The sequence below is a fragment of the Phyllobates terribilis genome, unplaced genomic scaffold, assembly GCF_046119375.1.
Source record: "Phyllobates terribilis strain yellow unplaced genomic scaffold, ASM4611937v1 Scaffold_2__4_contigs__length_985480577, whole genome shotgun sequence".
Lineage (NCBI taxonomy): Eukaryota > Metazoa > Chordata > Amphibia > Anura > Dendrobatidae > Phyllobates > Phyllobates terribilis.
Window position 1 is genome coordinate 686,677,441 of NW_027362762.1, and position 144,179 is coordinate 686,821,619.

A 144,179-nucleotide genomic window follows, 5' to 3' on the forward strand; every position below is an offset into this window, starting at 1 on the left:
CAGACTCACCAGGCGTTGAATGCTGATAAACACCAGAGACTAATAAAAAAGTTGGGTTTGATTGAATAAGTGTTAGAACTCTCCTGTTAGGTTTTTTCTAGTTTGCTGGTCACATGACCTTTTTTGCCTATTTAATCCTGCTCCGCCCTCCTGGCCTTGCTGGACTTCATTGTAATTTCTACTCTTGAGCTAGCTTGGTGCTCTGTTACTTTTCTCAGTCAGTTTTGCTAGGTCTTCGGACCTCTATGTTCTATGTTGTTTGTTTGTCTTATTTCTGCTACAATTTCTGCTAGGAGGTGTCCATCTTTCTCCCAGTCCCTAGTTCTAGTAGGGATCCCTTCCTCACATCTATAGGTCTTCGTTCAGACTAGCCGAGGACTTTTGCGGGTCTGATCGCAGGATCAGGTTCCCCGTTACATCGTAGGGATCCAGCTTAGTTCTATTGTAGGGACAGATCTCCTGGCTTTCCTTAGTGCTTGTAGCAGATCATAACAGTAAGTCCAGCCCAAAAATTTCTCTAAGGAAAGACCTCCAGTTACCATCATGGTCTCGGTTCAGGATTTGGCTCAACGCTTGCAGGGACTCTCTCTGGAGGTGGCCAAGCACCAACAACATGTGAGTAGCTATTCTCGAGCACATTTTGTGGAGCCAAAGGTACGTCTGCCTGATCTATTTTTTGGTGAACAACAAGATTTTTTTTCCTTTAAAAATGCTTGTTTATTGTATTTTCTGGTATATGGGTATAGGAGGCGCTGTGGGCTCGTCACTACTAGTGGCAGCAAATTAGTGGACAGGGAACCAGAGTTGTCCAAATGGGTTTTGATGTAGCTGAAAAGAAGTAAATTTGCGCTAGTGGTAGTGAACAGAAGGACAGCACGAGAGATATACAGTGCAAGAGATAATTTTATTTAATCGAACATAAGCTTAAATTAGCTTAGTTAAAATGATTCAGACTCAGTGGGGTCACTGGGTCGGATAGGAGAAGGTATTAAAAGTATTACGATTTTTTTTAAATCAATAAAAAGATTGGTGTCCACTGATATAAGATCAACATAGGCCTTTTTCCCGTAGTCTGTGGATGTTCGGTTGCAGTAGATGTATAAGGAGGCAAAGGCTTGTAGACCTGGTGGGATAGAATAAGAATGTATAAATATGGTATACTAATGAGCGATAGGTAACAGGTAGATATCTTTTTGTTGTGGTTACCTGATACTGGTGCCTCGTATGGGATACGAGGGTCACTGGTGGTACGTGTTGGTGCCTAGGAGGGAGGACGAAGGGTACCTAGAGTGGGGTACAAAAGATGTATGGATCAGCGGGGGTGGAACTCGATAGAGATGTCTCTGTTGGACTCTGAGTTGAGTCGTGAGTTACCTGTACTTGGTATGGTACTCAATCGGCTGTGGTAGTGGTTGGCTGTTTCTCCACAGTCGTTCTGCTACTGGTATGACAGTCAGCAGGCTGTGTGGATAATACGGAATTCACTGGAGGGGTACTAAAAGGGAGTGAGGGGAGACAAGTATTGAATAGGGTGCGAGGCTCAGGGGTAAAGGTACGAGGTTTGAAGAAGTCAGTTACCTTCTAGAAGGTGGCGGGGGGTGTCCTGAGTATTTTTTGATGACTAGGAGATGGCGGTCCTAGTCCTTTTGGGAAAGTGGTAGAGGATATGTCACACACGGCTGTGGGTGGATGATCTGAGTTAGATCTGTAAGGGGGAGGAATAAGGATAGATCATAAATTAACTAACTTGTGTAGCCGTGGTACAAGCCTTGGAGACAAGTTTCAAACCTACATCGGCATCAAAAAATTCATGCGCCAATTGGCTCTTAAAAAGTACTACACCAAAAAAGAAGATGGAATTGAAACAATAGACCCAGTAGAATCACCTAAATATACCCACACTGCCCTCAAAAACAAATCCACCTTTCATCCCCTCCAAGAGTACTCAGAAGCCCTTAACACTTTTGAAAAAAATGTAACAGACGACATCCGTAGACTCAACAACACAACATGCAAAAAATTCAGGAACAATCTTACAAAATCAGAAATGATCGCCATGAAACAATTACAAGCGAATAAAAACATAGTGATTAGGCCAGCCGATAAAGGGGGGGGGGCATAGTCATCCTAGATATGGAATATTATCACAAAGAATCACTAAGACTCTTAGGTGATCCTAGAACATACTTAATCATCCCCTCTGATCCAACAAACACCTACCAAGAAGAACTACGACTATTAACCAAGAAAGGACTCCAAGAGGGCTTCCTTAATAAAAACGAGTACGATTACGTGAACATTAAACACCCCAGGATAGCCGCCTTCTACCATTTGCCCAAAATACACAAGGACCAAGAAAATCTACCAGGGAGACCAATCGTCTCCGGCATACAATGCCTGACAGCCAATTTATCCAGATTAGTTGACCACCATCTGCAGGACCTAGTCCCTAACCTTCCCTCCCACCTAAAGGATAGCAAACATACCATCCAGATACTGAATAACACCCCATGGGAAAATCATTACATCATGGGAACCATGGATATCACATCCCTTTACACCAATATACAACACACTAAAGGCTGTGAAGCTGCCTCCCATTTTCTCAATCAAAAAATGCCCCCAGAACAAAGCCAATTTATCACAGACTGTATGCGATTCATATTAACCCATAACTATTTCATGTACGAGGGTGACTACTACTCCCAGCAATGGGGAACCGCCATGGGAACCAGGTTCGCACCCAGTTATGCAAATCTGTATGTAGGCCGCTGGGAAACATTAGCGATACACCCTGGAGGCCTCTTGCATAAGAACCTGGTCCTATGGTGAAGATTTATAGACGATATTCTATTCATCTGGTCAGGTGACCAATCCTCACTAAACTCATTTATGGAAGACCTAAATAAAAACGAATTCTTCTTAGAATTCTCATCAACTACCAGTACCACCACAGTCAACTTTTTAGACCTCAATATTTATATTGAGGATAACTGCATCCGTACACGTACATATTACAAACCTACCGATGCTAACGGCTATATCCCAATAGACAGTTGCCACCTCCCCACCTGGCTACTTAACGTCCCCCGGAGCCAATATCTACGACTGCATAGGAATTGCTCCAAATCACAGGATTTCAATATGGAAGCAGAACTCCTTACTAATAAATTCTTAGAGAAGGGATACAACGCCCAATTTCTCACCAACACCAAAGACAAAATAGCAACAATACCGCGCCACCACCTCCTAACTGAAACAAACATTATCAAACCAAAAAACGACTCCAGGCCCAATACTATTGTCCCTATTATCACACCTTACTCTGCCAATACTCACATCTTCAGGAAAATAGTAGAAAAACACTGGCACACACTTAAAGATGACAAAATAATCGGAGATATAATCCCAAACCGACCCAAATTCATCTTCAAAAAGGCACGTAATCTAGGATCCATTATAGCCCCCACAGTAAAGATACACACCAGTTCTCAAAAACCTCAAACTCCATTCCAGCAAAAACTAAAAGGTTTCTTCCCATGCAAAAAATGTAAGACATGCAAAACCCTCAACACACCAAAACAACACACCGTTAGCCTCCAAAAAGAAACATACCCCATCACAGATTTTATAACATGTAACACCACAGGGGTTATATACGGGCTAAATTGCCCATGTGGCAAATTATATATAGGCAGAACAAAAAGACCTATGAACGTCAGGATCAGCGAACATATAAGGAACATCAAAAATAAATATATGGGCCACCCCCTCTCAAAACACTTTACAAAAAAACACAATGGATCAATAAAAGGAATTAAAATAGTAGGTATACAAATCGTCCACAAAAACTGGAGACAAGGAGACTTTATTAAGAGCATGTCCAGGAAAGAAAGTGAGTGGATTTTCAAACTTAACACCCTAAGACCAAGAGGTCTGAACAGCGAAATAGAGCTCTTTGCCTTTAATGACTAACCAATCGACCTATGACGTCACCAGCCCTGCATATATAAATGACACCACTTGACTGGGTTAATCCATCCCTGAAGAAGACAGCCGCAGCTGTTGAAACGCGTCGGACTGACCTTTAACCCAGTGAAAGAGGCGCCCACAGGCCTCCGTACTTTGTGCACGCTGCACACTACGTGACTGCACGTCACGCTGCCCCCCTCTCGCACGCTTTCCTAGGAGACGCGCACTTTCGCACGCGCTCTCCACATACACTCCTTTTCCCTCTCCTACCCGGAAGCAGCGAGTACGCGGCAGTCACCGGCCGGGACTCCGCCCTCGCTCCGGACCTCGACCACCACCCCCAGACGGTGAAGCTCTCTACTGACCGTAAGTAACAACGAGCCTCTGCCCTACCAAGCCATACTGCACCCAGCTGACCCTCTAACGGATTTTCCCTGCTCCCTGCAGTACTTGCCATCAACCTCCCCAGTTGGGCCCTGCACCAGCAACCCTGCATATTGTCGCATCTGGCACCTGCACTCTCTACTCAGCCAGAGCTTCCTGGTGCACCCAACATAGGACAACAATAGCCTCATGCTGTATCCTCTCTCTGGCTACCTCTGATACCACTATAGCCTCCTACTACAGCACCCTGCTGTATCTACAATAAGGAGACCGGAACTAGCATCTACTATTTGACACCCTAATCCCTACGAAACAGGTAAACCACGATTTCTGGGTACATACTGGAGGCTACAACCACTACCCAGTGACACCCTAACAGATATACCCCCTCCCCCTTCCGTATAGATTTCTAATCAGCATACAGAGACACTATATGCTAATACCAGCCTCCTGCTGCATCCCACCTCTGACCTCCTCGTGCTACCTCCACTCTACAAGGGACCAGGATTACTACCTCCAGCTCATCTTAAGACGCCCCTGGAGGCCCCTTGTACCTATTTACAGGTAAACCAAAAAACCTTTTTGTCTCCAAGGCTTGTACCACGGCTACACAAGTTAGTTAATTTATGATCTATCCTTATTCCTCCCCCTTACAGATCTAACTCAGATCATCCACCCACAGCCGTGTGTGACATATCCTCTACCACTTTCCCAAAAGGACTAGGACCGCCATCTCCTAGTCATCAAAAAATACTCAGGACACCCCCCGCCACCTTCTAGAAGGTAACTGACTTCTTCAAACCTCGTACCTTTACCCCTGAGCCTCGCACCCTATTCAATACTTGTCTCCCCTCACTCCCTTTTAGTACCCCTCCAGTGAATTCCGTATTATCCACACAGCCTGCTGACTGTCATACCAGTAGCAGAACGACTGTGGAGAAACAGCCAACCACTACCACAGCCGATTGAGTACCATACCAAGTACAGGTAACTCACGACTCAACTCAGAGTCCAACAGAGACATCTCTATCGAGTTCCACCCCCGCTGATCCATACATCTTTTGTACCCCACTCTAGGTACCCTTCGTCCTCCCTCCTAGGCACCAACACGTACCACCAGTGACCCTCGTATCCCATACGAGGCACCAGTATCAGGTAACCACAACAAAAAGATATCTACCTGTTACCTATCGCTCATTAGTATACCATATTTATACATTCTTATTCTATCCCACCAGGTCTACAAGCCTTTGCCTCCTTATACATCTACTGCAACCGAACATCCACAGACTACGGGAAAAAGGCCTATGTTGATCTTATATCAGTGGACACCAATCTTTTTATTGATTTTAAAAAAATCTTAATACTTTTAATACCTTCTCCTATCCGACCCAGTGACCCCACTGAGTCTGAATCATTTTAACTAAGTTTATTGTATTTTCGTTTAAGACCCGGATCCTCTGGTGATGAATCACAGCGCATAGGGTTCATAATGTCACTTTTGCGCAAAGAACCTCAGTGATGGGCCTTTTCTCTCCAACCTAGTGATCCGTGCTTTAGATCAGTGGATAGTTTTTTTTCTGCTTTGGGGTTGTTGTATGATGATCCTGATCATGTCTCATCTGCTGAGTCTGAATTAAGACGTTTGAGGCAGGGATCAGGTAATGTGGAAAATTATTGTACTCGCTTCCGTCGGTGGTCTGCTCAGGTGGGGTGGAACGATTCAGCTTTGAAAAGTTTGTTTCTTGCGGGGCTAGGTGAAAGAGTTAAGGATCTGCTGATTGCTTATCCTTCACCTGGAAACTTGCAGGAGGCAATGCAATTAGCTATACGGGTAGACAGGAGACTGCGTGCAAGGGTTAATGAGAGTAAATCCTCTGCCATGTCAGCTCCGAGTCTTGAGAGGGCCTGTACTGACATTGGAGAGCCGATGGAGATTGGGGCGATGTCACCCCGCTCTCAGGAAAAAGACCGCAGATTTTCTGAAGGTTTGTGCTTTTATTGTGGTGGATCTGACCATTTAATTAAGAACTGTGTGCTTCATATGAACAAAGAAAAAAAAAAAGGTCAGTTATGCCCGTATAGCCTGTTTAAATACTAAGGGTGTACTTCTTTCTGCTACTACCACTGCTCAGGAAGAATTAATTGAATTTCGGGTATTTGTGGATTGTGGTTCTACTCTGAATGTGATTGATGGGGGATTCTTGGAAAAACTTAAATTAAAACCCAAACTTTTGTCATCCCCTATTGCCGTGGTTTCTGTCGATGGCTCTCCCTTAAAGAGTGTTACTCACAAGGTCTGTGAATTTCCCCTCACTATTAATGGTATTCACCAAGAGAATTTGGATTTGGTAGTATTAAATAATTTGCCTTCTCCAGTAGTGTTGGGGTTACCCTGGTTAAAATTGCACAATCCTGTACTGGATTGGTCTACCAATGAAATTAAGTCCTGGAGCCCTAAGTGTTATGACAAGTGTTGTAACGGACGTATTGCTGCGGTGGAAAAAGGGGAATTACCTGTACCTATTCAGGATTTTTGGAAAGTTTTTTCTGAGAAGGAATCGCAAATTTTGCCTCCCCATAGAGACTATGATTGTACCATTGAATTTGTCCCTGGAGCGACTCTTCCTAAAAGTCGTTTATTTAATCTTACTATTCCTGAGAGAAAGGCTTTGGAGGAATACATACAGACAAGCTGGGCCGCCGGTCACATTAGGCCTTCCAAGTCTCCTGTGGCTGTTGGATTTTTTTTTGTTAAAAAAAAGGACGGCGGTTTACGTCCTTGTCTGGACTTTCGTGAGATTAATAAAATTACTGTACGCAATCCTTACCCACTGCCATTGATTCCTGATTTGTTTAACCAGTTAGTTGGGGCCAAGTGGTTCTCTAAAATTGATCTCCGGGGGGCATACAATTTGTTGCGCATGAAGGAGGGTGATCAATGGAAGACTGCTTTTAACACTCCTGTGGGTCATTTTGAGAATCTGGTTATGCCTTTTGGTCTTACCAATGCTCCAGCATTTTTTCAGAATCTTATTAATGACATCCTTAGACCTTTGATCGGCAAAAATGTGGTTGTCTATTTGGATGACATTTTGATTTATTCGCCGGATCTGGAGTCTCATTGGCGGAGCGTACGTGAGGTATTACAGTTATTGATTGACAATTCGCTTTTTGCTAAGCTAGAGAAATGTGAGTTTGCTGTACAGAGGATTAGTTTTTTGGGCTACATTATCTCCAGTGAGGGTTTTGAGATGGACACTGTGAAGGTTCAGGCGGTTCAGGAATGGCCTAGGCCTATTGGTTTGAAATCGATACAGAGGTTTTTGGGTTTCGCCAATTATTACAGAAAATTCATAAAAAATGTTTCTATTATTGTCAAACCACTGACCGATCTCACCAGGAAAGGTTCTAATACGGTTCAGTGGACTTCTGAGGCCATTGAAGCTTTTGTGTTTCTAAAGGAGAGGTTCACCTCTGCTCCCATCCTTATGCAGCCTGATGTGACTAAGCCGTTTTTGGTTGAGGTTGATGCTTCTTCTATGGGGGTCGGTGCGGTGTTGTCTCAGGAAAACAAGGATGGAGTACATCCCTGTGCCTTTTTTTCAAAAAAATTTTCTGAGACTGAACTTAATTACGATATTGGTAATCGGGAATTGCTGGCTATTAAACTCGCATTTGAACACTGGCGTCATCTCTTGGAAGGTGCTGAATTTCCCATTCAGGTTTTCACTGATCATAAAAATCTGATCTATCTTGATGCTGCCAAGCGCTTGAATGCCCGTCAGGCTAGGTGGGCACTTTTTTTCTCGCGGTTTAATTTTTCCGTTACTTACATCCCGGGTACCAAGAATGTTAAAGCGGATGCTTTGTCTCGCAGCTTTTCTCCCATGGTCGGTGCTGAGGAGGAGGAGAGCATTTTACAAGAAGGTGTTGTGATTGCTGCTTTGGACTCCGTTTTGGAGGATGAGATTCTTAAAGCTCAGGAGAATGCCCCATCTAACACTCCCCATGGGAGGTTGTTTGTGCCTAGGACCTTTAGGAGAGATTTGTTTGAGTGTCATGAGTCTCGGTTGGCAGGTCATCCAGGAATTTCTGAGACCAAGAGACTTGTGGGTCGCAGTTTTTGGTGGCCTGGATGGCAGAAGGAAGTCATTAAGTGGGTGCGTCAATGCACTGTGTGTGCTAGATCTAAGTCTTCGCATGCTCCTGCTGCGGGGTTGCTTTGCCCTCTGGAGGTTCCTAGTGCACCTTGGACACATCTGGCTATGGACTTTATTACTGACCTTCCCCCCTCTGAGGGTTTCACGGTCATCTGGGTGGTCGTGGACCGTTTTAGCAAGATGTGTCACTTGGTTCCCTTCATCAAACTGCCCTGCGCTAAGACACTCGCTAAGGCCTTTGTCAAGGAAATTGTCAGACTACATGGCGTTCCTACTGACATTGTTTCGGATAGGGGACCTCAGTTCGTGGCTCGTTTTTGGCGTGCTTTTTGTGACAGGTTGGGAGTTCATTTGTCGTTTTCATCCGGATATCATCCTGAGTCTAATGACCAGACAGAAAGAAAGAACCAGGATGTTGAGCAGTTCTTGCGTTGTTTTGTGGTAGACAATCAAGAGGGGTGGTCTGAGTTTCTGACGCTTGCTGAATTTGCTCTTAACAACCATACATCCTCTTCTGCTGGGTGTTCGCCTTTTTTTTGTTGTTCTGGGAGACATCCGTCTTTTGGGTCATTCTCCAAATTGGTATCGGCTGTGCCTGAGGAGGAGAGTTTTTCCAGTGATTTGGAGAGAGTTTGGACGGATGTGCATGGTAATCCTCAGGAGGCTAACAAAAAATCTAAGAGGTACTTTGATAGGAAACGGCAAGAGGTTTTGTTTGCTATTGGTGACATGGTTTGGTTGTCCTCTAAGAATCTGCGATTGAGGATTCATTCTAAAAAATTGGGTCCCAAGTTTATAGGGCCCTTTAAGGTGCTTCAGATAGCTAACCAATCTGCTGTTAGGTTGGAGGTTCCTACCTCCTGGAAGATTAATCCGATGTTTCATGTTTCTCTGTTGAAAAGAGCTGATGTGTCGGATGGTGACGCCTCTGCCACCGTTCCTCCGGTGGTGGAGGACAGGAAATATGAAATTTCCCGCATCCTAAATTCTAGACGGTATAGAGGGAGTTTGCAGTATCTCGTCGCTTGGAAGGGTTTCGGACCCGAGGATGACTCATGGGTGAGGGCGGATGATGTTTCTGCTTCCAGACTTGTCAGAGCGTTTCACAGGAGGTTTCCTGATAAGCCCGGGCCTAGGGGATCCGGAGGATCCTCTTAGAAGAGGGGGTACTGTTAGAACTCTCCTGTTAGGTTTTTCTAGTTTGCTGGTCACATGACCTTTATTGCCTATTTAATCCTGCTCTGCCCTCCTGGCCTTGCTGGACTTCATTGTAATTTCTACTCTTGAGCTAGCTTGGTGCTCTGTTACCTTTCTCAGTCAGTTTTGCTAGGTCTTTGGACCTCTATGTTCTATGTTGTTTGTTTGTCTTATTTCTGCTACAATTTCTGCTAGGAGGTGTCCATCTTTCTCCCAGTCCCTAGTTCTAGTAGGGATCCCTTCCTCACATCTATAGGTCTTTGTTCAGACTAGCCGAGGACTTTTGCGGGTCTGATCGCAGGATCAGGTTCCCCGTTACATCGTAGGGATCCAGCTTAGTTCTATTGTAGGGACAGATCTCCTGTCTTTCCTTAGTGCTTGTAGCAGATCATAACATAAGTCCTTACTGTTGAGAAAGGGTGTTGGCATATGCAACAGATTAGGACTTATTATAAGTGAAAGGAGGACTTTATACTAACCAGACAGCAGATGGCGATAGTGTGTAAAGTTATATGCTTGCTGTTATGTGGGGAGGGAAGCTCTCAATTGTTGGTTGTTTTTACTTCCTGTGTTTGTTTGTTTTTTTCCTGTATGTGTTATGTCAGCAGCACACGGACTGTGTGACACTGAATTGTATCTCATATTTATCCAGTATGAAGTAAATACTGTTTACTCAAGATATCTTGGTGATTGAAGCTCTCGTAAGTACAGCGGTGACTGTAAGAAGATGCACTCTGCGACAAGTGCAACACGAAGGGATGAGGGGAAGGGAGCCTAGACACTAGGGAAATGGGGAGTGGAGACCTCCTAGGCTGATCTGATATCACCCTATCTCCCCTAACGTTCCTATATTGGTTTCTCACCAATCCCGATCAGGCACCTAAAACCCTGTATCTCCCTAGAGCTAGGCCCTCGCCAAGGAAGGGGGGATGAGCGCTAGTCAGTCCCCACTAACAACTAAAGACAGCAAAGGGAGACAGACACGGGGAAGTAACTTAGCTTGAGCCGACTTTAGAAAGATTACAAACATGGCCTCTTAGCACCAAAGAGGAAGTAAGCAGACTGCACCAGCTCCAAGCCTTCATAAGGGGTCATGTGAATATCACCGGCACCTTCCTGCTGCAAAGTGAAACTATTTAAACACCCAGGCCAGGGTGTCAATTAGCAGAAAGGAGGTAGCCGCTGGGCCATAGAGTGAAACAGCTAAGAAGGTGTCTGTAATGCCAAAGAGATCTTCTGCAACCAACTGCGAGGCAACTGTATGTCACATCTGACATACCCGTGACACTTAGGCCAGACGATGTCCACAGTGCCTCCATCTGCCTCATTATAGGGAATCTTCCACCGTGTGTTCCATCTGAATCACGTATTTCAGAGATTTACACTGAAACCCCGGTAAAAGCGCAGTATAAATGTGCGCCGAGCCTTACTGCGATCCTTGGGAGACAGAATGAACAAACCAACAGAAGGTGAAGAACTGGTTTTATTTATTTTTTTACGTTCCTCATGCGGTATAAGTGATTGGACGACTTTATTCTTTGGGTCAGTGCGATTACAGCGATACCAGATTTATATTGGGTTTTTATGATTGGCAGCTGTCACACACTAAAAGACACTTTTTATTGTAAAAACAAGTTTCTGCATCGCCATATTTTGATAGCTATAATTTTTCCATATTTTGGCCGATAGAGTCATGTAGGGGCTTGTTTTTTGAAGGATGAGTTGACGTTTTTATTGGTACCATTTCCGGGCAAATGACATCTTTTGATCGCTTTCTATTCTAGCGCTGCACGGTGTCAGAATGCTATTAATTTGCAGATTAACCCCATATCTGCAAGATAACAGCGTAATTTTACATGACAGGTTCCTTTTAAATTCATTTTTTACTTGCGTATTTTTTCCGTTTCTTTGAATGGGTGAAAAATGCTGCAAAAACTCTGAAGAATCAACATGCTGCCGATTTAAAAAAAAACACTGTGATGGTTTAAAAAAAAAAAAAAGAAAAAGAAAGGTAAAAATAAGCAGCATGTGCGATATTTCAGAAATCTCATTCACTTTGCTGGTACTGGTATATTTACATATAGTAATAACAGTGCATTTGAGTAAGTGCATGGAACGCGTGCTCAGGAAAGTGAGAGCAGTGATTATGTAACACTAATGCCAGCATCCCTGCATGTTCCCTCTCCCTTCTCCCGGCAGGGAAGCCAACACATGCACTGCCCCAGCTGCTCAGCGGCGTTCCCGTTCCCTGCACAGCTTCCTGGTTCCCTGAGCCTGCGCACGTCGCACAGGCCTCCCGGCGGCGCACCTAGTGCAAGCTCCCCGATTCTTAAAGCGGTAGCATGCGCACTTTGGAAATGCTCCTAGCCAATAGCAGGGAGGCATCTAGTATTTAAGGCAAGCTCCCTCGTAGGGAGGTGCCTGTACAACACCCTCCTTAGTGTTTTTAGTTTGAGTTTATCCCTGCTACGTAGTTGTCAGGACCCTGAACCTATTCCTAAACCGTCCCTTGAACCTATACTGTTAGTTCCTGAACCTGTTGTAAAACCCGTCTAGTCTAAACCTGTGCCTGTGACCCGTGTTGTCAAACCAGAACCTGTTCCCATTGCCTGTGTTACCTGAACTTGATGCCGCTCCAACGGTACCTGAACCTGAAACCTGTTTGGCGGTATGTGAGCCTGAAACCGATCTGGTGGTACGCGAGCCTGAAGCTGCTCCGGGGGTACCTGAACCAGAAACCGCTTCGGCAGTACGTGAGCCTACAGATGCTCCGGTGGAACCTCAACCTGCACCAGTGTTCGTCATGTCAAGTGTTCCAGGATTCGCACTGTCTGAACCTGCATCAGTATCCAGCCCTGCCTTAGACTCCGAGCCCTTGTCTGTGATCCTGACCCATGGGGTCAACTGCCGCAGTACTGGGGACTGCCCTTAGAGTGGCTCCTGACGGCCACTTACGGCTCAATCCTAACTCCACCATCAGGAGCTCTAGCGAAAACCAGGTGGCCGCTTAGCCACGCCCCTCCAAAGATTAGCCCGGACAGTGGTGCAGTGGGTCCATGATCCACGTGCATGACAGATTAGAACTGCACTTAGGAGCATTTCTCCTGGATCTGTAGATGCAGGAGGTTGGGGTGACAAGTGGTGGAGAGGGGGGTGGGACGATTGTGATTATGCATGACTGATCACACATCAGGAGCTGAGAGGAATTGAGAGGCAGAGGAGCAGATAACTGCTGTACAGAACTTACTGGTCTGGAAAAAGCTGAATGGGATCTTAGGAATTAATTCCTTAGCCTACTGTGCACAGTTAGGCCCTAGTGGTCAATCTACACTTAAACAAGCTGTACACTATGTAAGATAACAGCACTCACAGCAGTAATGACAGCAGATAGAAAAAGCAAGTTAATTGAAAACTTTAATATTTTCATGCAGTCTTACTAATTAAAGCAAGACCTGGGCAAAGTTACCATAAACCACGACCATTTGAGATTTGACTGCGCTATTGTGTCAGGCTCAAGAAGGTGGACAATGCTGCAACAGAGTCCAGACAGAGCACTAAATCACTCTGTCTGCCTCATTAAAGTCAATGGCTCAATGGCTTATTATTTTATCAGACAGCACTTGGACCCATAGAGTCTCATAGATCCATTCATACATCTGTGAAAATGACAGGTGTGAGAATGAGATGCGGTGAATCTGAGCATGTCCTATTGTGATCTGATGTTGAGGTTAGACTAGCACGTACTCAGTGGGTCTGTGTGCTGTCCAATAAAAAGAGGCATCACTCCGACTTTCACATGGATGTGTGATTGCACCATTAGCAGGGAAAATAAGCCCTTGTGGTTTTCTGCTTCTTTAGGATATGTGTACATGTTTTTTTAGGTGGGTGAACCAGCCCAGTTTTTCAATACGCTTCAGGAAAACGCTGCTTTTCTCATTTTTTTTCTTCCTGTAGGGCTTTTTTCAGTGTTTTTAGTTGTTCCCTGAGTGTTTTTGCGACATTTGTAATTGCTGGTGTTTTTTTCTCGCGTTCTCCCAGTGTGTTTATTGCGTTTTTTGTTATGCCATTTTTTTTTTAAACTGCATTCAACAATGAAGAAACTGATTGTGTTGTTTTAAAAGAAAAACACTGGTAAAACGCTCCAAAGGACGTCCGGGTGACTTCTGCGCTCTCCCACTGACTGGTATTGTAAACTGTGGAGCTTTTCGGAGAAGTTAACACCTGAGGATGCTCAGGTCACTTCTTGTAAGCGCCTGGTCGATTTGGAAACCTGAGGCGATTGGAAGCTGCTGTTCCGGACCCACGAGCAGCGAGCCGTTATTACATACAAATGAGGACGGCCATTCTTTTGAGGGATTTTCAGACTGGTTTTGGAGCGGACCTGCCTGAGAAAAAATGTAGGACATTTTTTTGCTTCTTGACAAATTTGGACATAATATAGCAGTTTTTTTGTCATTGATCTCAATTGGAGGCTCAGAGCAAGTGTTTTGGAGACGGATATTTGTGCGGAATCCAAGTTACTAAAAAAAAAGCTCAGTGTGAACATAGTCGTAGGTGTGAGCGCTGAGTGAAACAGCTGCATTCACACAAAGCCGGCTTGTATAAAGTTCCACAACGTCAAAACGCTTGATAAAATGGGGCGGAGCTCTTCACTCAACCCCGACACGCGTCTCCTCCGGTGAGCTCTCATTGGCTGGGGCTGTTGTCAATCTCACGACCTGGCGTGTCCACCCAGTCACCCCGGCTCTAGCCAATCCCCGCCGAGCATTACAGCCGATTCCTCAGCCTATTGGTAATGGCGGGAGCGCAGCCGTGACGTCACGGGGAAGTTAAAGTGCTGCTGATAAAGTGAAGTGTTGCAGTGCTGGAGCTGCGGATTGCGGGGAGGGAGGTGAGTGCTCCGTGCTAGTGCGAGCTGTGTATGGACGCTGGTTAGGGGCGGGCTGCCTCTCATCCTGTGTAGACGGCTGCTATCAGGTGAGTGGTCGTATCCAGCTCCCCGGTGCGGGGCCTCCCGCCGCCTTCCTGGGCTCTCTGCCCGGTAATGACCGGTGTTCTGGGAGGTGGCAATGTTATTACACGGGCGCATCCTGTGTGGGGAGCCTCTGCTGCCCGGAGCTCGGCGCAATGGGCACACACTGCACTGGCATCGCCACCTTCTCCTAAGTACTGCAGCACTGTCCTAGAGCCTGACACAGGGGAAGGTGCGGGACCGAGCCCCCAATCTTCAGGATGGAGGGGGCCGCATAATGGTATTGACCATATAGGAATAATGTCACCTTAATGTTATTGTCTAGGGAGATAAAGTTATTACAACTTACTAAAATACCTTTAAAGGGCTTGTCTGGTGCAAGCAATGACCGCTGGGACCCGCAGTGGTCCGCAGAGCGGGACATTTCTATCTCCATTACAGGATGGACCCGCAGGTCAGACACCCGACCTCTGTTACATCCAATCTATGGGGCCGCCGGAAAAAGAGCCCAGTGCTTGGCACAGGGAATGAGATGAGCTGTGGCCATAGGTGGCAACGCCTCTCCATTCTAATAGGGAGAAAAGTGCCCCCCACTGCTGATCTGTGGGTCTCAGTGGTTGGACCCCCCACTGATCATTCTGTGGATAGGTGATAACTTTTTTTTTTTTTTTAACCAAAAAAAAACCCCTTTTAATTATCAAATTGGCATTTACAGACTGATCTCTGACTGCCCCAACATGTGCTCCCAGCAGCTCCACTTGTGTGTTTAATCTGACACTGGGAGAAGCCTTCTTCGCGGTGTATCGGTGGTGTGATCAATGTCTGTTTCATTTAAAGATAGTCTGTCCGCAGGATTTAACAGCCTAAAGTAAGGGCATGGCCGTAATGGTGCTATCATACTGGTTAAACTGGTTCCAACAGTGAAGGGATCCGACCTCTGGTTCTTGCTAAATTGGCCTCTAAAGTTATCAGGTAGGGCCTCCTTCTCTGACCCCACCGCCTGCCTCCTGTTTCTATGACCGGTCACTGATTATCCAGTGATCTGCCTCCTATTTGAAAATGAAGACGTCAGTGAGCCGAGAACTCCATCTGCGCATGTGCCACCTCTGTCGCCATTTTATTGAAGAAAAGCCATGTATTCATACTGCGCACACCCCACCCCAATGGCGGTGGTGATGTGGAATTTCAAAAAGGAGGCAGGTAACTGAATAATAGGTGACCTGGCATAGGAACATAGAAAGCAGGCGGTGGGGCAGAAGTCCCTACCCAAGTCCTGCTCTGATGCACAGAGACTTCATTAGACAAAAACTTTAGAGGCTGATTAAACAAGAACCAGAAGTCTGATTCCTTCACCAAAGTCGTCAGTCTTATCAGTATAACAGTGCCATTATGGCCATGCCCTTACTTTGTATTGCTAAAATCTGCTGACTGGTTCTCTGTAAGCCAGGCCACTACTTTTTTCTTTTTCCTCAAGAGGAAAGACAAAGGGGGCTGGTTTAGTTTTTAAATGGAGCTAGACAGTCAGCCCCTTTTATCACATCACTGATGGAGAGGAGGGAGGAAGCTCTTTAACTGGAGTGAAAATGGAAGTGGCACTGCGGGAAGAGATGTGAAGCTGGGCCACTTGTGCCAATAAAGAGGCTCTGTCACTGGACTTCACTTTACAGGCTGCATATGTGATTAAATAGAACTTGGACCTGATGAGACTGGTGTGCTTACTTGAAAATCCATGTAAGTACTCCCAGATATAATATTAGTTGTGGTCACGGCTTGTATGGTAAAATCTGGTGACAGTTCCACTTTAAAATGTATTCTTTTTTTTTCTCCATCTTTTCCTCATCCGAGAGATCACAATTCCCATGGGGATAAACGTGCAGCACAAATTGTACTAACTTCAATGGCTTACCAGTGAAAAGATAACTGAAAGATTACTAGGAACAGGTCCCTGCATATGTCGTAAGTAGAAGGCCAATTTCATAATCTCCTGAAAAACTCATCAGCAAGCAGTGACAAAACAACCGTGATGTTATAATCTTCCACTGCTCCAATGGCCCCTGCTGATCCTGCAGCCATGGTGTCTGCACGGCACATTACAGTTGAGGCTAGTGATCAGGTGCATCTGGCACATGACTTGCACTGCGTGCAAACCGCGATGTTCTACATTACAAGCAAAGAGGATGGATTTCAAGAAATCCCATGCCCACTATGCGTCTCCGTGCACCTGCACATCACGCGCGGACATGCTTCGACTTTCCAGACCGCAGCATGTCCATTTCTCTTGTAGAGTCGCTAGTCTCCGCAAGAGAAATTAGATCCGTGCAATGTATAGGATTCAGTGAATCTGCATGGTTCAATGAACACATGTGGCTTCACCTGCGTGCAGCGCTTTGGACAGTTCAAAGCGCTGACAGTACTCTTCTACTCTAGTTATAGGGCTGAAACTATTCAGGGGAAAAAAGCACTCTGAAAGCACTTGTTGCGTATAATGGGAGAAAATTGATTCTTTTAAGTTCCCTAGTATTTAAAATGCCATAAAACCTGATTGTGTTAAGTTGCTCCATTGATGACTTTTGTCTTTGCTTCCTTAGCTTGAAGATGTCATGGAATAACTGAGATGACAGTTCTGGGAGACATCTGCATTCTTGTCCTTGACTAACCAGTTACCCATCCCTGCTCATCTAGAACGCACCCGTCTTTTTTTTTTTTTTTTTTTTTTTTTTTGCCTGGGGATCATGTTTGGGCAGTTAGTCTATATTTTTGTGCCTCACCTTATCTAAATGATTAATGGGGAGCGACAGTATCTCTTTAGCATTAAAGGCCATAGTGGGCAAAGACTGCTTTGGAGGGCTCTCCCCAAAGTGTGGGCAAGTGTCACCCTCAGCATATAAGTATTTTTTGGACTATATACATTCTTAGAGGTCATCACAATGCCACCCATTCCTGAACACCGAGATGATACTGCTTCCACTAACATTGTCCATCCTGCCATGGAAGACCACCAACATGTGGATCTAGATAACAATCCTCTCATGGTGAACTCAAGTTTTCTGGAGCAAGATGAAACCGAGGTGGTGGTGATAGGTTCCCGTGCAAATACCAAAGGGGTGCAAGAAGAAGATGCCTTACTAGAAAATGGTAGCCAGAGCACAGAGAGTGAAGATCCAAATATCGAGCCTTCTTGTGAGGCTGTGGTGCCGCTGAAGGAAACTTCTTTTACAATTGGGCTCCAAGTTCTGTTTCCTTTCTTATTGGCTGGATTTGGAACTGTGGCTGCAGGGATGGTTCTCGACATAGTGCAGGTAATTTTTTCATAGATGGCAGAACTTAACGCCAAGCTGACGAGCATTGTCATCTGTCACATTGTCCAGGGATATTGCTGTCTTTTCTTCAAGCTTCATTACGACTCTGTTCTGACTAAGTTTTTAGGTATGTGTGCTGGAACATTCGTACAGGTTTGTATGGTAACTGGAGAGGTTAAATGGTATTTGTTTGGCATATGTTCACCTTGTCCTAATCATAAATTGGTGTAAAGTTCTTCTGTTGTCTTCTCGTGTCAGGGTTATATGCAGTTATTTTGCGTATGTTCTAGCAGGCTACAGGTTCTTTATCTTAAAGTGAACATGTCACCAGCAAAGATGCTATTAACCTGCAGGATAATAGCGTTAATAACCTGCATGTAGCTGAACGCTGGGGCGGGGGGGTTGTCCACGACTAGGACAACCCCTTATTAATCTAAACCTTTGACCCTGATGAAGTGAAATAAATAATAAAACCTATACTTCCCTCCCGTGCTGGCTCAGTTCTGGCACTCACAGTCCTGATGCTATGATGCAGTGGAATGACACATGATGACTGGCGCCCAATCGGTACTGGTGTCACTGTCCCCACCTTCGGAGAAACTGAACATGAAGAGGACTTCCGGTCTGCAGCTGATCCCAGACTTCCTCTTCCTGTTCAGTTTGTCTGAAGGTGGGGACAGTGACACCAGTGCCGATTGGGCGCCAGTCATCATGTGTCATTCTACTGCATCATAGCATCAGGACAGTGAGTGCCAGAACTGAGCCAGCAGGGGAGGGAAGTATAGGTTTTATTATATCTTATCGGGGCCAAACAGTTAGTTTAAGAAGGGGTTGTCCTAGTTGTAGGCAACTTCTTTTACTTTATTAACCCCACAGTGTTCGGCTTCAGTCACGGGGGGTGCCGCCGGCACTGGTTCAGTCACCGCTCTGTGTATAGAGCGGTGACTGTAAATGTGCCCCTGGCCCTGACACTCTGCATTGGGGCCAGCCATCAGCCTTGGTCACCGCTCTGTGTATAGAGCAGTGACTAAACCAGCGCAGTCGCTGCCCCCGTGACTGAAACCGAATGCTGCAGGGGGTGGAATAAGGTTAATTTTGTCCCCCAGCGTTCGGCTACATGCAGGGGCCAGACAGGTTAGTAACTCTATTAACCCCATAAATGCAGGTTAATAGCGTTTTTTGTTCTGGTGACATGATCCATTTAATGTTGGGAGTGGAAGGCCTTCCTTGTATCAGTATTATGGCCCCTTTAAGACTGGCCAGGCCATTAAACAACCACCAATTCGCTGTATTTAAGCGGATCGGTGATCATTTACTGGCCTATTTAGATAAACTGATTAATATTCCATGCGCACAGAATGATCGCTTATAAGATTGTGTGTTCTTAGAAGATCACATTAACAGCTGCACATCTCCTATTCACACGGGCAATGTGCTACCAATCAGGGCTGTGGAGTTGGTATAAAATGGACTCCGACTCCTAAAATATATATAATTGGGTACAGTAGCTCAATGCAGTTTGTAGGGAATATTTTTTCGTAAGAACGTGGGAGAGCTATGAAATGTCCTATTCCTGATCTCTGGGTCTAGACTTTTAGCTGAGATGAATCTGTAGTACAGTAAATTTATCACTTAGATATGAGCCATGTATGAGGGAGTTGGTTGGTGTCATGGAAATTGAGGAGTCGGAGGTTTGGCTTACTGACTCCACAGCCCTGCTACTGATAACTGAGTCCTGCATAAGTCATCACATTGAACAAATGAGCATTTTGCTTGCTCTTCTGGGGATTGCCAGCCTATTTAGACAAGCTGATGGTTGGGAACAAGCATTCGGATGAACAAGCAAAACGCTCGTTCATTGATTGAAATGATCTTCTGTGCCGTAAAAGTTTCATTTTGGCCTTAATAGGTATAAGATACATTGCTAAACCTTTTTTCTTTTATAGCAGACTAATATGCCCAACATTTACTGCTATATAACTATAGCTTGTTAAACCCAACCTTCTTTGAAAGGAGCAAAATATGGGTGATTATTTTCTTGCCACCCACATTAGATTGAACACTTGGATCTCCCCACTTTACTAGAACTGAAGTTAAACCACTGGCAGCGTGAAGTGAAGCATTAGATTTGTCTTTTTGGGGAGCTTTTGGTCATTTGTGCGGTGACTTTGCAGCCAGGTGTTTTTTTTTTGTTTTTGTTTTTTATAAACTTTTGAGTTTCTTACAAGGAGAATCTGCCTAAAGAGGTGTGTGTGTGTTGCTTTCAAAACTGTTTAAGATTTGTTTGTTTTTTTCATACTTGCACTGCTCAAAAAAATAAAGGAAACACTTAAACAACTGAATATAACTCCCAAGTAAATCAAACTTCTGTGAAATCAAACTGTCCATTTAGGAAGCAACACTGATTGACAATCAATTTCACATGCTATTGTGCAAATGATATAGACAATAGATGGAAATTATTGGCAATTATCAAGACACCCTCAATAAAGGAGTGGTTCTGCAGGTGGGGACCACAGACCACATCTCAGTACCAATGCTTTCTGGCTGATGTTTTGGTCACTTTTGAATGTTGGTTGTGCTTTCACACTCGTGGTAGCATGAGACGGACTCTACAACCCACAGAAGTTGCTCAGGTAGTGCAGCTCATCCAGGATGGCACATCAACGCGAGCTGTGGCAAGAAGGTTTGCTGTGTCTGTCAGCGTAGTGTCCAGAAGCTGGAGGCGCGACCAGGAGACTGGGCAGTACACCAGGAGATGTGGAGGGCAACAACCCAGCAGCAGGACAGCTACCTCCACCTTTGTGCAAGTAGGAGCACTGCCAGAGCCCTGCAAAATGACCTCCAGCAGGCCACAAATGAGCATGTCTGCACAAACGTTTAGAAACCGACTTAATGAGGGTGGTATGAGGGCCCGACGTCCACAGCTGGGGGTTGTGCTCACAGCCCAACACCGTGCAGGACGCTTGGCATTTGCCACAGAACACCAGGATTGGCAAAGTCGCCACTGGCACCCTGTGCTCTTCACAGATGAAAGCAGGTTCACACTGAGCACATGTGACAGACGTGACAGAGTCTGGAGATACCATGGAGAGCGATCTGCTGCCTTCAACATCCTTCAGCATAACCGGTTTGGCAGAGGGTCAGTAATGGTGTGGGGTGGCATTTCTTTAGCGGGCCGCACAGCCCTCCATGTGCTCGCCAGAGGTAGCCCGACTGCCATTAGGTACCGAGATGAGATCCTCAGACCCCTTGTGAGACCATATGCTGGTGCGGTTGGCCCTGGGTTCCTCCTAATGCAGGACAATGCCAGACCTCATGTGGCTGGAGTGTGTCAGAAGTTCCTGCAAGATGAAGGCATTGAAGCTATGGACTGGCCCGCCCGTTCCCCAGACCTGAATCCGATTAAGCACATCTGGGACATCATGTCTTGCTCCATCCACCAACGTCACGCTGCACCACAGACTGTCCAAGAGTTGGCGGATGCTTTAGTCCAGGTCTGGGAGGAGATCCCACAGGAGACCATCCGCAACCTCATCACAAGCATGCCCAGGCGTTGTAGGGAGGTCATACAGGCACGTGGAGGCCACACACAATACTGAGCCTCATTTTGACTTCTTTTAAGGACATTACATCAAAGTTGGATCAGCCTGTAGTGTGTTTTTTCACTTTAATTTTGGGGGCGACTCCAAATCCAGACCTCCATTGGTTAATTGATTTCCATTGATTTTTGTGTGATTTGTCAGCACATTCGACTTTGCACAGAACAAAGTATTCAATGAGAATATTTAATTCATTCAGATCTAGGATGTGTTATTTGAGTGTTCCCTCTATTTTTTTTGAGCAGTGCATTTTGGTTCTATTAACCCCCAGACGTCCCATTGATTGTCAGAAATAGGGGCGCAAACAATTATACTATGCTCTTATTACCAGCCAAAATCTGTTAATTAAAATTTTAAAGTTGTGCCAGGTTAAAAAATTATAGATACTCAGGTTTGTTGTCACTAATTTAGAAGCTTAAAATTCCTGGCTCGTGCATAATCCTATTAAGAGGTGGAGCAGTTGTTTCCTGCTGGTCTCATTTAAATTTGCTTGAGAACCTAAGCAAAGACTTGACACTAATGAGAAATTCTTAGTTTTGCTTAACCATGATGACACATATAAATGCCTAGTTTAACCCCTTCACCCCCAGTCTGTTTTCACCTTCCTGACAAGGCCACATTTACACATCTATTTTATACCATTGGGCAGTGAATAAAAGAAAAGATTGCTGTATTTTTTGGATTATAAGACACACTTTTTTTTTTTTTTTTTTTTTCAATGTCTTCCCGGTAGCGGCGCATGCTCAGATTGAGATCTCGGAAATTTATCCACAGGTGTAGTGACTTGACTATTTGTCTCCATGTGTTTTCCAGAAACAAACAGTAGTGAAAATTGCAAGTGTACCACTGTAGTACCTTTACATTGTAGTGCCCACCTCATGCTTCTGGGGACAATAACCTTGTAAATTAGACAGTTATCTTTGCTGCAGAAATTCTAAATGTGGATTAGGCACATTGTGGGGGGGGGGGGGGATATTTTGATTTGAGAGCGCAGAATTCGTGGGATTTCTTTTGATGGCTTAGGAGCCATAGCGTTTATCCAGAGCCTTTGTGCACTAGTAATGTGGGAGCCCCCAATATTTCCGATAAAAGATCATGGACCTGAGTGAGGACTTACTTTTTTTTTGTGGATTGAGTTGAAGCTTCTGTCTGGAATATTTTGCATAGCATTTTGGATCATTATCTTGTGATCTACACTGAGCACATACATCAGGGTTTCCATCTAAATCTCTGAGTGACGTGATTCAGATGAAACCCCCTAGGGATCCTTTCTCTTCATTGGGGCAGCAGTTACTCTGGACTTAGTCTGGCCTCTGTTCAGCAGTGTCCTTTCAGAGGTTTGCAAAACTCTGGCCAACTGCGCTTTTATTCACTCCTAAAAGACGGACACCGCCACATCACAGGACATGTGGCATTCAGTGCCTCAATCTGCCTCATTATAGGGAATCTTCCACCTGGGGTTCTGTCTAAATCACGTATTTCAGAGATTTACATGGAAATCAGTGGTGATGCCAAATAGACGTAGACCTATGTTAAAAATGTTCATGTTTTTTTACTTAGTCCCTCCATGGGACTTTAACTTTGTTTTTTACTTTGATCGCTGGTATAATGCATTGCAATGCACCAGCACTGCATTTCATTATACCTGTCAAAGCTTCACTGACAGAAGCCTCTTAGACCATGCCATGGTCTAACAGGCTTGCAGTAGCTGGCTGACTCTGAGGTAATCATGACAACCTTGGGTTGCCATGGCAAAAAATCGGGGTGCCAATCTAAAGGGAAAGGGATACCCCTCCTTCTCTTAGCCTTCTAAATTCTGCAATCGATATTGATCGTAGCAGTTAGGGGGTTAAAATGCTCGGGGCACTCCTGGCTGTGACAGCCGGGTCTCTGTTTTGACTTAAGGCAAGCTCCCTGTGGCAATCACAGTGTCACGGCTCCTGTGCCCTGCATGGTGTACCCACACGTCAAAATTTGGTAACTCCTATCCGACCATAACGTATGGGTACGTCAAAGGTCATGAAGGGGTTTAAAGGAAAAAAAAATAATGCAATACAGAATCCATTCATTTTAATAACCTAAATTGTCTTGCATTTAACTGCAATCGTTTTTAAAAAAATTTTTTTTAGCTGGATTCATCAAAGATGTTTGTTTATTTTTACTAACAAAGTACATTTTAATCAATAGATCTAATAATTATAAATGTGCCCCTGCTGTGTACTGTGTAATGTCTGTGTCTAACCATGCAGGAACATGGTCTGATCATACCACATCTCCTGGGCAGGGGAGGAAGCAAAAGAGTATACAGACAGAACAGCAGGGGATCACAGCTGGTTCTTTTTATGAGGTAAAACATTTCTCTGCCTGTTTTAAAACTTGTTTGATCTCACAAAGAATCAGCTGCGATCCCATGCAGAAGAAGAATGGTAAAAAAATAAAGATTATACTTTCCTTCCGATGGCCCCCGGTCTCCTCAGCGATGCGTCCGGTCTGTTGTATGGGTCGTGATGGTGTGAAACGACCTGCCATGACGTCATTTAGTCATGTGTGACGTCAGCGGTCGCGTGACCCGTCACGATAGCGTGACCCGTCACATGACTAAATGACGTCATGGCAGGTCGTTTCACACCATCTCGACCCATACAACAGACCGGACGCATCGCTGAGGAGACCGGGGGCCATCGGAAGGTAAGTATAATCTTTTATCTTTTATTTTAAATTCTTTTTTTTTTTTTTTAACAGGTTCTATGGTACCCGGGTCTGGAGGAAAGTCTCATCTTCTCCAGACCTGGGTACCATCCGCACATTGAAACGTATGATATCCGCATGGGCACATGTGCTGACACGGATAATATGCAGTTCAATGGCGGCAATTACGCTGCGTGTCCGCAAAATTAATGGACATACTGTGTATTTTTCCGCAATGATAATCCGCAGCGGAAATTTCCGCAGCATGTGCACAGCACATGCGGATTATTATTGGGGACCATGGGGCACTTATTGCCAAGCGTTTTCGCTGCTGAAATTCCTCTGCAGAAACGCTTGAAAAACGCATAGTGGGCACGCAGCCTTTGTTCTGATGAAGCAATCCTACACTATCTCCTATATGATGTATGCTGCAGTCCCAGTGTCTCCTATGTGATGTAGATAACAAATCTCCCACTGCTTGAGTGCTATAAATGTTAATGTGAGCAGTGATGGATTTCCCACTGTGAAGAGCACTGCAGTGTAATATACATCTGTGTTCAGAACTTACTGCTGCGATCAGGTCATTGAAAAACTTATCGCAGAGAGTCGACTTCGCTCCAGATTGACGCAAACCTGGAAAAGCAATTGCAAGTAGCAACATAACCATTGCCACCTAACATCACAGCTGCACCATCGAGAAGCCACTCCAGCCATCACATTAGGGGTGAATTTATTTAATTGTTTAATCAAATGTAACAGGGTCATTTTCAAGTTGATAATTTTGCCCAGACTGTGACTGTTATATCCAAATGGCCCATGGCAGGAAGAAAAGATTCCTCACCCCATCAAATTTTAATGAATTTGCTAGTTGGATTTTTGCCACACCTAATGCTGCCTGACCCACACTCGCTTTGCTAGAGACGGTAAGCCGGTTTAAAAATAAAAATTTTGCAGCTTTTTAAGGTGTCTCATGCCAGAAAACTGTGAAACGTCTTAATTAAATGGACCCATAGTCTTAAATGTAAAATAAAAATATATATTTTTTTATTGCAGTGATTGTTTTTGTTTTGGTTTTTTAATACTGGAGATGTGAACAGAGCTTTGCCCTGAGCTACATTTGTTCATCCAAATGTTAGGATCAATCAAGAGTGTACCAATCCCTTCTAGATTTAGGCGCAAGCTCAAAGTTAGGAGGCAGCAAATAATCGTAAGGCCAGATTCGCATAACCCAGCTGAGATGTGATGGCTAGACACTATAAGAAAACAAAACCCTTTACCACTGCTACTGATGTGTTATGCACAGCCCCAATTGCAGTCATAGAAGCCCCTTCCTATATAAAGTACTGGTCGCAGCTGAGCTCTGCCTGTATATTTGCATCTCCATAGCAGGAAGCTCCAACCAGCTGTCTATTGCTGACTGTAACTTGCTGTATTGGTCTATACCTACAGATCTGCAGTAGGAGTACAAAGTGCTGTCATTATTACAGCTTCTGTAGGTTTATTTATGATGCTTGCATATATAGCGCCAATATAGTCCACATCGCTTTAGGCTATTTGCCCACGATGCAGAAATGCTCTGGATTTTTCCTGAGCGTTTCTGCATCTCCCTGGCAGAAAAAAACGCATGCGGATTGTACATGCGGATTGTACATGCGGATTGTACATGCGTTTTCCTGCCAGGGACATGCGGATGTGAAGCGTTCTTCACATACATTTCTGCATGTGGGTTGACAAGCGCTTTCCAAGCGATTTTAGCATCACTTGGAAAGTGCTTGACAACTTGGTCACACTATACAAGTCCATGCAACCGGTATGGATTTATACAGTGACCGTAAAAGAGTGGTAAAGAAATGTACTTGCCTTCTGATGGCCCCCGGTGTCCTTGTCCATTGCGTCTTGGCTTGCCGGCAGCTCGCGGTGGACTAAAAGGACCTGCCATGACATCATTTAGTCATGTGGCGGGTCATGCGACCGCCGTCACATGCTTAAACGCATAGTGGGCACACAGCCTTACCAATATTGTGAGACCCACTTAGGCTGTGTGCCCACTATGCGTTTAAGCGTTTCCGCTGCAGAAACACTTAACTTTTTTTTTTTTTTTTTTTAAATCGTGCTTTGGACTCTGCAGTTTTGTGTTATTGATATGTAATGTCTTTGTATAAAGCTGCTTTGTTTTTGTATTTGGCTTTGACAGAACTTTGATATAGCCATGAGTGCAGATCACGTGTTTTTGATGCGTTTCTGCTGCGGAAACACTAAAATGCATGTGCGTGGGTTTTTTTTGCCTACAGTTTTTCCCCATCTAAAGCAACTTTATGGGTGAAATCCGCACATAAACCCTATCGTATCTGCAAGAAAAATGAACATGTTACAGATTTGAAACGCGCACCTCAGGTCAGTATACGCTGAGGGAAAAAAAACAATCAGTGGGTATGAGATTTCTATAAATCCTATCTACTCTGCTGGAACTGTCAAATTCTGTTTCTGATGCAGCGTGAAAAATTGCAGCATCAAAAACTCATCGTGGGCACACAGCCTAAGTACCTGGCAATAGTATCTGGAGGAAACCCATGCAAACAAGAATGTACAAGCTCCAGCAAACTCTCTGCTTCTGCTTGAGAAAGGGGGCATGTTCCCACCCCTAAAATATTGCATATGTACGTGCATACTTCTATGCTGATATCAGTGTTGTGAATTTGCGGTATAACTTTCATTTTTAGCCACTAGACTCCTATTTCATGTGTGAGAGCCTCATTCACACCAAAGCAGTACCAGTTGAGCTGTACGTGTTTGGATTTTTGCTGTCTTGAAGGAAATTCATATAACCAGTTATGGAACCAAAATGGTTACCTGATGGTCTACAGCCAGGGGTCTTTAACTCTTCTGAGTATATGGGTCATACATAGACAAAAAAAATTATTTCACTTGCCACATTCTTTGCGAGATGAGATGACATTTTTAGTAATACTGTGGTGTTTGTGTTTTTTTTTTTTTTTTCCCCTTCTTGTTCCCTAATTGGCCCCATGCAATAGTATTGTCTTACAATAAACACCATATAATAATTCTGGCCAACCTCTTATAGTTATGTCCCTATCCCGTAGTAAGTTCCTCCATCTTGGTCCCAATACAACGGTGATGATCCCCTTTCTGCCACTCTTCACATTACACAATAAAAAAAAAAAAAAAAAAAAACCTTCTCGCCTGTCTCACTCACTTGGCAAACAGCGTTGTCTTCCACAGCCAGGACAGAGCATGGCAGTGTGGTAAGATGCTGCCAGCACGCCAACGTCAGCTGCTGGCCTCTGACCGGCTGCTGTCATCGGTATCGCAGTGCAGAGAGCTGGTCTGTGCCGCAATACATTTCAAATGAGTGTTTGTCTGAGAACTCACTAGTGTGGTGGTGGGCCCCCCTGGACTGGGCCACATCGTTACAGGAGCTCACGTGCCTGTGGGCTGTATGAAACGCGTGTTTGACACCCCTGGTCTATAGCATTGTTCCGCAGTTAGTGGCATATTCATATTAACAATGGTGTCTGCCATTAAACGTGAGACCTAGGATAACATTAGGTGCCTGTTTTATAGATTCTAATGGAAGTATGTACATGGATTCATGTGTCCAGTGGTTTAGAAATTCCCTGTATTTGGAAACTGTAATGGCATCAATGACAAATTGCTGAATGGTTAACGCCATTCACTGATCATTGCCTGCAAAGCTCTACTTTTTGCTGAACTCCGATCTGACAAGGGTTAAACATTAAATTTGGTAAATTTACCATGCAAAATATTAATGTTGGAACATAATATAGAAATAACTGTTATGAATGCCCCACTGTGTCTTGTTAATCCTGGCTGGGCTTTGCTTTTAAATCCAGGGATGAGATGATGATCTGTTCCTTCCTGGCGCTCCCCTCCACCCTTGGGTGAAATAAGACTCTTGCTGCTTCACTACATGACAGGGACAGTTGGCTCTGTGTCCTTTTAGAAACATGTGCTGCCTGTATATGGAGGAGAGTAACTGCGTCTGGATTTTTTTTTTTTTGTTTAGGGCAGTTTCTTGGAGTACAGATTTTATGCTTCCGTGGTTGTTGCAATGTAAATAAGTTTTCAGTCACTGACAGAGTATAAACTGTGACACTGTCTAGGATTTAAAGTGGAACTGTACTTTTGTGTGTGTAAAAACACTGTATAAGAACAATTATATGACTGGTATCCTACATCTTCACCAGTTTTCCCCTTTTTTGCCGACTCTCTAAATTTGTAATGGACTGTGGGGAGACTAGCTGCTATGTCTCCCATAATCCATACAGTGCATTGTGAAAGTATTTGGCCCCCTTGAACATTTCTGCCTTGCCACATTTCTGGCTTCAAACATAAAGATATATAAAATTCTAATTTTTTGGGGAAGAATCAACAAGTGGGACACAATCGAGAAGTGGAACGAAATTTATTGGATATTTTTAAACTTTTTTTTTTTTTACTAAATTAAAAACTGAAAAGTGGGGCGTGCAATATTATTCGGGCCCTTTTACTTTCAGTGAGGCAAACTCACTCCAGAAGTTCAGTGAGGATCTCTGAATGATCTAATGTTGTCCTAAATGACTGGTAATCATAAATAGAATCCACCTGTGTGTAATCAAATCTCCGTATAAATGCACCTGCTCTGTGATAGTCTCAGGGTTCTGTTTAAAGTTCAGAGAGCATCATGAAGACCAAGGAACACACCAGGCAGGTCCGAGATACTGTTGTGGCGAAGTTTAAAGCCGGATTTGGATACAAAAAGACTTCAAGTTTTAAACATCTCAAGGAGCACTGAGCAAGTGATCATATTGAAATGGAAGAAGTATCAGACCACTGCAAATCTACCAAGACCCGGCCGTCCCTCTAAACTTTCATCTCGAACAAGGAGAAGACTGATCAGAGATGCAGCCAAAAGGCCCATGATCACTCTGGATGAACTGCAGAGATCTACAGCTGAGGTGGGAGAGTCTGTCCATAGGCCAACAGTCAGTCGTACACTGCACAAATCTGGCCTTTATGGGAGAGTGGCAAGAAGAAAACCATTTCTCAAAGATATCCATAAAAAGTCTCGCTTGAAGTTTGCCACAAGCCACCTGGGAGACACACCAAACATATGGAATAAGGTGCTCTGGTCAGATGAAACCAAAATCTAACTTTTTGGCCACAAGCAACACAGCTCATCACCCTCAACACCATCCCCACTGTCAAACATGGTGGTGGCAGCATCATGGTTTGGGCCTGCTTTTCTTCAGCAGGGACAGAGAAGATGGTTAAAATTTGATGGGAAGATGGACGGAGCCAAATACAGGACCATTCTGGAAGAAAACCTGTTGGAGTCTGTAAAAGACCTGGGACGGACATTTCTCTTCCAACAAGACAATGATCCCAAACATAAAGCAAAATCTACAATGGAATGGTTCAAAAATAAACATATCCAGGTGTTAGAATGGCCAAGTCAAAGTCCAGACCTGAATCCAATCGAGAATTTGTGGAAAGAGCTGAAAACTGCTGTTCACAAACGCCCTCCATCCAACCTCAATGAGCTCGAGCTGTTTTGCAAGGAAGAATGGGGCAAGCATTTCAGCCTCTCGATGTGCAAAACTGATAGACATACCCCAAGCGACTTGCAGCTGTAATCACAGCAAAAGGTGGCGCTACAAAGTATTAACTCAAAGGGGCCGAATAATATTGCACGCCCCACTTTTCAGTTTTAATTTTTGTGAAAGTTTAAAATATCCAATAAATTTCGTTTCACTTCACGATTGTCCCACTTGCTGTTGATTCTTCCCCAAAAAATTAGAATTTTATATATTTGTTTGAAGCCAGAAATGTGGCGAAAGGCAGAAAAGTTCAAGGGGGGGGCCCAAATACTTTCACAAAGCACTGTATATACTTGCTCTTCATTCTCCCCCACCCCCCCTTCCCTTTTTTATTTTAGCACACTGAGTAAATCAGCAGCACGGAGTACATTATACAGTAGTACTGAGCAGTGTAGATCTGAAGCAATCTCTGGGGTAGGTAAAATACCAGTTAGAAAGCGGAGCATGATCTGTGTCCCACTCTGCTCCTCTCATCACGCTTCTGTAGAGTTTTATAAGAACTCTAACCTGACATACCCTAAGACTGCCAGCACCATATGTGCCCAGGTAGCGTTTTACAAGCGTATATGCTGCGGAATTTCCGCAGCGGAAACGCTTGGTAATCCGTCCCCCATGGTCCCCAATGAGAATCCGCAGCATGTCCATTATTTGCGTTTCTGCATGCGGATTTGAGGTCCCAATGCACTAGAAAAACGCAAATCAAATCCGCATGTAAAAACGCGTCAAACGCTTGTAAAATCTGCAAGCATTTTTGACTGCCAAGAACATGCAGAAATATTCTGCTTCATTTCTGCATGTCCTCTCCTGGATAAACGCATGCAGAATTCCACACGCGTTTATCGTGCGATTTCCACATGCTGGATTGCCTTGCGTTTTTTATTGCACTGCAAAGGCAATTCCGTTTGCGGAAACGCAAAATTAATGAACATGCTGCGGATTTTTCCCCGCAGCAAAAACTCTGCGGAAAAATCTGCAGCATGGGCATAGAACTTGCGTAATCACGTTGGGGACCATGGGGGGCGGATTACATAGCGTTTCACAAGTGTTTACGCTGCGGAAATTCCGCATCATATCCGCTTGAAAAATGCATCGTGGGCACATACCCTTACCCTTCTCACGATGAACTTTTGGTGCGTTTTTGATGTTGCAGAATTTCTGCACCTATTTAAATTAGGTTACATGCATTTTTTTTCATTGCGTTTTTGTGTGCATGTTTTTCTTCCGTTTACATGCATTTTTGATGCTGTTATGCTTATCAAAAACACAGCAGCTTTATTTATACTTAAGTTTAGTCAAAGCAAAAAATTGCTATACTTGGGTGTGGATTACGTGCGTCTTTGCGTTTCAGCATGTGTTTTTTTTTTTTGTTTTTTTTTTTCTGTGAATTTTCCGCATCTATTGCAAGTCTATGGGGAATATCTGCACAAAAGACAAGGATGATTATATAAGTTTGTACTGCCACTAAAAATTCCCTTGGACACCTCCTCATATTTGTGGGCATACTTGTATAAGCTTATATAATCTTCCTTGCAATTAGTGGATATACCTGTACAAACTATTTTTACATTAATCTGTGATTGATGGGTGTGCTTCAGTCTGCTTTATATTTTCCCCTTTGGTTATCGAACAATTTTATTCAACGATTTAATAAATATTGTTTATTTTAGTACTTGGGCTCATGCTCTTCATTCTTTTCTTTGGTTGTAGAACTGTAAGACGCAGTGTCAAGCTTATTGTGGAAACTTAGCTTAAGCGTTGAGCTGTCTTTCAGAGTGGACGGTGAGATTAGGAGGCAGTGAATATGGAAAGAAGTGGCTCATAATTTTGGAGAGGAAGCAGATTTGTCTAAGAAGAAACTATGTAATATTTCCTTTACTATTAATGCAAAGTATGTTGAAAGTGCAGTTCCCATTTCAAAAACAACTTGACAGCTCTGTTTTAGAAACTTTCTTTGCAGTAATTGAGTTCTTTCTAATCCTAACCAGCCTCCTCTAAAGGATTGGTTCACGTTTGGGCCTTATAGGTGGCAGATGCAAATAACTTTTTTTTTTTTTTTTCCCGTTTTAGATCAACTATAGTCACAGTATATTGTAAAGTATATTCTATTCTACCAGCCCATTTAACATCACCTGCTGGATCAAATGGTTTTTATTACTATAAGAGGTTGTAACTGCCTCCTGTCTGACCTTGCACTCCTCCCATTTAACCAGCAGGTGATGGGCTGGTAGAACAGAATATACATTTAAATTGTAGGTGTTTTAGCCCAGAAGTGACATGTTTGTCCAGAGTTGTAGGCTTATAGCCCAAGAGAGGCATGTAGGCAGAGTAGTACCCATCAGACAGGAGGTCACCTTGCAGCGGTTGATGGGCACACATGAATTGGCCAAATTATGTGCTAAGAACCTCCCTTTTTTTTTTCCCACCCCATGTTCACTATACAGTAAAACTGACCGGACAATATGATTCTCCAGGTCAGTACAATTATGCACATACCAAACATGTATGGTAGGCTTTGGGTTTTGTTTGTTTTTTTGTGGCGAAAAATAGTTGATCAGATTTTTTTACGAATACCATTCTGGGGTAGATATGTATAGCTAAAATCATGATCTCCTCCTATGAATGCCTACAGTCTGGCTTTCACAGGAGGATCGTCGTGACAAGCACGGAGGTCTTCACCAGACCTCCAGCTGTCATGGCAACTAATCAGAGCCCCGAAATCACGTCACGGGTGCGCCGATGGGAGCGTAGAATTACGTGTATGGCAAGACTTGGGCCACGTTCAGTATCGGAGTTTTTTTACCTCAGTATTTGTAAGCCAAAATCAGTAGCTTAATAATCAGAGGAAAAGTATAATAGAAACATGTCACCAATTCTGCATTTATCACTCACTCCTGGTTTGGGCTTACACATACTGATGTCAAATACAGAACGTGGCCTTAGAAATGAGATCTGGCACTCGTATGATGTAAGTAAAAAAAACATGCTTTATTAGGAAATGCAATCCAACAGATGTGATATTTCACTGTGTAACTTAGACCTTCATCAAACAGATTGCCAATGGAAAAAAGACTTTGCAGAAAATCGTGTAATATGAAAAGGGTAGCAGCATATTTAATGTGCACTTTAATCAAAATTGTGCTGATAGATATTTTTTAAAAAGTAAAGGCATGGCCGTAATGGCACGGTTATTCAGATTAATTAAATGCCTTTAGTGAAGTAATCCGCATGGTGGTTGTTCTTTAATCAGCATTTGAAGCTTAGGTGCATAAGGGCAGGACTGTGTGTAGGGTCTTCGGCCCCTCTGCCAATCTCTAATGTCTGTATCTGCTGCTGAAAAACTCTATTATGGCCATGCCTTTACTGTAAGGTCCTGTGCACACACTGCAAATTTGTGTGTTGTTTTTTTTTTTTTTTTTTTTTTTTTTTTCTTGCGCAGATTTGTCATACAACCTGAAGGGTTTCCTGATGCCAGCAGAGTGAATGAGATTCCTGGAGTCTCATGCATACGTTGCTTATTTTCGACATGCAGCATTTGAATTTTCAATGTTTTTGCAGCAGACTTCACCCATACTTGAAAAATCTGCAACAAAAAACATGTAAAAAAAAATAAAATAAATAAATAAAAAATGTGCACTTATTTCACACTGTATTTTCCTGCCAAGAGATGCAGAAATACTTAACGCGTGCCCATACCCCAACATGGAAAATCGAGCTGACAGGTTCTCCCTTGAGTGCTATAGAAAGGCATTTGAAAAAAATGCATAAAAGAACACCAAAGTAAAACCTGGCACAAACAGATTGTGTGCAAATGTATTATTGCTACCATTATATGCTTCTTGACAAACCCTTTTTATTGTCTTAATAGATTTTTGGCAGATGAAGGAATCCATTTTGTAACTGCATTGGCTTTCCCCAGACTAGTCATCCCACTAATCATGTTATCACACCCCTGTGGGCGTGAGTAACATTATTTGCGAGTGTCACCGCCATCTCGTTACAGATTTCTACACCTCTGATCATGTGCAGCAAGCCAGGTGTACGCACTTCTGCTTCATTGGTGCACTGCACCTGCATACCTAGGGTGTGCTGCAGCGATGTAGGACATATCCACCGGAGATTTGCATAGTTGACAGTAACTGCTCACTGAGCCATGCGTCACCACTGCCTCCCTAGGCAGGTGCAGAGTGCCGATGAAGCTGAAGTGCATACACCTGGTTTACTGCACAATGTCAGGAAGGTAGAGTGTTGCAAGGTGGTGGCAAGCCGAGGAGGTGATTCATCAATGTTCTATGGCATTCGCAACCAAATGTCTCAATCTACTGAGTGAACAGAGTAGGGTGGAACTAGAAAATGGAGGAAGCATTTCTGGAGGGATGAACTTGAAGGGAACACTGGGTCAGGTGGTATCTGTGGCGCAATCATCAAACATAAAAGGCTGGAGTGATAAGGCGGGAAGGCAGTTGGCGTTAGTAAGTGAAACCGAGATGACGGGTGAGCGGTGGAATGCAGAGGTACAGCAACCGAAGAGTGGCTGGACATCCTTGGTCAAGACCCAAAGTAGTCTTCACCAGCTGGGACTTTATATCCTGACGTTGCATGTCCGACACAGAAGGTCTGACTCTAATCCTTGTACAGGGCCAGATGCCTGCCGTGGTGACAATGAGACCTGACTGAACCTGGCTGTTACTTCCAGCATGTATGTATGTTTTACCTCACATAAATAAAAATATATTTCCCTACCTGTTTAAAAAACATTTTCAATCACAGAAAGCGGCACCTGTCCCATGCTGTCCTGTCTGTATACTCTTTAGCTTCCTCCACTGCCCAGGAGCTGTGGTATGATCAGACCATGTTCCTGTACGGTCAGACAGACATTACACATTACACAGCAGGGGAACATATATAAGATTATCTCAGCACAGGAGCATTTTATTTAAACACATCCAATTGTGGAACTTATTTTTATTCTTATTAAATTATTGTACTTTGTGGGGGAAAACCCCTTTTGAAGGGAATCTTGTCAGCAGGTTTTTGCTACCTCGTCTGAGAGCAGCATAATGTAGGGAAGGAGAACCCGAATTCAATTATGTATGACTTTTTACTAGATGCAGTGGTTCTGACCTTTTTAAGATTTGGCAATGCAGCAGAGCTGAGAAAGCTAACACCACCCACACCAGGTTCTGTATGTACGTAGCCTATTGATGGTGAGCTACTTATCACAGGAGGGGGCGCAGTCAGACTAGCAGTTGCCTGCACATCAGACCTTGCAGTGATGAAACCTTCAGTGTAAGTAAACAGCTTGAGAAGTGGCATGGTTGAATTCTCTGCTTAACCCCCTACCCCATGCTGTCCTCAAACTACATAGCAAACACCTACTGTATTCTAGAAGGGTCACAATGTCTCAATTATATTTTTGTGTTAGTGTCATTCTGATTCTTAAAGTGTAAACAATCCTTACGTCAAGTGATACTTAGAGAAGATTTCCCACCAACGTTCATGACCTTCCATAAACGTGATATGATGTGCCAGACTAGGACTCACAAATACAATGAAGATGACTGACGGTAGGATAGGTGGTTGTTGTGATCTCCAAAGACATCTCCAGGCTGAATCAGGATAGCCATGTTTGTTGTCAGAACCGAAATATGGGAAATGAGTGATTTCTTGAGATGCATATTTTGGGTTGTACAATGTGCCACAAACTGGATTTTTGCTGTAATATGTAGTAAACTTGATGGGATGCGGTTGACCTTCACCCACAAGAGTTGCTGAAAAATGGAGATAGACAGGCACCAAAATGTACCATCTGTTCTGCTGGTATTCACATGTCGCAAGAACTCATCCATATATCAATTGTAAATGGAGTGTGAAGTACTGAGCTGCTCTTGAAGACCTTAACATTTATGGCTCGAATACATGAGGGAGTTTACAGTACTCTATAATTGTATGGTTGAACCTCTAACCCAGACATCCTCAGTGGTGTTTACAAGGAAGTATTGTGTGGGTGCTTCAAGTATCTAGAAGGCTCCAAAAATAAAAAGCAAAATTGAGGGTTTTAAATTTTGTGAGACTGTGCACAGTAAATGTACAAACCAATGTTCCTGGATGATGTGACCTTTCGAAATGGCATCCCATTTGGAAGACTTACTGATGAGCATGATACCATTGTGAATGCCCCCAAGTTTTGGTAAGCAAGAAGCAGCATGCCTTTATATTTTTTTTTATGCATATAATAGGTATTTTGGTGGGGTCCTCAGAGGGATAACATGTTTCCACCAATTACAAAGGTGCAGATATATGGAGACCTGCAGATTTGATGTTGCCATACAAGATTTTGTACCAGAAGATCTAAGAACCATCAGTAGCTTTAAAAATGATAAGCAAATTGCAGTGTAATAAAAGACCTAAAGCAACAAATGCGATAACCATGATTTTATGGCATTTTAAAAGCTCTACCTTTTTGTGCTGGCTTCTATCTCAACCGTTTTATGGCTTAATGACATTTATTCAAAGTGAGTGCTTTTCTGTAATGGGGTTAATTCTGTAACAATTTTGTGTTTGCCTCAGAGGTGAGACATGAGGAATGAACACTGCTGCATGATCAGAAGATGAGACGTTAATTTCCTCTGTTTGCATTACCACTAATTTTTAGGATAACCCAACTCCTACTTTTGCCTGTATTTTCAGCACTGGGACGTCTTTACAAATGTTACAGAAGTGTTCATCTTGGTGCCGGCTCTTCTAGGTCTTAAAGGGAATCTGGAAATGACTTTGGCATCGCGCCTCTCAACTGCGGTGAGTATTCTGTAGCTTCCTGAAAGCATTATGTAAAAATAGTCCATGCAGCTTCATCTGGCATCGTATCTAAAAGTTAAAATGTAGGTTTCATTTGATGTTGACTATATATTGCTGGATCTTGGGAGTATTTAGATTTTCCTCCTGACATTTTAAAGGGTGTATCCCGGATTTTATGTAAAACAAAATGTGCCAAAGCCTTAGCAGGCAGGTAGTTGCTACCTACTTGCCTGTTGTGCACAGCGCCGATTTTCCCTGTCACACACTCTTGACGGGGATTTGGCTGCCCCTACTGATGTCGCGTCCGCTCGGACAGGGCAGGACTTCTGATGTCCTTCTGATTGACAGCCGGATTCCCGCTGCCTAACTGGGGGACCCAGCTGTCCATTTATTTCATAAAACAGTACACATGAAAATAAGATGTTAACCTTTTTATCAGAGAAACCTGCTTCTTCTCCACCAGAGGTGATCAGTCCTTTTCAAAATTCTCAATTCATGGGTAAGATCTGTATTCAGTGAAGAGATGACTACAATACTGCAATTGGATGATGGCACTTGGTGCTCATAGGATTCTGTGTAGACTGGAGGAGATGATGGGGTAGATGGAGCTAGAAGCAGAGCTCCTCTCCCTCCCTTCTACACAGACTCTTATCAGCACCAACTGCCATCTCCTCTCGCTCGGTAATGTAACAATCTTTCTTCACTGAATACAGATTTTACACCTAAATTGAGAATTTTGCAAATTTTCAGTCCAGGAGGAAAATGAAGCAGATTTCTCTGATAAGATATTACAATGTCTTATTTTCACATGTATTTGTTTATGAAATAAACATTAACCTTAAGTGTAAAGTTCCCACGATGAGTTTTTGACGCTGAGTATTTTCATGTACAAAAAATACAGCGTCTTGCAGTTCCAGTAAAGTGGATGGGACTTATAAAAATCTCATACCTACTGTTTTTTTTTTAATTCAAAACATGTCAGTTTCTCTGGAGTATGCTGTATTTTTATGTGCAGACTTTCCCCATAGACTTGAATTAGATGTGGTGAATCTGAACTTAAAAAAACATAAGTTTCCGCTGTAGAAACTCATCAAAAACGCATGTAATCCACGCAAGACTGTATCAAAGCTTTGCCAAAAGCATGAAGTATTAAAGACCACCCCCCCCCCCCCCCCAAATATAAAACAAAAAACCTAACCACAAATGAAGGTGCTGTCCACTTTTTGTAAATCTGAATCTTCCTGCAGTACATCTCTCATCTCAGCCCCTCTGCTTATGGTAGACTGTTCATCTAGATCCCAAACCATCCTGCAGTACAACGCTTCCCTCAGGTCATCTATATACCATTCTGCAGTACATTGTGCGTCTCTGCCCCTGTATATACAGCCTACCCTTGTAGTATATTGCTCCTCCTTGTATATCCAGCTTTCTCCTGCGCTAAATCGCTTCTCTCAGCTCCACTACATACAGCCTCTTGCAGTATGACTCCACTCATTCCCCTCTATGTATAGCCTCCTTCTGCAGTGTAGCACTCCATATGTCCCTTTTTATACACAGCCCCATCCCACAGCACATCGCTTACTTTCAGCCCCCTAAATGAACAGCTCCAGTTTGTAGCCCATTGCTCATCTTCATGCGAGGAGTGCGGTCCCTGCACCCTCTCCTATTCTGCATAGGATTCTTGATCGGTAGAGAAACGCTGGAGTCCCAAATACCGGAGTGGATGCAGGAATTGTGTTTCTCACAACGATATTTATTTTCCCCACAGCCCAAACAGAGTGGGGCTCACACCTGTATAATGCAATCTTTTCTGCATTGCTGAGTGCAGGATAGGAATCTGTGATCACGCATATGCAATCTTCCAACTTAACACAAGCATATTACACACATGCCTTTATTTCGTACAGAAAAATAAACAGTTGTACACCCCCTTTAAGCCATTATATCTACGGCTGTGCAGTGACTACAGTGGTGATTCTGGTCTTATTTTGAAGCTGCAAACAATCACTGTAGCTGTGTTGCAGGCTGAAATGCGTCTGATTTCATGCTGCATCAGGCTCCTTTACTGATGGTGGGACCTCATATACTGTGTAAAGTATACATTGTCAGAAGACAGTAACATGGTATGTTCTGTACTCGTAGCTGTAATCACAACACAGCCTCATTTCTTAGCTTTGACCAGGACACTGAGGGCTTTGTTTCAAATGTTAATTGGACATCTCCAGCTGTTCAGTAATGGTGACTCCCCTGACATGGTGTTGACATTGAAGAAATACCCTAACTACAGTGTAATGTTTACCGCTTGACAGGAGAGTTTGTGAGAGAAGGGTACAAATAGTGACCAGGTCACACTGTCCCTTAAGAGGGCAAAGTAACCTGGAGGCTTTTTAGAAAGTCAAATAATTACAGCACAGCATGGTAAAATGTCATAATCCTGGACAGCCTGCTATTAGTCTTAAGTTTTGTAGACTGAAGCTCTTCATTAATTTATAATCTGGGCTTCTGACAAGTGTTCTCAATCCACCAGCAAGCCTTTCCTGCCCATGCTCCTTATTATTGCCCTATGGTATGCTTACCGCCTTATTTAACCCCAGCAAGCTTTTTATGCTTTATCACATTACCTTCGACTCAGCGAGCTATAGAAGCAAGTAAAGCTTGGTCTCTCTGCAACTAGGGTTGTGTAAGTCGTGTCTGATGGGCTCGCTCACACTGGCATATACATTGGACGAGTGCTATCCTATGCTGCAATTTCACTTTGAAATCAGATGCCACTCACCAATTCATGTTTATGGGTGCATGGAAAACATAGGACTACACTTGGATGACATCTGTGCAGTCTGAATTTCCACCGCCTCACAGAATGGAGAAGATGGAGACATCTTGGACTCCTTCTTCTCCTCGGTGTGCTCGGATCACAGGATGCTGACACTGATCAAACTGTGATCAAAGTGTAATTTGCATAATCTGCTCAATTCTCTCAGATGAGAGAATCTACAGCTGTCTGACCATAGCCTAAAGGGGATAACATCCCAATCAGTCAACCATTGATCCTGAGAATCGGGTTCTCCAAAGAGTACTGTGTGAATTCAGCAGTGGTTAGTAATGCGCACTGCCACTGTATTAATTCGTAAGGGAGTGCTGAAGACCAGCTGATCGCATTGCTCCATTTCAGGCGATCCCATTAAGAATGCATGAAGTGAAGATGCATGACAGCAACCACCACTCTATTCGCACAGGGTCTTGGGATCGGTGAGAGACCCAGTAGTTGGACCTCCAGCGATCGGTATGTTACTCCCTATCCATAAAATAAGGAGTAACTTCCACACTTGATACTACCCCTTTAAATGGCACTTTAATGTTTTGCTTCTCCAGCGCTCAGCAGTTTGACATTACATTTTACATTGCATTGTAAAGCTCATTCACACAACCATAATTTCTGTCCTATTGCTATCCATAAAAAACAGACAGCCCTCAGACCAATGTTATTCAATAGGGCAGTGCAGATGAGAAATTTTTTTTTTTCCCTGACTGAATTTACATGTGGGAAAAAATTTTTAAAAAAAATGCAGCAATATAGTCTTCCGTAAATCAAGTCTAGGGATGGGTAAAAAAAAATCAGTGGCTATACAGAGCCACAGTATAGCGTCCGATTTCAGATGCATTGTAATTCTGTAACATGGGAAATGGTAAATGATTAATAGACGGCACATGGATGACGAGTGAGGAAAGTCCCATTTTTCTGGATGAGACTCTGAACGATTTTTCTGTACGCTCGTGTGAACAACCCTAAGAAGGCACTATTGTTTCCCCATTCTAGTAGTAATGGCATTTTCACTCTCACCACCTTAATCCTTCACTTCTTACAACCACCCCTAATCCCTACACCTAGTAATGAACTCTTCATCTCTCCCTCCATTCTCTCCACCCATCTCACCTCCTCCTCAGAACTATTCCACAACATACAATCCTTTGCCTCCAAACAGACTGCCACCTCATGCCCTCTCCTGCTCCAACCTACTGACACTTTCTCTGCTCCTCCTTACTGCCGGCGACATCTCTCCACATCCCGGTCCTCCTCACCACATCCCTACACTCACTTCCACCTCCTACCCACGATCTATCCCAAACTCTCGTAACCCTTCTAACCTTATACCCATCCGCCCAGCCCCCGCTTCCCCAGTCCCACTAATAGGAGTTCTATGGAACGCTCGCTCCGTCTGCAACAAACTTTTCTACATTCACGATCTCTTCATCACTAACAAGCTTTCCTTCCTCTGCATCACTGAAACCTGGCTCACCCCCTCCGGCACAGCCTCTCCTGCTGCACTTTCGTATGGCGGATTTTACCTCTCCCATACCCCCCGCCCCACCGGCAAGCACGGTGGAGGAATAGGTTTCCTCCTCTCAGATAACTGCTCCTTCACCCCATATCCCACTGCCGCCCTCAATTACTCTCCCCTCTTTTGAAGTGCACTGCGTGCGCATCTACTCCCCATCCAACCTCCAACTGGCTGTCATCTACCGCCCCCCCCCAGGATCAACCACCACTTTCTTTGACCACTTCACCACTTGGCTACTTCATTTCCTCTCCGTTGACATCCCCACTATCCTCATGGGCGACTTTAACATCCCCATTGACACTTACCTCTAAGCTTCTATCCCTCACTTCCTCCTTTGGTCTTACTCAGTGGTCTTCCACACCCACCCACAAAGACGGCCACACACTGGACCTCATCTTCACCGGCCTCTGTTCCCTATCTAACCTCTCTAACTCGCCTCTCCCTCTTTCTGACCACAACCTACTCGCATTCTCTTCTCTCTCCTCCCTGGGGCAAAATCCCCACTCCACAAACTTGCATACCCTCGCAGAAATCTCAAACACCTTGACCTACACTCACTCTCTGAATCCCTCCTCCCTCTTACAGACATTAGTTCCTTACATGATGCAGCTGTTGCTGCCACTTTATACAACACCACAACCGCTGCAGCTCTCGATTCGGTCGCCCCCCCCCCCCCTACTCACACATACCAAGGCTCGTACAATCAACAGACAACCCTGGCACACCAGCCTAACTAAAGAACTGCGATGGGCCTCCAGGGTTGCTGAGCGTAGATGGAAAAGGTCCCACTCCCATGAGCACTTCATCACATTCAAACAGTCCCTCACTACCTTCAAGTCCACACTCACTGCAGCAAAACAAACATACTTCACATCTCTCATATCCTCCCTGTCTCACAACCCCAAACAACTATTCAACACCTTCAGTTCTCTCCTCCGTCCCCCAGTGCCTCCTCCCTCTCCTCTTATTTCAGCCGAAGACTTTGCCTCATTCTTCAAGCAGAAGATTGACATCATCAGACAAAGCTTTTGCCTAAAGCCCCTACAGCCCCTCCCCACACCTACTCAACCCTCTTCCTCCAAAACCACCTTCTCCACCATTTCTGAAGATCAACTTTCCTCTTTACTCTCCAAATCACACCTCACCACCTGTAAACTTGACCCAATCCCATCCCACCTCATCCCAAACCTACCACTATCTTCATCCCAGCCCTAGCCCACCTCTTCAACTTGTCACTAGCAACTGGTGTCTTCCCCTCATGCTTCAAACATGCCTCAATCACACCCATCCTCAAAAAGCCCTTCCTTGACCCATCCTCTGTGTCTAGCTATCGCCCCATATCACTTCTCCCCTATGCCTCAAAACTACTGGAACAACATGTCCATTCTGAACTGCCCTCCCACCTCTCCTCCTGCTCCCTCTTTGACTGCCTACAATCTGGTTTCCGACCGCACCATTCTACTGAAACTGCACTGACTAAAGTCACCAACGACCTACTAACCGCCAAATCTAAGCGACACTATTGTCTTCCTCCTCCTAGACCTGTCATCTGCCTTTGACACAGTGGACCATTCCCTCTTACTACAGACTCTCTCATCTCTCGGCATCACAGACTTGGCCCTATCCTGGATCTCCTCATACCTAACAGACCGGACATTCAGTGTCTCCCACTCACACACCACCTCCTCATCTTGCCCCCTATCTGTCGGTGTCCCCCAAGGTTCAGTTCTAGGACCGCTACTCTTCTCCAGCTACACCTTCAGCCTGGGACAGCTCATAGTCTCACGGCTTTCATTATCACCTCTATGCTGATGACACATAGATCTAACTCTCTGGACCTGATATCACCTCCTTACTAACCAAAATCCCACAATGTCTGTCTATTTCATCCTTCTTCTCTGCCAGATTTCTAAAACTTAACATGGACAAAACAGAATTCATCATCTTTCCGCCATCTCATTCAACCCCCCCAACTGACCTATCTATCAACGTCAATGGCTGCCCACTCTCCCCAGTCCCTCAAGCTTGCTGCCTTGGGGTAACCCTGGACTCTGAACTCTCCTTCAAACCTCATATCCAAGCCCTTTCCACTTCCTGCCGACTCCAACTCAAAAATATCTCCCGGATCCGCACATTCCTCATCCATGAATCTACAAAAACACTAGTGCACGCCCTCATCATCTCCCGCCTTGACTACTGCAACCTCCTGCTCTGTGGCCTCGCCTCTAACACTCTCGCCACCCTCCAATCTATCCTAAACTCTGCTGCTCAACTAATCCACCTGTCCCCCCGCTATTCCCCTGCCTCTCCTCTCTGTCAATCTCTTCACTGGCTCCCCATTGCTCAGACTCCAGTTCAAAACCCTAACCATGACATACAAAGCCATTCACAACCTGTCTCCTCCATATATCTCTGACCTAGTCTCCCTTTACATACCCGCACGCAACCTCCGATCCTCACAAGATCTCCTTCTCTACTCCCCTCTTATCTCCTCCTCCCACAATCGCATACAAGATTTCTCCCGTGCATCACCCTTACACTGGAACTCTCTCTACCCCAACGTATCAGACTCTCGCCTACCCTGGAAACCTTCAAAAGGAACCTGAAGACCCACCTCTTCCGACAAGCCTGCAGTAACCACAGCTGCACGACCAGCTCTACCCTCACCTACTGTATCCTCACCCATCCCTTGTAGATTGTGAGCCCTCGCAGTCAGGGTCCTCGCTCCTGCTTTACCAGTCGCTGTCACATTGTGTTCAAGATTATTGTAATTGTTCTTGTATTATACCCCTTTTTTCACATGTAAAGCGCCATGGAATAAATGGCATAATAATAATAATATTATTATTAATAATAATAATCATATTAATAATAATATAATATTTTCACATTCACACAGGACTGTAATAGTGCAGTGGAAAATCACAATAGTCTTGTATCATCACACAACCACATGTAAATACAGTAATTTGCAGTTTTCATGCTGTGTGTGCTGTATAAAATTATCCTGCATTTCCTTCCTCCACTGTGATCTTCTCTACTAGGAGTTATGGAGCTGAATGATTGATTATCTTAATGGCACCCAGCCTTATTCATTCCGAAACTGGTGGAAAGGCTTGGCCTGAATATATAAAGTGCAGAGAGAAAAAACTTTGCCTTTCAGAAGTTAAAAGGAGTTGGGGTTGGAACTAAACATTTTACAATGGTCTACTTTACTGATCAGCTGTAAAGATTTTGCTCATATAGGCTATAAACATGCCATGGGTGCCACAAATTTTGTATTCCTCCAGTAACTTTTTTTTTTTTTTTTTTTCCCGCCCTCTTAAGGCCAATATTGGACAAATGGAAACTGCCAAAGAGAAGTGGGCAATGATTGTTGGAAATATGGCACTAATACAGGTAGGCTTTTCAGTGATTTTGCCAAAAAATGTCAAAGGAGCACAAAACTAATATGTATGATAAAAAGTAAATGGGGGCAATAATTTTGCCCATGCAGTTTTTAGCATTGTATACATATTCCTGGAAGTCTTTTTATAAATCTTGCAAAGATTAAAGGGGTTGTTTCTTTGCATCCTTTTTCTGTATAGAGGTTGGGTCTTGGTTAAGATGTCTGAGATTAACACTCCTAGTCTTTATGGGCAGATATAACTCTTCCGGCAGCCACTGCACATTAATCGGATTGGTGCTCTTCTGCTCTATTTAAAGTCTACATCCAACAGCCACCGAACCTAACTAACTTCTGATCAGATGGGTGTCAGACGTCCACTGATATTGATGACATGCCTTAGAGTACTGAACACCAAAAATTACACCTGCATTTTTATTTTAATATATCACTATTGTGCTGGGGAGTATCTGTTCTCAGCTGTGTGGTCCTGCGGCTCAGCAGATACAATGTTCAGTGTTGTGGAGTGTGTTCGTGCTACTACTTTGTTAGAGGAGTTTTCTGTGCCTGTCTGCAGCTTCACTATCTGCCATTGTCACACTGGTCTGTGTTCTGATCGGAGTAAAGAAAACTGCAGTGAGGGCAAAGACCAGTGTGATAGTGCTAGATTAATGAAGCTGCTGGCAGACAGTGGGGGACAGTTTTAATGCGTATCACTGGTGGAGTGGCGGTCTAATAAGAAAATACAACGGTGTCCCCGAAAGCCACCCTTATGATCACTTTCTTGTCACTCTATTCACTAAGCAGTGAGATCTTTCAAGTTATCACGTGATCTCTGCTTAGTGAGGAAAGAGACCAGAAAGTGTCACTACACACGTGGCTCCCGGGATATCGCTGCATTTAGAAGACAAACCGCTTCACCCCAGCAGCGATAAGTACTGCATATTAAAGTTAAAATTAAAACCTGAATTGCTCTCATTTTCCCCAGTTAAAAATAAATGTACAAATTAAAAATTCATACATATTCGGTAGTGCCGGGTCTGTGACAAATTATAAAGTGATTTAAACGCAAAGTGAAAAATTATTATTTTTTTTTTTTCCTTTGGCCACCATACATCCCACAAAGCGATCAGAACTTAATATGCACCATTTAAAAACTACAGCTTGGTGTGCAAAATACATGCCCCCATAAAGCCCCATTGATGGGGAAAATAAATCATGGGTCTGAGAAAAGTATAATATTGCCAGGTTATTTTTACCACACAAATAATGCTGTGAAAACAATGGACGAGTTGTGGTTTTGTTTTTTTCTTCCATTCACCATTTTGACCCACTTCTCCACACTATATGATTAAGTGAATGGTGTCATTCAAAAGTATAACTTCTCCTGCAAAAAAAACGATCCCTCAAACTGCTATGACAACAGAAACTAGTCATGTGTTGACATGGGGTAGGAGAAATAATGGAAAACTCAAACAAAAGTTGGCTTAGTCTTTGAGGGGTTAAGGTAATCAATATTTGCCCAGATGACCCCCTTAAATAAATGAGATCTTAGTCAATAAGTTTTTGCTTTGTAGTGTTCTTTCAATCTGGACATAAATACTGGCTTATGCTATTACACTTTTTTCCTTCTCTTAGGTACAAGCAACAGTTGTGGGCTTCCTGGCTTCTATTGCAGCAGTTATTTTTGGCTGGATCCCAGATGGCCATTTCCTTATGGAACATGCTGTGCTGTTATGTGCGAGCAGCGTCTCCACGGCATTCATTGCTTCTCTCATCCTGGGTGAGCACTCCTAGATTTCCTATGTGGCTATGTTCACACTGTGTTTTCCTAGTGATCAAAAAAACACACACAAAAAAAACACTGGTATAATGCTTGTTTAAACTTACCGTACTTTGGCCTATCTAGTATTCAGACCTGATATTAAAGGTATTGATGTATTATTCTTTTTGTAGGTCTTGTGATGATTGGGGTAATAATCGGTTCTAAAAAGCTTGGTATTAATCCTGACAATGTGGCTACACCTATTGCTGCCAGCCTTGGAGACCTGGTGACTTTGGCATTGCTATCTGGTATTAGCTGGGGCCTCTACAAAGAAATGAGTAAGTAACCAGTAAAATACTATAGGAAATGTAGGACTTCTTAAATTAAAAACTTTTCACCAGTTTTAGAATGCTAAACTGGCCACTTTTGTATGCTAATTTTTTGTAAGACAAAGGTGGTGGTAGGCTGTGTGCCTACTATGCATTTTTTAAGCGTTTCTGCAGCAGCAATTCCACCGCAGAAACGCTTAATGCTTGGTAGGTCTGCAATAGTCCCCAATGATCAGCATGTGCTGTGCACATGCTGTGGAAATTTCCGCTGCGGATTATAATTGTGGAAAAATCCGCAGCATGTCCATTAATTTTACGGAAATGCGGCTTAATTGCCACCATTGACTTGCATTGAATCACGTAATATCCGCATGACTACATGTACACATACGGATATTAAGCGATTCAATGCGCGGATGGTACCCGGGTCTGGAGAAGAGGAGACTCTCATCCAGACCCGGGTAGCATAGCACCTGTAGTTAAAAAAAAAAAAAAACTATATTTGCATGGATTTATATAGTGTGACCAAGTTGTCAAGCACTTTTCCAAGTGATGCTAAAATCGCTTGGAAAAGCTCTTGATAACCCGCATGCAAAAGCGCTTGACAAACGCATCTACCGGGCAAGAAAAAACGCGTGTAAAATCCACATGCGTTTTTCCTGCCAGGGAGATGTAGAAAAACTCCGGAGCATTTCTGCTTCGTGGGCACTTGGCCTTGGCAGAGATTTTCTTGAGGCGGGCAGTTTTTCCCCTTGCATGATGTTGACCAATCAGAAGCAGGAGGCATCATGCAGTGGGAGGGTGACATGCCCCCATAAAATGTCATACTAGCTTTTTCGGTCATTACAAATACCTCTGCTGTGCGATGAGAGCTGCTGTGCGATGAGAGCCGCTGTGCGATGAGAGCTGCTGATGCAGTCAGTTTGTCAGGAGGGGAGTAGGGCAGAGCTGGGTCATTACAAACACTTCTTGCAACTCTCCTCTCACAGCACTGTCTGCTCTGCTCTAGTACCCCACATTGACTATTAGGCTACGGCCCCACTATCAGTATTTTTTGCCAGTATTTTTTCTCCGGAGTGGGTGCCAAAACCAGATAAGGAACAATCAGAGAAAAGGTATAATAGAAACCAGTGCACCAATTCTACAACAACCTCTTCTTCTTCTTTTTTTTTTTTTTTTTTTTTAAATCCTAATACACTTATTTGTGCTTGCAGAGAAAGTAAGTATAGAACTGGTTAGCAGAATGACTATTGCTAATGAGAGCTGTGTAAATTTTTTTTTTCCCCCCCTTCCCTTCCACAGAGGTCAATGTGTTTGTCAACCTTATTGTGTGCCTGCTGTTCATAGCTCTGCTGCCGGTGTGGTTTATAATTGCAAGGAAAAATCCAGCCACAAGGCAGGTGCTGGCAACTGGATGGGAACCTGTTATCATTGCTATGGCCATCAGCAGGTGGGATATATGTACGACTGCTTAAAAATCACTTAACCCATTAGTGACCAGGCATGGATAGGCCGTGAAGGAAACCTGACTGCTAATTCATGCTGCTCAATCCATGGGCAGCAAGTATCAGACACAAGCTGCATGATCTTTGACTTAAAACCCAAGGTCGTAAAAGGGGTTTTGCGTTTGTTTTTTTTTTTTTTGCGCTACTCTTCTTCCCAGAGCCGTAACTTTATTTTATTTTTCCATCAATATGGCTGTGTAAAGGCTTGTTTTTTGCAGGAAGAGGTCACTTTCTGAGAAACATTGCGTCTCCATTTTTTGGTATCTGGGGCTGGGTGAGGGCTTAATTTTTTATTTTTTTTTGAGCGCTGAGCTGCCGTTTTTGATACCACTTTAAAATGGTTACAATATTTTTTGATTGCCTGTTGTTGCATTTTATTGTTGCGGTGACCAAAAACCATAATTCTGTTTTTGTTTTTTTTCTCGTTACGCAGTTTATCGATCAGATTAATTTAGTTTATATTTTGATCTGAGTTGTTTAAAAAATAAATAAATAAATCCTCCCTACTATTTACTTGCTTCAATAGTCTCCCTAGGAGACTGGGAGCTGCGATCATCTGATGGCTTGTGTTACACGTAGCATGAATCCTCTTCTATGAACGCTGGCCATGGGCTGATGTTCATAGGAGATCTGCAGTGACAAGCATGAGGGTCTTCTGCAGACCCCCGGCTGTCATGCCAACCTATCAACGCCCTGGGCGGTGTTTGTGACACTTTAAGTGTGACTTAAATGCCTCTGTCCAAGAATGACAGTGACATTTGACATGTTAACAGCCGCAGGAGGATCGTGACACCACCTGTGGCTGTTGGGGGCACATGACAGCGAATTAGATCAGCTGTCATATGCCTGAAAAGATGCAGGCTCGGTGCCGGAGTCCGTGTCAAATGCTGCGACACGACCTATACGTCATAGGTGGTGAAGGGTGTTAAACACTGCAGTGTTTCAGAGGAAAATTTACTTTAAAAAGCGGCACGGGAGACCACTGTAGTCTGACAGGCAGGTCCTCGGCGGCTTCTACCTGCCCGTTGCCAGTGATTTCCGGGACTCTCCCCATGCATGGGAGAGGGCGGGGAGAGGCTGCTGAGTTTCCACCTGTCTGACTAGTCTCTAGCTTTTTAAAGTATGTGTTTCTCTAAAAACCTCACAGCATTTAAGTCAAACATATATGGCTGAGATCATGCAGACAGTGTTCGGTACATGCTACCTGGTCCACAGGCATCATGTGTCGGTCATCGGGTTCCCTTTAGTGACTGGCCTATGTCTTTCCTTTTTGTGCCTTTTTTTTTTTTTTTTTTTTTTTTTTTTTTTTTTTTTTTAAAGCATCCATAAATTTTTGTGGTTGTGATGTTTTTGTTTTATGCTGGATAAAATTTAATATTCACTGCTGTTTTGGGGGTTCCATAAAAATTACTGTGCAAGTGTCACACCAAATAACCTGTTGAATGAATTCCCCAGATTATTAGCCATGTGTATGTAATATTTAAATTAATGTTAAAATGAGTATACTAGTGGTGCTGCCATGCTTTTGCTTAATTTCTTAATTTTTCTGAAACTGTTTAGAACTTTTCAAACCTAACTTTGGCCAAGAGGTTTACTATAAATGCCACTGCGTCTGTCTTTTTACTTTAATTAATTAAACGGGAAACTGTTAATTTAGCTCTTATAGCGGGCGGTATTCTGTATAATAAAAATGTACCTATATAACCTGTCAAACATTTGTCAAGACACTCTTTACATGCAAATTTGTGCTTTAAGTTGTATTTTTTTTTTCTCATGTTTTTAATTTTTATTTTTTTTTTTGCAGTGTTGGGGGATTGATTTTGGACAAAACTGTGTCTGATCCAAACTTTGCAGGAATAGCTGTCTTCACACCTGTCATAAATGGTAATGATGTAACCCTGCAATCGCTCCCATTTTTAACCATCCCCAGAACTGATAAGAGCATGAAGACTAATTTTAAACTCTAAATTTGAAACCGAAAAAGCACAATTGTAAACTGAGGCCAAGTTCACACGAGCATATATTTTGAGAGAATTTGATCAAATTCTGATCAGAGTTTGATTTACATAATTGACCTAAGTATGAGCTTAGTGCGTTCAGCTTCTCTGACAAATCGAGAAGATGGAGAAATTTTTTTTCTCCATCTTATCAGTTGATGGAAATCGGACCACACTCTACTGTCATCAGAGGGCAGACTGTTTTCCATGGACTCATTGACTTGAATACCCAAGTGTGATCCAAATATTTGCTTCAACTTGGGCATGCAGCGATTTCTCCCATATCCCCCCCCCCCCCCACCCTCCCCCCCCCCCCACGGTCGGTGGAAAAAATCTGAGATGTGCATTGCCCCATAACATTTGTCGGAGTGCGATCTGATATTTTGTCGGATCACACTCTGATCAAAAATAACGATCATGTGCATAAGTCCTAAAAATTTATTTCTGGTGTTTTATTGTAGAGAAAATCCATAGCATAAATTTAGTGGCATTGTAGATTTGACGTTCAGTCTATGAATGCCGTGGATATTCACTGGATTTCATGCTTTGCAATTCTACTGCAGTAAAGTCAAATGTGCCGTTTTGTGGAAATGCACCTAATGTGCATACCACGCTGCTTACACTTTGCTGGCAGTGAAGGCTTATATTCGAGGTGCTGAGAATATAGGCCCTAGCTTTATAGTGCATTCCTGGTAAGGATGGCTTTAAGGCTAACAATTCTGCATTGTACTTGCTTGTACCGGCAGGCTGTTTCTTTTGTTGCATGCTCACTGTTTGAGGACCTGTCACTTGCTCAAAAATAGAGCTAAATACCATGTAAAAAATCCCTGTGCTCCCCTGATTCTGCATTTTGTTTTGCTTGTTGTCACTCCACTTTAGAGATATTCACGTTGGTGCACTCCAGCAGAAACCATGTCAATACTCTGCTTGCAGTCCAACTGGGCCTTTCTTTATTTTTTTTTCTGAGAGCATGAACTTTTACTCCTCCTTCGACACGGCCTATCACAGATCAGTATCTGACATGGCAGTATCAGTGCCTGCCAAGCTGTTATTGGCATCATATAGGAAGGTTGAAGGCACATGGCCCCAGAAAAGACAGTGAAGAAACTGTTGCACTGCAAGCAGAGATTTCACATGATGCGCTCCAGAAGAAAACAGTGTAATTGTTTTTCCAATAGTGCTACACATCACAAAATGAGAAAGTGTCTGAATCTGGAAATCTTGGGTATTTGGCCTTTTTTTTTTTTAAATGGCAAGTGACCAGTTCTCTTTACTGACGTTACTGTGATTTTGAATTTTGATTGTACACTTTTTTTTTTTTCTTCTTCTTCTCTAGGCGTTGGCGGGAATTTGGTTGCTGTGCAGGCGAGCCGTATATCTACATACCTTCATATGATGGGATCACCTGGTGATGGCATTGCTCTTGTCCCTCGTAAATGCCCCAGTCCTTGTAGAACATTCTTCAGTTCTGGTACATTATGCACACTAAAAACAAATGTTCCTGTAAGCATGTTAGCTGGTTAATTGATCTGACCTAGCCTCTACGCTGACCTTGTTTGAAAGAACTACCCTTATGATAGCTGCGTGAAGTCTTTAAAGACAGAGGTGGCTACTATTTACAGCCTTCAGGCATTGCATAATCTGCTATGGAAGAGAGGGTCGCATATCACTGTGTGGCTACATTCACGGCTTAGAAATGGTAGGGTTATTTAAAACCTGTGTCAAAGATTTTAATTTTATTTTTTTCCTCTTCTTTATCTGTATTATTCATTGTCTATTTCAATTGGACAGATCATCATGAAGATCTATCTGCATGTGACTGTTTAATACTGCCAAAACGTCGTGTGAGCCACATGTGTGCATTGGCCAAATGATATAAAATGACTATCAGATCAATACTGGAAACTTAAATACATATTTAATAGTGACATGTAAGCCATCTATAAAACTAGAGACTCCATCTGTTCTCTGGATATTCTGTAATATCTCTAATATTGCAGACCTGCTTTGCATCTTCTCTCAGTAGGTCTTTCTATAAAGAGCAGAGTGCTGCCTGGACCACAGGAGTATTTCCGTTTCTTTCAATATTACAAGGTGTGGCTATTGGGTTACCATCAGTAGTACACTTGTGTTTGTACTTGAAGCAGATCACATGTGACCCTTGGTGTCAATTCCTGTGTACTGCAGTTTTGGGTTTTTTTTTTTCAGTTTTTGTCAAATGCATTTTAAAGGAATGAAGAGCACAAAAGATAAACCTAAGGCATAATGAATAATGATATATATGCATTAATCTGATCAGGATATTGGCACACGCTGTTTTGTATTTTCCCTGACATATTTCTTTGCCAATGCACAGATGTCAACTCTCGTTCAGCCCGTGTGTTGTTCCTCTTAGTGGTACCAGGCCATTTGGTCTTCTTGTACACTATCAACTCAATGAAAGGTGGACACACAACAATGACGCTGATTTTCATGGTCTTCTACATGATGGCAGCATTGCTCCAGGTTAGTGTGTCGTGGAGTCGGTATAAAATGGACCGACTCCTAAAATGTATAATAAATTGGGTATAGTAGTTCAATGCAGAATGTGCTGTAAATGTTTTCAGAAGAATTTGTTAAAGTTCTGAAATGTCCTATAAATGTCTGTTCCTGATTAAGGATCTCGGCTTTTGCTTAAAAACAGGCAGGAAAATGTTTTGCTTCACGAAAAGAATCTGCAGCGATCCAATGCTGTAATGTCTGTCTTTTCTTTTGCGTGGATATTAGCTGTGGTATGTGCCGATCATGTTCCTGCACACATCCAATTGTGGAACTTTTTTTCCAAGATCTGTTAAATTGTACTTTTGTGGGAAAACCCCTTTCTACTAAAAAAAAATTTTCATGGACACAATTTTTTATTTTTTTTTTACAAAAAAGTATCGTAAAATTGAACAAAAAGGAGAACTATAATAGGTTTCCTGTGCCTAAAGACAACGTATCAACAAGGGGATGAACACCCCTCCCATATAACTATTACATTGCGTTCCCTGTGCAGAATATGTGCAGCTTTGAAACCGGCAATATCCGACTTTTTAAAAGTTTAAGCACAAGGAGAACAATGGACATCTATTTATATGGAATGTGTTCATTCCCCTGTAATCTGCTCATATTCTGCGTTTATTCCCTGCCTAACATGTACAGGGAATAAGATATGGAATTTGTGCTCATTCCCCTCTATTATGCACAAATTCAATGTCGAAGATGTCCAGGAAATTATTATACCTCTTTATTTTTGAACCAATAACTTATGTTCCTACTTTTTATTCATAGATATACAATTGTTTGTTTGGTTTTTTCTTGGTTTAAAAAAAAAAAAAAAAAACTCTATTTCTCGAATTAGTGATTTCTTCTATGCTTGTTTTCTGCAGGTTCTAGTTCTCCTGTACATTGCAGACTGGATGGTTCATTGGATGTGGGGAAGAGGAATGGATCCCGACAACTTCTCAATTCCCTATCTCACAGCCTTGGGGGATCTCCTGGGTACTGGGCTGCTTGCCCTTAGTTTCCATGTACTTTGGCTAATTGGAGACCGTGACACTGATGTGGGAGACTGAATGTCTGCCTGCTTGGAGTACACAGCGTGGGGACCATTATATGGCTTGGATGAACTGGAGACGGAATAGAAATAAGTGCAATTCTTAAACCTATAAATCTAGTTCTCATTGACATTTGTTAAAGATGTGCTAAATTACTTTTAAGCAGCTTTGTTTTGCACAGAAAGGCACGAATCCCCAACGTATGCAGCTGGACCTGCCTCTGAGCCCCCTCCTAAGTCCTCCTGTCGTCCCAATATGCATGTTTAAGGCACTAGTTGTCTTTACTTTAACGTTGGGTATTCTTAACTGCAGAGAGGACACGCTTTTTTTTTTTTTTTTTTTTTTTTTTTTTGGTGTATGCTTGTAAAGGTGGAAGAGCTAGCCAAGAGACTCTCAAGGTGTTTACGTTTGTGAAATGGTGTTGTGAACAATGAACGTCACTGGGAAATCTATACACAATGTCGTGGGCAGTGGGCCGTGTTTCCAAGAGCAATGCCTTCACAAAAAGATCAATGTTGTTGAGGGGAGTTTGTCACATTTGTAGATCTATGAAGAAAAACTTATACTGGCATATTGATTGGACATAATTTAGTTTTGGGCATCATACACGCATCTGTATTCAACTTTTAAAGTGGTTATTGATGATCAGAAAAACATTGCTGTATTCCAAAACCTACGGCACATCATTCTACAAGCTATGCATGGTATTGTAGTACTGTGGTGGAACTGGTAATGTGGTGTGTTTATTGCAGTCATGTTTTTCTAATTCTGGACAACACCCTGTTATGCATAGGCACTCAGAGGTGCATGGGCCCTACTGTACCTCCTTTAGGTCTCTGTTTTCATAGTGTTTTGGTTTTTCAATCTCTGATTATCTAGAATATCTCTTGCGCATAGTCCCTGCAGCCACTTAGTACAAATACACAGGGGACTCCTTGTGCCACACAGCTCTCCATCAGATGAGGCCGGGTTCACACAGTTCAGTATTTTAACCATTGCAGTATTTTGCCATGTGTGCAGTGTCACACCTGTAAATGAACCTCTAGAGAAGTGCAATGCTGGTGAATAGAAAATCACTACTTTTCATTCACTATCTAAAACTTAAATGTGCTGTCTTTGTGGCCGTTTTAGGTGATGTTCAGATGTAGCGGATATTAATTTGCGGGTTTGGCAATTAGTTTTCCTCCTTGATAAGTCCCTATGATATCTAGAACAAATCTGTGGTGGCTTAGAGAATGCTCCAGACTTGTAAATTTGCAGCTTCTCTCTACCCAACAGCATGTGGATACGGTAAGTAAAACTCATTTGTGGACCACTTAACTGCATATTGCTAAGGATTTTTAAAAGAAAATCTGCGTCATGTGAACATGGAGCATTCTGGTGTAATTTAAATGTGCACTTTTTTTTTTTTTTTTTTTTTTACTACACCCATGTACAGAGGAGGAATATGTATATAAGAAAAGCAAAAAAACAAACTATGCACAATGAACACTATGCAGTACTGCACACAAAGCTTAAATAGACTGTTGTAAGAAATGCAAGCAATATGACATATTTTGCCATGACTGATGCATTTATAAACTTGCCGTACCATCTCAGTGTTGACCCATCCTGCGTGTCATTTTTGGACTGACGTTTGCCAGTAGGTACCAGTACTTAAGTGTGGCTAGAGGCGCAAAACGTTAGGTTTTGTGAAATTTTGGCTGCAGCACGGTTCTTCTACAATGGAGCATCTGTGGAATTGCCTTGTCGTAATTTGATTAGCGAAGTCTGTACATGTGTATCTGTTCTCAAAAAGTGCAATTGCTCCTGGAATTATTGAAATTGGGGAAATTTCCACGATTGCTTTACGAAGAATTATTTGTTTGCTTTGGCTCCTAGAACAAATATCTGTTGCATTCAGCTTCAGCAGAGGATATATGGTCATCTCATTGTGTATACTGCCTGTCTGTTGGGGGCGCTATAAGGTCCTTACCTGATAAATACACTGAGCATTTAAACCACCTGTGACAGCTGTAATTTGCTACGTCCCCTCTATCTTAGAGTGTGATCAGAGAGGCACAAGGTAATACTGGTAATTGGACTTGGGTTTTCAAGATTATTGATAATAGCTGCACATGTCAGACTCTACCCCAATATCCTGCTTTAAAACCTGTAAATGAAATGTGGAAATTACACTGCTGCATAGGATATAATGCACATGTATATTTTGATCACCATAATATCTGCTATTGAATCTTTGCCAGAAGATTGCTTCCAATTTCTGCTAATTTTCTAGCAGCTTCCCTCTCTATGATGAGGAGTCTACATTAGTTTAATATCAATTCCCACAAACACTTAGTACTTTCCTTTTCTGGATTGTCACCGCTCATGTGCTTCACTAACGTAATTTGCAGCATTTTGGTTTTCACAGTAAAAATTAAACATGGCTATCCCCTTTTGTAATTGTTTCATATGCTTTGTCTGGATTATTTGTCAGGAACAAAAAAAAATTTTTATAACTTCATAACACCCCTAAGATTTTTTTCATTAAATTTGTCTTAAATTGGCAACTGTCTTATTAGTTTCCACCCTTGGAAACTTTCTTTAAAGGGTTGTCGACTAATCAGAAAACCCCCTTTTCAATCACTGATTTCCCAATGTAAACTAATAACAGTCTATACTCTTGTCCGGTTCCAACAATGTCCGCGCCTGGTCTCCCAGGGTTTGCGTGACGTTGACTGCAGAGCTCACATGACACAGCAATCAGTGGTTGCTTCACTTTTTTTTTTTTTTTTTTTTCCGGACAAAACTGATATTTGAAGGAAGTCAGAGCAGCAGCAGCGATCACTTCTCCCGCGTGTCAGTTCCGTCTGAAGGACGTGGGAGGGAAGCAGCTACCAATTGGCTGGGCCCCAGGCTCTGAGATCGCTGGAATGGTACCTGCATCGGAGGGTAGTATAAGCTGTTACATTTACATGGGGGGGGGGGGGGGGGATATAGGGATTGAGAAGAGGTTGTCTGAGTAGTGGAAAAACCCATTTAAAGAATGGCTTCTATATGGAAATCTCTATGAAGGAGCAGTTCTAGGCTGGTATAGGTGTCTGTCTGGGGATAGACTGCCAGAGGTCAGTGTTTTTTGGGGTAATTTTTAATGACAGATTCCCTTTTAATCTAGCTTCTAAATAAAAACTGTTGCATAAATACAGTATTTTTTTAAACCTGTTCGGCTGCCTAACTGGAAGAGCCATTACAGGGAGAAAATGAAGTTATATTCTTCCTGCATCTGCTCGTTTCCAGTTATTGGGGCTGTGCAGATCACTCATTAAGTAATTGCTCACCACACAGTGGGCACTCTGTTATCATGCGACTGATGGCCTACTCAGAGTATATATTAATTGTTTTTGTTTTTTGTTACAAAGCTGACAGGCTCATTTAAGTGAATTATAAAACCCAATAGAGACAATATATTTATAAGCAAAAAAGAAAATCTGGGAAAAGGTGTGTGAAGAAGGCCCATTAGTATCTTTATTAAACCTGTTAGTGAACCCGTTTACTTCCGGTCACTGTGGTCTATATAATGGATCACTGAGGTGCTGCAATGTTTGAACCAAAGCATCTTCTGTTTCTTTATGAACACTGAATGTTTGTATCAATTGTACATTTTATAAGTGCAATCTGATTATATTGTATCTTGTTGCGATTTTTATTTCCAGAAGCCACACTATGGATTTATGATTTCATGAGGGTGTTTTTTTTTTTTTTTTTTTTTTTTTTTTTTGTTTGTTTTGTTTGTTTCTTTTGGTACCCCTGTAGAATTGGGTCTTCTTGCCAGTGAATATAGTTCCTTAGAAAACTGCTGCCTCTTGAAATTTGGCGGGAGCATTTTATTTGCATACAAATATTGGGTTGTATTGAAATGGATTTAAATTATTTGTTTATGAAAATTAAAGATATTTACTAAAATAAAGTTATTTAAATACACCTTTTGTCCATTTTGCTGGCAAAAAAAAAACTGGCTTTACTGCATTTTTAAACTATGCATATCTTATGTTGGACCAGGCTGCACAACATGCGGGCCCTATACTGTGGAGTATGGGGGGGAAGGGGGCAGTGTGGGTGGGATATTTTGGAAAGTGTCTGTCTGTCTTCATGTACTGACAGAGTTTCTGATCTTATACATGTAGTAATAGACAATGTTTTATGGCCATGTTTAAAACTTAGTGGCACAATGTAGAGATTTGAGATTGAGGATGATTTGGTGAGCTTCTGCTGGGGGAAGGGGGGGGGGGATTGGTAGCCCTTGGGATTGGTTTACTATGGCAGTGTGGCCCTTGGACCATATTACAAAAGAAATGCATAAGAATAACTATAATCAGGGATAAAAGGGAACAAGTGATGAGCGTTCCCAGAGTGATAAAAGTGGAAAGAAAAAAATCTCACCATTGTAGCTCGTGCACATGGCCGTAATTTCAGTCCAAGTGCGATCCAACAAAACATTGGATCGTACTCCAATCTTGTTCTATGGGCTGTGCACGTCTGGTTTGGGTTTTTTTTTTCTTTGGCTGCAACAAAAGCCTATAGGGCTCAAAAAGCAAAGAATGCCTTGTTCATTTAAAGGGAACAGATCACCAGTTTTTGTTTTTTGTTTTTTTTCATGTATGAACAAATACCACCATCTTCCTCCAGTGCCTGTAGTGCATTTCAGAAAGCTGTGTATTATGTCCTGACACCACCTGTATATACAGTCCTACTTATTGTTATTGGCACCCATGAAGTTTAACCCTCAGTCAGGGGCAATATGTTTCATAACGAGTTTAGGGGCATTGTGCCCGTCAGGCACAGGCTAGAAAATTGGCTATATTTTCCTTTTTTTTTTTTTTTTTTCTTTTTTTTTTTTTAAATTTCAATGCTCTAAAAGTGATCAGTTACCTTAATAGGAATGTAATAAATGAGAATACACATAATCACACAGCCTTTAAAGTTAGGAAGGTACTGGTACAGGGTGTTTCCCAGACAAACCACCGAAAATAGAGAAATGAAACTAAGTGAGCTGCGCCTGTCAGATCAGTTGTTCCTGACAGAGGGTTAAGTACATAATTCATTTTTTTCAGGAGGTATTCCACATTAAGTGAAATAATTTTTTTTTATATGGAGCACAATTGTTAAATACAAAAGAGCAAATGCTAAGCGATAATTTAAAAACTAAAAACAATGGGAGGGAAAAATAAAAAACCTAAAGCTTGTTGTGTCACTGGAAACACAATTTGACTCGCCTGCGGTACATCTCAAGAGATTCACCTGTGATTGTCGGTGCCCATGTGACATGAATTGGCCAATGAATGATGATTTCAATGGTTTAAAAGCCACATGGTAGGCCCTGTTCTTTTGTCACAAATGGTGAAGTCAAAGGAGCTGTCTGAGGACATCAGAAATGCTATTGGCAAACACGACTTCCAAAGGGTATAAGGCCATCTCCAAAGACCTTTTGGTATCCCAGTTTCAACAGTGCTCAATGTTATTAAGAAGATTGGCAAGCATGGAACTGTCAAGAACCTCCCTGAATTTGGGCAAAAGAGGAAAATTGATAAGAGATCTCTTCAAAGCTTGGTGTGACTGGTGAACATAAACTCTGTCAAACATTCAAACGACCTCAAGGCCAACCTGGAACAGTCTGGGGTCATGGTTTCAATAAGTACCATGCGCTGCACAGTAAACCAAGCAGAGCTTTATGGGCAAAGGCCATAGAAGAAACAATTGCTGAAGAAAAGACATAAAAAGGAATGACTGATCTTTGCCAAAGAGTACATTGTTTTCCCAGAAGGATTGTGGTTTGTCATTCTGTAAACAGATGAAACAGAGCCTTTTGGCCATGCAAATTGTTTGCAGCAGTTTATTTACAGATGGTGCAATGAAGCTAATAAGGGTAAGGACACCTGACCAACAGTTATGGATCCTCCACCATGCTTAATGCTGTGGGGTTACTTTGTTGCGTCTGGTACTGGAGGCCGTGACCATATCACAGGAATCATAAAATCAGAATTATAATACCCAGTATAACAAAAGTTGGTTTGAGTCAAAGATCATGGGTCCTCCAGCAAGACAATGACCCAAAGCGCACACATCCAAAAATACACAGGAATAATTGAAAGGAAAAAATTGACTTTTTTTTTTTTAATGGCCAGCAATGAGTCCTGACTAGTGATGAGCGAGCATGTTCTGTTAACCCTTTCGGCGAGCATGCTCGGGTGCTCGCCGAGTATTTGCGGTGTGCTCGAAAGTTATGTTTGAGTCGCTGTGTGTCCCTGATTTGTGACTATTTGACAGCTTTAATACATGTGAGGAATGCTTGTTTGTTAGGCATTCCTCACATGTAGTAAAGCAGTCAGTCGCAAATCATGCACACTAAGTGACAATCGAGCATGCCAAAGATACTTGGAAAACACCTGAGCATGCTTGTTCATCACTAGTCCTGACCTCAATCCCATTGAAAATCTTTGGGGTGAACTGAAATCAGCCATTTGGGAAAAAGAACCCTGCAAACATTCAAGAGCTTGAACAAACTGCAAAGGAAGAGTGGGAGAAAATACCAGCAGAAAAGTGCAAGAAGCTTATAGATGGCTACAAGAAACGTTTAAAGGCTGTCAGCAATGCCAAAGGGTGTGCAACCAAGTAGGGGTGCCTTTATTGCTGCATATGCGGTTTTTATTCTGTTTTTTTTCTTTGTTTTTCATCTTCCATGTTGCAATTTCAATGTTTTATTGTTGTATTACTTTGGACCACGTATTAAAGAATCCTGAGGATATAACTCTGGTACATTTCCATTTATTTCTGAAGATATTGTACAGTCTCTGAAAAAAATAAAGGGGTGCCAATAATGGTGAGCAGCACTGTATCCCCCCCCCCTTTTTAAAAACCTTGTTTTTCTTATTTTTCTAAATTCCCAGCTGGTCAGTAATTGGGGGTTATCATTGCACTATTCTACTGCACACGGATTTTATACTGTCTGTTATTTGTACTTGCCTGTTATTAATAAAGATTGTTATATTTTTTTCTAAAACCGCTCCAAGTTTCTCCACTTTCTTTTTGTGATTGATGGAGTCGTATTGGGCACACGCATACCTATGTGTGTTAATGTGGCCGATTTTAACATGTTTTTGGGAATTTGTCTAATCAGGTTTCACAATTGACATATATTTATTTACGTTTTAAGTCCCCTAGTTGTTTACTCACACGTACCTTCAACTCCCTTTGCATCTGCCACATCTAGATGTAGCCTTTATCTTTCTCTCCAGTCATGTGCTCATAGATTTTAGGTTTTTCATAGTGACTATGCACCAGTTGATGCCCCAAAGGATCAACCCTTTCTAAAAGTTACTTTTGGATATTGTGCTGTTATATCCTGTAACTCGGGATCGGCCCTTTGAATAGGTCAGTGTTTATGTAATATTTTTATAATCCCCGCCTGGTTGTCATATATTCCTATAACCCTAATTTGCTGTTTTGAAGTGTCCTGTTTGGATATAAGTGGTTGTCTAGTCCTTGTTTTGGCATTTTTGCCTTGTACAAGAGCGAGAAGGGATAACCATTTTTTTGGAACTTGTTATTAGGCAAGAGATCTTATCAGTCATACTCAGAATGGAACAACCGTTTCTGCGGTCCTGCAGATACTGTCTTTCGGGGACACCTCTCTTGAAGTTCTTGGGATGTTGGCTCTATCAGTTAAAGGAAACCTCTGTTGATGTCCTGTTCCCTTTAAGGCTGTTATCTGTAACTTCCCTTCTTTGTCATTCCTTGATTTGTCAATCATAATCTATGGGTTCTTGTTTCCAAACAAAGTTTGAACCCCATGTTGTTCATATTGAGATAAAACAAAGGGTTGCACTATGGGGGGTGCACTACACTATGTGGAAGACAATGGAGAGTGCACTATACTATATGGAGGGCTGTGGGGTATATTATACTATATGGAAGGACTATTGTCACGCAAGGTGAGGGAAGGAATAAGTGTACAACTATGGGAAGAGGAGGAAGGGAACCCAACAACTAGGGAAAGGGGGAGTGGAGAACCTTAGGCAGATCTAATATCACCCTGACTACCCTATCGCCGAGAAGGAACCTAAACCCTGAATGTCCCTAGAGCTTGGCCCTAGATAGGGAAGGGATGGGGTGAGCACTAGTCAGGCCCCACTACAAACTAAAGACAACAAGGTAAACAAACAAGGGGGATACCCTTAGCTTAAGCAGACACCAGAGAGAACTCCAACTGTCCTCCAAGGGCACCAAAGATGAGACTAGTCGACTGCCAGTACTCCCAAGACAGAGGTACATAGAGCTATCACTGGCAACTCTTTGGAGAAACAGAGTTTTTAATTACGAAGCAAGGGTGTGTCAATCAGCAGCAGAAGGTGGAGGTAGCGGCTGTGTCTTAAAGGGAAAAGGATATAACTATACTGCAGAGATGAGGATCAGGAGGGCATCTGCAATGCCAAGCGCAGTGACCTTCTACAGCCGGATGCAGAGCGACTGTCAGTCACACCTGACACACCTGTGACAACTATGGGAGGTGCATTATTTTATATGGAGGACTATGGGAGGTGCATTATACTACATGGAGGGCTATGTGGGGCCCATTATACTATTTGGAGGGAGGGCTATATGGAGGCTATTATACTATTTAAAGGGCTATGTGGAAGCCTTTATACTTTATGGAGGTCTATGTGGGGGGCCATTATACTATGTGCAAACAATTATACAGTATGAAGGTTTGTGTGGGGACCATCATACTGTGTGGAGGGGTGTGTGGGGGCCATTATATTGTTTGGAGGGCTAGTGGGGGCCATATACTGCTTGGAGGGCTGTCTGAGGGTCACAGTTGGGGGATCATACTGTGTTGGGCCACCATACTTTGCCGGGGGAGTTTAGGGGGGTACAGTTGGGTTATCATACTGTGCATGTGGAGGAATTCACTGTGGTCGTATCATACAGTGTTTGTGGGGCACTTTTGTTGGCATACTTTATAGGTGCAATGAAAGGGGAATGTAGGGCTGCAGTAGGAGGAAAATTACTTTGTAAAGGCTGCAAAGTTCTGAGATGTGCTCTTTTGTGACCCCGCCTAATATATATATTTTTTTTTTTGGGGGGGGGGGGGCAATTAGAACTTCTGCTATACTGCCCCATGATTTCAATGTATGCCCCTGCCTCCCACTAGTCCAGAAGTTTCACCTATGTGGGAGTACAAGGTCTACCCGTTGTGTTGCCCCTGAGCTGGTGGTGGCACCGGAGGTCAAATAAAAAGTAATTGTACATTTAGGATGAAATTTAGTAGTATCAAAACAAATGCATCATGGCGATTGAAGTGTCTAAGTCTGGTCTTTATAAGTATTCAACTGCCACAAGGTCAACATTATGAGGGATAGTATTGTACAGTTCTTCTACATCATTTGGAACTAGGAGAGTCATTTGATCAATGTAGCCTCCAATTTAACTAAAACGAATCTATGGCGTATCGAATATAAGTACAGCAATTTTCACTAAAAGTCTTATCTCTAAAATTATTGAGCGACCTTTTAAAGGAGTTCATTGAGAATTGTTATAAATTAAATACACATTTAAATATAAAACATTTTTTCTAAATACTTTGTTTAGCAAAAAGGTATGCTTTATAATGTGCACTCTGTCAGAATTTTAAAGACTGCAGCTGCCATAACTCCTCGTACACCCATCCTAGATTTTAGTGAACACTCAATAGGACAGGCTCTGTAAACAACATCTGCTCGAGACAGTACTAGTGGTCAGAGCATTCCTCTTTTCAGTCAACCTGACACGACAGTGAGAGGAGCTGGACTAAGGGAGAAGATACACCTTTCTTTAGCTGACTGATCGAATGAACATCCATCTCAGTCAGCTTGACAGTTTTAGTAGCATGCAGGGAGTGTCTGTCTTTCTTCTCTTCACTTAGCCTGTCCTGGGATGACTGCACACAGCGAGATGGAAGCTGCCATCTTTAAAATCCTGATTAGAGTGCACTGCATAAAGCATACCTTTTGGCTATGTGCCCACGATGCAGAAATGCTCAGGATTTTTTCCTGAGCGTTTCTGCATCTCCCTGGCAGAAAAAAACGCATGTGGATTGTACATGCGTTTTTCCTGACAGGGACATGCAGATGTGAAGCGTTCTTCACTTGCATTTCTGCATGTGGGTTGTCAAGCGCTTTCCAAGCGATTTTAGCATCACTTGGAAAGTTCTTGACAACTTGGTCACACTATATAAATCCATGCAAAAGGCATGGATTTATATAGTGTGATCGGGAGAATGTCAAAAAATAAAAAAATAAATATATACTTACCCTCCGATGGCCCGCGCTGTCTTGCTTCGCTCGGTCCCGGCAGCGGTAGAGTGAAGGACCTGCCGACATCAGCGTCGCGTGTCCCGTCACATGACTCTGACATCAGCGCAGGTCCTTCATTCCATCGCGAAGTGCCGGGAAGCAAGGAGGAGCGCAGTGCGGGCCGCCAGAAGGTAAGTATACAATTTTTTTTTTTACATATATTTTTTTTTATTTTACAGCTTTTTAATGGTACCTGGGTGTGGAGGAGACTCTCCTCCACACCCGGGTACCATCCGCACATTAGAACGCGCCAATTACGCAAGTACAGATGCAGTCTTGAGGAATTGGCGCGTTCTAATGCAAGTCAATGGCGGCGAAAACGCAGCACTTCCGCAAAATAATTGGTAGTGCTGCATTTTTTTCCGCAATGATAATCCGCAGCGGAAATTTCCGCAGCATGTGCACAGCACATGCGGATTATCATTGGGGGACATGGCAGGCCTTCTACCATGCGTTTAAGCGTTTCTGCAGCGTCTTTGCCACTGCGGAAACGCTTAAAAAACGCATCGTGGGCACACAGCCTTTTGCTAAATAAAGGTATTTAGAAAAATGTTAAAATAAATAAAACCCTTTTAAATATTAATCACATTTCTCCCCTTTTAAAGAATCCAAACATTTATGAATTTTTGGTAATGAAAAAATGTTGGTATAGTTGGGAATGTGGATAATGAAGTTCATTTAATTCCCTGCGATCAAATGTTGGTCCATAGCAACTCTGTTTACCTTCAATTTTTTATTTTACAGAAATTATCTGTGGGATCCTGTCAAAGAATTTCATATGAATCCCTCGCTCTCAAACGCATCACACATTGTATAATATATCAATAAATATGGAGAGTCAGGCGGCACATTCAGTGAAAGATCCTTTTATTAACCCATGCAACGTTTCAGCTCCACTGAGCTTTTCTCAAGAATCAAAATAAAACAGTAGTGATTATATTTATTCATGTGCTAACAATCAGTGATTACATCACCATTGTGCCATTAAGAAGGAAGAGTCTCAAACATTTTGTGTCCATATGTCACTTCAATAAATATTGTGCAAAATAATTCATGTGTCTATTATATGAGACAATATGTTTAACCCCTTTACCCCCAAGGGTGGTTTGCACGTTAATGACCAGGCCAATTTTGACAATTCTGACCACTGTCACTTTGAGGTAATTACTCTGGAAGGCTTCAACGGATCCCACTGATTCTGAGATTGTTTTTGTTTTTCCGTGACATATATTGTACTTCATAATAGTGGTAAAATGTATTTGATATGACTTTCGCAATTTTCAAAGTTTTAATTTTCATGCCCTTAAATCAGAGAGATATGTCACACAATAGTTAATTAATAACATTTCTCACATGTCTACTTTACATCAGCACAATTTTGGAACCAAACTTTTTTTGTTGTTGTTGTTAGGAAGTTAAAAGGGTTAAAAGTTGACCAGCGATTTCTCATTTTTACAACAATATTTACAAAACCATTTTTTTAGGGACCATATCACATTTGAAGTCAATTTGAGGGGTCTATATGACAGAAAATACCCAAAAGTGACACCATTCTAAAAACTACACCACTCAAGGTGCTCAAAACCACATTCAAGAAGTTTATTAACCATTCACGTGCTTCACAGCAATTAATTGAACATGAAAGGAAAAAATGAACATTTAACTTTTTTTTTCACAAAAATTTTACTTTAGACCCCAATTTTTTTATTATTTTTTTTTTCACAAGGGTAATAGGAGAAATTAAACCGCAAAAGCTTTTGTGTAATTTCTCCTGAGTACGCTGATACCCAATATGTGGGGGAAAGCCATTGTTTGGGCACACAGCAGGGCTCGGAAAGGAAGGAGCACCCTTTGACGTTTTCAACGCAAAACTCGCTGGGATTGACAGCAGACACCATGTTGCGTTTGAAAAGCCTCTGATGTGCCTAAACAGTGGAAACCCCCCACAAATGACCGCATTTTGGAAACTACACCCCTTAAGGAACTTATTTAGATGTGTGTTGAGCACTTTGAACCCCCAAGTGTTTTGCAAAAGTTCATGACATAGAGCCGTGAAAAAAATTAGAATTAGTCCTTGCCGGTAATTTGGTTTCTAGAAGCCTTCCACGACCGCATTGGAGGATGTTGTACACGCCTGATCGGGGGACAGGAACAAAGAGGTTAAAAGCCCCTCCCTACCATCAATCCCCAGTGTTTACCAAGATCACCTGGAAAAAATGGTTACCTGACCGTTATATGGAATCCATAGGGAGAGAAATTCGTGCTGTCGTCGAAGGCTTCTAGAAACCGAATTACCGGCAAGGACTAATTCTATTTTCTCAATACGCCTTCCATGACAGTATTGGAGGAATACCAACAATATTTTATTAGGGAGGGACAATAGCTTGTAGGACCTTCCTACCAAAGGCTAAATCCCTAATGGACGATAAGTCTAATCTATAATGTTTAGAAAATGTGTGAAGGGAAGACCATGTAGCTGCCCTGCAAATCTGTTCCGTAGAAGCGCCCGCTCTTTTGGTCCAAGAAGTTGATGTGGATCTGGTAGAGGTGAGCTTTTAAGGCGATCGGTGGATCCATCTGTTAGTTGATGTAGGCTTCCTCGATTGCCTTTTTAATCCAGTTTGCTATAGTGGATTTAGCTGCCTTCCTTCCTCTGTTAGGCCTTGAGTGTTGGAGATTGGATGAAAATCTATTCATACAAGACTCAGTCTGTTGAAGATAATAAAGAACAACTCTGCGGACATCTAAGAGATGGAACTCTGCTTCCTTTGAATTAGAAGGTTTCTGGCAGAAGGAGGGAAGGATGACTTCCTGGGAACGATGGAAATCCGTAACCACCTTTGGGAGAAGGGAAGGGTCCAAGCGAAGCGTAATTCTATCTTCAGTCACAGTCATGCAAGATTCTCTGATGGAGAGAGACTGCTGTTCTCCTACTCTCCGTGCTGAGGTTATGGTTACTAAAAAGGCAGTCTTATGAGAGAGAGTCTGCATTGTGCTGGAGTATAGAGGCTCGAAGGGAGAGAGGGTTAGATCCCGGAGCACCACGTTGATTCCAGGATGGGACATGAGACTGAATTTTTGGGTGAAGTCTGAGTGCCGAAGTTATGACTCTCTTGATCATCTGTGAGAGGCCAAATCTTGGTTGAATATGGAACTTACGGCTGAAATCTGCACCTTGAGAGTACTAGGTGTGAGACCCAACTCCAATCCATTCTGTAAAAAATCAAGGAATGTTGGGGTGTGAGGTGTCAGGAATATCCGGGGCATACCATGATAGGAATTTTTTCCATATTTAGCCGTATATAGCATTGGTTACTGGTTTCCTACTTGGTTGAAGAGTTCTTATAACTTCTTCAGAGAGACCTTTTGGATTTTAAGATCTCCGCTTCAGTAACCAGGCTGCAAGGATTTGGGTAAAATAGGGGACCTTGTGAGAGAAGGTTGTTGACCGGTGGAAGTATCACAGGATCATCCAGGCAAAGTTCTGTGATGGCGCTGAACCAAGGCCTTTTGGGCCACAGAGGGGCCACTAGAATTCCACTAGGAAAACGCATAGACCAGTTTGAAATGCCAGGGATGGGCTAATGCGTCCAAATTTATGGCATTGTCTCTTCTGTCCAATGAAAAGAGGGGAAGTTTTGCGTTTAAGCGACTGGCAAACAGATCTACTTCGGGGAGACCCAATTTTGCTACCAGTGACTGGAATATTTGAGGATTCAGGCTCCATTCTCCTGGCTCAATGTCTTCCCTGCTTAGAAAGTCTGCTTGAATGTTGTTTGAGCCTTTCAGGTGAATTGCCGAAAGTGACAGGAGATGTTGTTCTGCCCAGGAAAATATTCGAGCTGCGATTTGTTTCAGGCTGTCTACCCTCGTACCTCCTTGATGACGAAGGAAGGCAACTGTAGTCACATTGTCCGAGAGTATCTTGATGCGAGTACCCTGGATTAGGTTGACTGCCGCCCTGAGCGTTTTTTCTACTGCTTTCAGCTCCCTGAAGTTGGAGGATCTGGCACTGACCTTGGGACTACATCTGCCTTGAAAAGGGGTCTAGGCCACCATGGCTCCCCAGCCTCATATACTGGCGTCGGTAGTTACTGTAATTAGAGGGTCCTGGGTCCAAGAAATCCCCCTCTGGATACTTTGGGTGCTTAGCCACCAAGAAAGGGAAGCTTTTACCCAACTGGGGGTCCTGGTCAGTTTGTTTAGTGAGTCCCTTTGTCTGTCTCATGATTTTAGGATATGATCCTGGAGGGACCTTGAGTGGGCCTGAGCCCATGATACTGACTGGATACAGGCAGTCATCGACCCCAATACAGACATTGTCGTTCTCAATGTTGGATTCTCCTGGTGTCTGAAAATTGAGATCTTGGTTCTGAGAGCTGTTTGATGCTCCAGAGGAAGAAAGGACATTTGTCTGTTGGAGTCCAGCAAGACCCTAAGGAATTTCCTCCTCGACTAAGGAAGGAGTTCCGACTTTTTTAGGTTCGGAAGCCAACCTAATGAGCGAAGAGTTTTTAAGGTTATAGAAACATGAAGATTGAGAATCCCCACCGAGGGGGCGACTATCAGCATGTCGTCCAGGTATGGAATTATGCAGACACCTTGCTTTTGGATAAGTGCAATGACTTCTGCCATAATCTTCGTAAACACCCAAGGTGTTGAAGAGATGCCGAAGGGCAGTACGTTGTACTGGTAGTGTTCTGTTATGTTGTCCCTGAAAATCGCAAAGCGCAGGAACTTCCTGTGGGTCGGATGAATTGGCACGTGGTAGTATGCATCTTTTAGGTCTATGGTTGCCATGATGTAATCCTTCCCTATTAAGGGAATAGTTGATCTTATGGACTCCATCTTGAATCGCCTGTATTTGATGTGATGGTTTAGGGATTTCAGGTTGATTATGATGCGTGGGGTCCCGGACTGTTTCCGTATTAGGAACATTTTTGAGTAGTGACCCGTACCCTCCTGGCCAGCGGGGACCGGAGACACCACTCTGAGCAGGTTTTGTAGACTGACTGATAGCAGTTCCCAAGCCCCCCGAAAGGGAAGGGACGTGACCTGAGGGGGGCGACTTTCGAATTCCAATAGAAGACCCCCCCCCCCGATGGTATTGAGGATCCACTGGCAGGAAGATATTGCCTGCCACTGGGGAAAGAAATCCGAGAGATGCCCCCCTACATGGCCCAAGTCATTGCTTGTCCTGCTGCTGGTGTTCTTGCTGGGGAACAAGGATGTTACAACCCCTGCCGCCCTTAGGATAGCTCCAGCGCCCAGACTTTCCCGTTTTTTAGTTTGTTTCTGTTCAGGAAGAGTTTTTTTCTTCCTGTCCGAGGTCTTCTCCAGGATATCATCCAGTGCTGGCCCGAATACATATTTCCCTTGAAATGGAATGGAACAGAGTTTAATCTTAGAGGTGACATCCCCACTCCATGTTTTGAGCCACAGTGCATGGCGAGCAGTATTGGATAGGACAGCTGCCCTAGCCGTGATCTGGACTGATTTAGCTGAGGCGTCTGCTAAGAAGCCCGTGGCTTTTTGAAGGAGAGGGATGGAGTCTAGCGGCTCTGCCCTGGAGGTGCCCTGAGACAGATGTTCCTCTAGTTGGGCCAGCCACTTGAAGAGGGATCTGGCCACACAAGTCTATGAAATATTCGCTTTGAGAGAGGCAGAAGAGGTTTCCCATGATTTTTTAAGGACGCTTTCCATTTTTCGGTCTAATGGATCCTTCAATTGGGATGAATCCTCAAAGGGAAGTGAGGTTTTACTCACTACCCTTGCCACATGGATGTCCACCTAAGGGACGTCCCAATCAAATTCTTCACCTTCCAACGGGAATCTGTGCTTTAATTCCGAAGGGGTGGTTAGACTGTTTTCTGGGGATTCCCATTCCTGTCGGATAAGATCTCTAATGACCTCATGAACAGGAAACCCAGTCTGCTTTTTTGATCTAAGGCCCCTAAACCTTTCATCTTGAACGGAGCAGGGGACCTCAACTTCCTCCAGCCCCATAGTGCCTCTAACTGCGTCCAGTAATTCTTCTAAGTTGTCCGAGGAAAAATATCTTTCGGTTTCAACTTTCTTGGCAAGCCCTAAGGATGCTATTTCATCAGAATAATCAGAGGCAGAGCTACTAACGTCAATAGAGACCACATCTGAGTCTAACTCTTGGATCTTCCTCTTCTTAGGGGGAGAGGGCCTGGAGGAGGAGTAGACAGGCAGTGCAGCAAAAGAAGGTTGGACTTCCTGTCTAACTACCTGGACCTCCTGTTTAACAAGAGATCTAAGCTTCTCAATTAGAGAGGGATTTTCTTCTTTAATTATTTTACCTGTACAGGGTTGGCACAACTTCTTCTTATAGGACGAGGACAATTTTTTAGCACAGATGCCACATCTACGGGGCTGGTTTTTATCCTTCTTAGAAGCGGGGGCCTTGTCTTCCTGAAAAAGGGGAAGAGAAGGGGACCCATGTAACTAGGAGGGGAGATCTAGTGTCATCTAAAGGAGAGGCTAAGATAAACCCTTAGTGACCACCCAGGTACTACTCACTGTAGCCGAGGGTGTGCTGGGCTCTGCAGATGCAGAGATACTGGATCTGTCACACTCCATGGTGGAGATAGCCTTAGCCTTACCTTTGGCATCTTCAGGCAGGTTTTTTTTTAGAAAAAAAAGTGCCTCCCAGCAAGAAACCTCAGTCCCCTCCCCCTTCCAGTCATTTGAGGGCTAATCCGGATCGATATGGGCCTTGCCAGTCCTGGGACGCGCTCAAACATCAGCGTCCCGGTGTGGAGCACACAGGCCGGAAGCAGGACCTGCGGTGACGTCACCCTGGTGCTCGCCCAGACCGCGCCTGCTGACTCTGGGATCGCCCACACTGTGCATCCCAGCATGGAACGCACAGGTCGGAAGAGACAGGACCTGCGATGTCACTTCCGGCGCGCGCCCAGAATGCCGGAGGAAGGAGGAGATGCCGGGGAGCTGAAGCAGGACCCTGGCATGAAAACCACCCGGCTTGCTTTACCCTCTATGGGGCGCAGGAAGCCAGGACGGTCCCAATGGGTGCAGCATAGAGGGAGGAGGGAGCGCCCCGACCGACTGCTGCCCGGCAAGTATATTTAATACAATGCTGCCTGCCAGCCCGACAGCACTGCAGGACCTCTCCATGCCACAAGGGGGACAGGAAAACACTGGGGATTGATGGTGGGGAGGGGCTTTTAACCTCTGTGTTCCTGTCCCCCGATAGGGCGTGGACAACATCCTCCAATGCTGTCGTGGAAGGCGTATTGAGAAAAAACTTTTTTTTTCCACAAAAACGATCTTTTAGCTGCAATTTTTTTTATTTTCATGAGGGTAACAGGAGAAATTGGACCCCAAAAGTTATTGTGCAATTTCTCTTGAGTATGCTGATATCCCATGTGTTGGAGAAAACTACAGTTTTGGCGCATGTCAGGGCTCTGAAGGAAAGGTGTGACGCTTTGGAATGCAGACTTTGCAAACACGACATGACGTCCACAGACCATTCCATCAGAGTCCCTGATGTGCCTAAACTGTGGAAATGCCCAACAAGTGCCCCCTTTTGGAAACTAGACGACCAATTTATCTAGATGTGTGGTGAGCACCATGAACCCCCAGGTGCTTCACAGAAAATTATACTTTTGACTTGTGAAAAATAAACAAACACTTTTTCCACAAAAATGTTAATAAAAAATTTTTTCACAAGGGTAACAGGAGAAAGTGGACCTCAAAATCTGTTGTGCAATTTCTCGAGTACGCTGATACCCTATGTGTTGTAGAAAACTACAGTTTGGGCGCATTTCAGGGCTCTGAAGGGAAGGAGTGACGCTTTGGAATGCAGACTTTGATGGAATGGTCTTTGGGCGTCATGACACAGTTTCAGAGCCCCTGATGTGCCTAAACAGTGGAAATGCCCAACAAGTGTCCCCTTTTTGGAACTGATACCTGATTTGTGAACGTTATAATGTAGCGTCATAAGTCAACTGTGTAGGACAACCTGACAAACCCTACAAAACTGACGTATGACAACCTGATGAACACTACGTCAGTTGTGTAGTGTTCGTCAAGTTGTCATACGTCAGAAATTAACTCGGTAGTGCATGGAAGTATGGTACCTTCTGAAGCATTCTTTCATTCACAGGCCAGGTTTGTTGGGGCAGGTGTCTCATTGATAAGTGGTGTCCTTGCGTATTCCCCTTTTGTAACACACTCTGCACCTCTTTTGTGACTTACCTTTTTTTGCGATTTGAGAGACCTCCTCCAGGAAATGCTGGCCTGGTACAATCCAAGGTCCTTCAGTTCTGGAAGTACTGGGGCCTGCTCCATCACCACTGCCAAATACCAGGGCCCTGATAACTACCTCCTGGAAGTGAAGGTACGACGTTTAAGTCTGGCCTGCACATTGTGATAGAAGGAAAGCGTTGTGCATTGCCATCTGTATGATGTGCACGGCCAACTTCTTGTACCACACCTTGGCCTTTCCCAAAGCACTGTACGGCTGGAGGACTTGATCAGAGAGATCAAATCCCCCCGATGTACTTGTTGTACCCCACTACACAGTCTGGTTTGACGACCTGTGTAGTGGGGTACAGTGCTGAGGGTGCTGCCATCACCATGTATGGTAGTCAAGAAAAGGACATCCCTCTTGTCCTTGTACTTGATCACCAGCAGGTGGTCGTTACATTGGGCTCTGTTCTCACCCCTTCTGAGCATATGCCCAATTAGTGTCTTTGGGCGGCCTCTCTGATTTTTGCGGACAGTACCGGAGGTTGCGGTACCTCGTGCAGAGAGGGACTTGAAGAGAAGGACTAGGTGCGCCAAATCACACACAATTTTCCCACTCACTCCCAGAGCAGGGGGGCAGTCAGAGGGTTCAATCCGGGAGTCCTTCCCTTCGTAAACTTGTGAGTGTACCCTGAGGTACTTTCACACAGTTTATACAGCTTGAATCTGTATCTTGCCCTCTTACTGGGTAGGTACTGCTGGAACCCAAGCTGCCCCTTTAAAATGGATTAAGGACTCATCCACACAGATGTCCCTTTGGGGCACGTACACTTCAGCAAACTTGTTGAAGTGCTCGATGACCGGCAGAACTTTGAAAAGGCGATCAAAGGTCGGGTCATTGCGTGCAAGACACCTTGCGTTATCATTGTAATGCAAGAACTTGTGGATGGCCTCCAAAACATGTCCGGGTCATGACCATTCGGAACACTGGAGTGTTATTCAAAACGTGATCACTCCAGTATTGCCGAACTTCTGGCTTCTTCAGGATCCCCATATGAAGGACCAGGCCCCAAAACGTCATCATTTCAACTGCGTCTACAGGAGACCAGTTAGAAAATGATGGAGGGGTTTTGTTCCAATTGATGAGCGTATAAATTAGTTTGGCCCACCATGAGGTTTACAAAATCCTCAGAGAAATAAACTTTGAAAAAGTATATTTCTGTGAGGCCGATGGTGTCAAATTTGATTCCTGATTCCACCACGAAATCAGGAATCAGTGGCTCATAACTTTTGGGGGGGCGAGGTCCATACGGGGTCAGTGGGGGGGGGGGGGGCGCTGGTTCATCTACTCTCCTGGAGCGTGAGAGTGGCAGTTCAGCAGCACCTGAGGAAGTCTATGAGGAGTCGGAAAAATAAACAAAGGTTAGATCCTCTCCCTCGCTGTCTGTGTCGGAGGCAAGGAAAGCATATGCCTCCTCCGTTGAATAGCGAGTTTGGGATGAGGGGGTGAGATGGTTCCGGAAATCTAATGCGATCACCGTGACTTTGGTAGTGGGACCGCATTACACAATATGCAGTAATAGTACGTCTCTGGCCCAATAGGCCCCGGGTACAAAGAAGTACTATTACCACAAACGTCAGAAATGGGTTAAAGGGGTTTTCCCACGAACGAAAGTTCATTTTAATCAATAAATCTTGGAATAATAACTTCCACAATTTAATGTGTTTAAATAAAATGTTCCAGTGCTGAGATAATCTTATACTCGTTCCCCTGTGTAATGGCTGTGTCTGACAGTTGTACGGAACATGGTCTGATCATACCACATCTCCTGAGCAGAGAGGGGAAGCAAAAGAGTATTCAGACATTACAGCAGGAGATCACAGCTGATTATTTCTGTGAGGTAAAACATTTCACTGCCTGTTTTTAAACAATGTTTTACTTCAAAGAAAAAATCAGCTGCGATCCAGTGCTGTAATGTCTGTATAGTCTGTTTTGCTTCCTCCCCTCCCCAGGAGATGTGGTATAATCAGACCATGTTCCTGCACAGTCAGACCCGGCAATTACATAGTACAAAGCAGGGGCACATTTATAAGATTATCTCAGCACAGGAACATTTTTATTTAAATACATCCAATTGTGGAAATTATTATTATTATTCCAAGATCTATTGATTAAAGTGAACTTTTGTTTGTGGGAACATCTCTTCAAATGCAAGTACCCTGCTTGATACTCACCTTCCGGCATTTTCATCTGTTTTTACTGCTGCGCCAGGGAAAAGTGACCTGCTGCCAGCTCCAGTGTTTCATGGAGCTGCATGGAGGTCATTTTTCAATACAAGTCTATGAGAATCTCATTCTGGCTCTCATAGACTTGTATTGAGAGCTTGTGAAGTAGCTTCTGACTTCCGGCCATTCAGAAGCTGCGCTCACAAGATGGTGCTGCAGGATCGGCGTGGCACCAAAAACTGTTAAGACGCCGGAGGGTGAGTATATGACCGGGGGAGGGGACTTCTATTTTAAAAAAAAACCTGCTGCAATTGTGCTTTAAAAAATACTTGTCCGCATGAGGGCACATGATCTAAGAAATAAAGAGGAGCAATTAAATATGTGGTTTTCAAGATGGTAACCGTGATAATGCATAGGTCTCACATCTTCATATTGCTCATTGTAAATTAAGTGTGGACTGCAAAGTACCTGAACACCTCAATCCATTCAGTAATCACATGGAGCGAAATTAAGCTATCCCTATTAGGTCTCCTACCAACTGCTGGGGTTGGCACCATAAGGCAACGTTCCGACAATGGGTTTTTGGTGAGTTTTTGATACTGCAGACTTCCTGCACCTATTGGCAAATTAAGCTACTTGTTTATTTTTTTATTGCGTTTGTTATTGCACTTTTATACGTGCATTTTTAAAGCGGTGTTTTTTGTCTCTTGATGGTATGTTATGCTTTAAATAAAGCTGCTTTGGTTTTGATACTTGCTGGTAGTTGGCTACTTTACTGATCGTCATGTGTGGATTACATGCGTTCTTGTCGGTGCCTGAACACCGCAGAAACGCCCTAAAAACGCATGTGTTTTTTTATCTATTGATTTTCCATATCTAATTTAAGTCTATGTGGAAAAAACCTGCACGTAAAACTCAGCGCAACATGTTGCGTCTTTAGAGCGGAAAACGCCCGAAGAACGATTTGCCCACTTCTGTTAGCAGTTTGGCATCTTTGTCGACCTGGAAGGGTTAAAAGACACTAAAAAAAGAAACAAAAAAACCTAAATGTATAAATAGCGAGTTGATTTTTCATAGAAATGTATTTTTTTTTTTTTTGAAAGTTTAGTAATGGCTTATTCAGATGCATTTCCAAGCAGACCCACCCCAAAGCTGTTTAAATAAAAATGGTAGTGTGAACATATCCCAAGCGAAGGCCGAGGCCAGCCGGACATTGGAGTTGCATTAATTGCGGTGTTTCTCAATGGAGATATATCAAGCTATGAGTGAATAAAACAGTGGAGCAGTCACTGTGGAAATGTGACAGGAGGGGCTGTCATTTTCTAAATGGTCTCCGAAAAAGCAAGACATGGACTCCTATAAGTTGCCGTGGAGGGAAAAAAGTTCCTGTACATTTCATTTATCCTCCCAAAAATAGCTCTGCATTGTCTTAGAGAAACAGAAAAGAAAGCTCAGTGGACACTTCTCTTCAGTCGTACGGGTATTTGTGTGAAGCAGAAATGGCGGGAAAACGTTTCTGGAATCCTCTGTCTGAGAGCTGGTCAGTAAATGAATGACAAATGGAAGCGTCCGTAACGGTCCCGAACCACATAACAGTCAATAGCGCCCCCAGTGGTGGGGGGGACTGTTCTGACAGCGCTGCGTGTACAGCTTTTTATAGGTTCTCCAGCTGCCCCGCCCACAATGCGTATTTCCGCCGCTGTGATCGCTGGGAAGTGTAGTTTTCCTTCCTCGCATGAGAAGTGGAAAGCCTCACATGACAGGCTGAGTCCGTGCCCAGTCCACACAGGCAGCAGCAGGGTGCCAGCTGTGCGCAGCGATGCGTCCATAGTGCGGGGCTGGAGCTATGGGGAGCTTTGACTATTTATTTAAGGTGCTTGTTGTGGGGGACTCAACTGTCGGAAAGACCTCACTATTAAATAGGTACGTCCATGACGTATTTGGGAAGGAGTACAAGATGACCATGGGAGGTGAGTGACATTGCTGGAGCTTGTCTGCTCCTTCTAATTACTGGACCTATAGAAAGTGATGGTGGATCCTGTGCTTATCATCCAGGGGTTCTCCTACAGTCAATGTATGCCACAGGGGTTAATAACTGCTGTAGGCGCCCAATGTTTTGTGTTTGCCCAGGTTAGTAGTATGGCATAATAATAATAATAATTGTTATTTATATAGCGCCTACATAGTCTGCAGCGCTTTACCTCTATCCTGGCATAATTTATTTGTAATCAACCCCCAAAACAATGCAGAAGCCCTCTGTGGCAGCACAAATCAATATGATGGGAGCAGTTTTTTCAGGCGTTACTTTTCTTTAGTGAAAGTATGAACCTAGCCTTAGATATGTTGTAAAATCCATAAATATTGAGTGAAAAAAAAAAAAAATCCCTTTTTCAAATGTAAGATAACTGTAAAGCAATCCGGCGTCTTGTGTTCTCTAATTACACGCACCCTTCGTTTCCTAGTGGATTTTGCACTGAAGGTCGTCCAGTGGTCGGATACTGAAATGGTCCGGCTTCAGCTATGGGATATTGCAGGTAAGTGTGACATGTTGTGGTGTTTTTTTGTTATGTAACGTCCTTAAATGGGATTGTCCACCTTGGGGGACAATTTTTTTCCTTACTTAAATGCATGTATTTTTGGCTAAGAATCCTTTTTGTTATAGGTGTTCATTAAAAAGTTTGCACCATTTACTTTCTATAGCCTTTGTGTTGCACTGTCTATTACTGGCAGCAGAACAAGCTAAACTATCTGCAGGATAGTTCATCAGTAACAGATCATTGGTGGTCTGATAGCAGGTGCCCCCACTGATCAGCTGGATGTAAACACATTGAAAGGAGTCACTGAGCGCAGCTCCTTTCATAGAGTAGCTGGCTATTCTTCTGCAGAAAAGCTGTGCAGCACCAACCAATGTGTAGAAGCGCCACTACACTTTGACTGAAGCTGCAAGCAGTAGTTCCATTTCTAGTGCTTACATCTGACTGGAGCAAAAAAGACAAAACAGCGGATCGGAGGGGGTACTGGGTGTCTTACCCCCACTGATTTGCTATTGATGACCTAGCCTGCGAATAGGTTATCAATGTTGAATGTCTGGACATCCCATCTAATTGAACTCATTGAGCATTGGTGAGCTGATTTTGAAGATCCAATTACAAAGTTTCTAACTTAACTATCAATTTCTTAAAATTGTAATATGTATTTTTTTTTTTTTTTTTTTTTTTTATCCTTGCAACTGATTTATGTCTATCAATGACATCAAGGTTTAATGTGCAGGGAAACAAGGTGCCTGTAGAAGCCAAACATTGCAAAATTTTGAATGCAACCAAATTGTAAAACTTGATTTTTAGGACCAAATAGGTGCATTTTAAGGAAACCTGTCACCAATTTATAGGTATCAAGTTATAGAACAGAGGGAGCTGAGGAAATTGATATGAGTCTTGTGAGAAAAGATACATTGTGAGGGCTCGCTCACACGAGCGTATACATTGGACGAGTGCGATCTGATGATTTTTATCGGCTCGCAGTGGGACAAATGTTCTCTGGGGCAGTGCTAATCAGCTGTTTTTTTCTGTTGGCAATTCAGCATGACAAAAAATTTTCAACATGCGATTTGCTGCTCAAATCGGATCATACTCACCCATTCAAGTCTATGTCACGGGTGTGTCAGGTTTGACAGACAGTTATTCTGAATCAGGCTGTAGAAGATCATTGCGCTTGGCCTTGCAGACACCTTCTTGATCCTTTCATCATCCCTTCCTCTCTAGGACCCAGGGGTGATATTCACCTTCTTCTGCTAATTAACATACCCTTGCTGGATCTTTAAATACACTCAGTTTCTCCAGAGATTTGCTGGTGATAGAGTAATATCCTCTGTTCAGGTCTGGAGTTCTGGCGGTCGTCTGGATTCTCCTTGTAGTTCCTTTTGTGGATTGTAGCAGTGTTCTCTCTGGTGTTTTCTCTAAGCTAAGTGTATCCCCTTGTCTGTTTCCCTGGTTTGTCTTTTGTTGGAGTGGGGCTGACTATTGCTCACCACTTTCCCTCCCTACCTAGGGCCTAGCTCTAGGGTCAGACAGGGCCAAGGTATCCCGCTCGGCGATGGGTGCAGAACCTATTTAGGGACAATAGGGGAGTCAGGGTGGTGTTAGATCTGCTTAGGGGTCTCCACTCCCCCTTTTCCCGTCGTCATACACTGGGTTCTTCCCATACCTAGCATGACAGTCTATGGGTGCATGGAAAACATCAGACTGCACTCTGATGTCATCCGAGTGCAGTTCGATTACCATGGACTCCCACAATGGAAAAATCTTGTTCTCAATCTTCTCACCTGTGCTCAGATTCTATAATATGAAAGAGTCTGATCACACTAAGCTGACACTCAGATCAAACTCTGATCAGAGTTTAATTCAAGTGTCATTTACATAATTGATCCAATTCCCCCGGTTGAGAGATTATATGGTTGTGTAATCTCTGCCTAACCTGTGTTTCCATCATATAAACTTCTGCATGTTCTGGGATTTTTGATCAATTATAGAAAGAAAACTGATCACTGGGCTGAAAATCCCAGAGCAGATCAAAAGTCTAAACAATTAAAACTCACTGAGCATTGACTAGATAGGACACAGTTGTATGCACTTTTCAGTTGCTTGATTTATTGGGTCTGAATGGCTTTCATCCTCTGGATATATGGTAAATGTGTAAACTTTCATCCACTGGCAGCAAGCAGAGGTATTGAAAAATAAAGATGAGAAGGCTGCTGAATTTCTCATAATATAATCTTTTTTTTTTTTTTTTGCTTTATTTTTAACTAGAAACTATTCCATTATGTTTGTATACTGCAAATACAATTCACACAATATGGATTAAGATTGAGTACAGTTTTGCTTCGTTTAGCACCCGGTGTAGGGATTTATATGATGGATAAATGCCCTATTCCATTCATGCTCTGAAGCCTTTCACACAACAGAATCTATAAATCAGAACTGGTAGTGAAACCTAATGTGAAGACTTGCACTACTTCTGTTTTTCTGGACCCGCTACCATTTTTACTTGTCACAAAGGTCTACCGTGTGTAAGTGGCCATACAGCTACTGAGATGTGATTTGGCACAGAACCTCATGAATGGTGGGCTCCTATTATGGACATGTTCTGTGACATCTGTTTAGGGTGCTTTTGTTCAGCAACCACAGCCCAGTTGTAATTCCCCTTATCATTACGTAATTGAGGAATCTTACAGACTTTCTCAACTTGGCCATTTATAAACACAAGTTTTGCTTCCTCAAATACAATCTTCATATTGTACAGCACAGATGCATTCTTGATTTCCATGGTCTTTTCAAATTGTATTATGCAGTTATATAATTTTTATGATTCTGAATTAATATAAAAAAGTACAATAAATATTATAATTGGACAGGTTAGAATTTTTAGAGTCTAATTCTACGGCAGCTATTGATTCCTTAACATCGAAGCCAGAGTCAGATAACAACCTATTTTGTCCAACAATTTTTATGGCCTATAAGTCTCCTTACACTGGCATGTCACTCTCCACAAGGAGATGCGTTACTACTTGGACCCCATGAATAAAAACACAACAGTGTCAAATCAATAGGGATTCCTGTTCCCTTACAGCAGAGATTCCCAACCTTTATTACCTTGAGAGTCTTAGAGATGGTTAAGAGCCACATCCATCCCTCCAATCCCCACAGTAGTGGCACTCAGAGCCCACCATTACTGGTATGATGACAGCCAAAGCTTATCTACAGAAAGCACACAGATCTGGTACCCCTTTCCCATATAAGCAGTATAATTACATCCAGGGGTTCCTCCTTTACTGTCATTTAGTATTCTCATATCAAGCATACCCTCCATACTATCGCACCCAGCTTCAATCCTATCCTATCTCCAGCCTACTATATTTATTTCTGACCCTCATCCCCTCTGGAAATATATGCATGTCCAGATCTTCTGTGCTGGGCTACTCCATAGAAGTCACCACCTGGAGTAGGGATGGGCGGACATGTGGAAGTTCGTGCTCTGGTACCTGACCCAAACTTTTGAGAAAGTTTGGTTTCTGTACCAGAATAGTAACCAAACTTCCACCAGAACCCAAACCCCATTGATAAAAATGGAGACCCGAACTTGTAAGATCTCTCTCACCACGGATTTACCCCAAACACTGCATCGGACTGCAGGAGAAAGTCTGTGTTCGGCGTTCAGACCCGAACAGTGACTGTTCGGTACGAACGCTGATCATTTCTTTTTAGGATCGCCGACCCCTAATGTGGAGACATTCTCTTCAGGGCTAGTTACTAGACAAGGTGCTAATGACCCAAACAGGCAGAAAGCCGTGAGCCACACATCTTGAGCTTACGAGCCACAGATTTGGGTACCGCTGTGTCACAGTATATTATATGTCATATTTACACTGTCCAGAGGCTCCAAGCTTCCTGGGCAGAAACCACAATGGACACAACGGACCCCATTATAGGTTGGTGAGGTCCATAAGACACTCATGGGGAAAACGATGAATACAATGAGTGCGGCAGATCACTCTGACTTATGTTCTAAACTAAAGCCCAAATGGTAGTTATAAATATACACTACTATGCAAAAGTTTTAGGCAGGTTTGGGGAAAAAATGCTGCAAAGAATGCTTAAACAAATTAGAAGTGTTTTAATAGTTTTATTAGTTCACAAAATGCAAAGTGAATAAACAAAGTGAAATCTAAATCAAATTAATATTTGGTGTGACCACCCTTTGCCTTCAGAACTGCATCAATTTTTCTATCACACCTGCACACAGTTTTTGTAGGAAGTTGGCAGGGAGCTTGTTCCAAACATCTTGGAGAAATAACCATAGATCTTCTGTGAATGTAGGCTTGAGAAAATCTTCTGTCTTTTTCATGTAATACGAGATGGACTCTAAAGTGTTGAGATTGTGGCTTTGTGGGGGCCATATTATTGCTTCCAGGATTCCTTTGCTTTTCTTTACGCGAAAGTATAATTCTTAAAGGGAACCTGTTATGTTCGATAGCACTATTAACTTGGTGGGATTTGAAACCAGGATCTCAGCGCTGCAGTTGTAACCACTGAGCCACCGTGTTGCCCCACAGTTTTGTTTATGTTGGAGATGAACACCTTCCATATACAGAATGATTTGCTTTAGTTGTGAATATTGGTAATTATACATGCTTCTGTTGGCTGCATAATCAGACTAATTAATTTCCTGTCATTGTATGCTAGTATTGTCATTCACATTATCATTTACACTAGTTTTTGATATATAATTTTTGTATGTATACTAACCAGAATGATAAGCAAGTTACTTTCATTCTTTTGTGCTGAAACCAGGTGCACACAATGTACCAGTAACTAAAACTATCCATTTATCCAGGTCACCCATTAGTCCAGCCGTATATATTGTATCTTTTCTTGTCAACAGGTCAAGAGCGATTTACGTCTATGACCAGACTCTACTATAAACAGGCTTCTGGTTGTATAATCATGTTTGACCTCACCGGGGCTGACTCTTTCCGAAGTTGTCAAATGTGGAAAAGTGACCTGGACAGTAAGGTTACCCTATCAAATGGTGATCCTGTGCCATGCATACTTCTGGCAAACAAGGTAAACTCATGTAGTAATTCAGTCATTTTAATGTTTATTTGGCAAGTAAAAGCTTTAAAGCTATAACCTGCACATATGGGTTAACCCCTTCCCGACATTTGAAGTGTGTATATATACGTCATGGTTGGGAAGTACTACCCAACCGATGAGGTGTGTATGTATATTAATTATACAATATATGTCAAGGCGATCGCCCGTGCACATGAGCTGTGCGTGGGCGATCGCTGCCAGGTGTTCAGCTGATACCCGGCACTCACTGCCAAGTGCCCGCAGCATTTGACGAGTTAAACTGCTATATCGATTGCTGCATTTAGAAGGCAGGCAGAGGGAGGGGGCTCCCTCTGCCCTCCGATCGGCGTGATTGCAAGGGGCCGATCATTGCCGTGGTGACCCAATGTCATCATGACGACATCCGGGTCACCAGTGTTGGCAAGCTTCTTACACCATGGGTACACACACTAATATATTGTATACATATGGGGAAGGAGGGGGGGGGTGAGTATACATATAGTGGAAAAATAAGTTATAGCTCTCAGAATAAAGCAATGCAAAAATATTTTTTTTCCTATAAAAGTTTGAGTAAAAGCTCCAAAGCCTAAAAAAAACAAAAACGTAAGTGTGGTATTGCTGTAAGCGTAGTGACCCGAAGAATAAAGCTGCCTTATCATTTTTACCATGCGTCGAACGGTATAAAAAGAAACCCCAAAGAACAATTCCTGAATTGATGCTGGGTTTTGTTCATACTGCCTCCCAAAAATCAGAATAGGAAGTGATCAAAAAAATGTCACGTGCCCAAAAATTGTACCAATAAAACGTCAACTCGTCCCGCAAAAAAACAAGCCAATACATGACTGTCGGCCGAAATATGGAAAAATTATAGCTCTCAGATTATGGGGATGCAAAAACTAGTCTTTGCAATAAAAAGCGTCTCTTACTGTGTGATAGCAGCCAAACATGAAAACACGCTATAAATCTGGTATCACTGTAATCGCACTGACCCGATGAATAAAGTCTCCTAATCACTTACACCCCACGAGTAATAGAGTAAAAAATAAAACCAACTCTTGACCTGCTGTTTTTTACTTTTTTTTATTTTTTTTTTCTGCCTCCCACAGATCGTAGTATGGCTTGGCTCACATTTATCCTGCGCTGAGCCCTCGCACCAGGATTTCTGTTTAAATCTCTGAAATACGTGACTCAGACGGAACTCCAGACAGAAGTTTTCCTATAAAGAGGCAGATGGAGGCATCGTGGACACTGTCTGGCCTATGACCTGGCGCTGTCTGTCTTTTTAGTCGTGCATAAAAGCGTGCTCCTCCACAGTTTTGTGCACTTTTGAAAAGGACAATGCTGAACAGAGGCCATATGAAGTCCAGAGTAACTCTGCTGCCTCATTTTAGTGAATGGATGAATCAAGGGTTTCATCTGAATCACGTCACTTCAAGATTTACGCCACGGCTCCACTATCAGTATTTGGTCAGTATTCGGTCAGTATTTTTTCTCAGGAGGAGTGGGTGATAGAAACAAGTCACCAATTCTGCATTTATTATACCTTTTCTCTAATTGTACCTCACCTGGTTTGGGCTCCCACTCCTGAGAAAAAATACTAACCGTGGGTCCGTGGCCTTAGATGGAAACCCCCATGTAAGGGCTCAGCGTAGAGCGCCGGATAAATGTGATCCCAAACGTTATGTAAAATGTTCCCAATAAAAGCTTCAACTCAATCCACAAAATAAGTAAGTCCCCACTCAGGTCCGTCATCTGTTAATGGAAATATAGGGGACTTCCACGTTACTGGTAGTACAAAGGCTCTGGAAAAGTGAACCCTTAAACCCCTCGCAACCTTGGGTTTTGTCGTTTTTGCTTTTTCGTTTTTTGCTCCCCTTGTTCCCAGAGCCATAGCATTTTTATTTTTTGGACAATATGGCCGTGTGAGGGCTTATTTTTTGCGGGACAAGTTGTACTTTTCAACGCCATTACTAGTTTTACCATATCGTGTACGGGAAAACTGGAAAAAAATTCCAAGTGCGGTAAAATTGCAAAAAAAGTGCAATACCACAGTTGTTTTTTATTTTTTTTTACCACATTCACTGAATGCTAAAACTGACCTGCCATTCTTATTCTCCAGGTTATTACGAGTTTGTAGACACCAAACATGTTTAGGTTATTTTATATTTAAGTGGTGAAAAAAAATTCCAAAATTTGGTAAAAAAAACTTTAAAAAAATAGCGCCATTTTCCGAGACCTGTAGCGTCTCCATTTTTCGGGATCTGGGGTTGGGTGAGGGCTTATTTTTTGCGCGCCGGGCTGACGTTTTTATTGATAACATTTTGGGATAGATCCGATGTTTTGATCGCCCGTTATTGCATTTTATTGCAATTTTGCGGCGACCAAAAAACGTAATTCTGGCTTTTAGAATTTTTTTCTCGTTACACAGTTTACCGATCGGATTAATTCTTTTTTTATATTGATAGATCAGGCGATTCTGAAAGCGGCGATACCAAATATGTGTATATGGGTTGTTTTTTTTATATACCGTATATTTTATTTTGAATGGGGTGAAAGGGGGGTGATTTAAACTTTTATGTTTTTTTATTTTTTTTATATTTTTAAAAACTTTTTTTTTCACTTACTGCATGCTTCAATAGTCTCCATAGGAGACTAGAAGCAGCAGTTGTCTGATCGTCTCTGCTACATACAGGGGATCAGCAGATCCCCTGCATATAGCAGAAATGGTCCTGTGCTATGAGCGCCGACCACTAGGTGGCGCTCATAGCGACGAGATCATGACAACCACAGGCGTCTGCTGCAGACCCTGGGTTGTCATGCACGCCCATCGGTGACCCGCGATCACGTGACGGGGTCGCCGGTGGGCGGGGCTTATGACGCGCAACACGGAAGCGCGCGTTAAATGCCGCTGTCGGAGATTGACAGCGGCATTTAACATGTTAACAGCCGCGGGTGGATCGCGATTCCACCCGCGGCTGTTGCGGGCACATGTCAGCTGTAAGAATCAGCTGACATGTGCTCGGTTCAGTGAGGGCTCAGCGCAGCAGCCCTCACTGAACGGGGGATACGCAAATGTGCGTACTAATACGGCAAGGGTTGGAAAGGGATTAATAACTATGGGAGACTTTTTAACGATATATGTAATCCATTCAGAAACCAATTTCCTGCAGGAGAGCGTTCTCTGTCCCCTTTTGGCCATCTTAAGGAGGTGGGCCTGGTTGATATCAGGAGAGAGAGATTTCCTAATTCAAGGGTCTACTCCTGTGCCTCATTGACCTATCATACCCTCTCAAGAATTGATTTGGTACTTTGTAATCCTTCTATGATCTCGGGACTCATTAATATAGGTCTAGGGTTTTCTTAGCTGCGGAGGCTTAACCCATTTTGGCTTAATATTATTGAATGTAACCAGGGCTGTGGAGTCGGTATAAAATGGACCGACTCCTAAAATATATAATAAATTGGGTACAGTAGTTCAATGCTGTTTGTGGGGAATATTTTTTCATAAGAATTTGGGAAAGTTATGAAATGTCCTATTCTTGATCTAAGGATCTAGACTTTTAGCTGAGCTGAATCTGTGCTACAGTAAATTTATCACTTAAACATGAGCCATTTATGAAGGAGTCTGTGTCATGGAAATTGAGGAGTCTGAGTCGGAGGTTTGGCTTACCGACTCCACAGCCCTGAATGTAACAATGTCAAGGGGCAACTATCTGAATTCTTTTCCACAAATTTGGGCTTGGCACACATAAGCATTAGTGATAAGCGAGCATACTCGCAAGTACTCGCCCGAGCATCTCAGTACTCGAGATGCTCGGAGCTCGCCAAGTACTTGCGAGATGCTCGGGTTGATGCTCTGTTCCCCTCCCTGCATGTTTGGCGCTCTTTAGAATGCCTATAAACATGCAGGGATTTCCTGCCACTCACTGTAATGCTGCAGCCATGTTGGTTGTGGCATTGCAGTGATTGGCTGACCGCACAGCGTCATCAGGTCTATATCAGACCTGGCGCCGCTGTGCTCGTCAGTCTCCTCCGCAATCAGGCAGTGTAGGGAGAGGTGCTGCTGAGCTAGGGAGAGATTTGGTTGTGTATTAAGTAGTGTAGGGAGAAAACAAGTACATTACACACATCCATCTCAACAAACAGTCCTTCTGAGGACTAATCCATCTGCATATAGCACAAGAGGCTCCATTCCAGTTCTGCCCTCTGCTGCTGTTAGATATTTCTAGACAAAGGCCCAGGTCTCAGGGGCCAGGAATAATCTTTTCTCAATACGCCTTCCACGACCGCATTGGAGGATGTTGTCCACGCCCTATCGGGAGACAGGAACACAGAGAGGTTAAAAGCCCCTCCCCACCATCAATCCCCAGAGTTTTCCTGTCCCCTTTGGGACAGTGCTGTTGGGCCGGCAGGCAGCATTGTGTCAAATTATACTTGCCGGGCAGTGGTCGGTCAGGGTGCTTCCTCCTCCCTCCATGCTGCTCCCTTTGGGACCGTCCTGGCTTCCTGCGCCCCATAGAGGATAAAGCAAGCCGGGTGGGTTTCATGCCGGTGGCCTGCTTCAGCTCCCCGGCATCTCCTCCTTCCTTCGGCGTTCTGGGCGCGCGCGCATAGGAAGTTACGTCAGCATAGGTCCTGTCTCTTCCGGCCTGTGCGTTCCACACTGGAACGCGCAGTCTGGGCACGCGCGCGCACCAGGGTGACATCACCGCAGGTCCTGCTTCCAGTCTATGTGCTCCACGCCGGGACGCTGAGGTTTGAGCGCTTCCCATGGTCGACAAGGCCCATATCGAAACGGATTGGCCCTCAAATGACTGGAAGGGGGAGGGGACTGAGGTTCCTTGCTGGGAGGCACGTTTTTTTTCTATAAAAACCTGCCTGAAGAAGCCTTACCTTTGGCGATCTCCACCATGGAGGGTGACAGATCCAGTATCCCTGCATCTGCAGAGCCCAGCACGTTCTCGGCTACAGTGAGTAGTACCTGGGTGGTCACTAAGGGGTTATCTTGGCCTCTCAAGGCCCCCGCTTCTAAGAAGGATAAAGACCAGCCCCGTAGATGTGGCATCTACGCTAAAAAATTGTCCTCTTCCTATAAGAAGTTGTTCCGGCCCAGTACAGGTAAAATAATTAAAGAAGAAAATCCCTCTCTAATTGAGGCGCTTAGATCTCTTGTTAAACAAAAGGGCCAGGTAGTTAGGAGGTTCAAGCTTCTTTTGCTGTGCTGCCTGTCTACTCCTCCTCCAGGCCCTCTCCCCCTAAGAAGAGGAAGATCCAAGAGTTAGACTCAGATGTGGTCTCTATTGACGTTAGTAGCTCTGCCTCTGATGATTTGGATGAAATAGCATCCTTAGGGCCTGCCAAAAAAGTTGATACTATTTTTCCTCGGACAACTTAGAAGAATTACTGGACGCAGTTAGAGGCACTATGGGGCTTGGGGAAGTCTAGGTCCTCTGTTCCGTTTAAGATGAAATGTTTAGGGGCCTTAGATCAAAAAAGCAGACTGGGAATCCTGTTCATGAGGTCATTAGAGATCTCATCCGACCGGAATGGGAATCCCCGGAAAACAGTCTCACCACCCCTTCGGAATTAAAGCATAGATTTCCGTTGGAAGGTAAAGAATTTGATTGGGACGTCCCCAAGGTGGACATCCAGGTGGCAAGGGTAGTGAGTAAAACCTCACTTCCCTTTTGAGGATTCATCCCAATTGAAGGATCCATTAGACCGAAAAATGGAAAGCGTCCTTAAAAATCATGGGAAACCTCTTCTGCCTCTCTCAAAGCGAATATTTCATCGACTTGTGTGGCCAGATCCCTCTTCAAGTGGCTGGCCCAACTAGAGGAACATCTGTCTCAGGGCACCTTCAGGGCAGACCTGCTAGACTCCATCCCTCTCCTTCAAAAAGCCATGGGCTTCTTAGCGGACGCCTCGGCTGAGTCAGTCCTAATCGCGGCTAGAGCAGCTGTCCTATCCAATACTGCTCGCCATGCACTGTGGCTCAAAACATGGAGTGGGGATGTTACCTCTAAGATTAAACTCTGTTCCATTCTTTTCAAGGGAAATATGTATTCGGCCCTGCACTGGATGATATCCTGGAGAAGGCCTCGGTAGGAAGAAAACCCTTCCTGAACAGAAACTAACTAAAAAACGTCCCTTTCAACATTTCCAGAGTCACCCCTCACAATATAGGGGAAAAGGAAAGTCTGGGCGCTGGAGCTATCCTAAGGGTGGCAAAGGTCGTAACATCCTTGTTCACCAGCAGCAGGACAAGCAATGTCTTGGGCCATGTAGGGGGGCATCTCTCGGATTTCTTTCCCCAGTGGCAGGCAATTTCTTCCGGCCAGTGGATCCTCAATACTATCAAAGGGGTTCTTCTATTGAAATTCGAGAGTCTCCTCCCTCGGGTCCTGAGGATCACGTCCCTTCCCTCTCGGGGGGCTTGGGAACTGCTATCAGTCGGTTTACAAAACCTGCTAAAGTCCGGAGTGGTGTCTCCCGTCCCCCCTGGCCAGGAGGGTTCAGGTCACTACTCAATAATTTTCCTAATACGGAAACAGTCAGGGACCCCATGCATCATAATCAACCTGAAATCCCTGAACCATCACATCAAATACAGGCGATTCAAGATGGAGTCCATAAGGTGAACTATTCCCTTAATAGGGAAGGATTATGTCATGGCAACCATAGACCTAAAAGATGCATACTACCACGTGCTGATTCATCCAACCAACAGGAAGTTCCTGCACTTTGCGATTTCCAGGGACAAAATAACAGAACACTACCAGTACAACGTACTGCCCTTCGGCATCTCTTCAGCACCTCGGGTGTTTACGAAGATTATGGTAGAAGTCATTGCACTTATCCGAAAACAAGGTGTCTGCGTAATTCCATACCTGCAAGACATGCTAATCGTCGCCCCTTCGGTGGGGATTCTCAATCTTCATTTCTCTATAACTTTAAAAACTCTTCGCTTGTTAGGTTGAGTTCCGAACCTGGAAAAGTCAGAACTCCTTCCTGCGTCGAGGAGGAAATTCCTTGGTGTCTTACTGGACTCCAACAGACAAATGTCCTTTCTTCCATTGGAGCATCAAACAGCTCTCAGAATCAAGATCTCAATTTTCAGACACCAGAAGAATCCAACATTGAGAATGGCAATGTCTGTATTGGGGTCGATGACTGCCTGTATCCAGTCAGTATCATGGGCTCAGGCCCACTCAAGGTCCCTCCAAGATCATATCCTAAAATCATGGGACAGACAAAAGGACTTGCTAAACAAACAGACCAGGACTCCTGGCCGGGTAAAAGCTTTCCTTTCTTGGTGGTTAAGCACTCAAAATCTTCGGATGGGGATTTCTTGGACCCAGGACCCTCTAATCACAGTGACTACCGACGCCAGTATATGAGGATGGGGAGCCATGGTGGCCCAGACTCCTTTTCAAGGCAGATGGAGTCCCGAGATCAGTGCCAGATCCTCCAACTTCAGGGAGCTGAAGGCAGAAGAAAAAACACTTAGGGCAGCAGTCGACCTAATCCAGAGTACTCGCATCAAGATACTCTCGGACAATGTGACTACAGTCGCCTTCCTTCGTCATCAAGGAGGTATGAGGGTAGACAGCCTGAAACAAATTGCAGCTCGAATATTTTCCGGGGCAGAACAACATCTCCTGTCACTTTCGGCAATTCACCTGAAAGGCTCAAACATTCAAACAGAGTTTCTAAGCAGGGAAGACATTCAGCCAGGAGAATGGAGCTTGAATCCTCAAATATTCCAGTCACTGGTAGCAAAATGTGGTCTCCCCAAAGTAGATCTATTTGCCAGTCGCTTAAACGCATAACTTCCCCTCTTTTCATTGGACAGAGGAGACAATGCCATGAATTTGGACGCATTAGCCCATCCCTGGCATTTCAAACTGGTCTATGCTTTTCCTCCAATTCCACTGATGGCAAGAACTATCCAGAAAGTCAGGTTAGAGAAAGTGGCAACAATTCTAGTGGCCCCTCTGTGGCCCAAAAGACCTTGGTTTGCAGCCATCACAGAACTTTGCCTGGACGGTCCCGTGATACTTACACCGGTCAACAACCTTCTCTCCAAGGTACCCTATTTTACCTAAATTCTCAGTGGCTAAACCTTGCAGCCTGGTTACTGAAGCGGAGATCTTAAAATCCAAAAGGTCTCTCTGAAGAAGTTATAAGAACTCTTCAACCAAGTAGGAAACCAGTAACCAATGCTATATACGTCAAAATATGGAGAAAATTCCTATCATTGTATGCCCCGGATATTCCTGACACCTCACGCCCTCAACATTGCTCGGATCCTTGTTTTTTTTTTTTTTTTTTTGTTTTTTTTTTTACAGAATGGATTGGAGTTTGGTTTCAAATCTAGTACACTCAAGGTGCAAATTTCAGCCCTAAGTTCCATATTCGACCAAGATTTGGCCTCTCACAGATGGATCAAAAGATTCATAACTTCGGCACTTAGGTTTCACCCAAAAATTCAGTCTCATGTCCCATCCTGGGATCTTAATGTGGTGCTCCGGGGTCTAACCCTCTCTGCCTTCGAGCCTCTATCCTCCAGCACAATAGAGACTCTCTCTCATAAGACTGCCTTTTTAGTAGCCATCACTTCAGTATGGAGAGTAGGAGAACTGCAGGCTCTCTCCATCAGAGAACCTTACATGACTGTGACTGAAGATAGAATTACGCTTCGTTTGGACCCTTCCCTTCTCCCAAAAATTGTTATGGATTTCCATCGTTCCCAGGAAGTCATCCTTCCCTCCTTCTGCCAGAAGCCTTCTAATTCAAAGGAAGCAGAGTTCCATCTCTTAGATGTCCGCAGAGTTGTTCTTTATTATCTTCAACAGACTGAGTCTTGGAGATTGGATGAAAATTTATTCATACAACACTCAGGGCATAAGAGAAGAAAGAAAGGCAGCTAAATCCACTATAGCAAACTGGATTAAAAAGGCAATCGAGGAAGCCTACATCAACCAACAGTTGGATCCACCGATCGCGTTATAAGCTCACTCTACCAGATCCACATCAACTTCTTGGGCCAAAAGAGCGGGCGCTACTACGGAGCAGATTTGCAGTCTTCCCTTCACACATTTTCTAAACATTATAGATTAGACTTATCGTCCATTAGGGATTTAGCCTTTTGGTAGGAAAGTCCTACAAGCTATTGTCCCTCCCTAATAAAATATTGTTGGTATTCCTCCAATACTGTCGTGGAAGGCGTATTGATAAAATACAATTAGTCCTTACCGGTAATTCGGTTTCTAGAAGCCTTCCACGACAGCACGAATTTCCCTCCCTATGGATTCCATATAACTGTCATGTAACCATTTTTCCAGGTGATCTTGGTAAACACTGGGGATTGATGGTGGGGAGGGGCTTTTAACCTCTCTTTATTCCTGTCCCCCGACAGGACGTGGACAACATCCTCCCAATGCTGTCGTGGAAGTCTTCTAGAAACCGAATTACCAGTAAGAACTAATTCTATTTTTTTGGACTTCAATCCTCATCATTTGCTTAAAAAGCTATCCAGAGAACACCATTTTTCTGCGCCATTTGCTTGTTGGCACTGCAGAATACAGCCAGGTCCTTTCCATATTACAGCGCTAAAAATCCAGCTTTTTAAAACTCTGGTTTCTCCATCACATGGATCACACATAATTGCGCTGAAAATACTGCCATTTTTGGCCTCCATTCAAATTTTTTTCAGTGTCAGCAAAGTTTTTGACACCGGTTTGCTGTTCAAAATAATTACCTACAGGCCAGGTATTTAAACCTGTGGTTTCTCCATCACACGGATTACATTTGACTTCGCTCCAAATTCAGCCATTTGTAGTGATTGTGGAAGATATTGTCCTCCATTTAAAATGGGCAAGGCGCGTGGCAAGGGACGGGGAACTGGACATGATGGTGCGTGCCGAGGCCGTGGGCAAGCTGAAATTGTGCCACAACAAACGCCCACATCTCACCCGACCTTCCTGTCCCAATTCCTAGGGGACCGTAGCACACCACTATTGAACCCAGAGCAGTGTCAAAGGGTTATTGGTTGGATAGCGGATAATGCTTCCAGTCACTTAGCCGCCGCCGCCGCCACCACCACCCTGTCTTCCACACAGTCAAGTCTCCGTAGCCATGAATGTGGACTGCATATTTCTCACCATGATCTTCCTTCCTCCCTCCATGCCGAGTGCTCGGAGACAACTGATCCCACACTTGGACACTCTCACATAATCTCCCTGATGAAGCTGTGTTTTACAGCGATACGCGTGGGCCTTTGCATTTGATCCACACATGACCCATAGATGGTGATATGGCTATGTAGATGTAATGATTGGTTTAACATCTGATCCGCATTTGGTTATTGGGTAGTGATGTAATCATTTATATGTATTCATTTGATAGGGGTTTGGGTTTATTTGGACTATGTAACAGAGATACAGACTTATACAAATTGTTATATGCAAGGTTGGTCCATGGTATGGGTTGATATATAATGAGGGCTTGTGATAGTGATGACATAGTACTCAAATGATTCCTAATAAAGACTATGATATGAAATGTGATGCTTTGAATAGAATATTGTTATTGAGGATATTGCCCTATGGCATGCCAGAGAGGATATTTATCATTATTGTGATCTCTCATACATTTTCCTTGCAATCAACTGTATATGACTATTATATGTTCTGAAATTATTCATTATATTTATATTCTGTACACGGCCAATCATGTGTTGATGATCATGTGTTGTTTTTTTAGTGTTTTTAATGTGTATAATAAAGCTTGTATTTTTTTATTTTAGTGTATTGAGGTGTGCGCATTTCTATATATGTACCTTCTTGTTCTTTTTTTTGACTAATTGGTTGGATACATATGACGCACCCTAGTTTTCAGATTGGGGCTGTGCATCTGTCTCTTTAGTTTGTACACTTGGACACTCTGTCGAGCTGTTCACTTTTCCATTTATAGATTCGGGCCTCTCGCCCGGTCCACTTGAAGCGGGGCAAGAGGAGATCGCGTGTAGTGATGCCCAAATATTTGAGCAGCCACAGTCACACAAAGGCGACTGTGGGGAAAGTGTCACGAGGTGGACGATGATGAGACACAATTGCCAGAAAGTCAGGAGGAGGACCAGGGTGCGGAAGTGGAAGACAAGGTGGTGGATGATATAGTAATTCACCCAACCTGGCAGGAGGACATGCAGAGCAAGAACAGCAGCACACGGGGGGAGGGAAACAGAGCACCCCAACAAGCTGGAAGAAGCAGTGTGGTGGCCACAGACAGAAGGCAGGCAACCGTTCCCCGTAACACCAACACGAAGGAAGTTGCCAGTACAACTGTTAGGTCTTCCAGAGTCTGGTTGTTTTTTAAAGACTCTGCCGATAACCCCAAAAAAAGGCCATTTGCACCACCTGCCAGGCCAGCATAAGCAGGGGTGGCAAAACGACCAGCCTGACCACCACCAGCATGATCAGGCACATGGCAGCAAAGCACCCGACTTTGTGGGCCGAACCCCAGGGTCCAGGAACAGTGTCTGCGGGTGGCACCATTGCTTCTTCCGCTGTTGTGCATGCAAGCCAATCCCCTGTCCATGGTGCGTGCGAAGATGCCTCCTGCCCTGCACCTGTCGTTGCACACTCTCAAGTAGCAGCATCAGGAAGCACATCCATGTCCCAGTGCAGCGTTCAGTTGTCCATACCCCAGTCCTTGGATCGCAAATACGCAGCCAACGCCCCACAGGCCACACTACTAAATTCCCACATTTCGCGACTACTTGCGCTCAAAATGTTGCCTTTTAGGCTCGTGGAGACGGAAACATTCCGCAACCTGATGGCGGCGGCCGTCCCTCGGTACTCGTTCCCCAGCCGTCACTATTTCTCCCGGTGTGCCGTCCCCACATTACACAAGCACGTGTCCCAAAACATTAGCCGTGCTCTCAACAACGCAGTTACCGGGAAGGTCCACCTAACCACGGACACGTGGACAAGTGCTTGTGGGCAGGAACGGTACATCTCGCTGACTGCACACTGGGTTAACATAGTGGAAGCCGGGACCCAGTCGGAACTTGGGACGGAACATGTCCTCCCGACACCAAGGATTCCGGGCCCTAGGTCAATCAGGGTTACCCCCACAGTCTACAGCTCCTGCACCTCAGCCTCCTCCTCCTCTTCAGCCTCCATCTCCGAAATGACCACATCAGTCACAAGCTGAAAGCACTGCACCACTGCCTCGGCCAAGCGGCAACAGGCTGTACTGAAGCTAATATGCTTAGGTGACAAACCGCACAATGCTGAAGAGTTGTGGACAGCTCTGAAAGAGCAGGCAGATCTGTGGCTCACACCGCTGACTCTACAGCCAGTCATGGTCGTGTGTGTCAATGGCCGGAACCTGGTGGCGGCTCTGAGGCGCGGCGAGCTCACACACTGGATGTTATGTCCCCAGGCGTTGGAACTCTACACTGCAGATGTTAGGGAGGATTTGTGAGCAGAAGAGGGCAGTTGTTGAGTACCAGCATCAACAAGGCCGTCAGTATTCAGTTCGGACTCCACACATAAGACCTCAGGAGTGGACATGGATGTCAGACATATGTACCATCCTCCAAAACTTTGAGGACTCCACCAAGATGGTGAGCAGCTATGATGCCATAATTAGCATCATCATCCCGCTTCTCTGTCTTCTGAAATGCTCTCTGCTCACAATCAAAGAGGATGCATTGCAGGCAGAGCACGATGAGATGGAGCAAGGAACCATACAGGGTGATTACACACAGCCCAGCCTCATCTCATCCCAATGTGGATTGGGTGACAATAAGGAAGAGGAGGAGGAAGAACAGGAGCTAGTTTCCTGCGCTATAGATGGTACTACCTGCACAACTGTCATACCGTCTGTTCAGCGTGGATGGCCAGAGGACAGAGAGGAGGAGGAGAGCATGGTCAGTCATCCTCTTGGTGAGGACACGGAAGTCTTGCCTGTTAGCAGTCTGGCACGCATGGCTGAGTTTGTTACGCTGCCTTTCCCATGACTCTCACATTCTCAAAATTTTGGGTGACAGTCATTACTGATTGGTGACACTTCTAGACCCACGCTGCAAGGAGAACTTTATATCTCTTATTCCTGAGGCAGACAGGTCTACAAAAATGGGGCAGTACCAGAAGGCCCTTGTTGCGGAACTATTAAAAAAATTCCCATCTGAAAACACTGATGGCGGAGGTCACAGTTCATTGGACAACCAAGGAGTACAGGCGAGAGAGACACAAATGCAATCCAGCAGAGGCTGGGGAACACTGTCAAAGTTCTGGGACATTATTCTCAGCCCCTCCCATCGCACAAGCCCTGATGCGCGGGGTACTCTTACAAGGAGTGCAAAGTTTGGGAAGATGCTGAGGGAGTGCCTTGCCGACCGTACCAATTTCCTCCTCTGTGCCTTATAATTATTGGGTATCCAAGCTGGATACGTGGAATGAACTGTCTCTCTATACCTTGGAGGTCCTGGGCTGCCCTGTCGCTAGCGTTTTATCAGAGCTGGTTTTTAGTTCCGCTGGTGGAATTATAACTGATAAGCGCATCCGCTGTCAACTGAAAATGCTGACAGGCTGACTCTTATAAAAATGAACAAGGGCTGGATTGGGCCAGACTTCTCAACACCACCGAATGATAGCAGCGTAACATAAACCCAAATCCAGTGTCTTTTCTTGGGAGGTGTATTCCCATGCACCTTTTCACACCCAGACATGGGTATACTTTTCCTGATTTTGGCTATTTGCTCTTGTCGTCGTCCTCAGCCTTCACCAACATATAACCAGGGTGACCGTGGTTCGTGATGCAACACCCACATAATTTTTTTAAAGGGTGTTTATGATGCCTGTAAAAAAAAAAAAAAAAAAAAAAAAAAAAAAAAAAAAAAAAAAATACAGTATGTTGATATATACCCCCCCAGGAGTAAATATTTGTCAACCCATACACTTAGTGCATGGGCATTACAAGTATAGGAGACCCGCTCCTTTTCTAATGTGAACATTTTTTTTATGAGGCCCTCTACGTCTCTTCCAAGAGGCATTGGAGTGCTTCCAAATATTTGGCAACCCTTGCATTCACTGCATAGGCAAACACAAGGGGAGACCTACTTCCTAATAATGGGAACATTGTTTTTAGGAGGCCCTCCTCTAAGTCTCTTCAAAGGGGTATTGGGATGTGTACAAATTTAGGGCATCCTTGCCACTCATTGCATACATAATAACAGTATAGGAGACCCACTCTTTAGTAATGGGAACAATAAACATAGCCGGCTGATGGCTCTCTAAGAATAGTGAGGGCCGACTGCTGGCCCTTTAAGAATAGTAAATACCGCCTGATGGCCCTATAAAAATAGGCTTTGTGACTTTCAGAGTCCCTCTTTCATAAATGAAACACGATGTGTCTGATAATGTCTCACACACCATATGGCCAGAAAAGGTTGTAAAATGTTAAAATGACATTTCCTGGTGAATGCATTTGTCACGGTTAAAAGCAATGCAAAAGTGCAAAACCGCATCAAAAACGCTACGTGTGAACATAGCCCAAGGTGTTGAGGATCATTTTTGTTTTTGTCATTTATTTTGCCTTATATACAAGTCATTACCCTGAAAAAGATGTTCCTTGACAAATTTCCCAGGAAGATCCATTTTGTTTTTGTATGTTTTATTGTGTCGGTAAAAGTGGCGTAATACCTCTGACAACGTTGTTGACAGAAGTGACCTGGGAGTCAGAAATGTTCCAGGGGTATTCCCCATGCTGTTCCCATATCATTTGAGCACTGTTCCCATCGATTTGGGCAATTTTTAGGCCCTCTGCAGACCGCCAGGGGGAACCGCCTGAAAAATGCTCAAGTTTCCCATAGACTTACATTGGGCTCGTTGCTTGGGTCGAGCACCTGAGTATTCCAATGTGCTCGACCCGAGCATCGACCACCTGAGCATTTTAGTGCTCGCCCATCGCTTATAAGCATACTATGGGATACAATGAAGGCCTTTTTGAGGGGCATGTTAATAAGAGACTGTTACAGATCACTCCTAAAAGAAGGGTGTAGACCTTGAAAAACGAGTCCGGGAGTTTGAATTGCTGTTTTTTCAAAATAATAGCTCTGAAAATCTATCAGTGGAAGGAATTGCAAAAGCAACTTTGGTTATTCCAACCAGGACAGGCCAATGATAAACGTATGTTTTAAAAACCGCAATTTTAGGGAGAGACCATGAGTTGGTTATTTGCAAAGATAGCCCAGGCCCAAAAAGAAAAAATTTTCATGTATCAATTTAGGGACGTAGAGGGCAATACAGTGGGGAAAAAAGTACTTAGTCAGTCACAAATTGTGCAAGTTCTCCCACTTAAAAAGATGAGAGGCCTGTAATTGACATCATAGATAGACCTCAGCTATGAGAGACAAAATGAGAAAGCAAATCCTGAAAATCACATTGTCTGATTTGGAAAGAAATTTTTTTCAAAATTTGGTGGAAAAGAAGTATTTGGTCAATTACAAAAGTTCATCTCAATACTTTGTTATATATCCTTTGTTGGCAATAACGGAGGTCAAACGTTTTCTGTAAGTCTTCACAAGGTTGGCACACACTGTTGCTGGTATGTTTGCCCCTTCCTCCATGCAGATCTCCTCTAGAGCAGTGATGTTTTGGGGCTGTCGCTGGGCAACACAAACTTTCAACTCCCTCCAAAGGTTTTCTATAAGGTTTAGATCTGGAGACTGGCTAGGCAACCCCAGAACCTTGAAATGCTTCTTACGAAGCCACTCATTCGGTGCCCTGGCGATGTGCTTGGGATCATTGCCATGCTGAAAGACCCAGCCATGTTTAATCTTCAATGCCCTTACTGATGGAACGAGGTTTTCACTCAAAATCTCACGATACATGGCCCCATTCATTCTTTTATGTACATGGATCAGTCCTGGTCCCTTGGCAGAGAAACAGCCCCAAAGCATGATGTTGCTACCGCCATACTTCACAGTAGGTATGGTGTTCTTTTGGATGCAACTCAGCAGTTCTACTTTTTGGTTTCATCTGACCATATGACATTCTCCCAATACTCATCTGGATCATCCAAATGCTCTCTAGCAAACTTCAGATGGGCCCGGACATGTAATGGCTTAAGCAGGGGAACACGTCTGACACTGCAGGATCGGAGTCCTTGGCGGTGTAGTGTGTTACTGATGGTAGCCTGTGTAACGTTGGTCCCAGCTCTCTGCAGGTCATTCACTAGTTCCCCCGTGTGGTTCTGGGATTTTTGCTCACCGTTTTTTAGATCATTTTGACCCCACGGGGTGAGATCTTGTGTGGAGCCCCAGATCGAGGGAGATTATCAGTGGTCTTGTATGCCTTCCATTTTCTAATTATTGCTCCCACAGTTGATTTCTTCACACCAAGCTGCTTTTGCCTAATGCAGATTCAGTCTTTACAGCCTTGTGAAGGGCTGCAATTGTTTCTGGTGTCCTTCAACGGCTCTTTGGTCTTTACCATAGTGGAGTTTAGAGTGTGACTGTTTGAGGTTGCGGACAGGTGTCTTTTATACCGATAACAAGTTCAAACAGGTGGCAGTACTACACGTAACAAGTGGAGGACAGAGGAGCTTCTTAAAGAAGAAGTTACAGGTCTGTGACAGCCAGAAATCTTGCTTGTTTGTAATTGACCAAATGCTTATTTAACACCAAAATTTTAAAAAAAGTTCCTTTCCAAATCAGACAATGTGATTTTCAGGATCTGTTTTCTCATTTTGTCTCTCATAGTTGAGGTCTACCTATGATGTCAATTACAGGCCTCTCTCATCTTTTTAAGTGGGAGAACTTGCACAATTGGTGGCTGACTAAATACTTTTTTTTTCCCCACTTTATGGCAATCAGGACCCCAGATATACCAAAGGTCTTGTGTAGCTTCTATTCTAATTTATACTCATCTAAGGTCATTTAGTCGTGTGTGTGTGTGTGTGTGTGTGTGTGTGTGTGTGTGTGTGTACACACGCGCGCACTCACACACACGTGCATCTCACCAAATTAGAATATCAAAAAGTTAATTTATTTCAGTACTTCAATACAAAAAGTGAAACTCATATAGGGTCATTACAAACAGAGTGATCTATTTCAAGTGTTTTATTTCTGTTAATGTTGATTATGGCTTACAGCCAATGAAAACACAAGTCATTATCTCGGTAAATTAGAATACTTTATAACAGCTTGAAAAAAACATTTTTAAAATCCAAAATGTTGACTTACTGAAATGCATCAATTACTGCATCAATGCGGCGTGGCATGGAGGCGATCGGCCTGTGGCACTGCTGAGGTGTTATGGAAGCCCAGGTGGCTTTGATAGCAGCCTTCAGCTCGTCTGCATTGTTGGGTCTGGTATCTCTCATCTTCCTCTTGACAATACCCCATAGATTCTCTATATGGTTAAGGTCAGGCGAGTTTGCTGGCCAATCAAGCACAGTGATACTGTTGTTTTTAAACCAGGTATTGGTACTTTTTTGCAGTGTGGACAGGTGCCAAGTCCTGCTGGAGAATGAAATTTCCATCTCCAAAAAGCTTGTCGGCAGAGGGAAACATGAAGTGCTCTAAAATTTCCTGGTAGACAGCTGCGCTGACTTTGGTCTTGATAAAACACAGAGGACTTACACCAGCAGATGACATGGCTTCCCAAACCATCACTGATTGTGGAAACTTCACACTAGACCTCAAGCTGCTTGGATTGTGTGTCTCTCCACTCCTCTTCTAGACTCTGGGACCTTGAGGAGTGTTTCCATGACTACCTTCTGGACATCTGTCAAGTCAGCAGTCTTTCCCCCCCATGATTTTGGAGCCTACTGAAACAGACTAAGGAACCTTTTTAAACTCTTAGGAAGCCTTTGCAAGTGTTTTTTGTTAAATATTTTAATTTACTGAGATGACTTTTGTGTTTTCATTGGCTGTAAGCCTTAATCATCAACATTAACAGAAATAAACACTAGAAATAAATCACTCTGTTTGTAATGACCCTATATAATGAGTTTCACTTCTTGTATTGAAGAACTGAAATAAATTTAATTTTTTTATATTTTAATTTGGTGAGATGCACCTATATACACTACCGTTTGGGGTCACCCAGACAATTTTGTGTTTTCCATGAAAACTCATACTTTTATTTATCAAATGAGTTGCAAAATGAATAGAAAATATAGCCCAGACCTTGACAAGCTTAGAAATAATGATTATTTGAAAGAATAATTTTCTCCTTCAAACTTTGCTTTCGTGAAAGTATGCTCCCTTTGCAGCAATTACAGCATTGCAGACCTTTGGCATTCTAGCTGTTAATTTGCTGATGTTATCTTGAGAAATTTCACCCCATGCTTCCTGAAGCCTCTCCCACAAGTTGGATTGGCTTGATGGGCACTTTTTGCATACCATACGGTCAAGCTGCTCCCACAACAGCTCAATGGGGTTGAGATCTGGTGACTGCGCTGGCCACTCCATTACAGATAGAATACCAGCTGCCTGCTTCTTCCCTAAATAGTTCATGCATAATTTGGAAATGTGCTTTGGGTCATTGTCCTGTTGTAGGATGAAATTGGCTCCAATCAAGCGCTGTCCACAGTGTATGGCATGGCGTTGCAAAATGAAGTGATGGCCTTCCTTATTCAAAATCCCATTTACCTTGTACAAATCTCCCACTTTAACAGCACCAAAGCAACCCCAGACCATCACATTACCTCCACCATGCTTGAGAAGATGGATCAGGCACTCTTCCAGCATCTTTTAAGTTGTTCTGCATCTCACAAATGTTCTTCTATGTGATCCAAACACCTCAAACTTTGATTCATCTGTTTATAAAACTTTTTTCCAATCTTCCTCTGTCCAGTGTCTGTGTTCTTTTGCCCATATTAATCTTTTCCTTTTGTTAGCCAGTCTCAGATATGGCTTTTTCTTTGCCCTGAAGGCCAGCATCCTGGAGTCGCCTCTTCACTGTAGACTGACACTGGCGTTTTGCGTGTACTATTTAATGAAGCTGCCAGTTGAGGAGCAGTGAGGCATTGATTTCTCAAACTAGAGAATAGTGTACCTGTCTTGTTGCTCAGTTGTGCAGCGGGGCCTCCCACTTCTTTTTTTTCTACTCTGGTTAGAGCCTGTTTGTGCTCTCCTCTGAAGGGAGTAGTACACACCTTTGTATGAAATCTTCAGTTTCTTGGCAAATTCTCGCATGGAATAGCCTTCATTTCTAAGAACAAGAATAGACTGTCGAGTTTCACATTAAAGTTCTCTTTTTCTGGCCATTTTGAAAGTTTCATAGAACAAACAAATGTAATGCTCCAGATTCTCAACTAGCTCAAAGGAAGGTCAATTTTATAGCTTCTCAAATCAACCAAACCGTTTTCAGCTGGGCTAACATACTTGTGTAAGGGTTTGCTAAACATTAGTGTTGAGCGAGTATGTTCTGTTAACCCTTTCTCCGAGTATGCTCGGGCCGAGCACTGAGTAGTTACAGCTGCTCGGTGTTATGTTTGAATCACTCCCGTGTGCATCATTTGTGACTGTTTGACAGCTTTAGTACATGTAAGGAATGTCTATTTCTTACACATTCCTCACATGTATTAAAGTTGTCAAACAGTCGCAAATCATGCACACGGGAGTGATTCAAACATAACACCGAGCAGCTGTAACTACTCAGTGCTCGGCCCGAGCATGCTCGGCGAAAGGGTTAACACAACATACTCGCTCATCACTACTAAACATCCATTAGCCTTCTTACTAGTGTTGAGCCACCCCCGTAGTGTTCGGGTTCGGTTCGTCGAACACCGGGATGTTCGAGGAACTGTTCGTCGAACTGTTCGTCGAACACCGTCGAACACCGTTAAAACCAATGGCAGGCAAACAAAAACACATAGGAACACATAGAAAACACCTTCAAAGGTGTCCAAAAGCTCACAAACTGCCCAGAAGACGCTTTCTTTAAAAAAGCCAGCCGGCAATTCAGCAGCGGCATACACCGGTAGCCGACAATTTAGACATGAAGGAATAGAGCATCACACATAGATTAGATAGATAGAAACATGTCAGTCACATATATAAGAAGTACAGTGACAGTGTTGATTACTGTACTTGTCATTTAGTGTAAAGGATTTATTAAAAAATATAATAGTGTTTTCGTGCACCGTCTCTTTAAAAAAGCCGGCCGGCAATTCAGCATCTGTACCCGACAATTTATAACAGACAGAATAGAGCTTCACACATAGATTAGATAGATAGAAACATGTCAGTCACATATATATGAAGTACAGTGACAGTGTTGGTTACTGTACTTGTCATTTAGTATTAAAATAAAGGATTTATTATTAAAAAAAATTGGCGTGGGGTTCCCCGTAATTTTAGTCTCTAGCGGAGGTTAAGCAGACAGCTGGGGCAGATGTTTGAAGCCTGGGAAGGGGGTAATACCCACGGAGCTTCCCAGGCTACTAATATCAGCCACCAGCTGAATACCTAGCCTTTACTAGCTATTAAAATGGGAGACCCCCCCCCAAAAAAATGACGTGGGGTCCCCCCTATTTTAATAGCTAGCAAAGGCTAGGCAGACAGCTGGGGGCTGATATTAATAGCCCAGGAAGGGAGCCATGAATATTGGCCCCCTCCCAGGCTAGAAACACCAGCCGTCAGCCGCCCCAGAAATGGCGCATCCATAGGATGCGCCAATTCTGGCACTTAGCCTCGCTCTTCCACGCTGCCCTGGTGCGGTGGCAGGGGGTAATAGGGTTGGGGTTGATGTCAGCTTATAATGCCAGCTGACATCAAGCCCAAGTTAGTAATGGAGAGGCGTCTATAAGACACCCCCATTACTAACCCCATAGTCAAAGTTAAAAAAAAAAACACAAACACCCAGAATAAAGTCCTTTAATTGAAATAAAGACACAATTCTTTATTGTTCTAAATTAAACCATACTTACCATCACGCCCATTCCAGCTGAAGCCAACGATCTCCTGCAATAAAAGAAAAATAATAAAGCAACCTCATCCTTACCTTTCCATGGCTCCCACGACAGCTTCAGCTCTGCTACATCGAGATGACAGGCTGGACCGCAGCAGAACGCTGCCATCCAGCTTGCCATGCCGCACACACTGAGAAGCGCAGGCATGCTTGCGCTCCTCCATGTCTGACTGTGACGGCATCCAGATGAGCCGAGGTCATGTCCAATGAACTCGGCTCACCTCATGTACGTCACCGACAGCGTGGGAAAATTCTCCTGCAGTCAGCGCTTCAGCGTGAGAATTTTCCCACGCTGTCAGTGACGTGCATGAGGTGAGCCGAGTTCATTGGACATGACCTCGGCTCATCTGGATGCCGTCACAGCCAGACACTGAGTAGCGCAAGCATGCCTGCGCTTCTCAGTGTCTGCGGGATGACAGGCTGGATGGCAGCGTTCTGCTGCGGTCCAGCCTGTCATCTCGATGTAGCAGAGCTGAAGCTGTCGTGGGAGCCATGAAAAGGTAAGGATGATGTTGCTTTATTATTTTACTTTTATTGCAGGAGATCGTTGGCTTCAGCTGGAATGGGCGTGGCGGTAAGTATGGTTTAATTTAGAACAATAAAGAATTGTGTGTTTATTTCAATTAAAGGACTTTATTCTGGGTGTTTGTGTTTTTTTTAAATACTTTACTAGAAATTCATGGTGGTCATGTCTAATATTGGCGTGACCCCATGAATTTCGGGCTTAGGGCCAGCTGATAATGCCAAGCTGGCCTTAACCCCTTTATTACCCAGTGAGCCACCGCACCAGGGCCCTGGATGAGTTGGGTACAGCGCCAGAAGATGGCGCTTCTATGAACGCGCCATTTTCCGGGGTGGCTGCGGACTGCAATTTGCAGCGGGTGGGGCCCAGAAAGCTTGGGCCTCCCTGCGCTGCAGATTCCAGCCCCCAGCTGCCTAGTTGTACCTGGCTGGACACAAAAATAGGGCGAAGCTCCACGTATTTTTTTTTTTAAATTCATGAAATTCATGGAATAATTAAGAAAAAAAGGGCTTCCCTATATTGTTGTGTCCGGCTAGGTACAAATAGGCGGCTGGTGGTTGGGAGCAGCCCGTTCCTGCCTGCTGTACCTGACTGGACACAAATATAGGGCGAAGCCCCACATCAATTTTTTTTTCATTATTTCATGAATTTCCTGAAATAATTTAAAAAAAATTGACGCGGGGCTTCGCCCTATATTTGTGTCCACTCAGGTACAGCAGGCAGGAACGGGCTGCCCCCAACCACCAGCTGCCTATTTGTACCTGGCCAGACACAACAATATAGGGAAGCCCTTTTTTTCTTAATTATTCCATGAATTTCATGAAATAATTTAAAAAAAAAATGCGTGGGGCTTCGCCCTATTTTTGTGCCCAGCCAGGTACAACTAGGCAGCTGGGAGCTGGAATCCGCAGCGCAGGGAGGCCCAAGCTTTCTGGGCCCCACCCGCTGCAAATTGCAGTCCGCAGCCGCCCCAGAAAATGGCGCGTTCATAGAAGCGCCATCTTCTGGCGCTGTACCCAACTCATCCAGGGCCCTGGTGCGGTGGCTCACTGGGTAATAAAGGGGTTAAGGCCAGCTTGGCATTATCAGCTGGCCCTAAGCCCGAAATTCATGGGGTCACGCCAATATTAGACATGACCACCATGAATTTCTAGTAAAGTATTTAAAAAAACACAACACCCAGAATAAAGTCCTTTAATTGAAATAAACACACAATTCTTTATTGTTCTAAATTAAACCATACTTACCGTCACGCCCATTCCAGCTGAAGCCAATGTCTTCTGCAATAAAAGTAAAATAATTAAGCAACCTCATCCTTACCTTTCCATGGTTCCCACGACAGCTTCAGCTCTGCTACATCGAGATGACAGGCTGGACCGCAGCAGAAAGCTGCCATCCAGCCTGTCATCCCGCGGACACTGAGAAGCGCAGGCATGCTTGCGCTCCTCAGTGTCTCGCTGTGACGGCATAAAGATGAGACAAGTTCATGTCCAATGAACTCGGCGCACCTCATGCACGTCACTGACAGCGTGGGAGAATTCTCCTGCACTCAGCACTTCAGCGTGAAAATTCTCCCACGCTGTCAGTGACGTACATGAGGTCAGCTGAGTTCATTGGACATGAATGAGCTCACCTCATGCACGTCACTGACAGCGTGGGAAAATTCTCACGCTGAAGCGCTGAGTGCAGGAGAATTTTCCCACGCTGTCAGTGACGTGCATGAGGTGAGCTCATTCATGTCCAATGAACTCAGCTGACCTCATGTACGTCACTGACAGCGTGGGTGAATTCTCACGCTGAAGTGCTGAGTGCAGGAGAATTCTCCCACGCTGTCAGTGACGTGCATGAGGTGCGCCGAGTTCATTGGACATGAACTCGTCTCATCTTTATGCCGTCACAGCCAGACACTGCAGAGCGCAAGCATGCCTGCGCTTCTCAGTGTCTGCGGGATGACAGGCTGGATGGCAGCGTTCTGCTGCGGTCCAGCCTGTTATCTCGATGTAGCAGAGCTGAAGCTGTCGTGGGAACCATGGAAAGGTAAGGATGAGGTTGCTTTATTATTTTTCTTTTATTGCAGGAGATCGTTGGCTTCAGCTGGAATGGGCGTGGTGGTAAGTATGGTTTAATTTAGAACAATAAAGGAATGTGTCTTTATTTCAATTAAAGGACTTTATTCTGGGTGTTTGTGTTTTCTTTTAACTTTGACTATGGGGTTAGTAATGGGGGTGTCTTATAGACGCCTCTCCATTACTAACCTGGGCTTGATGTCAGCTGGCATTATAAGCTGACATCAACCCCAACCCTATTACCCCACTGCCACTGCTACAGGGCAGTGGGAAGAGCGAGGCTAAGTGTCAGAATTGGCGCATCCTAAGGATGCGCCATTTCTGGGGCGGCTGACGGCTGGTGTTTCTAGCCTGGGAGGGGGCCAATATTCATGGAACCCTTCCTGGGCTATTAATATCAGCCCCCAGCTGTCTGCCTAGCCTTTGCTAGCTATTAAAATAGGGGGGACCCCACGTCATTTTTTGGGGGGGGTCCCCCATTTTAATAGCTAGTAAAGGCTAGGTATTCCGCTGGGGGCTGATATTAGTAGCCTGGGAAGCTCCGTGGGTATTACCCCCTTCCCAGGCTTCAAACATCTGCCCCAGCCGTCTGGTTAACCTCCGCTAGAGCCTAAAATTATGGGGATCCCCACGCCAATTTTTTTTTAAATAAATCCTTTATTTTAACACTAAATGACAAGTACAGTAATCAACACTGTCACTGTACTTCATATATATGTGACTGACATGTTTCTATCTATCTAATCTATGTGTGAAGCTCTATTCTGTCTGTTATAAATTGTCAGGTACCGCTGCTGAAGTGCCGGCCGGCTTTTTTAAAGAGACGGTGCATGAAAACACTATTATTTTTTTTGATAAATCCTTTACACTAAATGACAAGTACAGTAACCAACACTGTCACTGTGCTTCTTATATGTGTGACTGACATGTTTCTATCTAATCTATGTGTGAAGCTCTATTCTTTCGGTTCTAAATTGTCGGGTACAGGTGTATGCCGCTGATGAATTGCCGGCTTTTCATCTTTCACTGTTGGCACTGTTCCCATCGATTTGGGCAATCACTGTAATGCCACAACCACCATGGCTGTGGCATTACAGTGAGTGGCAGACAATCCCTGCATGATTGGTGCTCTAAATAGCGCCAGACATGCAGGACACGCTTTTGGTGCACGAACAGTTATCGAACATAACCTCGAACAGCCGAATTTTTTGCAAATCGTTCGGGTTCGTCAAACAGCTCGAATTTGACATTGGCGAACAGTTCTAGTCGAACACCGCTCATCTCTACTTCTTACACAGTTAGCAAACACCAATGTACCATTAAAACACTGGAGTGGTGGTTGTTGGAGATGGGCCTCTATACACCTATGTAGATATTGCAATATAAACAAGACGTTTGCAGCTAGAATAGTCATTTACCACATTAACAATGTATAGAGTGTATTTCTGATTCATTTAATGTTAGCTTCATGGAAAAAAAAAAAGTGCTTTTCCTTCAAAAATAATGACATTTCTAAATGACCCCAAACGTTTGATCGTGTGTGTGTGTACAGACCAAAAGTTTGGACACACCTTCTCATTTAAAGATTTTTCTGTATTTTCATGACTATGAAAACTGTACATTCACACTGAAGGCATCAAAACTATGAATTAACACATGTGGAATTATATACTTAACAAAAAAGTGTGAAACCACTGAAAATATGTCTTATATTCTAGGTTCTTCAAAGTAGCCACCTTTTGCTTTGATGACTGCTTTGCACACTCTTGGCATTCTCTTGATGAGCTTTGAGTTTTGTGCACTTCTGAAACGAAGCACACAGCTGAACAGAGGCCAGACAGAGTCCAGAGTAACTCTGCTGCTTCACTATAGTGAATGGATGCCTCAGGGGTTTCATCTGAATTACGTCACTCGGAGATTTAGATAGCAAAACCGATATAAGTGCTCAGCGTAGAGCGCCGTATAAATGTCATCCAAAATGTTCCCCCATAAACATTCAACTTCATCCACAAAAAAAGCAAGTCCCCACTTAGGTCCGTCATCTGTTAACAGAAATATAGGGGGCTTCCATGTTACTGGAAGCACAAAGGCTCTGGAAAAGCAAAATGGCCCTTGTCCCCCAAAAGAAATTCAGAAAGTTCTATGCTCCCAAATCTAAATGCCCACCTCTCTTCGAAGCCCCACTGTGTTCCTAAGCCATACTTAGGGTCCACATGTTTGGCGTTTCTGTTGCAATGAGAGCTTGCCTTATTTACAGTTGCATGCCTCCAGAAGCATGAGCTGAGCTCAACGTACTGGGCACTTCGGCAGTTTGCAATTTTCACTCAGCAAAATCCACTGCTACTTGTTTCTGGAAAATACCCATGGAGTCAAAATCGTCACTACACCTGTAGATAAATTCCCAAAGGGATGTAATTTCCAAAATAGGAGGATTCTGCTCTTCTAACACTTAAGAGCTCTGTATATGGAGTCCGCAAACTATTCTACAATAATTTGTTCTCCAAGAACCAAGTAACATTCCATCTCTCCCTAGTGTTGCTATATGGCGAAGTGGTAGTGTACAGCCACATATGGGGAGTTGCCACGTTCAGAGGAAAATGTGTGACACATTTCGGGACCATTTTTACCCATTGCCCTGTGTGAAAATGTAAAATCTGGGGCTAAAACAAATTTTGTGGTTAAAAATATAATTATTTTTTCTTCACCGCCCAATGGTATAAATTTCTGTGAGTCACATGTCATGTCAATATGATCACTGCATGAACCCTAGATGAACTAATTGAGAGGTGTAGATTGTAAAATGGGGTCTCTTATGGGGGTTACTGCTGTTCTGGGACCTCAGGGGCTCTTCCAGTGGGTCATGTCACATGCAGACCACAACAGTAAAATCTGCACTGTAATATGGCGCTCCTTCCCTTCTGAGCTTTGCACTGTGTCTGAAAAGTAGTCTTCGACCACTTATGGGGTATTGATGTACTCGAGAAATTACGTAACATTTTCTCTTATTACCCCTTTTTGAAAATTGCAAACTTGGGGTCAAAGCAACATTTTAGTGGAAAAAATTCATTTACTCACACAAACTTGTATAACATTGGGCTATCGCCTGCGGGTTAAAAATACTCACTACTTCCCTAGATTATTTCCTCGAGAGGTGTAGTTTACAAAATAGGGTCACTTGTGGGGGTTCTGGTGTCTCGGCATGTCAGGGACTCTTCAAATGTGACATGGTGTCCATAACCTATCCCAGCCAAAATAGCTCCTTCCCTTCCAAGCCCTGCCATGCACCAAAGCAGTAGTTTTCCACCACATATGGGATATCGGCGTACTCAGGAGAAATCGCACAACAAATTTTATGGTGCACAAAGGTAAAATGTTAATTTTTTTTCCTTCACATTCCATTAATTCCATTAATTTCTGTACAGCACCTGAAGGGTTGTTAAACTTCTTGAATGTGGTTTTGAGCACGTTGAGGGGTACAGTTTTTAGAATGGTGTCACTTTTGGGTATTTTCTGTCATAGTCAGTCACATCAAATGTGACATGGTCCCTAAAAAAAAAAAAAAAATTGTTTCAAAAATTGTTCTGATGTAAAGTAGACATGTGGGAAATGTTGTTTATTAACTATTTTGTGTGACATTACTCTCTGGTTTAAGAGCATAAAAATTGCAAAATGTTCAAGTTTCTGATATTTTCAGAAATAAACACGAGTTGTATCTGAACAAATTTTACCACTATCATGAAGTACAATATGTCACAAAAAAAACAGTCTCAGAATCAGTGGGATATATTGGAGCGTTCCAGAGTTATTACCTCATAAAGTGAAACTGGCCAAAATTGAAAAAATTGGCCTGGTCATGAAGGTGAAAACGGGCTCTGGCGCGAAAGGGTCAAATATGGCAATCGAGAAGAAGAGATTGCTCTGTATGCAGAAGATCTCTTACTACTATTTAGTTAATTATAATTGCAAGCAAAATATTTATATTAACTATAGAGAGATTTGGGTCCTTCTCGTGATGGACTATAAATTGGTCAGTCTGCACTGCTTTCCTTGGACAATAAAGACCTCTCAGGATTAAGTCGTTCTTTCATGGTCCCAGTAGTCTCAAAATTTAAATATCTCAGCTATATATTACAAGAGAGACAAAATATTATATCCTCTTAACCTTGAGTCCATTGGTGATTAGGTCCAGAAATAAAGTTTCAGCATGGGGGAAATTACAGCCATCAGCCTTGGGAAGGTTGAATCTTATCAAAATGTGCCTTATGCCTAGCATTCTTTATGCACTGTATAATTCTCTGGATTCCCAAATATTGGTTTAGGAAGATGCATAACATTTTCAGGGACTTGGTTTGGAAAAGGGATATACCTAGAATAAAGTTGGAGACGCTACAGCTGTCTAAAAATGTAGGGGTTTCACCTTACCAAATACGTGGGGTTATTTTCTAACCTCTCAATTTCAACACTATAGAGCAGGGGTGGGGAATCTTTGTTTTCTGCCAAGAGCCATTTGGATATTTATACCATCCTTCCGGGGGCCGTACAAATTGCGCACTAACTCTGCCCACAAAGTACATCCTGATGCTGGTATTGGTGTCAGGATGTAATCTTTCATTGCATGCACCTTAGTGATGAGTAGTGAACACTGAGTGATCGTGCTCAGAGCGAGAAGAAATTAATGGACCGGTGAAAATCAAAATTCAGCTGCTGGCTCAAGTACTGCAGTCCCCAGGAATCGGGATGAGAGCCGGATAAAAAGTCTGGAGAAGGTACATGGGGCATGCGCCCCAGTGCTGAGATTTCTTGGGGGGTGAGAGGGGAGGGGAAAGATTTAGTCTAACTCTTAATCACCCCTATCTGGAACAACCCCTATTTGAGGGAATTGGAAAATTTAAAGGTTTTGGGGTATGGAGAAAGAGTGGACGGAGATATTTACTTTTTTTAACTATTTTGTATAAGGAGGGTTATTTTTGCACATTTGAGCATTTAAAACAGACCTTTTAATTTGTGTAACTCTTGAGTTCAAGTATCTACAATTAAGACACGTGATAATTACGGCACGCGATTAGAGCTCAGGAGTCTATCTCCGATCTATCCATCTCATTAATTGGGGTGTTGGACTCTGGTAAATACAAAAAAAACCCCACTAAAGTCCTAATATATTTCATGTATAATTCCTTATTACTAAAAATCCTGGAGACCCTATGGCTGCACTTAAATCCAGTTTGGAGAGGTATTTTTGACATATTGCTTCAGAGGAATGGGATGATACTTTTAGAGTCACCAAGGAAAGTATCGAGAAATACGGCTCAAAGATCATTTCAAATATTTCTCTGAGTATATAGAACTCCAAACACAGGATAGGCCTCAAGACCGATGACTGTTGCAAGGAAGATGGTGCAGACTTAATTCATATGTTCTGGTCCTGCGCACACTTGGTTGGGTTGTAGTAAGATGTGGGTAGATTGATTTTTGAGGTCTTTAAAATTCAAATATCTCTTAGCCCCAAAGTGTGTATGTTGGGATATGTGCGAGACATTGGAAATTCACCCCCAATACAACTGGCTATAGCTAAAATACTGTATCACACCAGAAAGTCCATAGCTCGTACACTGGTTGGCAGGAACTGTTCCGTCAGTGGAAGAGGTTGTGAGCTGCTTAAATACAATCATTCTGAGGGATAACAAGATATACCGTACTTTGCGGATTATAAAACGCACCCCAAATTTTGGGGAGGAAAATGGTAAAAAAAAAAAAAAAAAAAAAGTAAAATATAAAATGGTGGTTCGTCTTATAATACGCTTTTATGGTGGCGTTGGAGTGGTGTCCCAGGTGGCATGGTCGCTGCTGCAGGAAGCTAGTGGAGGCAGGAGATGCTGCGGTCCCCGAGATTTCAGTCTCCGCATGCGCTGCCTCCGGCAGCCATTTTCCAGAGTCCACCGCATGGTAAAGTGCCGGGGCTCTGGGCTTTCACAAAATGTCAGGGGAGCCTCCGCACCGCCAAACACCCCCTCGTACCAGCCTGAGACCCGCAGCATTGCCTCACTCCAGGCCCCGCCAGAAGCTTCCTACAGCAGCGACCCTGGGACCCCGCTCCACCGCAGCTGGTAAGCTTCATTCGGATTATTAGACGCACCCCAATTTCCCCCAATTTGAGGAGAAAAAAGTGCATTTTATAATCCAAAAAATATGGTACATCAAGAGGTGAACCATTGTGAAATTTGGTAAACAGTGGAGGGACTGGATTGAGGAACCAGCAGTAGTGTCGTAGGTTCTGGCAACAGATGTCATATTTACCTTACTTTTCCATTTTAAAAGTGACCTATTTCAGGAAACACCTTAATCTGTATTCCTGATGTTTAAATCGTTGTCTGGATATTGTACTCTATAATAAAATGTGAGAAAGTAGACTGGGAGGGAGGGGAGATAGGGCATTGTATTCTTGTGAACAATGATACAAAACCGTATTTAATTCCTTGTGATTTTATAATATGAATATCTTTATAAACCATTTAGTAAGTTGTAAAGTTTGCTCAATACAAAATGTTTTGATTTAAAAAGGGGAAAAAAGGGGGTGGGGGATTTCTTTTACAAATTTCCCAAATGGTTGGTTGTTTGTTTGTAGTGATGATGGAAAAATATTTAATTTGATATCGCAGTAATTGTACGGACTTGGAGAATCATTTTTACCAAACAATGAATAGTATAAAAACCAGACCCAAAAAACAAATGCAGAATTGCAATTTTTTTTTTTTTTTTTTTTACACAATTTTCATTGAGCAGTAAAATTTAATGATATCATTCAAAACTACGAGTCCCACAAATAAACAAGCTCTCATGTCTTGACGATAGAAAAATTAAGAAGTTAAGGCTTTTTGGAAGGAGCGGAAAAAAAAGGGAAATCACCCAGTTGAGCATAATGGGGTAAGAGTCAGGGCTTGGAGTTGGAGTCAGTAGAAAATGGACCGACTCCTAAAATATATAATAAATTGGGTACAGTAGTACAATGCAGGATGTGCTGTCGATTTTTTTTCATAAGAATTTGGGAAAGTTATGAAATGTTCTATTCCTGATCTAAGGATCTTGACTTTTAGTTGAGATGAATCTGTGCTGCACTTTATGTACACGCTCAGTAGGGAGGCCGGGCTGAGGAGTCGGAAGTCAGGGAAATTGAGAAGTCTGAGTCGTGGTTTGGCTTACTGACTCCACAGCCCTGGTAAGAGTTCCATTTTGTATGCCAGCCTTAATGAAACGTGCACTGGAGTAAGATGCGCCAAATTCATTAAGAGGCTCGTGCATATTCAATGAATTTGGTGCATGCTACAACTGGCCTGGCCTCCGCTAGAACCTTACTCCAACCAGGGGCTGGTTTATACTTCTCGTTCTATTTCTGCCAAATTCTAAGTTTGACTGGTGGACTAATGCACACCATGTCCTAGCTCCACCCACTTTAGTCAAGATGGCCTGGAGTAAGTTACAAACTTATTGTGCCCAAAAAAATAAACTTGTGACATTTCGAGGAGTTTTATGTCAGAAAACTGGCAAAAATGTCATGATAAATTGGGGTGCTTAAAAGGGTTGTCTGGTCACTCTGTGTGACAGCAGACTTATGAATTCCCCCCCCCTCCCCTCCCCCCGCGCAAGCACTGTGCACTGCGGGGATTCGTCAGTTTCAGAGCCGGGTCTGGAGGGTATCTATGAGTAATGCATAGTCCCGACCAGTGGACGTAGCCTCCATTTCCATACACTGTTAATTGAGCGAGGCCGCGCCTTCTAGTCGGATGCGCCAACTGGCCGTCGCTGAACAAGACGTGGCCTCGCTCTATACAAATGTATGGAGCTAGGCGGTGCTGACTGGCTGGGAGTGTGTATAACTTTATACATACCCTCCAGTCTACAGAGTGACTGCAGACTTTTATCATTTTTGACCGTCAACCCCTTTTAATCTTCTCAAAATCATGTTAAAAAGTTGTATCATACCCCAACATGGTAGCAAAGAAAACTATAACTTGCTCAGTAAAAAGTGAACAACTGCAAAGTTCCTTATTTTTGTTCCCCCCTGCAAATAAGATTTTCAACGCCGCTTCTTTTCTACAGAAAAAAAAACACTGTAAAAACACCACATCTGAGCATAGCCCAATTCTTACAGTGCAATCTGAAACTAAACAGTCTTAACCTCTTTCTGGCCCAAGGTGTACTAACAAGGTGTACTAATGTATATCTGCCCTGGGCCTTATGCGCCTGCTATGTATTAGTAAGCCATAGCTTTAATCCTGCACCGCGACTTCAGTCGCTGTGATCTCATCAAATTTTCGGCACCATCTTACCTTAAGGTAGATCGAGTCGTCCTCCTGGGAGGGTGTCGCCGTCCCCCCGCAACCACGATCGCTGTGATTGGCTGTTCAATTCTGAACCGCCAATCACAGCATTTCTCACTGTTTCAGGCAATCAGATTGCCTGAAACAGTGATGTGCAGCCTCCTAAGAGCACCGATCCTAGGCTGTTGCCTTGTAACCGCAGCCCTGGCCCCAACCCGCTCTGATCGGTGCGATCGCCAATTACATCGTTCGCACCGATCAGAGCGCGACTGGGCGGTCATGGGGCGGTGACTGGCCTGTGACCTGCCTGTCACCGCCCCATGACCCCCTGTAATGTCGGCACAGGCCCCAGCCAGCTCTGATTGGAGCGAGCCTTTCCCGGGGCAAATATCTTTTTTTTTTTTCCGCTGTGAGAGAAGTCACAAAAGAAGTGTGTTTTATAAAGGGGGGAATACGCAAGGACACCATTTATCAATGTGACACCAGCCCACGACAAACCTGACCTGTGCATGAAAGACTGCTTCAGAAGGTACCATACTTCCATGGACTACTAAATTAATTTCTGATGTATGACAACCTGACGAACACTACACAACTGACGTAGTGTTCGTCAGGTTGTCATACGTCAGTTGTGTAGAGTTTGTCAGGTTGTCCTACACAACAGTACATTATACCAGTTTTTAGAATGGTGTCACTTTTGGGTATTTTCTGTCATAAAGACCCCTCAAAGCGGCTTCAAATGTGATGTGGACCCTAAAAAAAAAAAAAAAAATGGTTTTGTAAATTTTGGTGTAAAAATGAGAAATCGCTGGTCAACTTTTAACCCTTATAACTCCCTAACAAAAAAAAAAAATTTGGTTCCAAAATTGTGCTGATGTAAAGTAGATATTAGGGAAATGTTATTTATTAACTATTTTGTGTGACATATCTCTCTGATTTAAGGGCATGAAAAATCAAAGTTTGAAAAATGCGAAATTTTAAAAAATTTTTGCAAAATTTCCTTTTTTTTCACAAATGAACGCTAGTGATATCGAAGAAATTTTACCACTACCATGAAGTACAATATATCACGAAAAAACAGTCTCAGAATCGGGAGGATCCGTTGAAGACTTCCAGAGTTTTAAAGCGACTGGTCAGAATTGTAAAAATTGTCTTGGTCATTAACGTGGAAACCACCTTGGAGTGTAAAGGGGCTAAAGGGAATCTGTCAGTAGGATCAACAATTCTAAGCCATCTATATGTGTATGAAGGCTATAGAAAATTGAATAAAATAATACCTTGATATCTGGGATCTGATGTCTTATTCCAGAGAAATGCACTGTTTTTTTAATGTCAGTGAGCTGTTAAGATCTATGGCCTGAAACAGTTTTCAGAGAATCTGCCTCCAGAGCTTTTTTTTTTATTTATTTATTTTTAAATACCTTCACGACCAGGTGACTTTCCATTGTTTTAGTTTTTTCCTCCCCTTCTTCCAAGATGCCATAACTTTTTTTTATTTTTCGTAACCATTTGAGGGCTTGTCCTGCAAAAAAAACAAGTTGTAATTTTAAACGACTCCATTCATTTTATCATGTGATGCACTGGAAAGCAGGGAAAAAATATTACAAATACTTTGAAATTGCAAAAGAGTGCAATTCCACAATCCATTTTTTTTTTTTTTGTTTATTTACCATATCCACTGTACAGTAAAATGGATCTGGCAATATTATTCTACACTTGCGCAGATACCAAATGTGTGTGTCTCAAATATTTATTTATTTATTTTACTTTATTTAATAGTCCCCTTAGGAGACGGGAAGTAGTGATCACCCCCGATCGCCTGTGCTATACATACCAGTGCTTGATGTGTACAAAAGAAGGGGCTCTGAAACCTTGGAAACCTGAGGCTTAGCAGCGACCTCAGTCTGGCAGCTACAGAACCCTATTAGGGCTTGATGGCAACAGGGTCTATTAGGCTGAATGTGATGGGTATAATTGAATGAATAAAGAAATTGCATAAACTGGTAACCCTCACATGGCTCCATTGACGACATTTTTTTAAAAAAAAATTACAGCTCTTATAATAGTGTCATCAAATTATATTACAATAAAATTTTAAGAAACTCTACATATTTGCGATTGTTGTCTTCATAATAACCCAAAGCATTCATCCTGCCCAATGGACAATTAAAAAACAAAACAATTCTGGATTCTTCTTTTTTTTTTTTATAACACCCTTCCCGACCTATGATGTATAGGTACGTCAAAGGTCATGTCCCAGTATTTGATGCGTGCTCTGGCGCTGAGCCCACATCTTCAGGCACAGGACAGCTGTTTTAATCAGCTGTTATGTGTCCCTAATAGCCTTGGGTGGAATTTCGATCCTCCCGTGGCTTTAAATGTTAAATGCCGTTTTCAATCTCTGACAGCGACATTTAACTCGCACTTACTGGAAACACGTCACAAACTCCGCCAATCGGCGCCTCTATCACGGGACGCCGATGGGTTGGCATGACAGTCGAGTGTCTGCAGAAGACCCCCGTGCTTATTACTGCAGATCTACTTTGAACGTTGGCCCGTGGCCGGCGTTCATAGGAGATCGTTTCTGCTACACATGGCAAGGCTGAAGCCCTGCTATATGTAGTACAAGCGATTTGATGATTGTAGCTTCAAGTCTTTTAAGGGGACTAGTGAGGCAAATAAAGTAGAGAATAAAAATGTTTAAAAAAAATATATATAAAAGTTCAAATCACCCCTCCCCCCTTTTGCCCCATTCAAAATAAAACAAATACATATATTTGGTATTGCTGTGTTCAGAAATGCCGATCTATCAAAATATAAACTAAATTAATCCGATCGATAAACGGCGTAACGAGAAAAAAATATCAAAATGCCAGAATTACGGGTTGTTTTTTTGGTCTCCGCAACATTGCAATAACAGGCGATCAAAACGTCTTGTCTAGCCTTAAAATGGTATCGATAAAAAACGACCGCTTGGTTCGCAAAAAATAAGCCCTCATCTGGCCCCTGATCCCAAAGAATGGAGACGCTATGGGTCTTAGAAAATGGCGACTCTTTTTTTATTTTATTTTTTTTTTTTCTTTTTACAAACTTTAGATTTTTCATCACGTCTTAAAAAATAATCTGTACAAGTTTGGTGTATACAAACTCTTAATGACCTAGAGAATCATAATGACAGGTCAGTTTTAGCATTTAGTGAACATGGTAAAAAAAAATAAAAATTTGTGTAATTGCATTTTTTTTATTTTTTTTTTTGCTATTTTAACTCTTAATCTTTTTACCGTTTTCCAGTACACTATATGGCAAAATCAATGGAGTCATTCAAAAGTACAACTCGTTTAGCCAAAAAAACAAGCCCTCACACCGCCATATTGACAGAAAAATAAAAAGGTTATGGCTCTGGGAAGAAGGGGAGCGAAAAAGTAAAAATGGAAAATCCCAAGGTCGTGAAGGGGTTTAAAAAAACAAACAAACAAAAAAAAAAACACTTCTGAATGAGAACTCAATTGTAGCTGTCTTTTTGACGTATGATCCAACTTTAAATGGTGAAGATAATATTGGATAACTGGATAAATGGGCTATGTGTTTGGCCATATACAGTGGCGACCAAAAGTTTTGCATTTTTTTTTAAAAGTGTGATTACTTAAAAAACTTAAACAAAAGAAAAATAGAGTGGAAATGCTGTATTTGTTTGTTTAACTTTGTTCTGTGCTGTAAATTATAGAAAGATTATTAAATCATTGTAAAGTTTGTGAAATAAAGAAATGTTATAATTTACTTGCTGCTAAAATTACGCTCTATTCCTGAGCTGACACATGTAGTCATATAACCTCTAGCTCCTTACTTTCTGCCAGTCTGTTCAAAGCACCACGAACATAGAATTCGTATCTGTCCTTTAAACGGAACGTAGCTGATCAGTCAAGCATAGCTCCTGCATGTCCACCAGCAACTCTCAGAACAATGCACTATAAAAGGTGATGTTGTGGGGGCGTGACCTGTCATCTATGGCAAAATTCACAGGGAGGCAGTGCAGGCTCCACAGACAAGTAATATTATGAACTTGTGACTTTGGCCAGAGGAGGCGGTATTATTAGTTTTGAGTGTTACGTTATACATACAATAGAAAACTCTTGCAGCCGTAGGTCCAGATAAAAAATAGAACTTTATTCCAGTGCAATTAAAAATTAATCATCTATGATTAAGGACTGGTTTACAGTCAGAAACGTGTAGGAAATTTATACTGCTGGATGAGATTGAAGAGGTCATCAATTTTTTAATTGCACTGGAATAAAGTTCTATTTTTATTGTTTTTTATTTTTTTATTTTTTCTTCGATCTTCGGCTGCAGGAGTTTTTTCTGTTGGATCTATATAGCGCTGAGTCTAGCAGTAGTGGCTTCTCCCTTGAGGATCTTGGTCATATAGCAGGGGTGAGCTGATTGCTTCTATTTTTACATTATATATGACTAATGCATATTAATTTATTCTATTAACTTTTTTCTATGTGACGTGGGAGGAATATTAATAGAGAAAAAGCTTTTGGACCGCAATCTATCCATCTTGAGACTGTTCATGAGTCTCGAGATGGTGCTTTGGTAAAAAGGATATTTGAGATGTGAGGTGGCTGCAGCTCTAACATAGAAGCCAGAGCACTCTGCCTCTTGGTAGAAGTAGCGCGAGATAGCCGTAAGATATGCAAACAGATGCCCGACTGCTGAAGGGGAGTTAAGGAATATGAAGGTAACCTGAGGCTTTATTACAAAGGCAGCCAGATTGTGTGGTAGTTTTTTCTTTTTTTTTTTTTTTTTCCCCCACTAGCTGTCTTGAAGCAATGATCACTTTGATCCTTTTTCAAAGCATTATTGCCGGTCAGTGCTAAACTAAACTAATTTGATTGGCCATCCCTTTGGTATTACCTAATGGCATGCTTATGGCAGAATGGGTGCCATTTGTCCCTGGCTGTTCATCCCTCACTGAGAGAGGGCAGCATGGGACCCCCTTGGTTGTATTGCGGAGGGTCTACGTGTTGCTTGTTATACAGTACTGCAATGATCTTCTGAAATAAAATAGCAGGAGATCAGAAGTGCTCTTTACAGCAATTGTAAAAAACACAATATGGCATTTGTTGTGCGGTTAAGCCAGAACATTCCAATCCTCTCTCACCCACCCCCGTTCCATTATGATACTTTAGAAAAACTGAACATAATTGATTGATTTTTGTGCTTTTGTCTTAGTGCGATCTTTCACCATGGGCAGTGACTAAAGAGCAAATCGATAAATTCAGTAAGGAAAATAATTTCATCGGATGGACTGAAACCTCGGTCAAGGAAAACAAAAACATCAATGAATCAATGAGGTGAATGAGCCCCTCTTCAATACAAATTGTTAAAGGGTGTGGTGAATAGCATTTGGCTGCATCACAGTTAAGGGCACCATATACATATAGACTAAAGTCGGACAATATCCTCTATATCTGTATAAAAGATTGTTAGAAAACTAGCTTGAAATGACGTACAGTAATTCTCTATTTAAAAGCTGATGTTAAAAACGCATTGCATACAGATGCTCGGTGAGGGAAAAACGTATGAAACTCGCCTGACACTCTCCAACTTTTCAGGCTGAGAATCTCCAGTACTTTATATACACAGATGTGAGCGTCCCCTTACTAGGAGGTAGGGTACTTTATGGAAGGCATTAGAGACCCATGCGACAACTTCTGCTAATAGGTCACATTTTGAAAAACTGGTAATATGTACTCTTTAAGGAGGAATTAAACATTGGCCATTCAAATTGGTCATGTTTCTCTGTAATGCGAGACTTGACAATACAGCAATAACTTTAGGTAATTGCTCTCTACTATCACCAAAAGATGAGACCCGAACATGGTTTCACCTCATACTCAGAACTCTATTGTGGGATATATAATAATTGACTTTCTAAACTAGACAACCCATTTTAAGGACCAAACCAATCTGTAAGCTATCACTACTTTCTTTTTTTTTTTTTTTTTTTTTAAGGCTGCATAGCTATTTCTTGTCCAATTGTTATTTTGTAATTAAAACATTTGCACATATTTTGTATATTGTATTAATCTTGGGATGCTTTCTTTACTCGGGTATACATAGCTATTTGAGGTTTTCTGTTTCAGAAAATTCAACAATAATGCCCCCAGTCCCCAAGTTACGAATACTCGACTCATACTTGCAAAATAAAAAAAGTAATACTTTTCTGGCCACCCTGCTGCTCTCTGCCCACTGTTCGTTTCTCTTTTGTCCTCCGTCACGTGCCACATCTCCAGCCTCTTTATTGCAGGCCAGGACTTCCGAGGCCTCGACGTGGCTGGAGGTTACTGAGTGTTGTGACCTCACGACGTGCGCTGTGAACTTAAAACGTGCAGTGACCTACGAGGCCTGGACACGGTAGGAAGTCCTGGCCTATAGAGAAGAGGCTGCATCATTTCTCTATGGTGGATGATGGCAGAAAGAAAAAGACTGAACGACGAGCAGCGGGATAGCCAAAGAAGTTATTAGGTTTTTTTTCTTTTGCTTTTATTTTCTCAACGTTTTCTAGCGCTCAATAATTTAGCTAATTGATGACTGACTGGCCGCCATTTTGCTGAAGTGGGGTGAGTTGCAAAAAATCCATATTTTGAAGAATATGGATTTTTGTAAAATTTGAGTAGAATTCAATTCCAAGAGAATAAATTTGCCCATTTCTAGTATTAACCCTTTCAGATTCTATCAAACGTTTTTTTTTAAAGTGTGACTTCATGCCAAAAAAAAATCTGCTCCAATTTGCATGTAAATTCAACTTAAGAACAAACCTACCTTTTTTGTAACTCAGGGCCTGCTGGTATATACTTTTAATATGATTTATATTGTTACAATGGTGCGAAGCAAAATGCTTTGTTAATTTGCTGAAGCTTCATAATGAAAATCATATTTTTTTGATTTTTTTTTTTTTCCTGTATGTGATGCAGGGTACTTATTGAAAGAATGATGGAGCTAAGAGAATCTGGACGTTCCTCTGCCCCGCTACAGGGGGATTACATCAACATAAATGACATTTCTGTGCCTGGATCAGGATGCTGCTGACATGATTTGTTAAGACTGCTGGGTAATTTTTTCTACTACTGAATGATGTTTGTTAGATTAGACTTTATTCTCAAAATCATCTCTTAGAATCCTGGAATACATGAGCAATGAACTCTGAAAAGAAAACTATGATGGAAGCCATCTCCACTGTTATATTGTCTGTATATGTGTATATATTGCTAGTTTAGTAGTAGTCCTAAGAATTCAATCATGTTTTTTTATTTTTATTAAATTTATGCTAACGTTCTGCATAATGCGAATGTGTCTCTAAATCATTACACATGTCTGACTTAAAGACATGTCTCAGGTACCTGTATGTATTTTCTTTTTGTCTGTTTTCATATTTATATGCAACTAAAGTTGGATAACCTTTAACTAATAAATTTTACTCTCTGGGTCATGTCTTTGAGAATTTTGTTTGTTTTTTTTTCCTTTTCTGATGTGCATTTCATCTTCAGCATATCGCATGATGGAGTGTCTAGATAACTGCAGCGACTGGGGGCTTGTTCTACGAATAAAGTACATTTTAATAGATCTTGTAATAATAAGTTACAGATATACCAACACCTTGGTGGCCTCAGAAATACCTTTTTGAATCATGGCTACCACCCAAGAACAATTGAAAACCAGATAGCAAGAGCAATTAGAATATCAAGGAATTATCTCCTAAATTTGAAAACCAAAGAAGAAAGTAACTGGGTATCTCTAGTAGTCACCTACAGTCTAAATCTGGAAGTGTTAAGGGGAGCTGCACAGAAATTAAAACCTTTTGTTACAATGCCCGATTTTAAAATCTATATTTCCAGACCTCTCACTTCTGTGTTTTATGCAGCCCCAAAATCTAAGAAGCATCATTGGCAGAAGCTCCCTGTCCTCTCCAACAACAGCAGGACCGTTTCCCTGCAACCAGAAATGTAAAACTGGTCCCTTTTTATAATGACAACTGACAAGATAAAAGTTCCCAGCTCACATCAAGACAAGATTTCAGGTACTCTCAGTTGCACCACAACTAAAGTGGTGTACTTAATTACATGTACTTAAATGTCCAACTGTGGGTCTGAATGTAGGAGAGCCAGGGCAAAAGCTTAGAACAAGGATGAATTTTCATCGCCTCACAATTTAAAGAAAAAAGAATAGATCGACCTGTAGCCAACGTTTTTGTAGCCCTGATTACAGCATCATGGACATGAAATTGCTGGTATTGAAACACAACTTCAAAACTCAGAGGTGGAAGAGTCTGGGTGTACAAACTTACACATTCAGACCAGGAATGAATGTGTCACATGGATTTATGTCTATTTTACATCAATAAAGGAATGTGCTCCTCAGATCATTTTGAGAGCCTAACAACCCTGGACCAGACCTCAATCGGGGGACAATAAAACTTTCACACTCCTAATCGATGAACTGCTCCAATATTTACTGCCACAGCTGTTTTCTCCCCTTCCATATTGATACTTCTGCTTCACATCACTTGTCTTATTTACTGCACTTCTCTATGTCCTGTTGTGTATAAATATGTGACTCTTCAGATTTTGTGTTATTATATGCTTGAAGAGACTCGAGTAGTCTCGACAGCTTGCTATTACCATGTTTTCAGTTAGCCATTAAAAGGTATCAACCGCTGAGGACTCTTACATAGTAAAAACTGAAAAATATTAAAATTTATCATTTGTCCAAAGCGTATATTCATCTCTCTTTGAAACATAATTTTTTTTGTTTGTTTTTTTTTTTTAGAAAAACGTCCAAGAATAAAAATAAGCAATACACCTTAGATGGCTATCTTGCCGAAAACTATTCTTTCCAATTCCCATCTTCCTCCATTGTCATGCACACAGTGTGTAAAATCCAGAATGCTTGACCTTCTTTCTTTTAACATCTGTCATTGAGTGAGAGTTATGACACCCCCTCATACAATAGATGGTTAACTGGTCCAGTTGTAATCAGCGGGTTTATCTGAATCATGTTGTGTGTCTAGCCACCTTATTGCTTACAGATCAAGTATCGCCTACAGCCCAAGCACATCATGGACAATGTGTTCAGGAAAAGGAAAACTGCTCTTAAATTTGTGTCGTCATGTATTGCAAATTAACTCAACAATGAGTTTTAGATAGTTGTGTACTGGTGATCTGGATAATTGCATGTCTAATTTCCTCAATTCTAACCTCTTGGAGACATTTTCAGGAGTACTTGAGACTGCTATTCAACTGGCCCCTGGTGTGAAGATCTAAGTTAGGATTTCCCCCCAAAAAACAGCTATCTCGTTTATGGATTCTGATGTCATTTTGGACACAGCCTTTTAGACTCTAGCAGTTTATGAAGAGTGTCTGAGTCCTTTTTTCATATTCTATACATAAATGGGAGTAGCAGAGGTTATTTTTTTTAGTGTTCTCTGCACATTAGAAGTTGAGTCTTCCAAAAGAAATATGATGCAAGCGGTTCGGCACTCTGACTTCTTCTTATAGTACTTAGCTGGCCAGCTTCACTTTCTATAACACTTGAAAGTAGATAATCATTTGCCTAATTCTAAATACCACCTTGTGTACTGTTTGAGTCTTCAGAGTCTATAGGGGGCCCTGAAGGCACCAGAGGAATACTTGCACTCCTTGTCAATTCACAGACTTGCGGTTCGAGTGTATAGAGCCACCAAAAAGATTTTTCAGTTCAAGGACACAGTAACGGAGTCCCCCTTATGGCATAACAGTGCTCATCCCGAATTGCTACATTCCCAAGATGCTCAGTTTTGGTCGAACTTGGGGGTCAAGACACTGGCACAGGTATGTGTCCAGGGTGTCCTTGTTTCCTTTGATCTATGTTAACAACTCCAAGTCCCCAGACACACTTTCTTTAGGTATATGCAACTAAGACATGCCCTAAATACCCAGTTCCTAGACATTGGAAATTCTCTTAAATCCTCATACCACCTGATTGGGATTCTAAAAGAGTCAGGGTCCCATGGAGATGATCTCTTTATACATCCAGTTACTAAGCAGGACATGCTACTCATCACCATTGGTGGTTGAGGCCAAATGGAGGATAGTAATACCCTCCCTATCAGAGGAGGATTGGAGCGAGGCCTTGACCCCACCACAAAATGTTTTACCAGCATTTAATAACAAGCTAGTCCAAATATATATATATATATATATATAATATAATTTAGTCCTACAATGCTACCCGACTCCTAGCGGGTTATATAAAATGGGTAGGTCTACCACTGCAGATTGCCATAGATGTGGGGCGAAGACGGCAGATTTTATACACCTAATGTGGTATTGCCCTCTTAGGCTATTTGCCCACGATGCAGAAATGAAACAGAAATTTTCCTGAGCACTTCTGCATCTCCTTAGCAGAAAAAACACATGCGGATTTTAAATGCGTTTTTTCTGCCAGGGAGAATCGTTTAAGCGTTTTTGCATGCATTTCCGCATGCGTTTTTTCAAGCACTTTTCCAAGCACTTTTGAGCATCACTTGGAAAAATGCTTGACAAGTTGGTCACACAATATAAATCCATGCAACTGGCATGGATTTATATTGTGTGACCAACTTATGCTGCTTTTAGGGTATGTGCCCACTATGCGTTTTTCAAGCGTTCATGCTGCGGAATTTCCGCAGCGTAAACGCTTGGTAATCCGTCCCCCATGGTCCACAATGACAAGCCACACTGTCGATGCCCATGCTGCGGATTTTTCCGCAGCGTTCAAAAATCCACAGCATGTCCATTAATTTTGCGGACATGCAGCGTAATCGCCGCCATTGACTTGCATATAATCCGTGTCAGTACATTTGTATACATGGATTATATGCGTTTCTATGTGCGGATGGTACCCAGGTCTGGAGGAGAGAAGACTCTCATCCAGACCTGGGTACCATTGTACCTGTGGAAAAAAGAATAAAATAAAAAATAAAGATTATATTCACCTTCTGGCGGCCCGCAGTGTGCTTGTTCTCCTTTGCCGGCAGAGCGCGAAGGACTGAAGGACCTGCGGTGACGTCACAGTCATGTGACGGCAGGTCTTTCAGTACAGGGCAACGCGATCTCCCGACAGCCAGCACAGGAGCGCAGCAAGACTCCGGGGGCCATCAGAAGGTAAGTATCAATTTATTTTTTTTATTTTTAAACATTCTTTACAGTCACACTATATAAATCCAAGCCGGTTGCATGGATTTATATAGTGTGACCAAGTTGACAAGCACTTTCCAAGTGATGCTAAAATCGCTTGGAAAGCGCTTGTCAACTCGCATGTGGAAATGCATGTGAACGCTTCACATCCGCATGTATTTGGCAGGAAAAATGCATGTACAATCCGCATGTACAATCTGCATGCGTTTTTTCTGCCAGGGAGATGCAGAAATGCTGCAGAAATTGTCTGCTTCATTTCTGCATCGTGGGCACATAGCCTTAAATGCAGCATCAATAGTGTAAAAAAAAAAAAAAAAACATACTTGCCTCTCCGGTGGCCCCCGGTCTCCTTCTCCGGTGGCGTCCTCTGTCCTCGGCTGATGTCAGCGGTCACGTGACCATCACATGACTAAATGACATCAGCACAGATCCTTTCAGAACACCGCGGGACGCTGAGGACCGAGGACGCCACCGGAGAAGGAGACCAGGGGCCACCGGAGAGGTAAGTATAATTTTTTTTTTTAATTTATTTATTTTTTTTACTAATGGTACCCGGGTCTGGAGGAGAGTCTCATCTTCCCCAGACCCGGGTACCATTCGCGCATTGAACCACATAACATCCGCATGTATACATGCGGATGTTATGCGGTTCAATGCAAGTCACTAGCGGCGAGTTAACGGACAAGAAATGGTTGTGCTTATGATTTTTCCACAATGATAATCCGCAGCATGTGCACAGCACATGCGGATTATCATTGGGAAACATGGCAGACAACTTAACGTGCGTTTTTAATGCGTTTTCGCTGCGGAAATGGCGCCGTGGAAACGCATTAAATCCGCATCGTGGGCACACAGGCTTATTGTAGACTTTTAGAAAAGGGGTCATAGCTGTCCTCCTCGAGATCATACAATCTCCTGTACCAATCTGCCCTGAGGTGTGTTTATTAGGAATCCCTGATGAGTAGTGTTGAGCGATGCCTTCCGATATCAGGAAATATCGGATCGGATTGGATCGGACCAATACCCAAAAAATATCGGATATCGCCGATTCCGATACCGGAAACCAATGCAAGTCAATGGGACACAAATATCGGAATGAAAATAAACCCTTTCTTTCCTTGTAGGTTATTTCTACATGAAGGAAAACAACTAAAAATAATGTAGAATGTATTGGGGGAGGTGGTTGCTCAAATCGATGGGAACAGTGCTCACAGTGAAACATGAAAAGCCGGCAATTCATCAGCGGCATACACCGGTACCCGACAATTTATAACAGAAAGAATAGAGATTCACACATAGATTAGATAGATAGAAACATGTCAGTCACATATATAAGAAGTACAGTGACAGTGTTGCTTACTGTACTTGTCATTTAGTGTAAAGGATTTATTTAAAAAAATATTAGTGTTTTCATGCACCGTCTCTTTAAAAAAGCCGGCCGGGAATTCAGCAGCGGTACCCGACAATTTAGAATAGAAAGAATAGAGAATCACACATAGATTAGATAGATAGAAACATGTCAGTCACATATATAATAAGTACAGTGACAGTGTTGCTTACTGTACTTGTCAATTAGTGTAAAGGATTTATTTAAAAAAATATTAGTGTTTTCATGCACCGTCTCTTTAAAAAAGCCGGCCGGCAATTCAGCAGCGGTACCCGACAATTTATAACAGAAAGAATAGAGCATCACACATAGATTAGATAGATAGAAACATGTCAGTCACATATATAAGAAGTACAGTGATAGTGTGGATTACTGTACTTGTCCTTTTGTGTTAAAATAAAGGATTTATTAAAAAAAAATTGGCGTAGGGTTCCCCGTAATTTTAGTCTCTAGCGGAGGTTAAGCAGACGGCAGGGGCAGATGTTTGAAGCCTGGGAAGGGGGTAATACCCACGGAGCTCCCCAGGCTACTAATATCAGCCCCCAGCTGAATACCTAGCCTTTACTAGCTATTAAAATGGGGGACCCCCCAAAAAAAAATGACGTGGGGTCCCCCCTATTTTAATAGCTAGCAAAGGCTAGGCAGACAGCTGGGGGCTGATATTAATAGCCCAGGAAGGGTGCCATGAATATTGGCCCCCTCCCAGGCTGGAAACACCAGCCGTCAGCCGCCCCAGAAATGGCGCATCCATAGGATGCGCCAATTCTGGCACTTAGCCTCGCTCTTCCCACTGCCCTGTAGCGGTGGCAGTGGGGTAATAGGGCTGGGGTTGATGTCAGCTTATAATGCCAGCTGACATCAAGCCCAGGTTAGTAATGGAGAGGCATCTATAAGACACCCCCTTTAGTAACCCCATAGTCAAAGTTAAAAAAAAAACACAAACACACAGAATAAAATCCTTTAATTGAAATAAACATGCAATTCTTTATTCTAAATTAAACCATACTTACCATCACGCCCATTCCAGCTGAAGCCAATGATCTCCTGCAATAAAAGAAAAATAATAAAAAACCAACATCATCCTTACCTTTCCATGGTTCCCAGGACAGCTCCAGCTCTGCTACATCGAGATGACCGGTTGGATCGCAGCAGAAAGCTGCCATCCAGCCTGTCATCCCGCGGACACTGAGAAGCGCAGGCATGCTTGTGCTCCTCAGTGTCAGGCTGTGACGGCATCCAGATGAGCCGAGTCTCTCACGCTCACCGCATGCGCAGGAGAATTCTCCCACACTGTCAGTGACGTGCATGAGGTGAGCTGAGTTCATTGTCGGCTCATCTGGATGCCGTCACAGCCAGACACTGAGGCGCGCAAGCATGCCTGCGCTTCTCAGTGTCTGCGGGATGACAGGCTGGATGGCAGCTTTCTGCTGCGATCCAGCCTGTCATCTCGATGTAGCAGAGCTGAAGCTGTCCTGGGAACCATGGAAAGGTAAGGATGATGTTGCTTTATTATTTTACTTTTATTGCAGGAGATCGTTGGCTTCGGCTGGAATGGGCGTGACGGTAAGTATGGTTTAATTTAGAGCATTAAAGAATTGTGTGTTTATTTCAATTAAAGGACTTTATTCTGGGTGTTGTGTTTTTTTTTAAATACTTTACTAGAAATTCATGGCGGTCATGTCTAATATTGGCGTGACCCCATGAATTTCGGGCTTAGGGCCAGCGGATAATACAAAGCTGGTCCTAACCCCTTTATTACCCAGTGAGCCACCGCACCAGGGCCCTGGATGAGCTGGATACAGCGCCAGAAGATGGCGCTTCTATGAACGCAAGAGGGGATTGTAGGGAGAGAAAATAGGAAGCGCAGGCTTCTAAGTGTAGTAGTTAGATTCCAAGGGTATATACTCAGTATAAATCCACTCACCTATTTGGTATCTTGAGGTAAAGCATGTAAATCCAATCAGTGGATCACTCCATTCCTCTTTCCATTCAGTTTGCTGCAGAAATCTGGGAGCTGATGAGAGCACTGGACAGAGCTTTCATAGGCAATACCACTTTGTAAATGTTTTTTCCCAGCAATATGCGCTCCTGAAGGATGATGATGGAACTTGATATTCGGATTCAAAGAATTTTTATTTCAAACTAAAATACAACCGGTTTCGACTTCTTTGAGCCTTCCTCAGGTATAACATCATGCATATAAACAGATCTATCTACACACTTTTTATAGCAGATATCCTTGCTTGTCATTTTGGGTGGAGACTGAAAGATCTGTTTTTCAGACACACCCAGATACTCAGATATGCAGGATTTTGCACTCTGAGGAATCTAACAAAACCCATATACTAAATGACTTTCATACAGTTTAAAAAAAAAAAAAAAAAAAAAAAACCTTTACACACAAATTTTTTTTTTTTTTTTTTTCTCTCCTTTCCTTCCTTCCTTCACACAGAAAGTATTTTCTTTTCTAAAAACACTATAAATATAATTATAATTTTACCATATATAAAATGTCTTCTAAAATGTTATTGAACATACTAAAAGTTTGATTTCATACAGAAATGTAAAATCCTGCAGAAATGTACATTATGACAAAATTTAAAACCTTTTCTTTCTTCATATTAAAACCATTATCAAATACAATTTAGTAGAAAAAAAAAAAAATATATATATATATATATATATATATATACATATACATATATATACACATACACATATACATATATATACATACATACACACATATACACATACATGCACACATGCACACATACACACGAAAAAATATATACATATATGCATGCACATGCATACCTGTCGACATTTGCATGTCAAATACCCTCTATAATATCATTTAATCCATCTGGGTATAATGTACCCAGACGGAAGATCCAATATGATTCTTTCCGGTTTAAATTTTGTACCCTATTAGTACAATTCTCAGGTATTTGCTCCAACGGGGTCGCGGAAATATTAAATATTTTATTATGCTTCAAACATAAGTGCCGAGATAAGCTCTGTTTTAAAAACCCATTTTTGGTATTGTGCCTGTGGCCATTCATACGGGATCGGAGGGACTGGATGGTCCGACCCACGTATTGCAGGCCACAGGTACAGGTAATGACATATATTACAAAATCACTATCACATGTTAATTTTTGTGTGATTGCTATAGTTTCACCCGTACTGTACGATGTAATGTACTGAGTCATATGATTGATGATTTTGCAGGTACAACATTTTCGGGAGCCACATCGATGGACCCCCGATTTGAAAGCATCCGTTTTATTTGTCCTAGTTTTTTCTTTTTTCTTAATACATTCCTGTTCCCCATCTTTGGTCATTCTGAGATTACTAGGGGCAATTATACCCTTCACTGTTTGGCCCCTACGAAAGGTAATATTGGGTCTATCTGGTAGAAGTTTTTTCAAAAATGTATCCTTTTTCAACAAGTACCAGTATTTATTTAAAATGTTTCTTATCTCCGTATTACTACGATTGAAAGCGGTAATAAAGTTATACTGCCACCCATCTTTTTTTCTTTCCTTATTCTTATTAATTATCTGCTTGGGCTTTTCTCCTCCTTCCTTCGTTATCCCCTCCTCCACATCCTTATTTTTGTTATTCTCTCTAGATAAGCACTCCTGCTGAGTTCTTGCTAGATTAGTTCTGTATGCTGCTGATCAATAGGTTTACAGATAAGAAATATCCAAAACGATTAATTATGGCAGCATACAGAACTAATCTAGCAAGAACTCAGCAGGAGTGCTTATCTAGAGAGAATAACAAAAATAAGGATGTGGAGGAGGGGATAACGAAGGAAGGAGGAGAAAAGCCCAAGCAGATAATTAATAAGAATAAGGAAAGAAAAAAAGATGGGTGGCAGTATAACTTTATTACCGCTTTCAATCGTAGTAATACGGAGATAAGAAACATTTTAAATAAATACTGGTACTTGTTGAAAAAGGATACATTTTTGAAAAAACTTCTACCAGATAGACCCAATATTACCTTTCGTAGGGGCCAAACAGTGAAGGGTATAATTGCCCCTAGTAATCTCAGAATGACCAAAGATGGGGAACAGGAATGTATTAAGAAAAAAGAAAAAACTAGGACAAATAAAACGGATGCTTTCAAATCGGGGGTCCATCGATGTGGCTCCCGAAAATGTTGTACCTGCAAAATCATCAATCATATGACTCAGTACATTACATCGTACAGTACGGGTGAAACTATAGCAATCACACAAAAATTAACATGTGATAGTGATTTTGTAATATATGTCATTACCTGTACCTGTGGCCTGCAATACGTGGGTCGGACCATCCAGTCCCTCCGATCCCGTATGAATGGCCACAGGCACAATACCAAAAATGGGTTTTTAAAACAGAGCTTATCTCGGCACTTATGTTTGAAGCATAATAAAATATTTAATATTTCCGTGACCCCGTTGGAGCAAATACCTGAGAATTGTACTAATAGGGTACAAAATTTAAACTGGAAAGAATCATATTGGATCTTCCGTCTGGGTACATTATACCCAGATGGATTAAGTGATATTATAGAGGGTATTTGACATGCAAATGTCGACAGGTATGCATGTGCATGCATATATGTATATATTTTTTCGTGTGTATGTGTGCATGTGTGCATGTATGTGTATATGTGTGTATGTATGTATATATATGTATATGTGTATGTGTATATATATATATATGTATATGTATATATATTTTTTTTTTTTCTACTAAATTGTATTTGATAATGGTTTTAATATGAAGAAAGAAAAGGTTTTAAATTTTGTCATAATGTACATTTCTGCAGGATTTTACATTTCTGTATGAAATCAAACTTTTAGTATGTTCAATAACATTTTAGAAGACATTTTATATATGGTAAAATTATAATTATATTTATAGTGTTTTTAGAAAAGAAAATACTTTCTGTGTGAAGGAAGGAAGGAAAGGAGAAAAAAAAAAAAAAAAAATTTGTGTGTAAAGGTTTTTTTTTTTTTTTTTTTTTTTAAAACTGTATGAAAGTCATTTAGTATATGGGTTTTGTTAGATTCCTCAGAGTGCAAAATCCTGCATATCTGAGTATCTGGGTGTGTCTGAAAAACAGATCTTTCAGTCTCCACCCAAAATGACAAGCAAGGATATCTGCTATAAAAAGTGTGTAGATAGATCTGTTTATATGCATGATGTTATACCTGAGGAAGACTCAAAGAAGTCGAAACCGGTTGTATTTTAGTTTGAAATAAAAATTCTTTGAATCCGAATATCAAGTTCCATCATCATCCTTCAGGAGCGCATATTGCTGGGAAAAAACATTTACAAAGCTTCTATGAACGCGCCATTTTCTGGGGTGGCTGCGGACTGCAGTTCGCAGCAGGGGGGGGTCACAAAGCTTGGGCCACCCTGCGCTGTGGATTCCAGCCCCCAGCTGCTTAGTTGTACCTGGCTGGACACAAAAATAGGGCGAAGCCCCACGTATTTATTTATTTTTTTTTACTTATTTCATGAAATTCATGAAATAATAAAAAAAGGGCTTCCCTATATTGTTGTGTCCGGTCAGGTACAAATAGGCAGCTGGGAGTTGGGGGCAGCCCGTTCCTGGATGCTGTACCTGGCTGGCATACAAAAATATGGCAAAGCCCACGTCAAAATTTTTGGGAAAAATTAATTAAAAAATAAATAATAATTTAGGGACTGCATCTTTATTAACCCCTCAAGTGTCATTTAGTGTTAAAATAAAGGATTTATTAAAAAAAAATTGGCGTGGGATCCCCCATAATTTTAGTCTCTAGCGGAGGTTATGCAGACGGCTGGGGCAGATGTTTGAAGCCTGGGAAGGGGGTAATACCCACGGAGCTTCCCAGGCTAATAATATCAGCCCCCAGCTGAATACCTAGCCTTTACTAGCTATTAAAATGGGAGACCCCCCCAAAAAAATGACGTGGGGTCCCCCCTATTTTAATAGCTAGCAAAGGCTAGGCAGACAGCTGGGGGCTGATATTAATAGCCCAGGAAGGGTGCCATGAATATCCATAGGATGTGCCAATTCTGGCACTTAGCCTCGCTCTTCCACACTGCCCTGGTGCGGTGGCCGGGGGTAATAGTGGTGGGGTTCATGTCAGCGCCAGCTGCCATGAAGCCCAGGTTAGTAATGATGGGCATCTATAAGACACCCCCATTACTAACCTACAAAGTGTTAAAAAGAAAAAACACATTACACCCAGAAAAAAATAATTTATTTGAAATAAAACACACCATTTTATTTAATTCTTAGTTTACTAAAAAAAAAATAGTTACCTTTCCACGTTCCTGCGCTGATCTCCCATGCACAGCTGTCACATCTGGAGATGTGACAGTTGTCATTGCTGCTGTAAGCTCACACTGCCAGGAACACGTCCGCTCCCGGCAGCGTGAGCCCCTGACTGAGGTCACCGGAGTGCATTCAGTTAGCGCAGCTTCGGAGACCTCCTTTACGGCACTGCTGTACCGTGGGAATTTCTCACGGTCAGCGGGGCCGTAAAGGAGCTAACCGGAGCAGCGCTGCCTGAACTCCGGCGAACCCGCTTATGCAATGACGGGGCTGCTTTACGGCCCCGCCATTCTAGCGGCGGCAGCGGTTCAGAGCGGTCACATTCTATGTGGCTGCTCTAAACTGGAGATGATCGTGGGACACTCGTGGACTACTACGGAGGGGTAAGGATAAGGTTGTGGTTTATTATTTTATACTTTATTACAGAAGATCGATGGCTTCGGGGAATTAGGTGTCTAGGTGAGTATAGGTGTAGTTTTTTATTTTTTACTTTATTTTAGGTGGCGTCCGGCGGGGACAGGTAATGTATGAACTAATTTATTTTAGGTAACCACTGGCCACCAATGACATGTATTTAAAATTTATTGGGGTCCGAAAACAAATATATACGGGGGCCTAAAAGAATAAAAGATGTATAGGGGCAAAAATAACATATGGGGCAGTTTAAATAGCAGGATCAGGCTGATGGGAACTACTGCTCCCATCAAGCTGATCCTGCTGGCACGAGTGGACGGGGGACAGACATAGGCCGATGGGAGTAGTAGTGTCACATCGGCCTATGTCTGCCTGCACGCACACACCCGCAGACATCGCACAGACACCGCGCACACCCGCAGACATCGCACTGACACCGCACACACCCGCAGACATCGCACACACCCGCAGACATCGCACAGACACCCCGCACACACCCCGCACACACTCGCAGACATCGCACAGACACCGCGCACACACTAATCATGACGGGCTGATGGTCTGGGAGGTGAGGCTGACCTGTGCGGCCGTGGGAAAGTTCATGTGAGTTCATGCAATGCAGTCAAGCATGAACTCACATGAACCCTCTGAGGGCACCGCGGCTACTTCAAATGAACAGCTGATCGGCATCAGCAGATACCTCAGCTGTTCATTTGAAATAACCGGCGGGAAAGCGCAGCACAGAACGGGAAAGCCGGCGGTGAAGTCTTTTCACTGCCGTCTTCCCCGCCCGGGTCCTTCGCTCCCCGCTCCTTGGTGCTGCGCTCCCCGCCCGGTCCTAACTTATGATCAGGATGGGGGGAGCGGAGGATCGGGGTGGGAGGTTGCGGGGAAGCAGTATGGGGCTGTGTGATTGTTTAAAAGCCGGCGGCTTTTTACTGCCCGCCGGCTTTTAAACAATCAGGAGAATTCTCCCACGCTGGGATGTCATTCTGATGACAGGCTGGATGGCAGCTGAGCGCTGCCATCCAGCTTGTCATCCTTCAGAGACACTGCAGAGCGCAGGCATTATGGGAACTTCCGATTCCGGTATACGATATTCTAAAAGTATCGGAATTAAGTATCGGAACTCCGATACCGCGAATATCGGCCGATACCCGATATTTCAGTATCGGAATGCTCAACACTACTGATGAGACCTGGCCTCATTACCCTCGCACTCTTCTCAGGGAAACAATGTTTTTGGCTCGCAAGGCTATTACCATGAAGTGGGTGGATAGAAGACCCCCACAAATTTCACACTGGGTCAACATGGTAAATACTGCAACTTTCTATGAGAGGGTGGTACCATATATAAAAATAGACATTGTCCTGAAAATTTTGATAAGGTATGGAAACCTTGGTTTGATTCCCCTTTGACTCACATTAGTCCCCAGGTGATGATTATTCTCTCATGATGAAGTATGATATTTGGTGCCTGACATGGTGTCTTATGGTTTTGGTTAAGATATTAGACCCATGGTATGTTAAAGGCATGGTTAACTTTGCCAGACAGCACTAATGAGCAATGAGAATTGCTGTTTGTTCTTATGATGTAATCTTTTTATGTTGTAGAATCTTCATTAACCCCTTAACTACCTTGGGATTTTCCATTTATGTATTTTCGTTTTTTGCTCCCCTTGTTCCCAGAGCCATAGCGTTTTTATTTTTTGGGCAATATGGCCGTGTGAGGGCTTATTTTTTGGGGGACCAGTTGTATTTTTAAACGCCATTACTAATTTTACCATATTGTGTACTGGAAAACGGAAAAAAAATTCCAAGCGTGGTGAAATTGCAAAAAAAAAAAATGCAATTCCACAGTGTTGTGGGTTTTTTTTTTTTTTTTTTTTTTTCTTCCACGTTCACTGGATGCTAAAACTGACCTGCCATTATTATTCTTCAGGTCATTACTAGTTCGTAGACACCAAACATGTATAGGTTCTTTTTTATTTAAGTGGTGAAAAAAAATCCAAAGTTTGCTATTATCCCCTTTACATCCTGGGACGTATTGGTACACACCAGGCTGTAACCCCCGGTACAGTGAGGGCTTCGGCGCTGATTATTACAGCTGACATGTGCCCGCAACAGCTGCGGGTGTAATCGCGATCCACCCGCGGCTGTTAACATGTTAAAGGCCGCTGTCAATCTCTGACAGTGGCATTTGACAGCGCCGCACCAGAAGCGCGACACTTACCCCGCCCATCGGTGACCCTGTCACGTGATCGCGGGTCACCGATGGGTGGTAATGACAACCCTGGGTCTGCAGCAGACTTCAGTGGTTGTCATGAGCTGATCGCTATGAGCGCCACCTAGTGGTCGGAGCTCATAGCACAGGAGCATTTCTGCTGCACACAAGGAATCTGCTCTTCCCCTGTATGTAGCAGAGGCGATCAGACAAGTGCTGCTTCTAGTCTGCTATGGAGACTATAGAAGCATGCAAAAAGTGAAAAAAAAATGGTTTTAAAAATATTAAAAAAATATAAAAGTTTAAATCACCCCCCGTTTTGCCCCATTCAAAATAAAATAATAAAAAAACAAACACATACACATGTTTGGTATCGCCGCATTCAGAATCACCCGAACTATCAATATAAAAAAATAATTAATCCGATCGGTAAACGGCATAACGAGAAAAATTCTAAACGCCAGAATTACGTTTTTTGGTCGCCGCAAAATTGCAATAAAATGCAATAACGGGCGATCAAAACATCGAATCTACCCCAAAATGGTATCAATAAAAACTTCAGCTCTGCGCGCAAAAAATAAGCCCTCACCCGGCCCCAGATCCCAAAAAATGGAGACGCTACAGGTCTTGGAAAATGGCAGATTTTGGATTTTTTTTTCACCACTTAAATAAAAAAGAACCTATACATGTTTTGTGTTTACGAACTCATAATGACCTGGAGAATAATAATGGCAGGTCCGTTTTAGCATTCAGTGAACGTGGTAAAAAAAAAAAAAATCTGTGGTATTGCACTTTTTTTTTGCAATTTCACCGCACTTTTTTTCCCGTTTTCCCGTACACGATATGGTAAAACCAGTAATGTTGTTCAAAAGTACAACTCATCCCCCAAAAAATAAGCCCTCACAAGGCCATATTGACCAAAAAATCAAAACGCTATGGCTCTGGGAACAAGGGAAGCAAAAAACAAAAAAGCAAAAACGGAAAATCCCAGGGTTGTGAAAGGGTTAAAAAATAAAGAGAGGCATTTTCTGAGACCCGTAGCTTCTCCATTTTTCAGGATCTGGGGCCGCATGAGGGCTTATTTTTTGCGCGCCGGGATGACGTTTTTATTGATATCATTTTGGGGTAGATCCGATGTTTTGTATTCAAATATTTTTTTATTACATTTTCAAGTAGAATGAAAAAAAAAAAAAAATATATATATATATATATATATATATATATATATATATATATTTCATACAAACAGTACATATATAGTGAAATAGAGGTACACAAGTTAACAAGGTTAATACCGTCGTAAACCTGAAATTATTTGGTTGGTGATATGATTCATAGCTTTAGATACGTAAGCTATATCTTATAGGTGCATTTTATAGACGGGTAACTTGGTTGATTCATTCATAACATAAGTTGCCAAGGTATACAAAGATAACTATTTACATATTTGGAAGTACACAGAAATGTTTCAGGAAAACAAGGGGGAAGGGAAAATCGGATGGTGATATTAAGACACGATATGCCCGCTATGACTATATGTGAGTTAGATACAATTCGATGAATGAGGATGATGAGTCGAGTTAGATTGAGAAGGACTAATATAGTCTTAAACAACGCTAAGGTCTCTACGGTGAATGTTTTGGAATCATAATAGAGTTCCAATCCTCCCATTTTCTGAAGTATTTTTTTAAAAGATTGTTTCTAAGGGCGTATGTATATTCATACGTGTTGTGGCATGCTAATTTTCTATAGTTTTTTCCACAGTTGGGGGAAGAGGGTCTTTCCATAGGGCGGCAATATTGCCTTTTGCTGTAAGGAGTATATGAGTGATGATAGGTCTGTATCTGCATGGGAGGGTTTCAAGGCCCAAAAGGAGAAGCACCAGTTCTGGTGAAAGATGTATGTTTAAACCTGTGATGTTGTTAATTAAGGATTCAATTCCAGACCAGTATGATTTGAGAGCTTTACAGCTCCAAAAGATGTGAGTCAGACTGCCAGTAGCATTACAATTCCTCCAGCAAAGGGGGGAGTTAGTGTTCTGAATTTTATGAAGTTTCAGCGGAGTAAAATACCAGCGTGTGTAGATCTTGTAGTGGGTTTCTACAAGGGATGAGCAGGGAATGTCAGTATAGATAGATTTGAAGACTTTGTGCAGAAGATCGGTCGTAATTTCTATACTTAATTCTTTTTTCCATGCTTCTATATTTGTTGTATGTGGAAAGTGAGTGTCTTGGTTGAAGTTCTGATATATGTGACCAGTTTTCCAGAAAAGGGGAGTTTGTGGGTATTTGAACATCTGAGCTAGATTTTGAGGGAGAAAAAAGTTTAGGCTGTGAGAGTTGAAGATGTTTTGAATCTTCTTCCATGTCTTTTCTTCTAGAATGTTGAGTTTGAATTTATCTCTAAGAGATTGAAAAGGTATGAGTTGTTTCTTGTCATCCATTATATCTGAGATAAATATAATGCCTAACTTCTTCCATGAATCTAGTTTGATTCTTGAGGATAACAGTTCAAGAATATCTACAACTATCCAGGTTGGAGAAACCGTGGGGTAGCTTTTGTGAGATAGTTTTAGTAGTAATCTCCAAGAGAGAATTGCAGATTTAACTGTGATTTCTTCTGGAAGTCTCTTAGTTTTGTCGCATAAGTAGGAGAGGGTGATTAGGCTAAGTCTGCCACTAGGTTTCAAAGGTTCTTCTAGGGCTATCCAGGTCGGCTTTTCTTTTTCTGCCCACCAATTCTGGCTAAGTTTGACTAAGGTGGCGTGGTAGTAGGCAGTTAAGTTGGGCAAGGCGAGTCCACCTTTTTTTTTTGTTCTTTTCTAGGACAGACCTAGCTAACCTAGGTTTCTTTTTAGCCCAGGTAAAGGTGACCAGCTGTGTATGAAATTTTTGTAGCCACTTCTTCGGGATTAATAAAGGGATAGATCTAAAGATATATAGGAGTTTTGGTAAAAGGCTCATTTTGTAGGCATTAATTTTGCCAAGCCAGGAGACTTCTAGTTTAGCTATATGCATAATGTCGATCTGTATGGTTTTGTAAATATCATTTAAATTTGTGTCTATGATTGATGTTAATGGTTTGGTGAGTTTTATTCCAAGATAGCTGATATTATTATTTTCCCAGGACAGTTCAAACTCCATTTTAAGAGTTTCCAAGATTTGTGGATCAAGGTTTAGGTGGAGGACTTGGGTTTTAGTCAAATTTATTTTGTAATGTGAAATTTTGGAGAAGTGTTTAATTGTGTCCAGTAGATTTCTAATTGAGTTAAGTGGGTTTGAAAGAGTTATAAGAATATCATCTGCGAACAATGAAATTTTGTTTTGTCTCTGTTGTATCTGGATACCAATTATTAGGGGATTTGCTCGAATTTTCTCAGCCAGAGGTTCTCTACAGAGATCGAAAAGGGTGGGAGAAAGGGGACAACCTTGCCTCGTGCCATTGGTAAGTGCAATTCCATCTGACAGAACATTGTTGGTCAGAATTTTTGCTGAGGGGCAAGAATAGAGAGATGTGATAGCATTTAAGATGTTTCCCTCAAATCCAAATTTTTTTAGAGTTTGAAAGAGGAAGCCCCAGTGGACTCTGTCTAACGCTTTTTCTGCATCGACAGCGACTACCAGGGCGGGAGTTTTAGTTTTTTCAATATAGGATAGCAGATTAATGGCACATCTAGTAGCATCAGAAGTTCCTCTTCCAGGGATAAATCCCACTTGATCTTTTTGAAGAAGCCTAGGGGAGATTTTTTGAAGTCTTGAGGTAATAGTTTTGGCGATGATTTTTAGGTCTGTATTTAGAAGTGAGATAGGGCGGTAGTTGCTGACATTCTCGGTGTCACCATTGTTTTTGGATATCACCGTGATTATTGCCTCCTGCATTTCTGCTGGGAAGGCGTCTTGGCATGTAGTGGAGGAGTTGATAAGTTTAGTAAGGAAGGGAGCAAGAGAGTTTTTAAAGTTTAGGTAATATTCGTTCTGTAGGCCGTCTGGACCGGGAGATTTGCATTTTGCTAATGAATTGATTGTCGCCAAAATTTCTGTATCAGTAAAGGGGGAATTGAGAAAGTTCAAGTCTTCGTTTGAAAGAGAGGGGAGTTGGATAGAGTCTACGAATTTGTCTATGTCAGACTTTGAGGGAGAGATTTCTGTTGGGTCTTCTTTCAGATTATAGAGCTTTCTATAGAAACTGGCAAAAACATTCGAGATGTCTTTCGGGTTTTTATGTATTGAGTTTTGCTTATCTTTGATTTTGAGGATTCTAGTTGTGTGTCTATGAATCTTAATTTTGTTGGCAAAGAGTTTAGATGGTTTGTCCATGCAGTTGTGGAAATTGCTTTTGATAGTACGGATATATTTGTCATATTCAGATGTTAGCAGATTCTTTAGTTGAACTCGCAGTTGAAGGATTTCTGTGTGAGTTTTATCATTAGGGGACATTTCTAGTTGGATCTCTAAGTTTTTGATTTTTTTAATAATGTTTTCAAAATTTTTAATGTTGTCGCGTTTTAGTCTAGAGTTGAGTTGAATTAGGTGGCCTCTTATTACTGCTTTATGAGCGGCCCAGAGGGTTGAAATTGCAATGTTTTCTAAATCGTTCTCCTGAAAATAAAGATTTATAGAATTTTGTATTGCTTCTCTATATTGTGGGTGGTGGAATAAGTAAGAGTTTGCTCGCCAGAGCTTTTTTACAGAGTGGGTGGGGCCATGGGTGACTTCAAAAATGATCGGCGAGTGGTCAGACCACGACCTGGAAAGGATATTAACAGATTTAATGTTTTGAAGTGTACGGATATCAGTTAAGAGTAGGTCAATTCGGGCAAATGATTTATGGGTATCAGAGTAGTGGGTGTACTCAATTGAGGAAGAATTAATGCAGCGAAAGGCGTCAAAAAGTTCCTCTCTATTTAACCAGGGATCGAGTGAAGTGTTTAAATTCCTAGATTTGTTGGAAGAATCCAAGGAAGGGTTAGGTACTGCATTAAAGTCTCCGAATATGAGTAACTGTCCTTTTTGTGATTCATGTATAATTTTGATTAGTCTTTTTAAGAAAGTAATTTGTCCCTTGTTAGGGGCATACACGTTGACTAGGGTGTAGCATGTATCATTTATTTTGCAGATGAGAATTAGAAAGCGGCAATCTTCATCTTTAATTAAGTTCATTTTTTCAAATTTAACAGTGTCTTTAACAATGATAGCTACCCCTGCCCTTTTCTTTTTATTAGAAGATAAAAAAATATTTGGGTAGTTTTTGTTCATGAATTTAGGTGGATTATCAATTGAAAACTTAGTTTCCTGTATGCCTGCAATGTCAATATTTAATTTTGTAAGTTCTTTCCATATTAGGAATCGTTTCTGGGGTGAATTTAGACCTTTAACGTTGTAGGATAAGAATTTGTTAGCCATAGTCTGAGTCAGGTACTTGGGTAGCAATGTGGAATTTTTGGTAAGATAGAGTGCATAGGGGTAACATTTTGAGATAGTAATTCTGTGACTTCCATTTTCTAGAGGGGTTAATGGTAAATGAACGGTGAATGAACAACCGGGTTCAGAGGCACCCGTAAATTTTAAGGGACTCGTAGGTCACTAAAGAGCTGGTAGAGCGGAAGGGTCAAAGCAAATGTAAAACTTCCGAGGAGACTAAAGTTTTAGCCTTTGTGCCTAGGCTGGACCTTAGTTAGAGAGAAATGGGTTAAGTGCTTAGGTATGATATGAAGCTTCATGTATTGGATATATGGAGATCCTTAAGAGTTTTTAATCCCGCTGCTGTCTCATCAATTGTAATCATCTTTTGTTTAAAGGAGAAGATGACATTAGTGGTTGGTCGTCCCCATCTGTACGGAATTTTTTTCTCTTGGAGGATATCAGTGATCGGTGTCAGTGCCTTGCGTCTAGTCATAGTCTCTTTTGTCTCTTTTGATATGTCTGTGAAGACTTTCATTTTCTCGAATGGAGAGGGCAATGTTTTATTGATCCTTAAGAATTTGGTGATCTGGTCCCTCGTCTGATAAAATGAAAATTTTACTATGACATCTCTAGGGATATCATTGGGTAGATGGGATGGCTTGGGTAGTCTATGTGCTCTTTCTAATGAATATTGGATATCCGATAAGGTGGGAATTGTTGTTTTAATCAGGTCTTTCATGAAGGACATGAGTTCGGGGTTTTTGACCTTTTCCGGAATTCCTCTAAATTTGAGGTTGCTGCGGCTGTCTCGATCCTCTCTATCCGCTAGTTTATCTTTCCAAAACTTTATTTCTTCTCTCATCTGGTCTTGTCCTTTTTTGAATTCTTTACTTTCCTTCTTCAGGTCAAGTACTGCTCTCTCATTGTTTTCTGTTCTGGAGACAACTGTCGCTAGTGAGTATCGTTTGTCATCAAACTGTTCTGTGAGGTCTTCCTTTAGAGACTGCTTGAAAGCAGTGAAGAGTTTGTGAAAAAGTCTCTACCCATAGGTTGGCCCACGTTGAAGTTCAGTAAAGGGTCGTCTTCAGAGTTATCCTTTCTTGATCTTTGTCGAACTGGGCTTTTGAATTTAGTGTCATCTTCAGAGTCAGTATCGTCTGGAAGACTGTAATTTAGGTGAGGTTTGGTCTGTATTTCTCTTTCTTTACGTTTAGTGATGAGTTGTGAATTTTCGTATGCCATCAAGTCTTCAGGGGATGATCTTTGATTTTCTGGATGAGTTTCAATTATTTCTGAGCTGCCTTCAGGTTTTAGGTCAGTGGTAGTTTGAAATGAAGAGGTTGATTTGAGTTTTTGTTGATCTTTACCTGAATCGGTTGTTTGGTCGTTATTAGCTGGTTTATTATTAAGATTGGATTTTGTTTTTGGAGGCATTTTATTTGGATTAGTGTTAGTGTTAGGGCGATCTCTTTAATCGGGCTCGATATTTGGAGTTTCAGATCTTGGACCGGAAGCAGTGAGAAACAGTTGAATGATTTAGAAGGAAATCAAGAGTACGTTATGTCTAGTTATAGAAATATGAGTGTAATATTGAGTAGCTTATTACAAGGAAGTAGCGTTAGATGATGGCTAGGTTGTAATATGTAAGGTTTTTTGTGTGGGGAGGAGGGGAGGAAGGAGAGGTGAAGGTGGACAGTAGTAGGGAGGGTTTATAATTGTCGTAGCTTATATATGTGAGGTTTTGGGTTTGCGCTGGGTGTCTTGGCTCTGTAGAGGTGGCAGAGCTCTCAGTAGCAGTAATAGGTACTTAAGAGTACAGTTTACTTTACAATAATAGTTATTTCAGTAACAATGTAAAGAAGAGGAACGGCACTTATACAAGTAGTAGTAGTAGTAGAAGTAGGATATACAATCAGCAGATAATACACATAAACATAAAAGTGCAAGTCAAACTTAGTAGCTGGATCAATAGTTAGTATTGTTGTCCAGAGATTTGACAGTAGCTATAAAACGCTAGTGAAGCAGACCTGTAAGAGGCAAAGTTACCATCATTAATATAATAAAGGAAATGTTGGGGTGTCCGATGGTCTCTTAGTTCCTTAGTTGATGTAGAATGACATAAATCCATGCGACACATTCATTCCTGCTCTGAAAGTGTTAAAGGTCATCATCAGTTTATATTCTGAGATTCTTCTTTCTCTTTGAGATTTGAAGTTACCTTTTAATACTAGTAATTTCATATCTTTTATGCTGTGATCAGGGGAACAAAAATGCTTGGCTACAGGCAATGAATGTGTCGCATGGATTTATGTCATTCTACATCAACTAAGGAATGTGCTCCTCAGAATTGTGAGGCCATCACAACACTGGACCTGGTCAAAGGACAATAAAACCTTCACACTCCTTATCTATTAACTGCTAAAATATTTATAGCCAGAACTGTTTATCTCTTCCATAATAACTCTGCTTTTCATCACCTGTCTTACTTATTGCATTTTTTTTTTCTTGTGTGTCTTATTGTGTATAAATATGTGACTCTTCAGATTTTGTGGTATACTATGCCTGATGAAGAGACATGAGTAGTCTCGAAAGCTTGCAATTTGTTACCATCTTTTCAGTTAGCCATTAAAAGGTATCAACCACTGAGGACTCTCAAATCTAAATATTTTTCTATCTACTGGCTAACACGGTACAAAAATATATATTTTCCCTATATCAAAATGTCATAATGCACATCTTTCCAAAAGATCATTGTGTAATTTCAAAGATTGCTGCAACAGGCTCCACAACATTTCTCTAAACGAGTTGAAAAAATTTTGATGGAAAATCTATAGACCATTGTCATTTGTGCGATCAGCATTTTGATAATACGTCCTACTACAAAGATGAAAAAAAGATAAACTATGGTATGATGCCCTGCCATCAATTTTTTTTTTCACTAATAGAATCAACAAGGGAGAATACACCATTTAGTGAAAGTTGCCCTGTAAATCCTAAAAGGAAATGTATAGAAATACCTTATAATTCTGAATGCAGTGAGAATATTCTCGTAGGTTCAAACATTGTAATTTCAAAGGATATAAATACAGCTACAGATAATATCGTGTTGCAGATACCTGCCGTCACTACACAAGATTTTTCCCTTTCTGCAAAAACTCATTGAAATGTTGGCTAAAACAACCAATACTGATTGCATATACAGTGCATTGTGAAAATATTTGGCCCCCTTGAACTTTTCTATCTTTTGCCACATTTCTGGCTTCAAACATA

At 42.6% G+C, this 144,179-nt stretch overlaps 2 protein-coding genes across 3 annotated transcripts; both read left to right on the forward strand.

Annotated features, from left to right (window-relative positions):
- Positions 1-14,487: 14,487 nt before the first annotated feature.
- On the forward strand, positions 14,488-56,554 carry SLC41A1 (solute carrier family 41 member 1). Of its 2 annotated transcripts, none has more exons than XM_073666949.1 (11): positions 14,488-14,607; positions 17,277-17,987; positions 36,583-36,690; positions 44,358-44,429; positions 46,054-46,198; positions 46,372-46,518; positions 47,812-47,959; positions 49,819-49,898; positions 51,348-51,482; positions 52,368-52,516; positions 53,419-56,554. In XM_073666949.1, exons 2-11 carry the CDS (start codon positions 17,616-17,618, stop codon positions 53,602-53,604), a joined length of 1,542 nt encoding a protein of 513 aa, XP_073523050.1. In that variant the 5' UTR covers positions 14,488-14,607; positions 17,277-17,615; the 3' UTR covers positions 53,605-56,554. The 2 variants fall into 2 exon arrangements, with proteins under 2 accessions (XP_073523050.1, XP_073523051.1); XM_073666950.1 differs by having other exon boundaries at positions 14,540-14,693.
- Positions 56,555-76,104: 19,550 nt separating this feature from the next.
- RAB29 (RAB29, member RAS oncogene family) lies at positions 76,105-121,412 on the forward strand. Its single transcript, XM_073666951.1, has 5 exons — positions 76,105-76,384; positions 76,877-76,948; positions 81,852-82,033; positions 119,172-119,293; positions 120,917-121,412. The coding sequence occupies exons 1-5, from the start codon at positions 76,261-76,263 to the stop codon at positions 121,029-121,031; spliced, it is 615 nt and encodes a 204-aa protein (XP_073523052.1). The 5' UTR covers positions 76,105-76,260; the 3' UTR covers positions 121,032-121,412.
- The last annotated feature ends 22,767 nt before the right edge of the window (positions 121,413-144,179 follow it).

What these genes read in the sequence shown, in the direction of transcription:
- RAB29 (XM_073666951.1), top strand. Translation starts at nt 76,261, where the DNA reads ATGGGGAGCTTTGACTATTTATTTAAGGTGCTTGTTGTGGGGGACTCA. An exon ending in GTACAAGATGACCATGGGAG is followed by an intron (nt 76,385 to 76,876) that starts GTGAGTGACATT and finishes TTCGTTTCCTAG; the next exon opens with TGGATTTTGCACTGAAGGTC. An exon ending in GCATACTTCTGGCAAACAAG is followed by an intron (nt 82,034 to 119,171) that starts GTAAACTCATGT and finishes CTTTTGTCTTAG; the next exon opens with TGCGATCTTTCACCATGGGC.
- SLC41A1 (XM_073666949.1), top strand. Translation starts at nt 17,616, where the DNA reads ATGCCACCCATTCCTGAACACCGAGATGATACTGCTTCCACTAACATT. An exon ending in TAGAACATTCTTCAGTTCTG is followed by an intron (nt 51,483 to 52,367) that starts GTACATTATGCA and finishes GCCAATGCACAG; the next exon opens with ATGTCAACTCTCGTTCAGCC. An exon ending in TGATGGCAGCATTGCTCCAG is followed by an intron (nt 52,517 to 53,418) that starts GTTAGTGTGTCG and finishes TGTTTTCTGCAG; the next exon opens with GTTCTAGTTCTCCTGTACAT.